Source organism: Plodia interpunctella, chromosome 19 (genome assembly GCF_027563975.2).
Source record: "Plodia interpunctella isolate USDA-ARS_2022_Savannah chromosome 19, ilPloInte3.2, whole genome shotgun sequence".
Lineage (NCBI taxonomy): Eukaryota > Metazoa > Arthropoda > Insecta > Lepidoptera > Pyralidae > Plodia > Plodia interpunctella.
The window spans coordinates 5,243,344-5,361,010 of record NC_071312.1 but is presented as its reverse complement, the minus strand read 5'-3'; the positions used below and the strand labels follow the sequence as shown (position 1 = coordinate 5,361,010).

The 117,667-nt window shown below is 36.0% G+C and overlaps 5 protein-coding genes and 2 non-coding genes across 21 annotated transcripts; 3 read left to right on the top strand and 4 right to left on the bottom strand.

The window, feature by feature from the left end:
• Positions 1 to 29,134: 29,134 nt before the first annotated feature.
• LOC128678382 (uncharacterized) lies at positions 29,135 to 35,233 on the top strand. The gene is made up of 5 exons (XM_053759878.2): positions 29,135 to 29,309; positions 30,282 to 30,507; positions 33,339 to 33,469; positions 34,196 to 34,351; positions 34,997 to 35,233. Exons 1-5 carry the CDS (start codon positions 29,237 to 29,239, stop codon positions 35,176 to 35,178), a joined length of 768 nt encoding a protein of 255 aa, XP_053615853.1. The 5' UTR covers positions 29,135 to 29,236; the 3' UTR covers positions 35,179 to 35,233.
• Positions 35,234 to 48,197: 12,964 nt separating this feature from the next.
• Ino80 (INO80 complex subunit) lies at positions 48,198 to 65,541 on the bottom strand. Of its 3 annotated transcripts, none has more exons than XM_053759617.1 (28): positions 65,374 to 65,541; positions 64,911 to 65,159; positions 63,978 to 64,183; positions 63,621 to 63,818; positions 63,138 to 63,232; positions 62,540 to 62,735; positions 62,158 to 62,295; positions 61,501 to 61,697; positions 60,975 to 61,194; positions 60,467 to 60,646; positions 59,849 to 60,104; positions 59,208 to 59,354; positions 58,802 to 58,942; positions 58,417 to 58,538; positions 57,803 to 58,086; positions 57,244 to 57,464; positions 56,855 to 56,958; positions 56,212 to 56,388; positions 55,720 to 55,879; positions 55,093 to 55,220; positions 54,769 to 54,858; positions 54,251 to 54,328; positions 53,692 to 53,953; positions 52,700 to 52,773; positions 51,742 to 51,874; positions 49,884 to 50,030; positions 49,290 to 49,461; positions 48,198 to 48,803 (listed from the first exon to the last, which is right to left on the bottom strand). In XM_053759617.1, exons 2-27 carry the CDS (start codon positions 65,146 to 65,148, stop codon positions 49,307 to 49,309), a joined length of 4,347 nt encoding a protein of 1,448 aa, XP_053615592.1. In that variant the 5' UTR covers positions 65,149 to 65,159; positions 65,374 to 65,541; the 3' UTR covers positions 48,198 to 48,803; positions 49,290 to 49,306. The 3 variants fall into 3 exon arrangements, with proteins under 3 accessions (XP_053615592.1, XP_053615593.1, XP_053615594.1); XM_053759618.1 differs by having other exon boundaries at positions 51,742 to 51,871; XM_053759619.1 differs by having other exon boundaries at positions 56,212 to 56,373.
• An 872-nt stretch (positions 65,542 to 66,413) lies between these two features.
• On the top strand, positions 66,414 to 81,178 carry woc (without children). 4 transcript variants are annotated; one of them, XM_053759562.1, is made up of 20 exons: positions 66,414 to 66,698; positions 67,246 to 67,596; positions 68,138 to 68,481; positions 68,974 to 69,121; positions 69,717 to 69,881; positions 70,422 to 70,553; positions 71,191 to 72,468; positions 73,390 to 73,666; positions 73,961 to 74,069; positions 74,527 to 74,641; positions 75,044 to 75,712; positions 75,880 to 76,050; positions 76,567 to 76,796; positions 77,370 to 77,580; positions 78,037 to 78,162; positions 78,435 to 78,556; positions 79,001 to 79,139; positions 79,436 to 79,535; positions 79,837 to 80,012; positions 80,342 to 81,178. In XM_053759562.1, the coding sequence occupies exons 2-19, from the start codon at positions 67,302 to 67,304 to the stop codon at positions 80,009 to 80,011; spliced, it is 4,806 nt and encodes a 1,601-aa protein (XP_053615537.1). In that variant the 5' UTR covers positions 66,414 to 66,698; positions 67,246 to 67,301; the 3' UTR covers position 80,012; positions 80,342 to 81,178. The 4 variants fall into 4 exon arrangements, with proteins under 4 accessions (XP_053615537.1, XP_053615536.1, XP_053615535.1 ...); XM_053759561.2 differs by having other exon boundaries at positions 66,429 to 66,698; positions 68,974 to 69,127; positions 70,425 to 70,553; XM_053759560.2 differs by having other exon boundaries at positions 66,429 to 66,698; positions 68,974 to 69,127.
• Positions 81,179 to 82,997: 1,819 nt separating this feature from the next.
• On the top strand, positions 82,998 to 106,794 carry LOC128678084 (tubulin monoglutamylase TTLL4-like). 10 transcript variants are annotated; one of them, XM_053759390.2, is made up of 18 exons: positions 83,060 to 83,902; positions 84,092 to 84,448; positions 85,101 to 85,353; positions 90,261 to 90,454; positions 90,648 to 90,850; positions 91,588 to 91,650; positions 92,757 to 93,005; positions 93,357 to 93,631; positions 95,091 to 95,298; positions 95,598 to 95,724; positions 96,047 to 96,266; positions 96,501 to 96,650; positions 97,113 to 97,211; positions 97,828 to 98,035; positions 98,532 to 98,599; positions 99,393 to 99,452; positions 101,031 to 101,088; positions 103,774 to 103,881. In XM_053759390.2, exons 1-18 carry the CDS (start codon positions 83,523 to 83,525, stop codon positions 103,776 to 103,778), a joined length of 3,177 nt encoding a protein of 1,058 aa, XP_053615365.1. In that variant the 5' UTR covers positions 83,060 to 83,522; the 3' UTR covers positions 103,779 to 103,881. The 10 variants fall into 10 exon arrangements, with proteins under 10 accessions (XP_053615362.1, XP_053615359.1, XP_053615360.1 ...); XM_053759385.2 differs by lacking the exon at positions 101,031 to 101,088 and having other exon boundaries at positions 83,059 to 83,902; positions 103,774 to 106,794; XM_053759389.2 differs by lacking the exon at positions 103,774 to 103,881 and having other exon boundaries at positions 101,031 to 103,299.
• A 234-nt stretch (positions 106,795 to 107,028) lies between these two features.
• TRNAA-UGC (transfer RNA alanine (anticodon UGC)) lies at positions 107,029 to 107,100 on the bottom strand. The gene has a single exon. It is a non-coding gene; the product is annotated as a tRNA-Ala (tRNA).
• Positions 107,101 to 108,799: 1,699 nt separating this feature from the next.
• On the bottom strand, positions 108,800 to 109,832 carry LOC128678203 (meso-2,3-butanediol dehydrogenase-like). Its single transcript, XM_053759591.1, has one exon. It carries the CDS (start codon positions 109,729 to 109,731, stop codon positions 108,970 to 108,972), a length of 762 nt encoding a protein of 253 aa, XP_053615566.1. The 5' UTR covers positions 109,732 to 109,832; the 3' UTR covers positions 108,800 to 108,969.
• Positions 109,833 to 117,341: 7,509 nt separating this feature from the next.
• On the bottom strand, positions 117,342 to 117,413 carry TRNAA-UGC (transfer RNA alanine (anticodon UGC)). Its single transcript has one exon. It is a non-coding gene; the product is annotated as a tRNA-Ala (tRNA).
• Between the last annotated feature and the right edge of the window lie 254 nt (positions 117,414 to 117,667).

The window sequence follows — 117,667 nt, the reverse complement described above, 5'->3', positions numbered from 1 at the left end:
ATCCAAGACCCGGGCCAATCAGAAAAAGATCATTTTTCATCTTGACCCGACCGGGGATCGAACCCGGGACCTCTCGGTTCAGTGGCCAGAACTTTACCACTGCGCCACTGAGTTCGTCAGTAAATGGAACAGTTCCAATAAATGGAACAGCAGGGTGCGAATTTTCCGTCAGATGAATCAATAAATGGGAAAATCTGGGACTAGCTGAACTGTCAATTGGCTACTTGACTGGTTAATACATAGAGGTTTTAAATAACCAAACACAGTAATTAAATGTCATGTGATCAGTTTTATTAATTACATAATTTACTATTTTTTATTCTCACTAATGTCTAAAGCATTTTCACTCCAAAAATCGTGACGTCACAGCACATTTCTATCATACAAGCCCCATCCATATACTTACCTATATTTTTTGTTTTTGACATTAAAATAAATATGTGATTTGACTAGTTGGAAAGTAGCCAATGTAGTGATCTAATGGTAGAAATAATAATAGTAATAATCCCCAGAGTGAATTTCTAAATTCTAATGAATTTAATGATGTAATAATTATCATCTTACTATTAAATGACATTATGACATCTGATATTACCTTTGTTTAATTGGCATTAAAAACAAATATTTGGGGACATTTCCTCTGGTTTATTGCCAATAAATGAGCAATAAAAGTGAAGTTGGTGAAATAAGACGCAATTGTCAACCTCTATTGGTTCCCCTTTTGTCGTTAAGTTTGTTACGAAACACGACATTCTGTTTAACATTTCCAAAATTGGCAGTAAATACCATAGGTTTTTTTAATTTATATTACATAACAAGCAAACTGCATTTGGCCCACCTGATAGAAAGTGGTCACCGCAGCTGATAGACGCCCGGAACACTAAAGGAGTCATTTACAAGATTATTATATCGTTTTTGATTGATATATGTAGTGTAGGTCTTCACACATCACTCACAGAGATACATTACAACTTAAATATTTTTTATTTACACGCAATAAGAACTATGGAAGATATTGACAAAAGAATCTGTAAAAGTGGTTAACGTACTTTGATATAACGTCGTTCAGCTTTCTTCTTTAATCACGCAACAGATCTTTATGCAGTTTTCACTATTATATTTATTACCGAGGGATTACAGACCTCGTGCGAAGCGGGTAGGGTCGCTAGTGGTCAATATTCACCATCATATCGGCACTCAAATCGAAATTCGAAGTTTCATAAAAATCTTAATTACATCCTGTTTTTTAATGGGATGCGCATTAATTAAGACAAGGTCCCAAGTGACGGCATCTGTCAAAGTTAAACCCTTTGACTGAACAGTTAAATCCCTATCGGACGGTCAGTATTAACGGTCAAAGTTTTTTGTGTGGTCGTTAGGTAGTCGTTATGTCGTAAAGGGGTGAGACACCCTGATTATGGCTCTAGTCGTTTACGTCTTGGCTTGTGTTTATGTAGACACCAGTACTAACTACTACTACAGTGTTATGATTGTTTTCAAATGTATATTTATGTAGTGTTAACGAGAAGTATTTGAATTAATATAAATATTATTCTATCTTTAAGATAGAATAATATTTATAGGAAAGATTAAAATCTTTCCCATTGGTCTCCAAAATTTGACCTCATCTACTTTTATTTAGCCCATTCGACCTTCCGTCACAAAACTTAGTGTAGACCATTTTAGGCCAGGACGACTAGTAGTCGTCCCAATTGTCCCAAAAAATTTTCCATTTTTGCTCCCATACTTTGTTTAGTATATTTATTTTGTATAGAAATTCGCTCTTTTGTCTAACTACTGTTAAATCGAATAAATTCAATTAAATAATATTAGTATAATTAATAAATTCGTATTTATGACTACGTGCTGTCACATATAAATACATAAATAAATAATTATTGCCCAGCCGGTGCGTTTAACATACGGCGTGACGGACGTTGTCTAATACAATAGCGCAACGCGTGCGCGGACGCAACGCCAACGCTGGTCTGCGCGGTGACGTACTCAGAGCTAGGGGTTGATATTAGTTGATATACATACGTCATACATACATTTTAACGAACTACATTATTTTGCCATTGCAATACCAAATAAAATGGTCACGATTAATTTATAAACAGTTCAACACCCAGGTTGCCTGCCAACAGGACAGCGCCCTCATTTAATTTCTTCACATTCTTGACAAACTGTAGGTATCACGTGTTTATCCCTTGCGGGGTAGACAGAGCCATTGATTGCGAATGTCGTTAAGCTAAACTCGAAAATCACATTAAGCTGTATAGCGGGTTTTAAGATTGAATAGTGATAGGTTGCTAGCCTATCGTCTATGAAAATAATCTCCAGTTTGTCTATCTGTATGTTTGTTCGTGCATCATACAAAAACTACTGAATGGAATTTGATGCGCTTCGAACCCGAGACATTAACTATAATATGGATAAGAGCGGACGCACGAAAAAAAAAACGCGGGAGAAGCCGCGGGAAAAAGCTATATATAACAATATTCTGAGTGTGGCCCTGTGCATCATCACAACAGGCGTTATAATAGCGGGTGCAATGTTTCTTTTTTCTACGATTCGGACACAATAGGAACGTGAGGTGTCAAACAACCCTTTCGACATATGCACGTTGATACGTTGCGTTTCCGATTGTGCACTAAAAAACACACATGTGACGCAAATTGGGTAAATCGGAAATATTCGAAAACGGACAAGTTTTAAAAAGACAAAAGTTTTGTTAAATGCAGTTTTTTTTTTCATTTTTACTGCTCTGCTATCTAGAACGGAAAAATAAATATTTATACCCAAAATTATTCCGTTATTCAAACTTAGATACCAATACCAAATCTGATTGCGAATATCATGCTGTCATGACTGTAATGCTCTGATCCGATTTTGATTAAATACAGCAGAGTAAAATAAATAAATATAAATATATATTAGGACAAATCACACAGATTGAGCTAGCCCCAAAGTAAGTTCGAGACTTGTGTTATGGGATACTAACTCAACGATACTATATTTTTATAACATATACATATATAGATAAACATCCAAGACCCGGGCCAATCAGAAAAAGATCATTTTCCATCATAACCCGACCGGGGATCGAACCCGGGACCTCTAGGTTCAGTGGTAAGAACTTTACCACTGCGCCACCGAGGTCGTCAGTGATATTTATATCCGCCAGGATAAAGATCCGAGATATAACAAAACAAAAAGTAGCATTCCCAAGGAGGGTTGAAGTCAGGCAGGCGGCCGGTTGTAAAATCACAGCCGAATCTTCAAAACTTTAAGGAACTTTTTTATGCTTCACAACCCCTAACGCAATGCAGGAACATGCAGATATGAGAGTGATAGTAACAAAACAATACTTACATAGAACCCGGATTTAAATAGAGCAAACTGACACAAACTTCTTTTTGAACGCGCAAAACTCAAATTAGGTAAGAAAAAGTAGGACACACTGTCCTTTTGTGCAACGGTGCATGTCCGACTGTCTGTCTAACGCCAAAGGTGTACTTCCTACAGTTGTGCAGCGAGCGCAATCTGCATAGTTGCACATTTTGCGATTGTACATTTTGAGCTTTTGTACGATTTCAGTAAATGTGGTATCTTTATTGTTATTGTGGTAAATGGGACTGTAATACGGATTGAATGGTTTATTATAATACGTCATTGATTTATTATCATTTAACATTCTAGGAATAGAAAAGGAGTTTTAAAAATCCTACTAGTATTATAAACGCGAAAGTTTTTGTAAATGACGCAAGATCTAATCTACCCATGTACCAAATATTATCGAAACCCTGGATGGGATATCAATGACGTATTATAATAAACCATTCAGTCCGTATTACCGTCCCATTTACCATAATCATGCTGTCATGACCGTGGCACCCTGACCTGTCATGACCAGAATCGTAGCTAAAAAATATTTCATTTTGTAATGTTAACCACGCTTAGCCACTTATTACTTTTTAACCAGTTATGATACGGGATGACAAAAGTGGGTACAAAATTTAATAGTATTTTTTTACGGGAACCCTGGGTTTCAGAGCGTCATAGCTCCGAAAGCAACCGGAACACGCGAGGATGGGAGAGAGATGATACAGAGAAACTTTAAAACAAATTTTCGCATCGGGTTTGGATAATGTAATGAATCAGGATTCAAAGGACCCCTGTAGCAAAAATTGACATTATTTTTTGCTACCCATACAAATTGACCAATCAGCTGATCGGACTTAGTAAGAGCAGGCAAAAAAATTAGTTTTTATTTTACTGTTTTTTTTGTCTTGTTGTATTGCGTGTACTGCATGAGCTTGTTGTGAAATAAGGCAAGTGCTTAAAAAGTCACCTTGTTCGAGTACTAATTGGGTCTAATTTCAATCAAACTATTCTGTACCCCAAAACCCTTTTTCAAAAATTTGATTTCAAAAAGCACAATTTAATACATGTTGTATTCTATCGTGTACGACATTTCATCGAAATCCGATCAGCACTTGAGGAGTTATTGAAGACAAACATACATACATAAGTAAAACTTATAAAATATATGTGAAATTATCTAATTTCTCTCATGAGTGACGGTAATTTCCAAACGTGTATAAAGGCAATTCCACACTTCGCTCGGGCGAGCATAAGGGCAGTAACACACTAATGGCCCACCTCGTTACAGACCCGTGATTATAAGGCCAAGGACTCACATAGTCTAATGAGCAGTGTTGGGATTTCATTATTTATTTTATATCGATGTTATTATCATAGAAATTTTAAATATCAATGCATATGAATGAGATTTAACGGAGATTGCTTTGGAAAATAAAAATACTGTTCGGAAATAAGTACTGGGATCGGTGAAAATTAATTATTTTTAAAATATCATTTAATATTTACTTTAGCAACTAAAGTACAATACTTTACTGTATTACACTTATTCATTTAGAAATTTTAATTGTTTTAATTACCAACACAGTAAACTTCAGAATTATCACACGAAATATTTTAAAGTAAAGAAAAATATGCATTTAAAGGTCTAAGTTAGCGTAAAAAATAAAATATTACATTTATGAAGACTACAACAACCGGCCACTTACCTTACGTCAACCCTCCTTGATAATGCTATTATTGCCTGAAACAGAATTATAAGTATTGCCCATCCCTACAGCGGACACCAGAGGGTGTGTAATGAGGTCTAGCACCTAATTCACCTGAAGTACCACCCTGGCACTAATTCTGACGGACACGCCTGCCAGGGCGGGGTTACAGGCAAACAACATTTGTTTAATTATACTGTTGTTACTACCAAATATGTAGGCTAATTTTCTGGCAGTGATGTATACAGAAACTTTGTTCACCACCATACTAATAATGCACATCATAATAATGCATTGTCATTCAAATTCTCGTACTTCAAGTTTGAAACAAATATCTTCAACCGAATGAGCTGAAATTTTGTAGTTTGAATGACAATGCATTATTATGATGGTGCACCCAGGAACGGCTCCAGATGTGGGAACTCCTGAGCGGTTTACATGACCTTTCAGTCACATATTGAATGCAATAAGAGCTCTCTGACAGCAATAAAAACTTGTGTCAAAAATGACATTTTTGGAATAAACTTATTATACTCCTTATGCTGGCCGGGGTTGCCTTGTTGTTCTGTAGCGCGTCAGCAATGTCCGCGGATGCACGGGTAGGTTTATTTTACACGATTGGCTTCTTTCCAACTAGTCAAATCAGATACTTATCAAATTACAATTTGAAATGCAGCTTATATGACAGTGATGTACAGCGACGTCACGTATATTGAAGTCAAAAAGCATTTCTTACAAAATTAGCCCAGCCCATGCCCATTTCAAGTGTACTTAACATACCCACTGAGTTAATCATATGAATTAATTACAAATTAATATTTAATATTCTGTTTGAATCGCACTGATTATAAGGCGGCATTCATATAGGCTCGTGCCCGCTCGACGCGTGGAAGAGACCAATACTAAAGCCGTAGTTCACATGTGTTGTTTATGATGATAGGGCACAATACAAATGTATTTAATTGTTCATGTGTAATAGTACCTTATTTCTTGAAACTGAAATTATGTGTTTATTTTATTACAAGGTTAGTTTGATAAATAATGCGTATAGCATTAAATCCACATATCCATTGTGCGTCTACTAACACTATAATATTTTGAACGAAATAGATTATCTAAATAAATAAAAATAAAACAAAACTACTTACATCACTCATCGTGACAAACTTTTCTTAAAACATTTTAAGACAGAAAAATAAACATAAAATCGCCCAAACCAAGACATGTCAATTGTGAAAATATATAAACGAACTACGTTTAAAAACCTTTTTCAATTCGTGATTAAAATAATTTTAAAATCAATTTTATAACAACTATTATAATTTTACTAAATACTTTCTCAACCTTTAGATATTCAGCCAGCAACATGTGAACCTGCCACAAACATATCATTTAACACAAACGAATCCTATTTATTTTAATTACTTATTTACATAACCTATTACGTCGTCGGCTTTCCCAAACGTCACGAGTATAAGGCACGCGACACACGCGCCCGTCACGACAGTGTGCGCACGCCCTTACGTCGTGTAGTGCGTGATTTTAGGACAATATTGATATTCAATTGTTTAGATATGCAAGAGATGGGTCGATTATGCTTCTTTGAACATGAATATTTGGTTCACGACACGGTAAAAAAAAAGCTAAGACGAATAAATGGTTTCTTCAATGCACACAATTAGCTTTGTGACGAAACGATGTCTTAAAATAAAATGTTGTCTATGTAGTTAATAAATCGAGCCGAAAGGTAAATGAAAACATTATGTAAAAACCAATATCACTTTCCTTTACTCCTCATTCCTGGTCTCCTACTTTTATTGTTAGTTTGTTACCTCTTTACGCTTTATCTACTCAAGGACATACCTTTAATTAAGAAGAAAACAAATGTGCACGAAGCCGCGGCCAAAAGCTTGTATCCTATAAGTAGCATCATTAACTTTTACTGTTGTTTTTGTCTCAACGAAGAAAAATTTCAGTTATTAGGGTGTGATCACATGTTCACGTGTCATCGCCTGGTGACTTACGGAGCTCTGCTTGTTTAGTCTATGGCCAGGGGGAGCACGTGTGGGCCACAAGTTTCTTAATTACTGGTTACAATGCCATCTTATTAGTACTTAGAGCGAGAATTTCACAATCTATGCTAACACAGGGAATATTTACAATAATAAAACTAAAAATGGAAATAATTTACAACATTAAAACGAAAAAATAAATTATTATTATTATATTTTTATTAATCCAATAGTCTGTTACAGTTTTACGCTCAGCGGCTGGGAAGCATCCGGAAAAACGCTCATTTGAGAGAGAGAGTCTGTTACGGTTCGAAACAATTAGAGTATTATAAACAAAGTAGTATAAAGATATGATTACACGAAGTCAGAATCATAATCTTTCTTTTTTCAAACATAACAAAGAGGCTGCAATGAAATGTAAAAACGAAAAACAATACTTACAGAAAATACTACTTTATAATATTCTAATAACCGAGTTCCTAAGGATGTTCCTAAGTTCTAAGCTAAGAAATCTGTGAAGGAAAGGATTTCTGATATGAGACGGGCCATGGGCCAAAAGTCCTCAAAATTTCTATAAGTACACTACTGCATTATATTTTCGAAATATGTTTTATTTTTTCATAATAAAGTATCACTAATATTGAGAGATTGTAGAATTAATTTCTAGGGAATTATGAAACAGTGGAGTTCTATTTTTGAGTGTAAATAAACCTATTAATAAATCCTACAATTGTCTGCCGAGTCTACATGATGATGTCACGACATAAACCTAGATTAGTAACCGCAATTTTAATGCCACGAAAATAGTTCGCAGCCGAATTGAAGCCGAAAATACTATGCGCGCGCGCAAATTAGCCCATTCATGACATTCATTGTTATTTCCTGTTTTGTAATACGAATTCAGATGAGATGAATAATGTTTTGAGTTTGTATGTATATTCTTGGCACTTTCTGTGATGTGGAAACCCGGGAAAATGTATGTGGTTTTGGTAAAATGGATTATTTTATAGTTTCTTAGAATCCGAACCTTTTTATGAAAACGTCTAAAAATCATCATCGTTTTACAATTTGTCGCGCGAAATACTTTGTAACATTGAAACTTAAAATAGGATTTTTTTTTAATTGTGATAATGTGTGTAATATATGTGCTAGACGTTATTTTTGTTTACATGTTTGAATTTCCATGAGCGTAATAATCTTTAAATCAAATCCAAACATTATCAAAATTTCAGTGTACCGATTTATTCTCAAAAAAATTATTCTGAAATAGTGTGCAACACGCACAGACGAAAATTAAAATGATTACAAGATATCGATTTCAATTTCGTCGATTAACGAAGTTCGATTAAATCCATGCAAAGTGCAAACAATAAAGAATTATATACGTATCGGAGCCGAGCCGATTAATAACTTAGTCCGATTGGAATTTTGTCCGTCTGTGCATACACAACTTAAACCCGTGAAACCCCACAGTTTATAATTATTGTCAGTAAATATTTACCATCCCAGGCTTTCCCCATTCCTAATTAGCCGCAACAATACAAAACGAGCCGAAATAAAATATGAGTGAACATTGACTAGCAATGATTGCGACTTTAGCGCCATTTTGGAAATGTTTATGAGACATAAACGTTCACACATTTTATTTATAGAGTGAGGAAGCAATTACAGAGCGCGCAAAATATGGCGGTTAGGACTTTCACGTTTGTGGATTGTACGCAGATGTTGGTTGTATTTCAATCGGTAGTCGACTTTTACTGTTTTTTTATTATTTTCTTAAAAATTTTTGAACATGAGAAAAATATTATACATTTTATATTAAAAATTATATTAAACGCCGACAATCGTAAATTTTTGACGCCACAGTATCTAATTCGTTTGTCTAGTTGGAAAATAGGTAATTTGTTATTAGTTCGCTAGTGGAACAGTTCAGAAATAACTATTTAAGTACTTAGTTTTACAAAAATTTTGTACGACATTTCATCGATCTAGTAACAATATGTTCAATTTACTACTTTCTCATATATTTAAATTAATCTAATTTGCGTAATTAATGACATTAACAAAAATATTTTTTACAAAAATATATACAAAAATAACCCACAAACTAATTCGACGACACGCCTCCAACATTTGTATTTTTAAGCTTTAATTTGTTCTACAAATGGATTATGAAATTGGAGGCGCATGCGCACAGCTGCAGAGCGCGGGAAATTACGGTAATTCCACCATATTCGTATTACTTAAAAACAGACCGCAAACCATCGAAAACGCAATTTTTCACAGTCGGAAACAAAATATGTGGAGCATAGACAATCTTATATTTTTTGTCCCTTCTAGAGTCTAAGCAAACACATCGTTGCCGCAACTATTAATTCATATTAGTGTTCTATTTTTGAATTTGAAATGTCGGCTCGGTTCGGGATGTTCTTTTTAAAGTGATAGGTGATGTAAGTCTTTGAAATTCGAACTGGTTTCTTAATTGCCAGTAACTTTATACCAAATCGGAACATATTTATGTATACTATACCTACTTTAAATTATAAAAATATATTATTAAAAAAGTATGTACATCGAAATATTTTTTCAATATATTATTTTTCCCTGTCTATAGGTTCTCCAAATTATTTATATTCAATTTCCGAAAAGTTTCATTAGGAGAAAATAAATCGTACCTGATGTGGGAGTATTTATTTAGAATTTTAATTTTATTTTAATAACATCCACGACACCTAAATACCTTATTCGAATACGGTGATGACATTATACATCATTTTAATGATGATTAAAGAAAATATTTGACCAGCCACTTAACTTTAAACGAATAAGTTTCTGGTAACGACATTAAAAAGTTAGTATTTAAAATGATAAAATAATATCTTACTTACGAAACAGTTTTTCAATTTAGTGTAATTTAAACCGTAATTAACTATTGAGGAGATAAATCGAATAACCGAATGGTTATAATCGAGTCACGCGAACTATTAATAAAAACAAGTATATTTATTAAGTATCTAACTTCTAACTTATATTCATTTTGTATGAAACTACATAATTGTATACATATAGTATATTAAACAACTTGCGCCCCCGGACATCGCTCCTTTAATATTTCTGGGATAAAAAGTAGATTTTGTGTCTTTGAGTTACACAATGTAAACTTTGGTATTTTTATATTAATAGTAGGATTTGCTTTTACAGAACTTAAAAAAGGATACAATTGTTGTACAATTTTAATCTATTTTTATATTAATTTAAAGTCTTAATAATAAAAATACATGTAATAGAAGTCTAGCAATTGCGGAAATAATATTTGAAAATTTTTACTGAATACTACATTATAATTCGATGGTATTGAAGTAATTTTCAAATATTTATTCATATTGAATTCACAACAAATAATTTATATCAAATACTTAATAACCAAGTAAATTAGGTAATGAATATGCGCAATAATGCGCATAATCCCGACTATAATGCAAGACAATCCATGACGTCTAAAACTTAAACCCTACTGTATGTAAGTGCACAATAAGGACAAGTACTCTAAATTTTTAGACGTGCTGTGTGACCTATCTGCTTGGTTTATTGATTCATTTGTCAACGTAACCGAATTTAGTAGCAGTAACAAATGACTGTGGTTAATAAACAACCATGTATGTCGTAACCTGTCTTCGTTTTCGATGATATCTGTTAATGTCATTTAATTTGCTTTTCGATTGATCGATTTTGTCAATTCTGTATTTTTTTTAAGATACTTAAAGACATATATTTAAATATAGAACAGAAGAACGAACACTATTTGGCTATTTAAAATATTACATTTCCCTCCACAAAAATGTAGACATGTGATTTGAATATAAAATTCTGTACACCTCTATATTTATTTACTCTTATTCCAAATTTAAATATTCTCGCGATGCTCTGCGTTCTTCAATTCCAAATTCAAATAAAATAGTTATCTATCAAATCGCGCAATTATATCCTTGTGTATCATGTGTTCCCATAAGAATGTGCTCATTCATACCACCACCACTTAGCTATCTGATGTCTCCCAAGCAGGCAGATTTACTATAACATCTGGGGTTTTTCAGTTTATACATAAATATAGTCTCATCTTCCTCCACGAGACCTCTTTCGCATTTTCCATTGGAATAAGTAAAATACCTGTCTCTGGTATTATTCCAGCTTAGTGTAGGTCCCGCGCGGCTCGTGTGCGCGGGCGCCGATGCTATCTCCCCGCTCGGATTCCACTATACTGTTACTGTTCGACATTGGATTTTTTTACATAATTTTAGTTGCTTTTTTTTTCAAATATATTATTCTCTTCATATGTTATTTCTTTCTGTGACAATCCGTTGACTTGCTCGATGTCGATTAGAAACTTCTACTCTTCATCTACGTCTTATTATTAAAAAACCCGGCCCGGCTTCGCGCCGATAAAACCATATAAACCTAAAACTTCCACAGAAATCGCAATCTATTATTGAAAACCATATAAAAATCAGTACGGTAGGTTTTGAGTTAATCGCGGTCATTCAGACGGTCGCGACGGAGTACCTCTTTTTATAATATGTAAGGATGTTCATTTCGGTGTTTAACTCGCTAAAGTATAATAAAAAAATGGTGGCTCTGAACTTAGCCGCGTGCGTTCAAAACGTTCTATTTTAAATTAATAAATACCCAGGATGCTGTCAAATGTTGAGTTTGGGCTTTAGAAGCGTTCCATCGTGATATTTCCATTTACCTTTTCAATTGTACATCAAATAACAGTTACTACATCGCTAATGGTACAATGATTACAATTAGCGATGAAGGTACTTAAGTAACATACCTAATTGTGTTGTATGTAAAATAGTTATATCAAATAAACAATTTTTCTTTCTTTCAGATGCATTGACCATTTCTATTCACCCGCACTACAGGTTGCGATACTCGGGATTTATTTCGCAAAATTGTTTATAGGTCTGTGCCGCGTTATAGCGAAACACTTAACATTATCCAGGGCCACCAATGTCTACATTTGACACAGTTTACTGCCTTATTTCTAAGGTAATAAGGTAAAAAATCAAATAAAAAACGTTTGAACTATGCGCGATGCCATAGGTCAGTGGTTCCCAAAGCTCGTGTAAATCGAGTATTCAAAATAATAAGTGATTCTATATATATAAGTGATCTACAAATATTGAGCGACAATTTGGTTATTGTTTTTGTGCGCACAAATTTGGTGTTAATGTTTTAAATGAAAATTTCTATTTTTGCATAAATCTATGTACAATGAGCTGTTAGTAATAATATTGTATTCGTTATTTTTTTTACTTAACACCTCGTCCATTACGCTTTACCCCGGTATAATGTACAAATATTGTAGTGTGAAATACTACACTTACAACCTAAACATTACAAAAAGAAGTCCCTCTGTCGCATCTGTTTCTCTGTATGAACGCGATAAACTTAAAAAGTACCGAACGGGTTTTGGTACAGTTTTCACAATAGATATTGTGATTGGAATCATGAGGAAGGATTACATGTATGATTTGTTATAGTTTTAACCAAATATCGTCGACGAGCTAATAGTAAAAACAACTCAGGTCTCAGAACCTCGTTGCCTTATTAAAGAAATATATTTATATATTTTAGAAATATATAGTATATTTTATATATTTTTCAATTTATTCGCAAGCTGTGTAACTTGTAAAAAAACAAGTGGCAACACAAAAAGACATATACAATTTGAACAACCTACTACGAGCGAACACTAAGTGCAACAAGATGCAGAACAGTTTGAGCAGCACTGCCCGGCCGCGCTCCCAGGCAGCCAGTCACGCCTTCTGACTCTTCCTCGTGAAAATCTACATAATGCAGGAGATGCATAATAGAGTGATTCAAATTGTTTGTATGCAGCCGAGGATTATTGGTAATGGCTGCTTAGCATACGTTTGTCGAGGCCATTCCGATTGCCAACCGTCCGATCTGGAGTTATCACTTTTGGAATTTGGTTAAACTAAATGCCCAGTTGCGTAGATTTAAAGAGCACCGCGCTCCGAAATATGTAGATGTTATGTTGCAAATACATATTTCATTAATATAAAAATAATATTTTTCCCATTTTCCGAGCTGGTTTTCTTAACCAATTATGAAAATGGAAAAAGATCTCATTTCATAACCATTTATGAAAAAATGAAAAAAATCTACTTTCGTATAAAACGTAAGCACATGGAGCGAAGGTAAATGTGTTGTCATCAAGATTTTTGTACGTGAAGTAGATTGCTACCAAATCTGAAAGTAAATAATTCAAATATTGAAGTTATTAAAACAGAAATATTTACAGACATTCGTGAGCTCTTTGGTAGCCTATCATTTGACGGTTAAGCTACAAACTACTAGCAAGGTACAAATGTAAATTGTGATAAACATAATCTGATCAAACAAAAAGTGTATTGAATTCAGTCACATTATATAACATACAGATATGGCTCATGCCAATAAAACTACTCGAAAATAAAAACGGTAATAAAATTAGTTTATTACCAAATAAATCCCAATGACATAGACGTGACATTGCCTGGAGTCGGCGGATCAGAGCCGTATGCTATGTTGCGGTACTGAACATTACACATTTGTCATCTATGTGCTAAAATATTATAGCTACTTCAAATATCGTTTAATTGTCTTACGCAAAACATTGTCATCTGGCGGCGAAACGTTCCAATTCAAAATTATCTTAGAACTATTGAGTTAACGCAGTGTTAAAGATGCTTCAAAACTGAACTTCAATCCCACATGGTAATGTATTTTCCGATATTGTAGTTTTCTAGGCAACGGTTACTACAGTTATTTGCCATACTAAGTATACTATAAAATATAAAATGAACCTAAAAAAATGGTACCAAATTAGAAAATATATTCGTTTACATAATACTAATGACTATTTATAATTAAGATAATTCCGAAGATAGTTCATTAGGCCTTCAATAACAAACACTTTTTTCAAATCAAACAATTTCAATGTTAGGGTAAATACAGACAGACAGACAGACTGTTTAATAGTTTACGTCTACCGTAACAATCAAATGGACTGTTGAAATCCAATGTTTACGTTGTAACACTTTAGCCCCGTGACCTGTAACGAACCGAAATAGAAAAGTGTGCCTTGATCATAGTAACCCATTTTAAAATCAAGTATTTTTACTACAATCGACTGTTCCGTTTCTAGACTGTGCCAATTGTTTATTCAATCTAGAGTTGTATGAAAACGGGTCACATCTATACTATTAATATAAAGACGTAAGCTTTTGTGAGTTTGCATGTTTTAGGCGGATAAACACTGAAACTACCCGATTTCAAAAAATCTTTCACCATTAGAAAGGTACATTATCCAAGATTGCTACAGGCTATATTATATCTCAAAATTCCCACGGAAGCGAATCCCCTGGCAACATCTAGTATCCTTATAAAGTCTTACGACCTGATCAAGCATAATTCCCTTCAAAAAATGGAAATTAATTAGAAAATCATACTTAAAATTTGCTGTAAATTGTAGCTGTACCACAAATGTCTCTATACTCTAGCTACTTGTGTGTTTCGAAGTGCACATTAACTTTGGAATCCAAACCACTATGTGTGATACATTTTGTACTTGTACTTAATTTGTGCAATAAAATATTACTTTATTATAGTAGAAATACTAACAATAGAATTAAATTTTCCCCTCGTACATGTCAATTTGTTAATTCGCTAATATAGTCAAAACGTGCTGCACAATAAAGTCCAGAGCATTAACAGTTTTGCGCAAACCGCCCCTTAAATTTGAGATGACTTATTATTGTACATTTGTTTCTAAATAATGGATTAATGGCAGATGTGCATATTGTGGATTATCAGTTTTGAATGTTAAAGGACAATGGGGTCTCAAAAATATCAAAATCATGACATGCGTGTAAAGATTTCGAAATAAGATAGGGAAAGGTGACATTCTGTAGGTAATGCAGACCTTCTTTAGAGTTCTCGTTGTTGGTGAGTATGGCAATGGAGTATATTCTAGAAAACGGGAACGAAAATGGTTTGACGTGCCTCCGGTACCACGGACCCAGTGCTATCCTTTTTCCACTGGAATAATCCAATTCTATTCAAACTGCATTAAGTATATGTTTTTCCAAGATCCCATACAAAATTCTTGTAATGTGTGTGGTGCTTTTAAGTAAATTTTTGACGTCAATAAGTGATTGAGTGAAATAAAAGAATTTTGAATTTGAATTTGGGCCTGATGATCACAAGCATGGACCACCTAGGATCGATGTCAAATATTGATCTGTTTCATTATCATCGCAGGCAAGTATAAATATTTTTCTGCGATAAAAATGATATTCAAGACTTGTAGGTTGTTGACGGATATAAAAGTCTGTGGATTCAAATGTATAATAATACGAATGGAATAAATTTTTCATTTGGAAACGTTAACGATTTCGCTAATACAATTTTAGGAATAATTTTAGGAATAGGCAAATAATACAGATACAGTTTTTAGAACTCCATGTGATAAACCCGAAACCCTCGAATTACCGCCTGGTGCGGTCATTGACCCTCCTGAAATAAGCAACCTTGACCGGCAACCATGTGTTCGCATGGGGGCCGGAGCTCGTAAACCGCGGACAGTTTTGCGGCAATTTATAATGCCGGCTCCACACTATTCGCCGGTTCGCCAAACTTTGGCGGATTCAAACAAACTACGCATTCGCTTCAACATCTGTCCATGTTCGGCGATAGTGTGTAGCTTACATTATGATTATACGTGGAATTTTACCGTCAGGGTTCGGTCTGTCTGTTGCTTTTGTCTTAAAAACAGGTGCTAATTTCACAATTAATGAGGATTAAAAATACTTTCTTCTAACTTCTTTCTTTTTTCTTGTTTAAAACAAATTACTTACCAGCGGCCAGTGGATTCGGATAATTAATAGCCTCATGACTTTTCTAGGTTCTGATTGTCTAGGTGAAAATAAAACAGAAGAAAAGATAAAAGGAGATTGTTAAAAATGATATGAAAGTCATAAAAGTGAAAGAAGGTATTGGTATAAGGAAATATTTTAAGTCCCCCTGCTGGGAAACAAGTACTGGTACTGTTTCCGTGAGAAATTTACGCGGACATAAGTAGAATCAAGCAATACCTATCTGACATAATCAAGCATTATCTGACATACTATAAATTTGACATGCTTGAAAAGACAAATTGCAGAATTAACTGTAACAACTACATGATTGCAATAATTATCAGTGTAAGTTTCGTTCAGTAACCGTGTCAGCCACATGTGTATCTGTGCCGAGCTGGCTCAGAAACTGGCGGCGTGTCGTCACAGGCAGCGGAGGTCGCCACGTGCCGGAGTTCCCACGCGCCGCTGGGGGCGCCACCGTCGACCATATGCAGGGCTGCCACTCCTGAAAACGCTATATATTACGTTCCACGAGTAAATGTACCTTTATAAAGAGAAAACGATAAGACGACACTTGCACATTTTTATTATAGATGCGTCGTCGTCATTTAGACTGCGCTCCATAAGGCATCTTTTCTCATGGAACATCACATCTCAATGTGGAATAAATATCACTCTAAAATTGTCTCAGGAACCTATGTCAACCACATGTGTAATACCTTCCTTATAATAACCTTCGTGGTATTGTTTGTAACATCTTTATTGTACAAAAAACACATGCTAAAAGTACATGCACAATACAAAAAGCAAATATACTTATTTAGTTGTCTTTTAGCCTACAAATTCGACACGCTCGAGTTTTTGGAAAGGAGTTTCTTGCCCTCATAGCAGAGGTTGACAGATAGAAATCATCACATTCAATTATGCCAGACATGTGTTTGTTCTCTTTTCTACATAAATTAGAATTAAAATATTATAGTCCAGCTCTACTGTCCAAAGTACTTTTTAAAGAAATTTTATATTTTATAAGACAATGACCCAATAATTGGGGAGATCCATTTGCTACTAAGCTGAAAACTGCCCAAAGGTAATTTTCAAAACAGAGACCAGTGATAGTACTCTTTACGTACGGCCCGGCTTCGTGTTGTCTAATAAGGAATTTTATTGTATAAATTCATTAAAAATTTGCCGAAGCAATAGTGAAAACTGTGTCAAAATTGTTGGTTCGTTGTTTGGTTTAAAGAACAAAGTTTATAAACAGACAGGAATATAGTATGTAGTGATATGAGACATGAGCTAGAAATCGCGGCATCATATAACCATTTTAGTAATTAGTATTTCGAGTCTCAATTTTTCCCGTACATGCATTAAATTCAGTGACAGCCCTAGCTTGTGACCATATCACTCGTGGATCGGGAGCGACCTCCTCTAACAAGTTGTTTTCGATACCTAACCTAAGCTTGTTTTCGTGGTCATATGGCATCAAAACAGTCAGGGATCTATGAACTCCCTAATACCTAACGACTAGAAGGACGAAATTTGTACACCTACCTAATAAAAGAGACAAATTTGTGTAACGGTAACAGATAAAATGAAACTTAACAGTTTTGCCCGAGAGTCCTATCCTACCCTACTAATATTATAAATGCGAAAGTTTGTGAGCATGTGTGTATTTATGTTTATTCATGCAAAATGTACTAGACCGATTGTTATGAAATTTGGTAGACGGGTAGAATATAACCTGGAATAACACATAGAGTACAAAAAGTATCCTATGTGTTATATGTAATTTCGGGATTTTTTATCCCGAAATTTCCACGGGAGCAAAGCCCCGGGGTGCAGCTAGTATATAATGAAATTATTATAATAACAATTTTGGAGTTTAGTATAACCAAATAATATTATAATAAAATTTACTATTTCGATGGTTCTGCCTAAAATTTTAACTTGCAATAAGCTTGAAATTTGTATTGTTCTGTAAGATCAAAAAATACCACAAAACAAAATTAAGTAGAAAATATTTTAATAAATATTTTTATTGCAATGAACTCAGTATACTAATAAGAAACAAATATTGTTACTCCCAAAATATGGGTAAGTATGCCGTACAGATCAAAGCAAAGTGTAATAAATTTAATTGATCGTAATTCACTCGAACCAATCATATCCTTCCTTTCATGTTATAATTAAACATCATATGAGCATTAATGTCCGGAAATATTAATGGAAGTCTAATAATAACCAATTAATCTGAATGCACTGGACATTCAAATAAACGTCACTTTTTTAGTCTCCAATAAAATTCATGTCAGACGCCTAAACGACGACGCCGGCGCGCAACGGCAAAAGTGCGACTCACCCTAAATAGAAAAGTAAGAGCCGCTATGATCACTTGCTTATACCAAATAATGCAAGCGTCAATCAATGTCAATTGCTTAGTTTTGATGTGAACGCTCTATCAACGCAAGGTGAACCCAGCAATGTTCACTTCGTTTCTTCACTTCAACAGAAGAATGATAGCCCAATTTTATAATCTCTTTGCGCAAACATTCCTAGACATATCTCTGTTTCATAGTGAATTGGACCACGTACAAAAACAACATGAATATGATATATTGTAGCACGGGTTTAACTCAACAAATTTCTACAAACATACGTCTACAAATTGACATAATCTCGGCTTAGGAAATTGGCACAAGTAGTGTTGCCATACGTTGCTCGTAGTTCGTCACGTATTTTTTTTTTGCAGAAATGTTATATGTCTGTTTTTACTTTTCCGAATAATGTTTTAGTTTTTACTACTACTAAAATTATATTATTATGAATTACCAGCTTTTGCCCGCAGTTCCGCGCCCGCCGTAGCTATGATTTTATTAAAATCGGCCCAGCGGTTTAGCCGTGAAAGCCGAAGATAGACTTTCGCGTGTAATATTAGTATTCCATCTCAGTCGTATCATCTTTTCTTGCTGCGTTTTTGACACTATTCATCCATAATAGGTACCTATATTATCAAAAGTCTTCGCAAACTTGTGTCTAAATTTCTATAAGCTCCACATGCAAGGCTTTTGTTGATATATTATTTATTTTTTCCAGTTCCCAGGATGTGCCAGTCAAACTGACTGGCTTTTTATGTAAATTTTTTTTGCACTAACAAGTTCAATTTGCAATTCGAACGAACATAAAAATATAGTACCTAAGTACCTATATTTCACCGTGAATTCTTTTAATGCAAACGTTCTAACTTATGAGAATAACTATAAAATATGAAACCAATTAGACACCATATAGGCGCTTTCTACCGTTAAGTTATTTTACTACTTTATTGCTTTTACTTTAATTACTTACTTATAGAAATATTCTGTATAATCATAATTGCGTGTCTGCACGCTACGACAAAAAATGACACATATATGTTGGCGAATACTTCAACAGAAAGGAGAGTTATATACCTATACCTATGAATATAATATTTAGGTGCTTTAAATATTTATATATAAAAAAACATAATTTTCTAAAACTATTGAAGACAATTATTTAAATAAACGCATATTTTTATTATGTAATTAGTAAACTAATTGCAGCATTCATCTTACTTTGCGTGTCGACTCGGCGAAACATATGCTTATTGAAAAGGTAAAAACAAGTATGTCAAAATATTATTATGTCAAAAAAATATATGTTAAATTAGGATACAAAATTTATGCGAACAAAGGGATCCCCTAATTTGTAGCGTCAATGGAATTTGCAGGTACCACGTAGTACCTACTAATTCCACGGTGGCGTCATACAGATCCTACAGTGTGCAGGATACGCAAGACAGTTTCTGAGCTCTGTCCCCACTCGGATATATTTTCTTTGCTTGTCTCCAGAGCCTGTGTAAAAAAACCTCCATGTCGGCCAAGGAAGATCGCAACATTTATTTATTTAACGTATGACAGGATATGTGGACTTTTAATCTAAATAACTATGAGTTCTGTTTCAGCGCTTACTGCCTATATGTAACATCAGATAGCGCTAAAAATTGTCTTTCACAAGTGTTGGTAAGGTTGAACTGGCAGTTTAGTTTATCTGTCCGATATTTTAATAGAAAGTGGTGAAACTAACCTTCAATTTTGCATTTTAAAAATGATATGATAAAGATTACATACTACTGCAATAAAGTTTAAACGTAAAATAATTATGTCAAGTCCTATTGTTGGAAACCCTAGTGGGAATCAATAAATAGCGCTTTAGATAAACTGCCAGTTTCCTGTTTGAGCACAAATCGTGGTTGAATTGCATTGCATGTTGATCTGCCAGTTATTATTATTTTAAGCAACGATGCCACTTCGCAACATACCGCCGCAACCAATCACTGGATGGGTGTACGATGGTACTACTAGCGCCATCTATTGTCGAATAGCTGAGCTAAATCGATTAACGTTTCGATATTTGCAGTATACCAAACTTAAAATTATTAAATATATTCATTATATATTACTTAAAATAAATGAAAAATAAGATTTTAAAATAAGAGTGACTTGAAATTGTTTGGCTAATTGGTTTTACGAATATATAATAATAAAACATTTTAAAACAGAACGATGGTTGAATATAAATAGATAACAATTATATAGTATAAGTTACTTTTTATGATAGTATTTATCGTAAAAAGTTTGATTGTTACAAATTTTGATTTCCATTTATTCCCCGTTCGCGTAGCAGTTATAAGCATAAAAATGGACCATAAACGATCATCCGTGTTCACTTAAGCTATAAATAGAGTAAAGATCGACAAGCCGCACCGAAATAACTGATAGTCTGGGAGCTTGATAGTCTGAGAGCTTTATTGTACTTGTTTGGCGCTTATTCTCCGCCGGCGCCGACCATAGATAGACAAGATTATGCTTTTTTAAAGATAAAATAGCCGACAGAATTAAATTACAGACACTTTAAAATATTATTTATTTTGAGGAATATTGGATTTATTTTTTCTCGCCTTGATAGGATAAGTTATTACTATGTAATCTTCTGATAAATAAATTCTCATAAAGTTCTCATAAATAAATCTCGTTGTTCAATTTTAATGTATTTTTTCAGTCGATGATTCAATTGTAAATGCATTTTTATACTACTAATTGAGACCTGAATCTTGTCTCCCTTGAAACACATGTCTTTTTATAAAAATCCATCCTTAGACTATAACTGTACGTACGGATTATTTTTTTAACACTTTTACAATATTTTTACAATATGCTTGTATATAAATAGAATACAATAACGTCCAATACTTACAATGAAAGAAAAGCGTAAAATAAATCATTCTTAAATTATGAATAAAACACTGGAAAACAATTAGAAAGTCCAATCAGGATCTAAATTATTTTATAATTTGAAGCTTTAACCTATTTTTTTTTTGTTTGAGCCGATGGTTGAAGCACTCATATATCGTATCCTTTAAAGAAAAATGTTCAAGAAGAGGGTAGCAGCATCCTACACCCCACGGCAACGAAGTAGATAGTGAAAAAAAAAAATTTTTTACTAAAGCCATACAAAACACTTTTTTTAACTAAAACCATACCAAACACTTTCCACGACCTTAATTAAAGTAATTCTCACTGCGCAACAGCTACCATATCAATTTCTCAGTCAAGCACAATGTACAATGGTAACACTCAGTTAAATCATACAATTCTTTCACAAGTTACGCCCCTGCTTTCCACTATCATATCATTTTATACGTATATTATTATATCCCTGCTACTTTTCATACACGTATGTACGAACTTAGTTTTGGATTGTTTCCACAGTACCTAATAGTTTTGTAGGAATTCAATTCCACAAATATTATATATACGAGTATGTAGTATTGCAATTTTTATGACGACCTCCGTGGTCATCACGGTCACCGGTCAGGTCAACATGGAAAATGAACGGGCTAACTCTTTGGGCTAACTCAATCTGTGTGATTTGTCTGTATATATTTATTTATTTATTATTTAGTTTTAATTTTAACTTATAGTACTTTATCTTGTAAATACTTTTATTCTTTTAGTCATCTGGTAAGTAGTCAAGTCACCACAGCCTAACAACGCATGCAACACCAGGGAGTCACACGAGCGTTGCCTACTATGTGATCTAGGATCTTTTGCCTCAGTACCCTGTAATCACACTGCCTCTCTCACCCTTCAAACTGGAACACAACAATGCTGTTTGTAAGTATAAATAGATGAGAGTGAGGTACCCATGCAAACGACCTTTGTACCAAGGTCTACCAACGACAATATAAACATTACAGTCCTCTAAATCTTATACACAGCCAATGGTAGTTTTTTATATTCAATTCATATTATTTATTCGCCGACCAAGTGTTACAATGATCTTAGAGTAATAACAATAATGCTTATAACTTAGTCATCTTTGTGAAATTACGACGCCTATTATTTTAATGAATTAATGGTGATATAATGTCGTGGTGCATTGGAAACGTCGGTGCATCTGTTTAGTATGCCGGCGCCGGCGCACGACCACAATTTACGGTTATGGCCGCAAATCTGCGAAATGTGGACGATCTTAACCTAGCTGGGTCTTTTTGCCGTTGAAAATAACCAGGAGTCAACTGCATTAGTTATCTAACTTAATATTTTGGTAGGGACAGCTGTCTTTCTGACTGATTTAACTTAGAAATAAACAAATACGTTATATTTCAATGTCTGAATATCACATTTACAGAATTTTCAGTGAATAAAATCCATAGATAAAATTTTATCTATGGTAAAATCACATCAAAACCAATGTGTTTTTCAAAATATTACAAAAAAAACACATATTTTACAGTACATATTTTGCTTACAAGCTTTATTTTACTTGCAATGTCACTAAGTTTGTTCGGGTGGAATTTTGCAAATCAATTTTGAAGCAGCGAGTTGCAGTTGTCGTGTGCACACCATTAAACTCAACAATCTACCAGCGTGCATCGACATTTTTCTTCACAAATAGTCAGATTGATATACAAACTTATTTGGCATGAGTAGGATTCGAACTCGGGGACCTTTCAATCAAAGGCGGCACCAGTGACGTTTTACTAGTTTGACAGTACATTCTATTCATTAAAAAAATCCCGCTCAATTCCTGAATATTTTATTCAAAATTTTTTTCAATCGAGAAATCGATTTTTTTTTTAAATTTCATTTTTTTTTAATAAAGTTCTGGTTCTTATTCAGTTCTGCAGTACAGTAGCTGCATTACCAGCTCCACACACCATGTAATTAGTATTCGCGCTGAATATCGCATTGTGACCAATTTCCACCACAATGCAACAAATTGAGCATGAAATGACCTCTGGATTGAGTCATACAGACAGACATGGGAACTGCATTGTGTCTGTAATGATATTGGGGCAATATCACAGCTTTTGCATGTCCCCGCTTTCAGTGTAGTTTTTTTTATATGTATAATGTATAATGTAATGTAAGGCTGCATAGGCTGGATTAGCCTCTGTAATGGATTGTAATTTCTATTGGTGATTTTTATTATTTAGATCAATACATAGTCCATGATTACGCCTGACATTACTTAAACAGGAAGGTACTTGACGATTTTTTAATTTTACATCATTCAATTTATAAAATTTCTTTACAATATACGTACACCAATCTTTGGTGTACCTATGGTCCTTTCCTAATCCTAAAAAAACTGCCTAACTAATATGATAAAAGCGAAAGTAAATTTGTTTGTTACCTCTTAAGCCTTTAGTTACTTAACCTATCGTCTTAAAATTTCGCGTACATATAGAAATATGGAGAAGGACATATACTAATATCCCGGAAAAAAGTGCCCGTGGGAAATTGACGCGGGCGAAGGCTAGTAAAATATAAAACTGTCACTGTAAGTCATATTAATACAAAATATATCTAATTATAAAAAAATGGTTCAAAGAAAATTATTTGGTGTGTAATTATTTAAAATACAAAATTCCCACAATAAATACCATCAATTTATTTTGTATAGTTAAACAGTTTTCCCTCCATTCCATATAAAACCAACCGAACAATAATGAAAGGATTTTCGCACGGCATCGACCAGTGAAAATACTCAAAGGAATATAAAACCTCATTGACCAATGTCGTCAAATTAGAGGGTTTTGTTGTGTGCAGTTATCCAGTTTTGTGCAAATAACACATTGTAGGCGGGCAGTGATCTGGCAAATGACATGGGAAGTATTGAGATATTTCACTTCAGTGTTTTTTTATATAAAGGTAACAACATTAACGCACAGTTCCTATTTAAAGATTCCCGAATATATTTATGCGGTAACTTCAAATAGTGGTCCGACTGACTGCGGTACTGATAGGATACTAGCTGCCCATTGTTCTCGGCTGCCCCTATGTGCTAAATAAATAGATATATTAGGACAAATCACACAGATTGAGCTAGCCCCAAAGTAAGTTCGAGACTTGTGTTATGGGATACTAACTCAACGATACTATATTTTATAACAAATACATATATAGATAAACATCCAAGACCCGGGCCAATCAGAAAAAGATCATTTTCCATCATGACCCGACCGGGGATCGAACCCGGGACCTCTCGGTTCAGTGGCAAGAACTTATATTCTACCCCTGTACGAAATTTCATCAAAACTCGCCTAGTATAGTTAGTAATTAGAGTGGTTGAACAACAAACAACTTTCGTAGGTATTTGCCTTTATATTTTCTCTCTACGATATCTGCGATGACTCAGCGATACACAGAGAATATGAGTCCTACAAAAGAGCCAAAACGATATCTTCTCTAGGATTACTCAATGTAGTGTATTCACTGTTAGAGTTTGAATCGTTCCTCAGGAGTCACACTATCTAATGGTGAAAATGCATGAGAATCCGTGCAATAGTTTTTGAGTTTGTCACGAATAGACAACAGACTTAAAAACTACTGCACGGACGCGTTAGAGGACTTTGTTTTATAGAACGTGTGAGGATAAGGAAATGTAGTTTTAGCGTAACTTCAATTATAGATGTCAAATTAAATAATCTTCTGAAACGAATCTCATGTAACAATGTATGTTTTACGAAACTGTGCATTTTGAATGCCTACTCAATTCAACGAAACTAGGTCACGATGTCCCGTTCAAATGATGACATTATTGAAACAGCAACCTATATATCAATCAGTCAATCAAATCTCACATAACTCGTTCTGTCACCATAATTAGCTGTTCGTGATCGACTGACTGACTGACTCATTGAACGGTAATTATATTATTGGTCCACTGATTTGCAGTAAGGGTGACCATCTGAAAATCTGAAAAAAAAATGTTTGTCGCTTTTTTCCCCAAAAAAAATTTAGTCTTTTTGGTATCTTACTTAATTTATTTCAAAAATAAAAATATGGCAATTACGTTTAACGAAGTAAGCAATTTATTTATATTGATTGAGATATTCATTCCAATTAGTTAACTTCTCAAATTTCGTATTATAAAAAACCTCAAAGATTGCGAATTAATAATCCCCTAGCGTGTTTCTCATCAATATTTTCAGTGATCGGTAGCCTTCCTTCACATGAATTACTTTTATATATAATTATTAAGAAAATAAAATCCGTGACAATTATATTATTTGGTTCCTTATCCGCACACAGTGGTCAAAACTGATCAACCATGACAGTTACTTTCTCACGGTGATTGCGTTTGTAGCTAATTTCTTAGAAAATATCTTTTCCCTTTTCCAGTTACAATATATAACATAAATAACTAATTTACGTTATATACTGTAACTGGAAGAGGGAAAAGATATTTATATGTATAGATTTTCGGAGGGAAAGGTGAAATAGACTGTGTAATTATAGGCTAGAACCTCAGCGACCTTCAAGTACCAGTGCCGGTGGCTCACTGTTGTCCCTACCTGTTCCCTGTTTCATCCACGGCTGTGGCGCCTATACGGCCTAGGCCTTGTATATTTTTTATTTCGACGGCCGAGTTTTTATAACTGCCAGCCTGAATAACGTCAAGTCGTCAACCCTTTTTAAGAATGCTATTGTTACCTATCAACTTCGAAGACTGTGGTCCCTTAGTCCTCACATACGAAATCCACAGAAGGACATGCAGTGCCCTATTCTATGGAGACACCGTACGTTATAACTGCGATGTATTAAATTAAGGGCAGAACTGCAGACACATTTATCCAATTATTCTGTAATAGCCTCAAACTAATTTCGTGTAAGGTTCAGAATTAGTGATGGGTTTACGCCCAATATTTTTCCAGCGTCTTTCCAAAAAACGGGCGCAAACCCAACTAGAAAATAGTCTCGAAAATGGGAAAATACTGGCAGGAAACAACAGAAAAAACTTCTTCACTTAAGTGAACCATATGACTGTCTAATCTAATATCCAAATTCGAAATAAAGTTTTGGTTTTTTTTAGTAGTTATTTCAATAAGTACTGCACTTAACAGGGTTATTTTCCGGTAGCTATGTGGCACAAGTACGACCGGTTTGGCAGTTCCGAATTTCCATAAAATCCTGTCCTTAAATTGACTAAATATTTTAGACTTCATCTATAGTGTGTATGCGTCTATGTTACAACTACGTACACGCATCTGGGCAAACAGGAATATTTCCATGAAAGAAGACCACGCGCACGCATTGACGCGTTCGAAATGTGGTGTTTGCGGAGAATGCTCATGCGTTTCACACTATCGCTGAACTTGAACATAGATGTCGACGCGAATGTATTAACTTTCAATTTCAATCGATCCATTGTGGAAGTCTTTGGTAGAGGCCTATGGCCAGCAGATTATGATGATGATAAACTCTATTTGCTATTTTTAATCGTTAACAAACACTCAGGAATATTATTTGGAACATCTAAAGTAATTGGACTTATGCATTGGCTAATCAATCACCCACGCACACTAACGTACCATATTATGTAATTTAAGCGCAAACTAGCGTTTATGTAACACTGGTTTTGTAATAATATATCTAGAATGTTATATATAGCAACTTCTTATAAATTTAGACTTGTATGATCTTGTAATACTTACAATTCCATAAGTCTACTAGGTCTATATATAATGTAATATAAAAAAATAGTTGAAGTTATTATACTAATTTTATAAATGTGACAGTGTACTATAGTTTTCTTTAAGTTACGTCAAAAAAATATCGGGTTGATGTTATTTTTACTTTAGTGTGGGCTACAGCCGTGATCCCCAACCGTCGGAACATTGCACGCATCCTTGACGACATCAAGCTAGCATTTCTTGGGTTTGCCTCTTCCACCTGGGTCGCATAAGTATTGCTAGTACAATACGTACTTTATCATGAAATTAGCGCCGAGTTGAAGGTAATAATAACATTACAACTATGTAACTCGTAACAACAAGATAAAAATACAAATCAAATCAGGAAATAGATATTAAGAGGCAAATTGTATATTACATAGTAATTTCTCAAAAATCTACAAATTAATAGCATTTCAGAACGACCACTGCTGAGAAATGCCGAAAGAAACTCAAATAAGCAGTGTTGGTTTCTATCACATACATTTTTAATCAAGGTTCAAATCATTCATTGCACATACACCTATGTGTGTAATGATCTGTATCATCATCATCAGCCTGTAGCTGCCCACTGCTGGACATAGGCCTCTCCCAAGGTGCGCCATTGCTGTCGGTTTTAGGCTTATACATAACTTAATTTAATTAAATTATTATTATTTAAGTACGTCTTTTTATTGGTTACTAATTGCAAATGGCAAAAAATCTAGGATTCAAGTAGGAATTTAAATGGTGATAAAAGCTAACTGTGATCATGAATTTTCATGACGGTTTTTTATTGACAGTATCAATATGTGCAAAATGCATTAAGGTCGAGTTTCGTTCGCTCATTTCATTTTTGTTCTAGAACTAGTTACAAAACTGTACAAACATTTTCTTAATAAATAATATACTTACATAGCATAACTATATGAGCATGAGATTTTAATGTTTAGTTTATTAATTTGTTAAACACAATAAACTAAATCTCTCATGATTTCTCTTTTGGCCACAGATATTAGAACATTACATTTTAAATCTGTGCTTTTGGCGGACTTCATTCCTCAATAAACAGACTTTTTTTTTCATTTAGTATTTAGACTTACAATTACTACATATAATCGGGATGCGAGAAAACACTCGGCCAGTAAAAAATAAATAAACATGCTGCTTATTCAGCATTATTTAATTTCGACACTGGGCTTCGACGCTGAACGGTTGAGGAAGGAACCGGCAAACGCTCAGATGAAAGAGAAAAATAGAAGAACAATAACTGAAGCTGTACCAACTTACTAAATTGCAGACAAAGAACTCTTATAGTTTATGTCACGTGCTAAAAAGAAAAAAGTGAGTATTGTTAGCCGTCAGGTGGTACCCGGCGTGCAACCACTGTTTACGCCTGACGCCATAACATAACTCGGTTAAAAGGTCGCTGCTAAACTTGGGCCGAGTCCACACTGACAGCAATCGAGCGTATATATTAGAAATGTGATTTCACATCGGATAACTTTCACATTGTTTAAATTATTCCCCTTTTATTAATATGTTTGTTTTTTTTTTTATTTTAAATGAATAAAAAGTTTTCCTCTTTTTTATGGTTCACATTAGAAAAACAACCGATACTTTAATACATTTTTCATTTTCATAATTAGCCCAAAAGTCCCTTCTCCTGAAAATCGAATCAAATATTATCAAGGAAAAATAATTAAACTTTATTTGATAGTCTTGGTTCAGTTTTTTTTAAATTCGCAATACACATTTTTGACAACCTTCTGAATATACTTACAAGATGAGCGAAGGCTGTTGTACCTTCAAGAAGGAGTTGTGCTGGCTCGACGCAGTCTCCTCGTTCTCACAAAGAAAGGGCCCAGACAAGAAGCCTACTGCGAAAACAATCCTCGAGAAAAGTAAAAAGAATACAGGATTAATTTTCTGTGACAAGTTTCTAAAAAATCATAGATCATGCCTATTAATAATTATCAAAAACAATTTCGTTTAAAATATTATTCAATAATAGTGTGAGAAATCGCACCAGTGGAATCGCGCCTTAAATCCTTGGGCACTTGCTTAATGATTGCTCAAAATTAAGGCTCAGTTACGAGAGCGCAACTTCATTCGCTAGAACTCTTGTCTATGCACCGCACATAGTGTTGTATTCTTTATATTATTAGAAAATCATATAAAAATATGGCTTACCGCTTACTGGCCGCAGTCGTGTTTTGTGGGATATTTCAATGCAGCGTCCAATTAGTACCATTACGTGAGTACTTTCGTATTAATATTATTTTCATTATAATTTATCTTATGTAGAATACCTAATACAAATATTACACTAATATTTTGATATTATTCTAATATAAAAAATATCCATATACCAGAACAATTTTATAAAGAAAAAATAATATATTTTTGTTTGTAACGAATTACGAATAGTACAGAACTATTTTTGATGAATTTGGCACAAAAATAAAATAGACTTTCCGGAGTAACATAGGCTACATTTATTACCCACCTAACGCGGACAAAGTCGCGGGCGGAGCGCTTATTCTATATTAACATTTTTGGTACCGGATCAAAAAACAACTATGTTTGTAAACAGTTTGCTAATCTCAATTATATTCATGCATATTTTTATATAAGTGTATAATGTTATGATGTAACTGTTAAGTAAACTATTTGTGTTTGTTTGTAAAACGTGTCATTTAAAGAGCATACCATAGAAGGTTCAATAAAAGATATTTCCGCAAACTGTCCTGCACTACATTATCAACGTATATAATTTGCACAAAATAATATCGGGATACCTATATTTACTTAGAAGAAAAAGCAAAATGTATAAAGGAATTTAAATAACCAAACACAACAAATTTCATTAATAACGTGTATTTCAATTTTTTAAATAGGAATTTTGGCTCCACAATAGTGACGTCACTTCTTTTGCTAAAGAAAGAGACAGAAGAAAACGACGTCACTGTCAAAAAAGTTATTTAAAATAAATATCGTTTTTGACATTTTAAAAAAAGTATTTGATTCGACATGGATTTGACTTATATAATAATTGTTTTCGCGCCATTATTTTACTCACAGAAGAGCACCTCTTTGCAATATATTAGGTTAGGTATTATTATTTATTAAGTCAGTTCATTTTACTGTAACATTTTGGATGCGCCTATTTTAAGTCCGAAATAAATACAAAATCACACAAGTGCGATAATCGCCATTTATTTCCCAGCGGACTACATACACCCGTGCGGAGAGCTGACAGACGAATGTTTCACCAAAGCGACCCTGGACGCTATACCCGGAGTTGTCAAGGGCATTCCGGAAGCTGACATTCCGCCCTTGGATCCCCTGTTTATGGACAGGAACATTAGTATAGAACTGCCCGGCAATTTGAAGATGACCTTCCATAATGCAAAGCTGTCTGGCCTTGGGTCGTGTATACCGAATAAAGTATCGTGAGTAACATTCATTTATTTATAAAAATCAGAATCTGCTTTCAAAGTATCATGTACTTCTTATTACTACTTAAAATACTTATTATTATTAATTTGAAGGACTGTTCAATGCTTTCATTTAAATGCATTTTTTCTTTCTCATTAACACCAAGAACAAAACTTGTTGACAAAACTTTTATCGCATAATTTCAAAAATAAGTTTAGGATATATATATATACAAATATATATACAAAAAGGCAAAAATAAGTTTAGGATATATATATCTGTTATAGTATATATATATATATTTTTTTTTTCTCAAAATAAGTTTAGGATATATACAAATGCTTTTACTTATGAAATCTTGGAACAAAATTTTTAAACTTTTGTTACGCATTGAATACAATAGGTTTCCTCTGACAAAAATAAAAGCTTGTGTCAAAAATGTCATTTTTGTAAAAAACTTATTGTTCTTATTTTAATGTTGTAACGTGACGTCCAATAGAAAAACCACACTTGACAAACCGGTAAGCCGACCTTCCTGTCGGTGCCGGGATTGGTTCCTGCGTTTAGTTTCGTAACCGGCGGATTTGCGCAAAGGACACTATTATACTATGCCGCATGCAATTCACGCGATTTATAAGTGTCCATATTTTGTGCCACGATAGTTTATTTTGAAATATTTTCGCACGACATAGTCTGTTATAGAATAGTCTTTCACTTTTAGTTTCCTGAAAATATTACTTGCTCTTGCGTGTAGAAAGTTATATAGATCTGAGGAATATAGAAGGATAAGGAATATACTTATACAATTTAAACTACGAAGTAATAAGAAATAGGTTACCTATTTAGGCTATTTGCAGATTGTACATTAAATTCATAGTAAATTATATATATATTTTGAAGAAAAAAAAAAGGTATCAATAAAATCTACAACAAAATTGGCGCTCATTCGTTAATATTTGGTTAACGTATTGTACATTATTGAAAAGTATTTACTGTTTTTGTGTGTTGAGTAAGTAGATATTTTTTTTATATTTTCACAAAAACCATTTTTTACCTGAATGAATTAGTACAAATCGATGGGTTTTATTTAGGACTACAGAAACTCGTTCAGAATTCCTGTAAAGTACTAAAAGCAGACGCAGACAGAACTATAATTAAACACGATTATGTGTTCGTAGGTACTTATCAAATACAGGCACTATTGTACAGGGACTATACGTCAAGTTACCCTGACAAATCTCTATGCTAGGGTAATAGCGGCGATTTTACCGTGAATCGGGTAATTTGATGTTGTTAGCTGTACCTACTAAATCTATGCCAAAGGACCTGTTTGCAGTCTGCAGAAAACAATTTCGGGTTAACGACCATTTAATAGGTCGTAAATTGCGTTTACCTTGTACGTTCGTGACAATCGTTAACGTTAGTCTTACGTCGGTTAGGCGTCTTCCTCACGCACTCGAACTTAGGATCTTTTTTATTTTTACTTAATTTCGTAGTAAAATTGTAAACAAGAACGACATCAGTATATCTATACTATTATTATAAAGAGGTAAGTGTTAGTGAGTTTGTGTGCTTGAGGCGGGTAATCTCAATTCACCATAGAAAGGTACCATACCAAACGTATTATTACTCATATAAAAATAAAGAAAATATAATTCTGAGCTGGGCCAAGTTATTCAAATTTTACGTCTCATTACAAAATTGTTTTAACATAATACAAAAAAATTTGACACACATACAATTTACTGTCGTAGAATCTAGAGGATGATGATGTATCCTAAAAAAATAAAAATGATTTGCCGAAAGTCAAAAGTTGGCTAAAGTGAGAGAATGGCCTTTTATTTAACGCAATTAAGTTTTGTATATACTTAGATACAACGGGCAAGTTAACACGATGACACGAAAATTACAAAATGTGTTCCAGTTAAAACAACTAATAATACAAATTGTCTGACTCTTACGCAATGCAGTAACTGCGTTTGTTTTGTTTTCGCAATTATCTACATGATTATAAAATATTCATTTCCATGAGATTGAAAAATATAACTACGTATTTTTTTACAAATCTGCCCAAAAAAGGCGTGGTATATTTTAGTATATTCATGCGAGTTTCTGTTTTCTACAATATTTTCCAAAAGGTTGACATATAATAATAGGGTTTAAGAACCCTAAAATAAGGTTAAAAATAAAATATTAATTTCAAGTTTACATAGCTGATCCACTGACTGATTTTGATGAAATTTGGAATAGTTATAGTTAATGCGGTTCCAAACTTGGGGCAACTGGCAACAGCATTAGTTTTTTGCATAAACGTAAACTCAACTGTTTTAATTTTGCAGATCAGATTTTATCACTATAAAATATTAGCAATTCAAGAAACCATACAATTATAATACCTAATTAAATTATAATAAAATAAAGTATAGTCACTCCATTTGAATACCAACATGAAGGTTTAAGAAAAGTATACGTTTTCCTTCGTTTCTAGTAGTTCTGTGTACATTAACAAATCGATCGATTTATATATTCACAATAATAATCGATAAGTTAATCGGCGCACACCTCTTTCTTAGACCTCTTCCTTGCTATCTGTATACTTATGTTGTCAAATTGTGAAAATATTTCAACTGCTAAGAATGCCGAAAACCGCACGAAGTGGAAAACAAAATAAGAAAACTGACTCATGGCTGCGACGTTCTTTAGTTGCGAAAGATCCGGGAAAAATGCTCAGATTAGAGAGACTTATATTGTTTGTCACTCTATACGTCACTCTGGTCCTATCCACCGATTAACCATGACGTGGAATAAAACATGTATTTCATAACAAAAATAATTTTGTCTCCAGGTCCCGTCGTGAGAACCGCACCTTTATTTTCGACATGCACTGCAACTTCACCATCCGTGGGCTGTACAGTCTCAAGGGTCGCCTTCTACTCTTCAATCTGGACACAGAGGGCGCTGCTAAGATCAAGATTTGTACGTTATGAATAGTAGTTTTCATGGACAACCACTTGCTTCCGATGAAGGAAAACATCGTGAGGAAGCCTGTGCATTGGTTGACAATTTAGTTTATTAGTGTGCATACGACTATTTTCCCAACAAAGTCATGTCAGATGCCTTTTGGTGACACTCGCTTAGATACTATATTAATAAATGCATATCATGCACACAGTTATTACATAAATCTTATTAATAATCTTTTTTACAACATCTAGTGTCTTATTGTGTTTTGTAATAGAGACATAAATAATTGTGATTGAACAATCGCCGTATGTATTTTAATTGATACACAATAGGAAAAGAAAAAACATCGTTGCGTATTTAAGTAGCTGAAGTAGAAGATAATGTTGATAAAAAAAGTATAACTAAGTGAACGGGAAACGCTTGAAAATGTTCTTAACAATTTAATTTATCTATTAGATCTACAACTAGTCCCATGACACTGAACACATGCAGGATGATACGTTCGAAATTAAAGCGACAGAGACAGAAGTATTATTTTCATACTATTTTATATACTTTGTAAAATTTCAATTCATAGGACCAGTGTAGTCCAGTGTAGCTGTCCGGCATGGCCACAGAGGCCACAGAGGTCGTCAATTTGGAATTTGAACATATCCTCACAAGCTTGAGCACAAGCTATTAACTAATAGTATATTAATCTCGTCACATTCTTCTTAATAATCTTCCATTGCCTTCCAGGGAACCAGCACATCCGCCTGGAAGTAGTGGAGAAGGTGATCATCAACAAGAAGGGGGAGGGGCACTACAAGATCAACTCGTACAAGTACAAGGCGGACTACGGAACCGACCTCAAGATGAACCTCACGAACCTCATCAAAGGGAACCCTGAAATCAGTAAGCTCCTTTTCAGTAATAATACAATATCGTTGGGTTTCATTCATATTTCATAATACAAGTCTGGAACTTACCTTGGTTACAGTACTCTACTCTCTCTCAGTAGATCAATAATACAAATATACTAATAAAATAAAATTGATCCTTTATTTCTCCAACCGATAACACCCGTGTACCAAATTCCATCAAAATGCGTCCAAGAGATTAGTGAAAGAGCGATGTGGAAGACGGCAGTAGACTTCAATTTTAAGTAAATTTTTGACATCGATTAACAGCCTTTTCTTAGAGATGGAAAGAAATTCTGTATTATACTGTGCCCCAAAGGCTGTCTATATGATTTGTCCATTATTTTTAGAATGATTTGTCAGTCATAAGCAAGAGATTACATCCTTTATTTTTAAGAATTTAGTTATTTATTATTATATTCGTTATCACTTCAGAACAAAAAGGCACGTCTACCGAAGCATTTTTATTTTGGAAACTTGAAAAAGGGCGCCTCCCTTTTTATGCATCGTCACTGCCAAAGATTTTCATGATCTATGCGTGTTCAGGCAGTTGTGGGGGTCGGCAGGACACTTTGAGAGGAAAATATTATATCCTGTTTAGGGACGACGCAAGCGCTAATTTGGTAAATTTTTTTTCCAGGTGCAAATATCCTTCGAGTATTGAACGCAGACTCACAAATATTCGCGAACGAATTTGGCGGCCCTATCCTAGACTACGCCATAGATTACGCAATGAACGTCACACAGAGGTTCTTCAACACGTTTACCTACGACCAGATCAGTCGCGTGCCCCTCACAGACGAGTTCTTCGTCAAAGAGTAGCGATAAAGCAGACGAGATAGGTTAAGTAGGATAGCAATAAATTTATTAATATTTTTATTTGTTTTTTTTTTCTGTGAAAAATATAATTGAGCTTTCGGCGAATGGAAAAATATTTTAATACGTCTACAAAACGCGGATTACTTTTATTCTATAAGTATAAGTAAGGTAACTTAATATATATAATATAAGTAAGGTAACTTTCTATCGAAATAAATAAACGAATTTTCTATCTCGATATCTATAAAGGGTGATTTCAACATAAAAATATTAATCCTGATAGTATATAATGCATAATTTGGTAGCATATATTATTATAGTTGTTACATAAGAAGTAGATATAATTTGCAAAATTATTAATGTATGCACTCCAAGAATTGCGTTTTCCTGATTGCAACAATGTCATTAGACAAAATAATCGCAGATCCAAAGATATAAGCGCAATCATAATCTGCGTCCACACCGTGACCTTTACAAACAATTGCAGCTAAACTTGGTCCCAGAAGGCTGCATTACGACAGAATGAAAGCCTTATACAGCGTCCTAGGTAAGCGGCAAACATAGCGACGCGCGACGCATCAGTATCAAGCTTGTACAATTGTACATACTTATTGATTATGTTGTCGTTATGACTCAAGTGTTGTATTGAGTCGAGTAGCGTTTTGTCGCTAACGTAGGACGCGGGTTAGATTGTGTAAGAATAGTAGTTAGTCCCTAGTTGTTAAGTTTCGTCATCCTGTAATCATTTAGCTAGGATCGTCTGAAGTGTTACAAAGGCACGAAAGTAGAATGACATAATATTTTGTTATTTTCACTGACTCTCACTTCACATGTCTATTTTATCTTCTTTGTATTCCATCATTAGACCCAGAATAACACCATATCCTAATATATTATCCATAAGAATAATATATCCTAATATATTATTCATAAGAATAATATATTAGGATATGGTATTACGAGCGATTATGGTATTATGATAATACGAGCATAAGCTCGTATTATAAAAGGAAGTCAACCTGTCCTGTCTGTCTCATTTTTGTACGGTTTCCATGAACAGATAGGTAGTATGTTCCTGAGAAAGGATTGCGTGTATAATTTATATTATGGTTTTACTCGAGCGAAGCCGGGACGGGCCGCTAGTTGGCAATTAGGTGCAATATATTACTGCAGTTGTCGTGACGTATTCTATTCGTCTAAATTTTCCAATAGGTACCTACATATTACTCGTTGCATCTTGTTAAATTACACAAACGTTACAAACACCTAAGCCATTTTAATTTTAGCCATTGGATAAGTATTTAATTTTAATCAATCCACTCGTACCATTACATAAGTCAATAATTAAACTTAGATCAATGAAATTACGTTTAGGAAACAGGTGCGGCTAATTACGGAAGAGTGCAGTTAACAATATTCAGTTAATAGTATTCGATAATGTACTTAGTTCAGTAAAGACCCAGAGCCACATCTATTGTGAGCTTAATACAAAATAGTACAAATGGCCAGCAAGATTTTATTTTTGTCCTACTTACTGTATTTTTTATACTACCAAACAGGCATACGGCCCACCTATCCGCGAACACAAATATGAACTACGGACGCATTAAGAGAAAAATACCCGGGAGAAGTAAGATACCGCATTCTTCAGCTCATAATATAAGAAAATATTCAGGAAAAATGAGAACCCGGTAAGAGAAGGACCTCTTTGCTGAAAATCTAAGAGATTGGTTTCATTCAAGTACCCGAACGCTCTTCCGTGCATTAGCTGCAAAGTTAAAATAGCCATGATGATCGCCAATCTTCGATGAGAAACGCCACTATAAGTTAAGAAGCAACTAACCAATAAATCTAATCATAACATTCCAATTATATAATTAAATTGATTAACAAAAATAGAGGTATATAATTTAATTGAGAAACAAAAATACAATTCAAACAGATAAGTACAAAAATCGAACTATAAAACATATTTTTTCATTTATAGACTTTGAAAACTAGTTTCATTCGTGATTAAAAATTGGATCGCGTTTTTGAGTTCATCGCTCGTTTTATTCGTCAGTTTAGGAGACATTGTGTTGTGAATAATAAAATTGGTTCACAATCTAACTTTTCAGACTCGGCCTATCGCGTGACTGCGGCTCATTGCGACAATCGGTATTCGATTCGATGTATAGTTACCGAATAAATAAAAATTGCTGACGATTCATTTCCGAATAATTATTGTCTTTGTAATGTTTGATTTCTAAATTTTCTTTTAAATAGTATAGCTTCGTCAACTAAGTTGAGGATAATCGAAACCACACTTCAATAATTCACAGCTATCCTGCACATTGTGCGGTAGAACAATGGTACAGGAGCTAACATGCAGACTGTCTAATCTGTGTGTACAGGTTCTCCAAGTTTTATTGCCGCTGATGACAGCGGCAATAAAACTTGGAGAAATCTTTAAATTGTCAATATTAATATATTATACTATCGTTTTATGACCGGCCGCCTGCCGGACTTCAAACATCTTTAGGAAACTATTGTAGACCAGCCGTTAACCGTCGGAGCCCAGGGTCCACTTTCCTACTTTATCTTCTCTTCTTATAATAATATAATATTGTTTAATAAGTTCAAAGGTATGCTGGAAAGTGTTCCAGTTCCCAGCCCACCCACTGGCCAATAGCTCAGCCATTGTTGACAGATTGAAGTAGACAATTACCTTTACAAGCTGGTAATATAGAGGAACAAGTGAACTACTCCGAATTCGTAGATGCGCGGGCGGCGCCGAACTGTCGTAATAGATGGGATAGGGTTGTCACAAATTATATGAAAAGCTTACTGTTCAATAAAGAATTGATCTTTCTAGTTTAGTGTATGAGACTACTGTCGATATACGCCGTTGATCGTAGTCTGCTTGCCTTTATTTTAGCCAAACGGTATAAAGTGTTATACCAGTGAGACTGTAAGAAATAAATAAACAAAAGATCCTTATAATTCGCCATAGATAGAATGAGTTTTGGAACAATTTTTTTTTATTTCCTCTCCAACTCTAATGATGCAATAGCTGTAAGAAAATGATGAATATGTGAATATCATAAGTTGGAAAAAAGTCGGAATATCTAGCTTGTTACAGAACACACTGAATACTTTACATGAACTGCATAAAAATGTAGAAAAGGATAAAAAAAAGAAGTGCCAGTATTTAAAATATCTTAGCAGAGTGATAACCCTATCTCTCAGTGAAAGCGGTGGTAGGACGGCGGAGCTGATGCTGTGCCAGCCCTGGGCAATTAGCTGCTGGCGCTGGTTTCACTCATTGTTTATGGTTTATGGCCAGTTTACTGCCTGTCTATGGTATTTAGAGGCAAGCAAATTTTGAAAGATGGTATATTAAATTTGACTTCATCTCAAAAGGTAAATACAACTTTTCCCATATAATCCTCTCAGCTTTTCTTATATTATTTATTTATATAAAAACAAGTGCAGTGCAGTCATAGACTACTAAAGTGTGGTACTTGATTGATGTTGTATAAGTATATAAAATGTTATTTAACTTACACGTTATTGTCTTTTGAGTGAAATTGAATAAACACATTTTAAAACCATTAATTTTATGCTTCATACTATTATAGTATTATATTTTGTATTAAGTTACTAACTTAATCGAACGTGTACTGTGTAAAACTAGCTACATAGCAGAATTTTGAACACAAACCTCGGCTATAGAGGTATAATTGAATAAATGATTAATTATTCACAACCAGGAGACAGTACTGGCAATAGAACAGACAATTTACTACTGAAATATTGCTCAGTACACACAGGCAAAAAAGTTTTTGGAAAATTCATAGAAATGTAATTACATTTTAATGCTAACTTAAGTAAAATGTGAAATAGACATCCAAGCGATCAATAAAAAATTAGGAATTCGCAAGATTACTATGTATCTGTTTATTTAAGATTGTAATATGACTTTTTTGTCAACTGATAATTTTCCTCGTGCCTAGTTCACACAACTCGCGAAAAATTCAGTCGAAAATTAAGTAATTTTCATAATTTTTATTTTTCTGCCCTCTCTAGAGAAAGGACGAATTATTTTTAAAGAAATAGACGAAATTTATATCTGATTGGCGAAATAAATAAACGCGCCCTGATGAATTGTCAGAACTCCACTTCTGATGATTATGATTTAAATAATATAAATAAAGAATAACGTAGTTAACTAGTCGATGGAACTCTGATAATGTATGTCAGAGTTCCATCGACTGAGTTGATGATGATTTATAATTTTGAAAATAAATAAAAATATGCCACTAGTATTTTGTCCTCGTCAGTACTGAAGCCATTAGCGACTGCAGTCCAGCCATTGATCCAACTAAATATACCCAGCTGCAATATTGAACAGTTCTGCTCTTAATGGGAAATCCATACACCATGCCTCGTGTGGTACGTGCGCGCTGCGCTTGACTGCTTTATTTCCGTTTATTGTCTACTGGCGTCCCGTCCTGGCTTCGCATATGATAGAAAAAGCCTATGTTACTCCTGAATGTTTCGTAGACTCTGTGCCAAATGTCTTCGAAATCGGCCCAGTTTAATTTTATTTAAAAAATCACTTAATTAGTGAAAGACAAACTTCATTTCATCGGTAGGCATCGTCTGTCAGCAGCGATCATTATTATCGACAAAAACTATCCAAATAAATCATCACTTATTTTTCGCACCCCATTGCAGGCCCTGGAAGTATAAGGGACGGATATGTCTTTCATCTCTCCGAAATTATTCACCGCAGAATTCGTTCCACTTCCGTTATTTTTGTTTTTTAAACGTACCTATTCGATTTTTAAATTGTAAAATATGTAACAAGTTTACTTTTTTACTATTTTATATTCAGGTATGAACAATACTTTCATACCATACCTCAGTTGATATTATTATCAACCAAGTTGGTTGATTTTTGGTAATTAGGAACCAAAAAATTAAGTAACAGTGAGGAGGTCCTCATTTAGCCAATTCAGAGATCCCATAATACGAGTAACGTACATCCATGTCGCGACGAGCTCACAATTCTCGCGCAATTTTATGAAGCCTTATCAATGACGCGATAACAAATTGGTCTGCTGTAGGCAGTCAGTCTCTGCCCCACATAGTTCATTTACATTTCCTTTTAGGTCATACTGCTCTCATGTCCGCGATTTCGTTCATAGTCATTTTAATAAAATAATAATGAACGAACTAAGTAAATGGTAGCGACTAAAATATCAGATTTATATGTACCTAAGGGGGTTTAATAATTAAAAATAGTTACTATTGTATCAAGTAAGTTGCATTTGTAAAACTACATCTTTCAAAATAATTACTTCAGATTAGGATTAATAGCTCTTTCCTGTATAGATCCGTAAATAACTCCAAAAAAAAAACAGTAAAGAAGTTCATAAATAATTTCCGTCATAACAAAATCGTCACGTAATGAAACACACGTTTGCGCTATTTCTGAACGTCCCACGTGGAATTAAAAAAAAAACGTTAGACATTGGATACACGGTTTTTTTGCCACCCCGGTAACGTTTTAATTCGGGGTGTAAAAAATTAGAAAAAATGCAGCTAGGGGGAGGTGACACTTATCTTTCGCACGAACTATATGTTATCGCTTACAGGCCAGTGGCTCTGAAACTGTTTAACTTGAATTACGAGTGTCTTGAATTTGATTTACCTTTGTCTTAGTTTTTAAGTACTTTGATAACAAGATTACTTTAAAAAGTAATAAATAAATATATTATGACAAATCACACAGATTGAGCTAGCCCCAAAGTAAGTTCGAGACTTGTGTTATGGGATACTAACTCAATGATACTATATTTTATAACAAATACATATATAGATAAACATCCAAGACCCGGGTCAATCAGAAAAATATCATTTTCCATCATGACCCGACCGGGGATCGAACCCGGGACCTCTCGGTTCAGAGGCAAGCACTTTACCACTGCGCCACCGAGGTCGCGTAATCATGTATTCTTAAACTTAACAATTTCTTTTAAGATTCTTATAATTTATTTTTATTTCGATATAGCAGAGGAATAGAGAGATTATTGCTTATTATTGCTTAAAACACAAACTCTTCTTCATAGTCGTATTCCTCATGGCTGAGGGTCGTGGTTATTATGTGGAACAACAACTTTCTTGGCATTATTAATGGAGTGGTTTGCATTAATATTCATAAATTCACACACAAGTTAATAACAATCAACCAGTGTGCAGGTTTCCTCACGATGTTTTCATTCACCGGAAGCAAGTGGTGGTCGGTGAAAACTACTATACATGAGTCAGATTGGTATACAAACTCATGTGACATGAGTATGATTCGAATCTTCGAACCTGAAACCTTTCGATCCACAGGTTTAGCTATTTCTACGTTTAACCAAAATAACAGCCATTTCTTCAGGGTCTAGAGTTACAATTAAGACATTTGGTATAAACTACATCGGTCATCTATACAATATTCCTCATATATATATATATATATATATATATCGAATGTTGGGAACCTCCGACCGGTGTAAGCTCAACTGACAACTCCGCTAGCTTGTAAAGACATCCGTCATTCTACACCTCTCGTCGAGCCCTCGCCATTCTCTGGCATGCACCCTCACCTGAACTAGCACTTTTTAAATGCCGCTCGAGATCGCCCAGGGTGAAACGGCCTCTGCATCATTAAGATTTCTTAAAGAAATTGAGCCAGTAGTTGAGGATATAGGGTTCTGAACTCATTGGGCGATGTATTTACGTGTAATGTGCTATTTCCGATAATTTTCGTGATTCCTGCTTATGTTGTAAAATACCAGTTACTTAATAGGTGCCTACCTACTTTAAAATTCATTATAATATCAGACATAGACATATTAAAGGTTTTTATTTTTATTTGTACGTTTCTTTAACTTTTCATGATCCATTTGTTTAATTGATATTTATATTACGAACGAATTCGAGTTAATTTAACCTTTACCTATACGATACCTACTTATATGCAGAATGTAAATTAAGCTAGGAATAATCTGAATAAATAAAAAAGGTCATCATGAATTTAGAATGCAAAAATTTCAGAAGTGTTTCTTGGTTACTGACACCGAATTTTTTAATTTCAGGCTAAGGTCTCTTAGGACAAGTGCCGTGACGAAAAACGATCGTAAATGATTTTTAACCGTACGACACATTTGCATACGGTGAAACTAGCATGTGGTTCTACGGTTAAACTCTTGGCAATATCTCAAATAAACAAATTTATAGAATATACTTTTTTCGCTGCGGAAGTGACGTCAAACAGAATATTTTTCCAAAAAATAGATATGTGTCGTCTCGTATTTTCTACATATAAAAAAATCTGTAATTTAATCGAAAATCGTTTACGAAATATCAGAAATAGATTGCTAATAGACTCAGCAGATATCCACGGAATGTCATCTTCCAACCGGAAGTGACGCGTTTGCAGGCGGTCTATGATGATCAATGGCACAAAAACATTACACCACTTTGTAAATGTCGTCGGGTGACGAATGGCCGAGGGGCACGAGGTGGAAAATATGCTCGTTTGGCTTGTTTAATGAGGTTGAAAATAACAACCCGTAAGATGCTAATTCTATTGAAATTCCGCTTCAACCCCTGTTTATCTCAATGCCCGCTCCGCGTCTTCATAATATTATCTTGTCCTATTATCGTCTCCGCGTCTTCATAATGTTGTCTTGATAATTTACAATATCTGTCTCTCTCATCTCTGCGTATTCCCAGTTGTCCAGTGTCGCCTCTTCCTTCGTAAGAAGCAAGTGATATTCTATGAAAATTAATTAAAATTATTCAGATTGGTAAAGTATCTACTTACCTTTTCCATCACAGCCGCACAGTGTCAAGTAACCGACGACCAACAACACTTCATTATTATTCGCAATAAAATGTAAAAAATAAACCTTTTTCTCATTTATTATAATCCCCTACTTATAGTTAGTGTTCATAAATATACATACATGCATGGGTGAAGATTTTTATCGAGAAAATGTAATACCCATACGATGGCTATCGGTGAAATTACATTTTCTACGTGTTGTATAAGTGTGTCATGGTTTGCTACGTTATAAAAACTGTTTTAACTAGTTAGGTTACTAAAGCATTTCGTTTTGGGTAAAGACTACCGTTTATAATTCTTAAATTCTTATAAGAAATCTAATGTAGAAAGTGTAGAAAGTATTTTTTAAAGTGTGGATCAAAACAGTCGAATTCAGACTAGGTTTATGAGAACTAAAAAAGGAGCTGATGGCCAACATCCAGTATAGGTATTTAATTAAGAAATACTGGACTGTAATGAAGGTAGAAATACAATGAAATGCGTGAAGGTAGAAATACAATTAAATTCGGGAGGTTATCAGGCCTACAATAACTAAGACAACTTCAGAACAAGGCCCCAATTTAATTTCAGCGAACTATTGATCTGGAAACTGTGCTTCACGAATGAGTGCGCTGATGAGGTGACCTGTTTGACTATGGCGCCTCCCTGACGTAGAGCGGCCTTTATGTCACTATCTTTTTGTTTTATTAGTAATTAAATAATAATTAAAACAGTCCAGTGGCTTCAAACTCCATGCTGAATTTTCTCGAAAACGTGAATCTCAGAAAATCAAGCAAACGTTCTCAGACCTACAGTCCTAGACAGTACTAAGTTAAAATGTGGTTATGTGTACCAATAGTACATAACACCAGTCAACTAAACCACCCAGTTACTACTACAGCTCAGTTAGTGTTAACTGTCTTCGCCTATACATTGATGTAATAGTACATTTGATATGATTTCATGCATAGTAATCAACATTTTTACACTATCAGATTAAGAATTCATTTTGAAAGACATTCATCAACTAGATCGTGCCGAGTCCTAACTTAGCAACCGCTCCTGTCACGACTGCATTGACGCCAGCCCAAACAGCTGTCTTAATGTCCCATCAAATCAATCAGAATAAACGACAATTAACAGCGGAAATGTTTGGGCTATCGGTTAGCGGTCTGCGCACGAGTGCTGAATACTGAACAGCATAACCGACACAAGTCTTGAGAGATAAGCGTCACTAAGATATATAAATTTTAGTAAAAATAAAAGATTCGAACTTAAAATGACACTATGAAATAACACGACAAAATTTTTCACGATGTCAAGTTTCGAAAAGATAATGTTCTGTATGTCAAGACAAGACCTTCTTTGGGCTTCCACAGCAGCAGTTCATTCATTTTGTTTCTATATAAATATGAAACAAAAGTGTGTTAGATGCTAGATAAGATGCATCTAAGTATTATCGAGTCCAGTCGCTTCAGTCTATAACTTTCACCGAGCAGCGAATGTCTACACGTCCACTCACTTTGAGGAAAGATCCAGTTCTCATGATGATTCACTTGCCAACTTCAACACGAGGTTTGTTGTGAGTGAAATTTAAATGGCCGCTTTAGTTCTTAGATCCGTCATCGTACACGCGCGGCTCTTACGGAAAGCTACACATGCCATATGGCTTGGCTACCTATCAAATTTTATCTCATAAAAGATCAGCATTATCATTTTGGACAATTTTAGATTCCATCTTGTCATCATCATACTTTATCAATTGTGCGATTTCCCGGTTACTTCCTTACGCCCGCTTTCCTACTATATGTATATTACACTGTTTAGTGTTAGATTTGCCTCACATTTACCCCTTCTGCCAAGACGAAGCAAAAAAAAAAACGGCATGGTCAAACCCTATTTGTGCCCTAACTAATTTATCGGTAATTTAATATTGATATATGTATATAAACTAGCTACGAGCTATTTAAAATGGGGAATAAAAATTAAGTTCCAGTTTTAACTTATCCGGGTCAGTATACCTAACTAAAAATCGTGTATACCTCAATGCAGGTGAACGTAAGATAGCCGTTTTACAAAATGGCACTATTTTTCAATTTGGCGCGTTGGTTTATAAATCAGCGTACCTATTCTACAATTTGGCTGTCGCTGCGACATATACTTACCTACACCGGGGTACCCTAAACAAACATCTGTAAAAATACCTAGGTATTACTTCCATGAGTAAACGTAGATCCAATTCACAATTAAAAAATATAAAACACCAATTCGACACCCGGCATTTTTGCCAAGCACATGTGAATAGTTCGACACGTTCTACAGCGCTCGTGTGAGGTCTCGTGTCGGTCACAGTTCGCCGCTAAACATGTCAATTAGAGTACAGTTACACGCCGAGACGAGGTATGCCGTTCTGCGCACCAATCCCAATACCACCGACTCAAATAGCATATTTTCCATGTGCTATTCGAACTATGTAACTACATACTCCCAAACATTTTATTTTATTAAAAATTCACTAATGATGAACTTAACTGTTGCTGATATACAAGGAGCACATTATAATTATTCCTAAAATCGGACCCGAAATTGACCGGTGATCTAACATCTAAACGGAACTGTTTGGTGCGACTTGAAATGGTGTGCAGAACGGCATGCCTCGCTACACTCTGACTATGACGTGGGGTACCAGCAGCAGCAAGACGGCCACTGATTATGTTTGCATTGCCGATGTCACGTTAAAAAATTTCAATCCATATTGTGAAATATGATATACTAACACATTAAAGTATTTCGCTGCCTTAGAAGTTACCAGCTGCGCCCCGAGGCTTCGCTCTCGTAGGAATTTAGGGTAGGTTATAAAGTACCTTGGTATTCAAGGGTTCTTTCATCGAAGTCTATTCGTTAGGTAATTTGGTTGATCGACTTTCGTATTTATAAGTAGGATAATATTAAAATTTCTTACGCTAAGTAGAGGAATTATAGAAATCCGTAGTTTTATGTGGTTTAATATAGGTACGTATACCTAGTTCACGTATATATAGATGCTTCTACTAGATATGAACATTAGTTTTTTGAGAGAACTGCACTCATGCAACTGGGACGTACAAAACATAATTGCAACTTAAGCCTTAATTAATGTTATGTTCGCAATAATTTGAACAATTACAACAACGCACGTACGTCCGACGCACGCGCAGCCATCGTATCGATGTCCAGCAATCTCTAATTACCGTACCTACTGAATTTTAAATACCATTTGTTTGTTGACTAGCAATAGTAAAACTGATAAGATTACCTAAAGTCCGGTGTCTTTTTTGCATTTTTTATTCTGATTAGTTAAATCTGATAGTGATCTGATACGATTCTATATTCCTATACATATTAATGTACAATCTTCACTATATTCCTGAATACATATTAATGTACTATGTCCATGCGATTTGTTTTCATTTAGAAAACCAAGAGGTAGATACGATAATATTATTAAGAAGACTCACAAAAATATGTCAACTTACGTGGGAAAATATTTATATATCTGTGGTGGGAAAGCACTTTGAAATTTCCAAAGAGTCCTAGTAGCGACACAACACAGCTAGTTAATAGGTAAATGAAAAGTCTATCAATTGCCAAACATTTTAACCTAAAAAAATACAAAATAAGTTGTCATAAAAATAACAAGTGACACGCGACAATGAAAACAATGAGACAATCGGAACTCACCTCTCACGAAAGCAAAATATGGCCCATTCCCACGGAGATTGGCTTTGAGAAAATATTTAACTTATTTTAATCACATGTCTTCATTAAAGTTTACGGTTGTGAGCCTTGAGTTATTTAGAATTCAAAGAGAGTCGCTACACTGCATGGAAAGTTAATTAAGTAGTTGTACGTTGTAGCTAAATACCAATTTGGTTTTGATCGGTATTCAGTAGGTAGAATAATGAATTTTCAGCTATTTATACATACTTATTGATTGCCTTTGGATTATGCAATTATTTACTCTAAATTTTGGGGAAAAATCTCTACGAGGGGCGTTCGAATAGAATACTAACCCGTGACAGTACACAATTTTCCCAAAAGAGAAAACATGCAAGAATGAAATGGGTAATTTTTTTTACTCCCATTCAATTTCCACAAATATTATAAATGCGAAGCATGCAAAAGTTTGTTATGCATAAGTCCGAGGAATTGGTACGGAGAAAGATAAAGGCTACCTTTTGTCTCCGAACAAAGTACAGTTCCCGTGGGAAATACACGAGCGCGAAAACGCAGGCAAAAGCTAATTTCAAACAAAAACCCTTAATAAACCTACTTTACTCCTGCACGTAGAAAATATTAAAATATTCTATTTCTGTAAGTTTCAAGTGTCAAAAACTATTATGAATATTTAAAACCTTTCAGGTTGACTAGAGCATTCGGAAAGCCTTAATTATGCGTCGCAAAATAACTCCTGTCAAAGCTAACACGCATACATGCATAATAAAAACGTTGTTAAGTAGTTGACCGCGTTTGACTCACAAAATACGAAAACTATAGAATACAACATTATTGTTGACACTTTATATTTCAACAATTTTCTACATTGATAAAATTAATTGTTGGTATCTACGGTTGGTATATAGTCGAGGCTACGAACGAAACACATTGCGACTATCCGATTTTCCAAGTAAATTCCTGTTTCATATTTAAAAACAGACCTTTCATCTGCTCCCTCATTATGAATATGATGACGGTGAGTATAACACAAATCAACAAAAAAAGAAAAAAGTAGAACACTAAACACAACTTATTTACGAGACTATACACAAGTTAATTCTATACTATTTTTATTTTTTGCATGTCGTCTCGTCACTACAGGTAGAGGGCGACCCTGTCGTTCAAATCTCTCTAAACGACTATATTCCTACACTTCATTTAGTTGACAAGCATTTTGAAAGTACTTAAATACAGCATTTATGAATAAACGATGTGTTGAAAAAACGCTTTGTACACATATATGCATAACATTTGAAACCAATCGACCTACGAATTACCGCCATATAGTAGAATTAGTGAACTTGATTAGGACTTGAACTAGATTTGTTAACATTAAGAAATAATTACATTAAGAAACATGTTTGTTTGTAGGTGAGTTATGGGATTACAAATTAAACAAAGCAAATTATTTACAATGTCACAAGCTTTATTCACATCGCAACATGAACATTTTGTTAATTCCACAGTTATTTCTACTATTATAAATTTTACTATATTTTGTTCTCACGATCAAGATGGAGGTAACTTATACTAATAAAATTTATTAAAATACTACTATGATAAATTATGTAAAAATAAAATATCACATTTCATTTTTTATTTCATAAAACCAAATAAAGTAAAAGTTTAATTATTATTATTATTTACATTGTTTTAACATAACAACAACCTGAGCCATCTGAACAATGCAAAGTTAGATAAATATCAGTTATAACTTCATTTTATATACAAATATAGAATGTAATAATACAATCAGACTCGTTGATTCACAAATACACAAGATGCAATTTAATTTTTCTGTTCATTACCTACGTTCATTTATTCCAACAACAAAATCGCGATGGCGATAATTTCCACCATTCTACACATTATGATGATACAAATCATTGTTTAGGACATGTTCATTTATAATTTTTTAATTTTAATCACGCACACACTTCACTCGGCAGTAATTAACATATTGCACTATGGGAGGGTCTATAGATTTGTCGTTTGTCACACGTTTTGGTAACTGAAACAAAATAAATTAATGAGCGACTTCGATATTTATTTATACAATTTTAGAAATTTGTAAAATATAACGGACTAGCTTTTGCACGCGGTTTCGCTTGCGTGAATTTCTCTGTGAAAACGTAACAGACATGCTTTTTTTACTTTCATCTTTTAATAAAGTCATTTGGGGTTTGATATTTGGGGAAAAAAAAATAGTGTATGTTTGATCGGGGTTCTTTATCTACATGCATATATCAAATTTTATCAAAATCGGTGCAGCGGTTTAACTGTAAAACCGGAACAGACAGACTTTCGCATAGATACTATAATATTACTAGCGGTTCGGTCCGACTATCCCGGGAAAATCATAATATTCAGAGGCTTAAATCGGACAAATGTATTATTTACATTATTTAAATCCCCTATTAAAATAGGCAACAATTTCGGTAAGCCTTTGGCTATGATCAGATTAGCTAGTCCAGCGATGAGAGTACAGTATAGTTACCGTGCGAGATGCGGATGCTAGGGCGGCGGCGCCAGCGGCACGGCGAGCGGCTCGCGCGCGCGGCGCACGCGGCGCGGCGCAGCGCCCGCGCGCAGCCGCGGCCGGCCCGGCCCGCGCCGCGCGCGCCGCTCCGCCGTCTCCAGCGGCGCGTCCGACTCCAGCAGCGCCGCGCCTGCTCTCACGGTACACATGTTATCGAGCTGCGCCGTACAGCTTCGAGGGAGTGGGAGTGGCTCGTGTATATGTTATTCCAGGTTATAATCTGGCCATGTGCCTCATTTCGTAACAATTCGTTCAATGGATTTTGAGTAATAAACATATACATATACGTTCTCACAACCTTTCAATCTTCTTTCCAAACTCATTTAATTAGTACTGCATCACATCAAAAAAATATGTAAAGTGAAAATGATAGAGAAAATGAAGATGATACTTTTTGTATGGGGGTAACTCTCAAATCGCGAAAAAAATCTGTTATTACTAATTTACTAACACCGGTGTCAGATTTTATTCAAATCGCCTAAAGGCATATGACTTTTACCACTACTTTCCACCATTTAGTGTGAAAGATCAACAAAGCCAGTAGAGACTCACCAGTAGCGACGGCGTGCGCGTTGTCGGGCGGGGGCTCGGGCCGGCGGGTGAGGGCGTGCCGCGAGCCGCGCGGACGCCCGCGCCGCGCGCCGCGCGCCGAGCGCGTCACGCCCCACACGGGGTGCGGCCGCACGGGTGGGGAGTACGCTGCAAACGGGACACCGTACTATACGCTACGCTATCTCCACTACACTGTCACCGAACTCGCGATACATTAATATACCTTAGTTAGTATTAGTGTTCATTGATTAACGCTAAAACAGACTTGTACGCGACAACTCATTCATTAATAAAAAATAAAATAATACGTCAACACTCACACAAGCGGATTGCATAAATTCATAGTAAGTAGCGTAGTAAATCGTAAAGTAATAGACAAAGACAGATATATAACAGACAGAGAAATGCTACATCAATGAACAATCAATGAACTTCTATACTCCTAGTATAACGGATGCAAAGATGGCCGAAAAATCTAGAACTACTACAACAAAAGAAAACAGAAGGCAATATATAGATCGCAGCAAGAAGGAACGAGACAGGAATAATCGAATGCTCCAGAAGCAATTACAAGCTTTTCTTCCGCACACACACACAGAACAATAGCCAACATTCTAGAAACGCCCATTTTGCAATAGGTGCGAAAGAGAAGTAAATATATCCTTTACGCCGTTTCATTCTAACAGTACCAGGCAAACATCATAATCTTCCGCTATAAGTTCGATTTTATTCTAAAAAGTTCTTACTGGAATCTTCTACAGTGTTCCAACAGGAAATTGCTCGTCGCTGTCTGGGTATATAAGAATCTCGGATTCCTTCGACAGCACAGTTTTTTTTATTTTACCAGTTCCAGTCCAGTCTACAGTCTCTTGGAAACAGTGGAGTACAGAAGAAATAGTTATAGTGAATAGTTCCAGTAAACAGTGAATACAGTTTTCAGTTATAGTAAATAGTTTTCAGTTAGTTTCAGTGATAAACAGTCAGTTTTATTTGAGCACAGAAGAAACAGTGAACAGTTTCGTTAAAGTGAACAGTTATAGTAAACAGTGTTACAGTTTCAGTAAACAGTTTTCAGTTAGTGTTCAGTCAGTCTTTAAGAAACAGTGTTAGACACAGTACAGTGCAGTGATACCAGTACCTACAGAGTGCACATGATTATTAAAAGTGATAGCATAGTTCATCGTATTTATTACAGACAGAGACTGTGTATATGTATAGACAGTAATTGATAGACAGTGATAGATTATAAATAGAATAGTGCATAGACTAAGAATATAGTATAGTATATTTATAGACAATAAATCCTGGACTGTGAAAAATCGTGCATTTTTTTACTTCTATTTATTAGTGAACCTATAGTAGTGCTAAAAGACACCTAGGCGAGTCTACGATTAGCCTGTGTCCTGCACGAGACTATTAAAACCAGCTATGTATACTGACTGTTTGGCGACAGTGTGGAACTGACGTTATATTGAAATTGGCTATTCTCCGAAAGAAAATGAAATATTCGATAAAAAATCATTCACTAGCTGCACCCCTGGGCTTCGCTCCCGTGAATTTCGGGATAAAAAGTACCCTATGTGTTATTCCAAATTATTTTCTACCCGTGCACCAAATTTCATAACAATCAGTCCAGTAGATAATGCGTGAAGAAGTAACAAACCAACTTACTTTCGCATTTATAATATTAGGATATTAGATTTAGGATTAATCATACAGATCCGAATTCCCTCCACAAGCTGATCAGATCTGATCAATTATTTTACTTTTTACTCTAGATCATAGCAGGACCGCGATAGAGACGTCCTACCGCGCTTCGGTTGCCGCTTATGACACAACAAAATACTGTCCAACTTACGCATAGCATTGAGGGGTAATGGCGGCGCATCGACGACCAGCTGGTCGTCGTCGTCCACCTGCAGCGGACTGCCGCTGCCCGACCGCGACGGGGAGGTCCTACCGCGCTTCGGTTCTACCACCGCCGGTTGCTGCTACAGATAGAAAAACAATGTGAAAATATATATCCATACTTGAAAATATATATACATACAATCTATATATATAAAACTCTTGCGTTACTGAGTGACTGACTGACTGACAGACAACGTACAGCTGAAACTACTGGGCGTAGGAAGCTGAAATTTGGCATGTAGGTTCCCATGGGAGTGTAAGTGAGCACTAAGAGAGGATGTTTGGAAATTCCACCCCGAAGGGAGTGAAAGGGGTAAAAAAGCTCTTATATGAAAGTTCTACTCCGTTGAAGTTAGTGAATTGAATTTTTGGATTTTAGTTTTTTACAACAAATTAATGAATACGTGTTTCAGATTTTTCTGAAAATTAACCCTCAACCCCTTTAAAAGGGGATAAAAGTATGACCGAGATTTTACTATGAATTACACGTGGGCGAAGCCGCGGGCAAAAGCTAGTGCTTACTACAATAATAAGTGCAAGTCGGTTTTTCTTTCATGCTTTCACAGCTAAACCGCTGGGACCATTTTGATTAAATTTGAAATAGATATGTTTAATGATCCGAGGCCAAATATAAGATCGCTGGCGGAACTGCGGACAACGGCTAATAAAATATAGTGAACTAGTAAATTTGATAAACATAATTTCATTTTTATAATTCACTCGTTACAATTTATAATATATTAAAGTCAGGCAAGCATTTCTTAACCTAACCACTTTTGCAACCCCTATCTTATCCCCTTGAGGCTAGAGTATATCATATCGTAAATCCTTAGATTCGGCGATACAACGGCAGTTTTGTACAGTAAAGCAAGTCAGTTAAATAGATGGAATATAGTATCACTCACCGGTGGAAGAATGCCCATTTTTCTCTTCCGCTCTCGTTCTTCCATTAACTTCTTCTCTTCCGATTTTTGTCGATCTGCAAAACATATAAAACACGAAATTTAAACATTTATATAAAAGAAATTGTTTGAGAATTCCTAGTTTAAATATTCGCATCCGTTTTGATTCCAAAACCTACACAATATTATAAATCCATGCATTCTTTAAAATAAAAAGGCCGCCTCAAAGTACCGTACGTGTCCTAATGGACAAACAAAATTTACTTATAGCTGACATTGCAATCGCAGTGGTACTGCTAGGTACTGCTAGGTCTGATCTAAGTCCCATTGAAAATGTGTTCAACGCGCGAAAGCTTAGAAATAAACGGGAACCGAACCGCTATCCCTTTCACGGGTTTTGAAGGGGTTTTTGGAATGGATTTGCTTTCGAAAGCCGTTCGGTGCTGTAACCCGTTCAATTTGCTTTGGTAAGCGCTATATCAACGACTACAAAACCCTTTCTTTGAGGTATTACATACGAAGGGTTTACCCGTTCAGATAGCAGGCTAATTTATGCTTTAAGCTCAGGCCATACGGTCTTAATTTGAATAAATTGCAATGCACAACAAATACCTAATAAGCGCTTACGGTAAAGCATAGCGTTATTATTTACACGATTCAATGTGTCTTTTAGGCTCTTCACACACGGAGCTACGCAAATTTGCGCAGGAGCGGGGTGTGATGAAAACTACACACCTCTCCCCCCCGCAGGCATTTAAGGGGAAAGCCAAACAGGGTAAGCGCTATATCGAACGGGTTACCCCTTCGAAAGAGTTAGCCATATCATATGGGAAATCCTTTGAAAGGGTTAGCCTCACCATATGGGATAGTCATTGGATTGGGTTAGTCATTGAACAAGTTACACAAGAATATGGAAAAGCTTTTCAAAGGATTAAGCAAACGAACGGCTTGTCCGGTCTCTGGAAATAAAATAAAGGGACAACACACACACTTACATTTAAGTTCAATCTCCTCATCGTCCAACAGTAAAGACACTACTTCCTTCGGCTTCAACGTGTCCGGCTTGAAGTTCCCTCCACTGATCACCATCCGTTGTATCTCACTCTTCTCTCTAGCCCGCTGCATGATCCTCTCCTCTATGGTCCCTTTGCAAATCAGCCTGTAGACCGTCACCTGTTTGGTTTGGCCCAAGCGATGAGCTCGGTCCATCGCTTGTTGGTCTACCGTTGGGTTCCAGTCTGAGTCGTAGAATATCACCTATGACATTGAAAGTAAAAAATGTATAAATAAAAACTAGAGTGTGCATTTTCTAATGTGAACTTTATATACAAAATACAAGAGGAGGTATAGACTATACCTCTATTGCGCGGTAATAGCGGCGAGTTTGCAATGAATTTGGGTAGGTTGATGTGCTGTTGACTGTACTATACCGTATAGTAAACTCGCCGCTATTACCGCGCCATAGAGGTTAATGCAGGGTAACTTGATGTGCTGTTGACTGCGACATGTTACTTCTATACATATAAGTATAGAAAACATAATGAATGCACTTACAGTGTCTGCGGCAGTCAAGTTGATGCCTAACCCACCGGCACGCGTTGAAAGTAGAAACACGAATATATCCGCACGAGCCTAAAAACAACAATATTTTGAATGTAAGAGACATTCATTTTATTTTATTCTTAATAAAAAGCTAAAATCTCTTATAGTTAAAATATACTTTGTCTCGTTTAAAGTCAAATGAATCATATTTTGTACGTATGTGAACAAAAATCCGTTTCCCGTGGGAATTTCAGGAAATCCCTTCTTAGTGCTCCCCTACACTGTCCTAGAACCAACACACCAAATTTCAGCTTTCTACGTCCAGTAGTTTCGGCTATGCGTTGTCTGTCAGTCAGTAACGCAAGAGTTTTATATATATAGAAGATTAAAAAAAGGTTTTAACCTTTTTATGAAAGTGAGTTGTTAGTGGTCCTATTCTAGGGTGGAACCACCCGCAACACACAAACATAAATCCAAGCAAAACACTCGTTTTGTGGTCAGTCATGTAAAAGGAAGATTTTTCCTCTCACCTGGAAATCGGCAACCATGTCTCGTCTCGCTGAAATCTTGCTGGAGCCATCCAATCGCATGTATTTATGTTTTCTGTGCCACATGTACTCCTGAAAAGCAAAAAAAATGTTTTTAATCAGTGCAGGGAAAAGGAGCCTAACAGTTTTTATAATATTTGATAGTATGCTTATAGTGTGAATGAAAATTATTCATAAGTATCAAGACCTACGAACGAATTGTAGAAAAGAACATAACATAATATTATCTCATTTTTTTAGTTATGATATAAATATAAAGATTTTTTAGTACTTTAGTCCTATAACAATAGTCAAAGACTCACATACCTCTAGCAAATCGATCATTTTTGTCATTTGACTGTAAATGAGTACTCTGTGGCCGCGTTCCTTCAGTCTCTTCAGTAGAGAATCTAATACTGTCAATTTGCCCGCGTCGCTCACCAGCTGGTTTTTATCTAGAGAAAAAATATATTAAGTTTAGTTTAGGGCCAGTTTCACTACTTTCTTATAAAATCTCTTACTTCTCCGTTATTCGCATTCCGGGCTGTGACGCCGCGTAGCCCGGGGTTTCTTGAGCGGTTTCACTTTCTGATAAAATAGTATATTGTAATCCGATACATAAACTAAATGTTAGATAAATCTGACCGATATGATTGGCCAGTTAGTCCTATCCAACACTTGTGAAACACAATTTTTGACGCTGTTTGATATGTTACATTTACGCTATCTGGTACTTTATCAGCAAGCAGGCCCTTAATATTGTTGAATCTTATTATACATATATATTGCACATCCACATCAAACATACTTTAGCTTAAAGTACGCTTAATTTTTTTATGTATAAAAGGGCTAGTACGACATGACCCACCGCTGGAAAAAAGCCTCCCCACTCTCTTTTCATGTATGTATGTCTCTGTATATGTATCTCTGTCTCTGTCTAGTGGATCCACTCACCAGGTACTTGCAAGGTGGCCCAGCCCCTGGGCGGTCGAGCGGCGGCCACCAGCCGATCCAACACGGCCGCTCCCTCCGCACACTCCCCGTGAGAATGCCGTCGCATATGGTACGCGAAGCTGCGCGACACTGCGAACGCTGAGCGGGTGTTCGCGCAAACCTGGCAAAATACAAACTTAAATAAATAAATGAATGGATAACACTCAACGGCTCACACTATAACCTTGTATAGCCATTGACACAAACACAGAAACGCACAATACACCCAGAACCGCATACAAATATTTGCCCGCGATGGGAATTGATCCCAGAACTTCTAGATAGCGGGCAGGCTTGGCAACTAAGCCACGAAGGTAGTCAAAAACCTAGCACAAACAGATGTAAAACTAGACTGAATGTTGTAGAGAGATACGGGGTGGCAAGTGGCGCCCTCATCTGTGTATATTAGTGTGAAGAGCACCACATGTGCTGTAGACAGAGACAAACAGTGACCTTGGGCTGCTGCGTGTAGAGGAAGTCCGGCAGCGCGGTGCGGTGAGCGCGGCGCAGCAGGCCGGGCCGCTCGCCGGGCGCCGCAGCCGACGCAGCCGCGGCCGCAGTCGCGGGCGGCGGGGAGGCGCCCTCCTCTGTCTTTATCTCTGTCAGCAACTCCGTCTGGACACGACCAATCTATGTCTAAATGTAATGTTAAAGCGCTAAATAGACTCATGCGAACACAGCGTAACGCGACTTCGTTCGCACTTTCTTCACTGAGAATAATTTTTGCGCCGCATTCATTTATTTGGCATGTAATACAAAAACTGATTCTTCTGGTTTTTTCGGAATATGCAATTAATCTATAAATTGATTAGAAAATGTCAAAAAATGCGGTGAGGACTGTTTTACTCAGCCTTTTACGGATAGTTATTATATAATCAGATGATTAGGGTAAAGAGTTGGTGGATACCAAGCCTTACCACATTATATGTCAGATCGGTAATCGATATATCACTTTCTTCCATAACTTCACCCACATTTTTCAAAACAAATACAATGCTTGATTGACCCAAAAATGTATCGCGAAAACCTAAATCACGATCATATAGCGCAAGTTGATTGTCTATGCTGATTAAAAAAGAAATAATCTAATACGAACCTGTCCCTCTTTCTCCCGCAAGTTCCGTAACCTAATGGCACGATGCTCTATTGTTTCTGGCATGTAATGGACAGAATAATCCGTGTGAGTGTAAAATGGACCACCTACAAACAAAAACAAAACATGTAATAATTTACAAAAATATTACTTGTGATGTGTTTTCAAATCTTTACAATGTGCTCCTGTGTAAAGATTCTCCTGTGTGTCGTATGGTGCAAGTAAAGGATAAGCCTTGCCAAATGTTAACCAAATAATAGTGTTAGCAAAGAATTTATATTTATTCAGCATTGTACAACACCTCATGTGAAATTCTTGCAACCATTACCTCTATTTTCACAGTCGTATCACACATAGAATATAAACAATATAATTCCACAAACCAAACTTACCTTCAACCCATATAGGATCAGTAAACAGCATATCCCTCCACAGCAAACTATCCTCTTTCCTCTGCTTCAACACATCTCCATCGGGACATATCAACAGCATATGTTTGCTTTTCAATCTATCGTAGTATCCTGCTGTCTCGCTCTCTGCGTTGTCGTACCACCAATATTGTCTGTGTCGCAGTTTGTCGTATTTCTCCAAACAGCTGTTTATGTGTTGCATTCTGGAAATAAAAGATGGTATTAAAACAGTAGGCACAACATTGTTATTTTCCCAAGTAATTAATCCTAATATTATAAATGCGAAAGCCTGTCTGTCTGTTCCACTTTCACGGCTAAACCGCTGGACCGATTTTGATGAATTTGGTTGGCATGTAGGTAGATAAAGTCTGCCATTCAAACATAGGCTACTTTTTTTCTCAAATGACTCAAAGGGGAAGAAAGGAGGGGGAAAGTTTGTATGAATATCGTGTCTGTACCGCGTTTGCAGAGAAATTCACGCGGGCGAAGGCGCGGGCAAAAGCAGTACTAAATATAGTGTAGCGACAAAAACATAACTTACGCATACAACCACCCGCACAACATGATTCTGAACACTTCCATGGGCGACACATCGATAAACCTTAGAAAACTGAAGCAGCTATCATCACTCTCCACTGTGCTCCTGTGTATCTGCTCCGGCATGAGCACAGATAATATATTATACAATAAATGTCTCTTGGAAGGTATGCAGCGAATGAGGACAGCGTCCTCGGCGATGATCTTGGGTATGTGGTAGTCGTCCACCTGCAGTGAGAACGGGGAGCGGACGTCGCGCCGCTCGAATAGCTCCGGGTGGTTGCATACCTGTGTTGCATACGGAAATTTGAACAATTGATATGTTGGTTATAATATAACTACTCGTAGATGGAACTAAAGAATAAAAAGCTCTCTTTAGTTACACTAAATCGCAACTAATATTGTAATAAACCTATATCTAGCATATTTTATTTTTTTTAAGTAGTAATGCCATCAAAGGCGTTCACCACAAAATTATAACAATGGTTTACACAAAGGGGCAGCAATGTTGAATTTAGCGTGAATGCAAATACATTTGTTACCCTCAGTGGTATTCTTCTATGAGCAATATCTCAGGGATTCAAAACATCTAAAGACAATGATATATATAATACAAACCTTTCTAAACTGCATAACCAAGTTCATGAGATTAGAGGTGAAATTCTTATCAACATTATGACCAGATTCTGATCCAACTGTGTAATGTAACAATTCTTCTATCTTGATTTTCTTCTTCAATGCTACAAACAAACACATTTCTATGTAGAGATGTCCTAAGATTATACAAAAAAAATAAGCAATCAATTATCTACTTATCTACAGAATAATGTAACATGTCAAAGTCAATCTTAACCTACAATGATCAATTGGAATTGGAATTGCCATGACAAAAAAGTAGTAAGTAAAAAATACGTTTTTTCTACTCTATAAAAACCGATTGTACATAAATTTCTCTTGTATTTTTTACTGTTGTTGGGTTGTTGTAATACAAATAAATATTTACCTATATACAAAAGCTTCTGTCGAATCGTGAGCGGGCAATGCACCATGATTTCTATTTTATCTGACAGCTCGTTTTCAACATCCTTCTTTATTCGCCGCAACATGAACGGCTTCAGAATCATGTGCAGGCGGGATAGATGTTCTGTAAAAAAAGACGGACGAGAATTGATGAAAAATTAAAAATTAACACGAGGCATGTGACCATCAATATAAAATATAAATAAATAAAATCGAAATAAATAAAAATATGCGTCGATAGAGGCTGACGCCAGCTAATTCACCGCTAGGGCAGTAACACCAGCGCTGTGTTGATAGTTATTAGTAGTTAAATTATTAAAATTTGGTTCAATTTCCTAGAGTTGCGTCTTGGTTCCTGTATGTTTTTAAGGAGAAAAACATAAACTCACTCTCATCAATAGTACTCTTATTCTCGGCGTGACTCTCGATGTCCTTGGAGAACCACTCGTTGAACTCCTCGTGGGAGTCAAACAGGGTCGGCATGATGAAGTGCAGCAACGCCCACAGCTCCGCCATGCTGTTCTGTATTGGAGTACCTAGAATATGTACGGGTATTGAGCAATTTTATTATTTATTTAGTTACAAAAACATTTATACAGAAAAAAAACGGTTAATTTAAAGGTTATTCACAAAAAGGATTGAGGTGAGATCTGGCTGACCATACGTGGTTACGTTCATTTAAATATTAACAGACACACATATGCTGAAAAACTTATCTCCACCCCTCTGTATCTTCTACTGCCATCATTTTGACTTCCTTATACTCAGACCTTGACACCAATCTCGTCTCTCTCCTTTATCTGATGCTTTTTCCTCTTCTCGCTTCTTTTTTACCTTCTATTGGGTTTTCAATCATATTAACGTGGCAAAAAATAGCCAAGCATTTTCCATGCCCTCAAATTTTGAATAACTCATGTTTCATTAACAATGTCTAGTACTTCTGTGTTTGTTTTATATTGCAACACTGCATGTTCATATTTAAAAAACATATGTAACTAACAAAAACTAATTATGAAAAAAATATACTCACCGGAAAGCAGCAATCGGTTCCTACAGCTGAACCCAAGCAGCAGTTTCCACCTCATACTAGCCGAGCTCTTGATGGCCTGAGCTTCATCCAGTATCATGTACTGCCACGACACTCGGTTCAGGTACTTGAGGTCAGACACCACAATCTGGTATGACGTCACCACCACGTGAAATGCTGCTTGGGGAGTGTGTAGATCCTTGCGTTCCCAGAATTGACGGAGGATTTTACGTTCGCTCGGACTGCCCCAGTATGGCACCTGAAAATTTGTTCATTGTAAAGAAAATCCATTATGAAAATAAAACTAAGTTTGGAAATGTATAGAAAAATAAAGTTTAGACATGTTCATTGTTTTTTGGAGGTAAAATACGATTTTTAAAGAACAGATTAGATAAGATCTCCAAACTTTAGTGTGTTATAAAAAAACATAAAAGTTATTTTTTGGTAAAAATGAGAATCCTTTTATCTATCCTTCAATGATGTATATTAAAAAGTCGTCGTCTCCTATCAAGTGATTATCACTTTCCCTCCTTTATTTTCAAAACTCATTGAAGCTCTCTGATTATCATTTCCTTTCTCCTACTGAAAAACAAAATAAATCTAAAAAAAAAATATCCTCACCACTTTGAAGTCTGGTACAAACCGCTGCATCTCCTGCTGCCAGTTATGCAGCGTAGAGGCGGGTGACACCACCAAGAAAGGCCCCCACACCCCCAGCCTTTCTGCCACGTGGCACAAGAATGCTATACATTGTACCGTCTTGCCCAAACCCATTTCGTCTGCCAGGATGCCGCTGATACCCTGAAAATTGCGATTTTAAATTATTACTTTGTGGATTATTGTTATTAATGTCATAGCAGTAATAAAAATAATACTTTTTGTTTCACCGAGTGTTTGTTAGTATTAAAACAGTATCTAATACTCAGGTTTTCCCGGTCGCATTCCGTCTAAGTCGCCAAAGCCCAAGCCGGCGTCAAATTGTTATTCCAGAATATTCTGCGTGACATTCTGATAATTATATTTTTATTATTAATAATTTGAGTGCGTTTGCGAATCTAGCTTAATGGGAAACGAGGTTTAGGATTGCTATTGTGAGTGAAAAATATGATTTATAAAAAAAACATCCCACCTGATCATAGAGATTCGCCAGCCAATTCATCCCTTTCAGCTGATAACCCTTCAGAGTGCCTCTGAATATGGAGGGCTGGTCGTAGTCCCCTCCCCTCCTCTCCGAAGGGTCGGGTTCGATTGGTTCCACTCCGGCCGCGGCGTCGAACTGCTGAGTCCTCGTGCGCTCTGCGTGGAACGCTTCGCGGGCGTTGCGCGAGGCGCGAGCTTTCATTGACTCACTGACGATTGGAAAAATGTAGGTATGTTATACATTACTCATGTATGCATTATAATTGAAACAAGATTTTTACAAAAATAACGTTTTGACACAAGTTTGGCCATCACAGTGAAATAAGGCGGCAGGATTAGCAGCATAATCGCCATGCGTTCGGAAACGTTTGCGGCTTGCGCAGATCACAGAAACTGCACGATAAAGTTTTATTGATATGTCGATTGATACATCAATCTAAAATATGAAATTTTCATCACAGATACCTAATGACTTTTCCCTCCATGAAAATTTGAGCAATGAATATAAACCTCACCTATCATACTGGTCAATAGCAGCCAATCTGGGATCTCTGTCTTCATCGAGCTGCCTGAGGATCCTGTCAGTCCCCGAGTCTCCATCGTCACTAGAATTCATCTTCTTCTGCATGAAATGGGCATACAGCTCCGTTTGGGTTATGAGGAAATTGAGTTTGCGTCTTTGACGCTTCGCTTCCATTAGTTCTACGTCCATCTGTAAATAAATATTAACCATTAAGTGTAAAACAAAGGTTTTTAAGCTGTGTTTATATTCAACAAATTTAAAAATTCTATAACATGTACACCATCAATATAGAATAAAAAATCTTCTACACGGTTCATAGTATAAAAGGTATTAACTTTTATACTATGAAACCGATTTGGTTTTCATTGTCATTGAGATTATTTTAGAAGAACTCTCCTGATTCAAAGTCGTTGAAAAAAGTGCAACATTAATGAGTAAAATAAATGGACAACAGCCACACTAAGGACTGAGTTCTGTCTAATAGACACAAACTCAAAAGTGGTCACAACACATCCAAAGCAGCAGACAAATATCAGTGATCAAAGGTACAAATATTTCGCGCGCGCCGAGAATCGAATCCAATACATCCAGAAAGCGGACAGTCGTGGTGACCTACGCCACGTAGACCGTAAAGAGAGAAATCTCTTACCTTCCTCTGTTCTTCAGCTTCCCTCTCCATCCTTCTCCTCGTCTCCCGCTCCGCACGATCGTACCTCCTCCAATACGCTTGCATCTCTCTACTGAGCCGCTTACAACGCCAAACGGTCTCTTTCATGTTTTTCTGGGACTATGAAAAAACAAAATTAAAATTTCATTTTAAACTTTATATATACATGATGACAGTGTCGAATAAATTGCCAATTTTCACAATAAGCGCAGCACAAATTGACACATGTCAACATTTTTGTGTACCCTCATTTTGTGTTTTCTTGTCAGTATATGTTATATTTCTTACTATGCATATTTTTGTGTTGTGTAATTTATCTCAGAAATAAAGTTACTTTCTATAAATACAATAACACAGCCCTCACCTGCATAGCAACATGCCTCCAATGCTTGCAGCACAGTGTTGACAGCCTCTTCCTCTGCAGCATAACCTCCCTGTGTGTTGCCGTCCTAGCTCGCTGCACTTTGCCCAACTCTTTCTTGACCAGAAGCAACCAATGGCGGCGCCGCCGAGCAGTTAGGGCTTCTGGACTCTTCAATGTTGATAGTTTCTTGCGACCCCTAGAATAGAAAAAAATCTAATCATTTAAGAATCTATGTATATGTATTACCACACTGATGCATGAACATCAACATAAGGTATATTACGATTTGTGCCATCGCATATGTGTACCAAATTTCATGGTTATCACAATAGTAAAATGAATTAAAAGTTCAAGCATAAAACATGATATTTCTTAAAAATTTGCCATGTGACTTCAGACTTCTCCTGTGAGAACTTCAAGATTCTGTCTAGCCTTTCTTAAGAATGTGGCTATTATCATAGAAAGAGCTTTCAAGTTTGGCCATTCTTCCCTAAAAGGTATATCCAAAATATTGATTCCATAGTGATGTTCAGTCAAATGGGAACTGGGAAATCTTGGGATATAAAGAGTTCATACTCTTTACTGGTACTATACTAACCTGACACCAGGTTTCTCAATAGCTGGAGTGAAATCTTCACTGTCATTCTCCTGCTTCAAGTTGCGCAGTTGCTCTTCCCAGTCCACACCGTCAGGCTGCCAAAATTATAATGGAAATGTTGAAACAAGTCTAACACACAATGCAAAGGTAAATGTGCCTAAATAAATAATTATGCCGACTATACATTATTGCGGTGCAGTTTGCCGTGGTTTTTCATTGCGGTAAAAATACTCTCATACAAACTATGCAACGTTCATGCATTCGCATCTGAGTCCGGCGAGGCCGGCATAACCATCTGTCGGAACAAATAGGCATATTTATTGCACACACAGTTCACTCACTGCATACGTGCAATAAGACTTCACTTCCTTAGGAACTTCGGGATTCAGTACAGCTTTAGTCTTCATGAAGATGAGAATTTCTCAGCCTTATGAAAAAGAGGAATAATTAATGGTAGTTAAGATTACAAGTTGTTCTACTCACCGCATCAGTATCCTGTGCCTTGCTCTCCCTGCCTCGGCCTCTCCTAGCTTTCTGCATGCCCCTGGTGGAGCCGCGCTCGGCCGGCCGGCCTCTGCGGCCGCGGGTGGACGGCGGCGGCGCCGGCCGGCTGACGCGGCGGGACGGGTAGCGGTCTATTGTGGATAGCAGACCACAGCCGTAGTACATGTAGCGGGAGTTCTGGGAATTTAAGGATGTTATACTTTTCCCTGAATTTAAATAATTTCAGTAATATTGTAGAAAAGTCTATTTTTGGTATATTTAATTTTTATTTTTGTTTTTATTCAGAGCAATTAAATATTCAAAACATAAATAGGTGTAATATAAATTAATGTTTACCCCAGGATCCTTGTAATATTTCTTAACATATTTATTATGATGTCGCCTCTCCCGTAGCATTCTTTGGATGCGCATCTCCTTGGCTTCAGCACTATCCTCATCACTGCTACTCTCAGAGCCAGATGATAAAAGCACATCCCTAAGCCACTCCCTGTCCTCTCCAACTGATGCAAGATTGTAAAGTCGAAGGCGGTCACTCTGACGTTCTGTAAGAGACAATTTGGATGGATTATAATAGAAATGAAAACTAGAGTTTGAGCACATGTCAAATAATATGGAAATCTATCTGTCTCATTTCGGATGTATCTGTTTAATCCGTTAAATATAGCTGTCACAGGTATTAACTAGCTATATTTTACATAACAAAATTCGTAATGTTTCCAAATTGATAACAAATAACTATATCATCTCCACATCAACGTAATCATACCTTTAACTACTGTATTTTCTTCTTTTTTCTGCGACAGCAAAATTATATTGTTGTCAAATTTGGTGCTCGCTGTTAACTGGTGTTTATGTATTGCATTGAACTACAATTTATAAAATTATTACTATGCAAACACTGTGTGCCATTAAATAAATAATAATGATTATTTCGACTCAACCTCAGTTTAGCAGTGGATGACTCAATTTGCCAAGTTTATCTAAAGCCAAAAGTTAGCCTAGCCTAAAGTTTAAAGTTTTTTTTCTAAATTTACAAAACAAAAATGTGCTATTTGTTTACACATGATGTTGACAACACTTTTATTCTCTTGCAAATAAAGCTAACTTTAATATAGAGAATCGTTGAAAGTTGACATGGTTTTGTCAACTAGTCATAAAAATATAAAATAGTCATAAGTTCTATGATTGACACAATTTATTTTACACACAGGTTATTCACTTAACAATAGAATCCACAACAATATTACAAGTTTTAAACTTAATACTGACCTTGTTTGTTTGTCACAACCCCATGAATTATCCTGTCTCCTTTGGACATTTCATTGATAATAGACTTTGTGTCCGAATCCTCATCACTTTCGCTACCATCTTCCATGGACAGGATCCTCTCTACCTGGTTCACAAAGGGCCGAATATCCAGGGCGGCTTCCAGTCTCTGAATATGCACAGGCCTGGCGACTTCATGACGTCTTAGGGACGATTTACCCACACCAGCCTTTTCAGTCATGATATCCAATCCTAAAGTAAAACAAAATGACACTAATGAAGAATGGTAAACCTAGAGAGTAAAGGTAACTCCCTAAGGTCGAATCGTAATGTTTTTATTACAAAATAAAACAAGATAACAACGGTGGCAATAAAACCATGATCATATTGGGACCGACCCTCATGAACCGGAAATATTTCAATAAATGTACAGACTGTGGAAGACATTGTACAAAGTGGAACTCACACAGATTTTGTTATCTTCGACCGCGATTACTTAACGCAAAATTCCATAGCATTCACAAAATGGCGCATGAGAATATTCGACAAATCGCTGTCAATGTCGCCGCCCGAGCGGCGCACATTGCTGATTTCGTATTTGAAATTGAAAAAACATGAACCCGCCATAGTTGAGGAGATTGACAATGACAACTAACCTATTTTGTTCTTCTTTATGCTATTGGTGGAGACAATCTGAATATCTTATCTGACCAATTAAATTTTATAATTAATTTGGACTAACCAATAGTAACCACGATATTTTAATCAAGAAATGGTGTAATCGAAAACCATCGAAAACAATACCTGAAAGAGATGCATTCAAGAAGTTTCAAATTACAATCAAACCAATGGTCGCGGAATAAGAACATTCATTATCATTACATTACTCTGTGCCCGCCTAGGCACCCGCCCAGGCCGCGTGCTCCGGGCACCGTTTACTGAGGGCAATAAGACTAGAGGTTTACATCGATACAGAGGAAAAAAAATTTTGTGTTCGCGAGGTCTAAGTTCGCGGCGAACAACTAGTATATTGTCAAACACATTAACAACACATCGCAACTTCACGATTACACACTTGAGTTCACAATTCATTAAAAAAATCAAGAGGCTAATTTCTTAAAAAATAAATAACTAGTCGTTCGTCGCGAACTTAATTTTTTATACAAAATTATGAATATTTTTCAAAACTACTTAACCGATTTTGATGCCCCACGAACTTAAAAATTCTATTGACAGATCCTACATACCTTTTAAATGTCATCCTAATCAGACAAAGCTTCGAAAGTTATCGCGTCAAACATACATACATACATACAAAAAATGTATTTTTGCCCCAAGTAGAAAGTTGGCACTTAGTTACCCTCACCACTTTCCAAAACTAAAAACGTCAATAAAAAATGTAAATGTGGATCGTACGGGTTCCTCCCGGGGTAAAAGAATATTATCGATAAATTGAACTATTTTAGTATTTCCCAACACTAAAATAGAAGCGTCACATTAGCCAACATTGCCATGTCAAAATTATTTTCCAATTGATTACTTTTATATTTGTCACATTTATTCTTCATGCTATAAGGCTTATTACAATCGATGTAAAATTTGATACAACGTGATAATGTTTGTTTTTATTTAGAGACCAGTTAAAATGCCATGAATAATTGTAATTATGCTATAAAGTAATTCACCGGCGGCAATGCACATCCGCAATAAATTGGCAGGGGCAGGTTATTCCAAAATGGTGGACGTTTGTTGTGCTTTTATGTGAATTTTGGATAATATTACATTTATTTAGTGAGTATTTTGAAGTTAAAAGCTTTCTCCTTGATCTAATTTGAATAATGCATGTTTTTCTAATCTAATAATTTTTACAATATACCATAGATCTAAATATTTATCTGCTGTCTTTACAAAGGAACTTTTCTGACAAGACAACTGCCGTAATAATCATAATTTCTTACCGTATATAATATATCGCGTTTTTAATACATCTCTAAGAACTGTTGTGACTTTCTTCTTTGGATATTTTTTTGAAATGTGTACAGAAGTCACAAGTTATCTTATACCGAAATAAGCGCGGGATTATTATCACAGTTTCCTATAGCGTCAGTTGTAATTGTAATGCTATGAATCCCTGTGTATAAAAATTAGCTTTTTTTCATTATTTGCAACATAAAAATAGGGGACTATACATAAATTTTCTACAAATTGCGGCAGAACAAAAGTACAACGAATCTTAGATATCCCTTCTCAATTATAACCTAAAAGTTATTCTGCCGGTTATAGCGAATCATTGTAAACATAATCGTAAAATACTAATGAGAAAATTTGTTTATTCCAGATGGTGTATTGTATGAGAGTAATATTCAAATGAAGTATTCCAATTAGACTTCAGTAATGGATGAAAAGGATTCAAATCCTGAGAATCCCTCTGGAAGCCCTGAACAGGCTTCCGGGGATTCCGTAGCGTGTGAAAAACTCAGTGACACAGAACCAAACCCTGACAAGGCAACCGAAGCAGCTGACAGTGGTATGAACATTGACAGTGAAGTGAACTCCATCGAAAGTGAATTAGAAAATAAGGATAGTGAATTACAGAATCATGTAGATCATGATAAGAGTGTAGATGATCATGATATGAGTATAGATGAAGCAAATCCTAAAGAAAATGAAGATCAATCAGAGAAAAATGGTATGTTTTAAAATGTAGCTATGTACACTAAGAGTTTCACATTTGCATAGAATATTAAATTGCATGCAGACATAAGTTTAGATTACTTAAAGGTGCTTTAAGAAATAAATCTTAAAATCATACATATTTCAGACTGACAAGATCAAGACTCTCAGATCTTCTGGAAGATCTTACGAGTGAACAAAAAGAGAGCAAATATTTGTTAATTTTGAAAATAACTATTTGTAGTTCTAGGACAGTCTTTCTGGGTGGTCTATGCTATAATCTTGTCTTTTGCAATGTTCTCAATAATTGTTAAATTATATCCATTCTACTTGTCAGGTACTTTTAGATCTTTACATAAATTATTTTTATCATAAACCCTTTCAAATTAATTCCAAAGGTTAAATTTGAGAGTTAGGTTAGTAAAAATGCAAAATCATTCAAAACCCCAACTGTACATATAATTCATATTCATCAAAATAACAGTCTTGGTATAAATAAATCAACAAAATTTGTTGATTTGTTGATTTGACTTTCACAATTATTTAATATTTTATAGACATCCCGGATAATGAAGAAATAGAGACCGACTCCCAAGAAGCAGACAATGCAGATAAGAATGAATCTGAAAAGGAAGATCCTCCACAGGAAACTGAAAATTCTCAGGTTTTGGATGATACTGATGACAAATCAAAGGAAGAATTAACCGGTGATGATAGCCAGGATGCTACCACTAATGAGAACGAAAGTCAAAATGATAAAGACGAAGGAGAGATGGATAAAGATGATGAAGCAGGGAATGATGATGGAGAGAAAGATAAGAATGATGATGAAGTTGGTAAACCTGAATTTGAGCATGCAACAAATGATACAATGGAGGAAAGTCAAGAAGATCATTCCCAGGTAACTTAAATAGTAGTATTTACATTACAATGTAAATATTTTTTTTTATAAATTGGGATTTTTATCAACTCTGCAGCACATCATTAAATCCAAAATACAATTTCTCAAGTAATATAAATACATAAAACTAATAATTTGATATTATTCTAAATAAACAATTTTAATATTATATAGTTGACAGTTTGACAACAAACTATGCATAAATATGCAATGGCTATTGCAGCTAATTCGCTATTAATGGAATCCGTGGTTCCCACCCTAGTAAGGAGCAATCCAACCCTATGAGGCTTTGAAAGCCTTTTCATCTGATATACAACAGATGCATTCCAAACATTGACATCTGATGGGCATCCTGTCAATCAGACAGACAGTTACGCAGGCCCTGGGCTTCACAGCACCACAGGAGAGAATAAAATAGGGAGCATGCAATACTGTAATATATGTAGATAGGAGTTAAGATGAAATTTGCAGAATTATAATCTTATTCACCAGGCACTGGATCCATTTGACGCCCTGCTGAAAGACACCAATGACTCAACTGCAAATGATAGTGAAACCCCTGCGACGTCGCAAGCTGAATCTACTATACCTATGGATGATGATGATGACCACAATGTGGATTTCGATGGAGACAATGCTGGTAATTGTATGATAACGCCAGTTATACACTATCGTCAAAATTTGGCGGATTCAGTATTCATTGTGGTCAATAAAACGACTCATACAAACTATGCAATGCTAATTAATCGTGTTGTCGTCTGTGTATCAGTGGTTAGCATGCAAGTGTGCTAGTTGTGTGTGTATTTCCGCCATTATAGCAGCACCATGTTTACAGGTTGCCAATGTGAGGCATCAGGGATTCCATTTCTGGGAACTTTTCACAACTTCTTTACAGCATAACTAACCAGCCAAAATAGCAGTGTGAGTGAGAGGATATTAGTATAATAAATAATAACACATCCCTCTATTTTTCCTCCTAGCTGTCTTATTCTTTCAAATTTTCTAAGTGACATACTGAAATACAGGAAAAATAATATCTATTCTAGGACTAATAACACAGAGAATAATTTATTTATATGTAGATATAGAATAATTTATTTATAGATAACAGGGATAGAGGATTTTCATCCCTAAATAGCAAGGAAGCAACACCTTGCTAGAGGGACAAATATTATTTAATGCTTTGCGTAGATTGTATTTGCTTTACATAACAAAAGCCCGTATTCAATTTACAGATGACCCCTCAATAGAAGACAGTAGTGTAGCAGAGTTAGCTGATGAGCCAGGTGCAGATGAAGAGGTCTGTCTTCTGCCGGACACGGAACGAGAGATCTCTGAGGCTGACAAAGCTGAAGCTGAGAAGGTCTTGGCTGAGAAGAGGAAACAGGCAGAGGCTGAAGGTAATAATCATCCTTACATATTATGAAATAAAGTCCTCTACCATGTTGTCTGTCTGTTCGCGATAAACTTAAAAACGACTGCACGGATTTTCATGCGGTTTTCGCCAATAGATAGTGTGATTACAAAGAAAGAGTTGTATAATTTATTATGACTATAGTCATTTATTATGACTATAGGCTTTGCATGTGTATACACATGCAAAGCCGGGACAGGTTGCTTGTTATACTATAAAGTAAAATAAAGCTGCATAGAACCACTTCTTGAACTGTCTTCGGCATCCCTTAAATTAAGAATGATATGTCACATACATATCATTCTTAACACAATAATGCTAGCTAGCACTTTTTGGGCTTTGCTAGGACCAGCCGGAAGCAACATAGCCATACATTTGTTCCCTGAGTAATGTTCTTTTAGATTAATATGTGTAATATAAATATTCATATTTGATTAAAGTAATAGACAGTAAACTTAAATTTTGATAAGAATTATAATGTAAACAAAAAACAATTCAAAATTAAACCGATTTAATTTTAATTTAGCAGCATTGGCGGCGGCGGTTCCTAAAGAAGAGAATGAATCAATGGAGGTCGACGACGATCGCAGCCAAGCGGACCAGAACGACACAGACGCGGCTGCTGAGGACGCTTCACAGGAAAATGGAGCTGATAACGGTAAAACATTATTTTCTTTTTGATGAAATTGTTTCCTACAATATGATAGTTACTTTATGCTACGTAAACTTAATTCATCTGGCTATGTGACAAGACACACTTTTTAATTTGTCTGCACTTTTTAATTCGACACGAAAAGTTAAACATCGGAGTGTGTTTTACAATTACTTTATTCATCTTATTTATACACTACCTGACTATTTACCGGGATGTAATGTATCTAAGATGTTAGCCCGGTATATAAGGTACCTACATACCAAATTTCAAGCAAATCGGTCCAGTAGATTTCGAGTGATGCGCGTTCAGACAGACAGACAGACAGACAAAAATTTCCAAAACTATATTTTCTTCATCTATATCAGTAACTAAGTATATTGATGAAGAATTAAAAATAAAAACAAAATCCAATGTACAATTTTGACCTTTCTTCAATTTTATTATATGTATTGATGATTGATGAGAAATATTTGTTAGCAAAAAGCATGAGTAAATACGACGTTTTCGCAACTATTGGTGTGCAAAAATAAATAACTGAGTAATCATGAAAAAATAAGAATAAACATGGTAGAGTAAAATCTATAACAGTACATCGTAACGCTATTTTTGGGTATAATTAACAATTCAACTTAATTTTCAGATAAAGAACTTGAAGAAACAGAACAGGAAACTGCCGAAAATGACAGCACTTCAAACACTATCCAAGAGATCAGTCATTTTGACGCCACGTGCGAAGAATGTGGCGAATCAAAGGCTTGCTCCTACCGGTACACCACGAAAGACGAGCGACATTACATCTGCGACACAAAGTGTCTTCAAACTTTCTGTGACAAACATCCCGACAAATACTCTATTATACGGAAAAAATACATGATCGAAGAGATCATTCCCTCAATGTCTGAATGCTCAGAGTGTGAAGAAAAGAAGATTTGTTATTTCTATTATAACTATGATGGAGAAGACACAAACTACTGCTCAGTGAAATGCTTAGAAAGTATGATGGGGGATGAAAAAGAAAAGTATGCTTACAAAAGAAAAAGAATTTCTGTTGAAGAAATTACTCCCAAAGACGGGCAGTGTTCCATTTGTTTAGAAAATAAGCCATGTTCTTATTCATTTTCAAGATATGGAGAGGACTTTTTAGCATGTGAACAGACTTGTATTAGAACTTTAAATTTGAAAGAAAATGGACGGTATATGGTAAAGAGGAAACGGCAGCCACGAAACACGCAAGCACAACAGCAAACAAACACACAAGTCAATCCACCACTTTTAAGATTAAAAGTTATAAGTAATGCTACGGATAAATATTTAGATGAAGCATACAAAATTCAAGCGAAAACTCCGGCGATGGTGCAAGCGGCGCGGGAGGAGAGAGAGCGGACATTCGTAAGAAGATGCACTGCGTGTAACGCAGTTCCCCCATCTGAGGATAAAATGCTTTCTTGGGAGACCATGGACTTTTGTGATGAAGTTTGCTTAGGAAGGTATCAGAATAAAATCGGTTCGAAATGTGCGAATTGTAAAAACGCTGTGCAACATACGAGTTTAGGGAAGTATTGTGTGCGATTCGGTTATGACGTCCGACAATTTTGTAACTCCTCTTGTTTGGAAGAGTTCAAGAAAGGATTGAAGATCTGTTGTTATTGTCAAAGAGATATTTCTGCGGAGCATGAAGGATTTTTGGCTCCGGTGGGCGATAAGGGGCAGTTTAAAGACTTTTGTTCTCAGAGTTGCATGGAGAAGTTCGACCAGATGAGTAAGAACCCTGTGCCGCAGCCTGTGTGGGCCAAGTGTGCGGTTTGCTCACTGGAGAAGTCCACGTCTATTGAGGTGGAGGTGGGGAACGATGTTTCACAGAGGCTGTGCTCAGATCCATGTTTTGCAGCTTTCAAATTCGTTAATAATATCTTTCCAGGTAAGTTACTACATGAATCAAGGAAGCTATAAGTATTGAATATTAGAATTGTGATAGTTTGTGGATTTGTCCTTTTTTTGTGGCAAAAGAAGCAATAATTTCGGTTGCAGTCGCGGGTAACAGCAAGTAAGTACATAGAATGAGACGAGAATCTACTTAGCAAACATGCTGTAAAAATTCTGATCATATCAATCGATTTTGATTATTTTTCACGTTGACTCCGGGCGTCGCAGTTTCATAGCCGGGAATGAGGATATGACAGAGAGTGAGAGATAACTATTAATCAATTTAGACATATACAGACGGAAAGCGACCTGACGGCATCACTCTAATACCGTGGCAGAGAGGGCGTTGCCTTTTATGGGACGCAACATGTGTAAGCACATATGCGGCGTCCTACCTCACTAATAGTAAGCGTTTGCCTGGGGCCGCTGCAAAGGTGGCAGCTGAACTTAAAATGGCCAAGTATTCTGTTTTATCCAACCAGTACGAGTTTGTTCCAGTTGCCGTGGAAACGGCTGGCCCATGGTGTTCGGAGGCGAAGCGCTTTGTTGGTGAGATAGGACGGCGTTTAAGGTGTCGTGGATATGACTACCGCTCCGGATGGTACTTGGTTCAAAGGCTATCAATTGCTATCCAACGAGGAAACGCAGCTAGCGTTATGGGTACTTTTGAACCGGGTACAATTCGGGGTGGCATTTTTGATTGACTTTGTAATTGTTTATGTTTTATTTTGTTTTATTATTTGTATTTTTTTAATAAATGAATATGGAATCTAAAAAAATCAATTTAGTCAATCCTAAGTAATATTATAAATGCGAAAGATTATTGTTTGTTTCCTCTTCACATCAAATCTTACATAATATGTAACTCACTCACCCAGAAAAGAGTACTGTACTCTGGTAAATTCTTCACTTTCAGACCAATGTCGCTGGTGCAAGAAATACTTCGAGCGGAAGCAGAGTAAATGTTTCACTATATATGAGTCCAACACGCCCCACTGTTTCTGCTCCAAGTCTTGCATGAACGTTTACATCAGCAACTCGAGGCATATAGTGCCGTGCAACTGGTGCAAAGTGAAAAAGTACAACTTTGATTTGATCAAACGGACGCCTAACAATGGACAGCCCATTATGATGTGCTCGTTGAATTGTCTGAATCTCTATCAAGTGTCTGTCAACGCTGTATCATCAAGAAGGTGAGAATATTTATACTAACTTTTATCTTTAAGTCTCCGCACACTAGCGCCACCATCGCTTTTATGTAAATACTAGTTGCGCCCCGGGGCTTCGCTTCCCTTATGTACCCATAGCGGTCAGATTTCGTTGAAAAATTATCGCGCGATTAAAAATTTGATTTCTGCGCAGGTAATTTAGAAGAGTGGTATTGTACTTGACGTGAAACAGTCACGTGCTAAAAATATTCTCGCTCGTAACTGTGACAAAAATGCAAATTTATCTTGAAAAATACTATAACGTATGTTGTGTTGCAGAACAAAATGCGACATGTGTAAGCGGACGTCGCTCGCGCAGTATCACCTGACGATGTCGGACGCGACTGTACGCAACTTTTGCACCTACCAGTGCGTTATGTCTTTTCAGGTACGTTTATATGTCTTGCTATATTTTTGCCCCAATTTATAGCAACTTGAATAAATGTATAACGCCAATGTCAGCAATACTCTATAAGAAGAAGTATGGCTTTTTTAAAGAAAATTAGACTGACTACTAAAACTATCATGGCTTGCATTTGTAATTCGTACGCGCGTAAATGAATTCCCGATGTGGGCGCATTTTTTTATTAGTGTTTTATTTTTACTTTTTCTTGTGTGACATTCGACATTCAATCTACCGTCCAACACACTCTGCTCTAAAATTAGACTTTCATAGGAATTTTTTCTTATAAAATTTTAAACTATATACTATTTCTCGTTTTATTCTTTATAAAAAGCGTTGCAGTATGCATTTTACGCCATGCGAACGAGGGACAAATCACTCAATAATTCCAAAAAATATATACACTGTTTGTGAATATATTTATGGTCATGTTTACCTGCAGGGTCAGTATTCCAAACACACGCCGGCGTTCATACCGGGCGAGGCGGTAGACCAGCAGAAGGCGGTGCCCACTGGAGCCCCGCGTCGCACCTACTCCGCTTCTACTAAAACCAATGGTATGTACTTTACTGTCGTTACATGTAAAATTTTTTACGGTTTTCATCAATAGATATAGTGTCTCTTAAATCTATGTGTACATAAACTGTAAAATAAATCTTTTATTGTTGACAAAGAGATCTTGTATCATTAAAACGTGAAAAATCATGTCTGTCTGTGCACATGATTTTTTTTATGCCTTGATGAAACAAGACGACAACAATAAAAACTGATTCTGGCCAAACATCAGATGGTTTTTGTCATCAAAATAATGGATTTACTAAACTTCGAAATGCTTCAAAATTAAATTGCAGAAACCCGAACCAATATTCATGGAAAGAGTAGGATTTTTTGCCCAGTAGAGTAGCTATAAAAAAAGTTTATTTTACATAATATTGATTTCAAATATTTATTTGTTACAGCACTAAAAGCTCAACAGCGCAATGCAACCGGCTCGATGCCAGTGATATCAAACGTACAATCATTAGCGGCACCACCACCTCTCATGCCGACGATACAAAGCACGCGCGGCAAGTCAAAACGACGAGCCAACGCTGAAGCAGCCCCCGCAGCCGCGCCCGAGCCCGAGCCCCCCGCGGCTTCTCAAACACCCCCGCCGCCGCCCAAACCCCCCACACCCCCGCCTCCGCCACCGCCCAAAATATACAATCACGTCATCGTCAAAACCTTGCCCCCGCAAGAAGTAGCCAATAAGGGTACCATGTCAAAACCAATGATGGTCTCGAAAGGCGTGTCGTGCCGCCCCCATCCGTGCACTAAAGAATGCCAAACGGACCCGAGTCTCGAACGCAGGGTTTTAGTTCCTATCCCTGTACCCATATACGTGCCAGTACCGTGCGCTATGTGGTCCTTACCGTTCCCAGTCCCGGTACCGATTCCCATTCCTATTCCCACTCCGGTGTTCATTCCTACAACTAGGAATTCCGCTAAAGGCATCATGAAGGAGATTAACAAGATTCACGATAAGATGCCGACGGATCCGTTTGAAGCTGAGCTTCTGATGATGGCTGAGATGGTCGCCGGTGATAAGAAGAAGGATCAGAGTGATTCCGACACGGATGATGATAATGGTTTGTGTTTGATATTTTTAGATATGATGGTGTGAAACATGATGGATATATTGTAGATACATTGCTTATACAGTGAATGTAATCACATAACAAGAGAGGAAACATATATTTTATTTATTTATTTTTTTACAAAATATCAGTTCTAAGTTGTTTTGCCCCTATTATAGAAGGGGACGGCTTTAGCCCCGTGGCCGGCATGGATGGTAACAACGCGTTTGGCGAGGATATGCTGCAGATGGCGCTCAAGATGGCCACCGAATATGAAGACCAACCCGTGGACTTGGAGTCCGCTATGACTGCTAACACCATCACTCCTAGCTCACACCCGGGTATGCCTGGTGAGTTGACTAAGTAATTACTACTTTTAGTTGGCCTTCAAATATGTTACATAGCAGATAAACTCCAGGAGTGCTATCGGCTGTGGTATGGCCCAAGTTTTGCGTAATTCGATTAATTATGTAGAAAAAAATGTTGGGAGAAATGGTCCCAGAATGGGAGGACCAATCAGGTGGACTGCAGGAGGAAACATTACTAAACAATCACAATATTAAGTATATTGTTTACAAGTTATTTACATTGACTGTTCTTTTTCGTGTTACTCGTAGGATTTGAATGCAATATAAGTATCAAAAATATCGCGCTCGTGCTGTGAGGTTCGCCGTGTAAGCATATAAATACAGTAAACAGATCTTGCATTGTAAAACTGGACGTTTACACATAAGATGGACGAACGAAACTATTTTAATGTCCATCGGACCCGCTATACACTTTACTTAATTGTGCTTATTACGAGCCGTTAAGTGCTTATTACGAACCGTTAAGCGTTGTCCATTTATTTAATTTTATTATATCAGGTCTGGAAGGCGAGAGCATGCACCACCACCACATGATGGTGCTGGAGCAGCAGCGGGCGGTGGCGGCGCTGCGGGCGTCGTCGGCGGCGGCGGTGCCGCGCAAGCGGGCGGCCGTGGCGCCGCAGCGGCCGCAGCGCTCCAAGCGGCGGCGCCAGGAGCCCGCGCCGCCGCCGCAGCCCGAGCCCGTGCGCGAGCCGCAGGAGAAGCCCGACGCCAACATGTGTCTCAAGGTATCTGTCCTCATTGTCAGCAACAGCGGCGCAAGCGGGCATCCCGTGATTTTATTTCCTCGTTGATTGTTGGTTGAAGTTTATCATCATCAACAATTTAAATGTTCGTGACTGCTGGATTGTGATGGATAAGTAGTATGAGCCATCATGACCCACCACGCCAATTCATTGCGGATTGGTGGGTTTTTACGACTGCAAATACAACCTGGACCAAGGATTTGATGTACCTTCCGAAGCCTGGAAGAACTCAAAATTTCTGTTCATCATTTCTGATCATCAATCCAATAACCACCCATTATATGAATGACTTAACTGCCACTATAACAGGCCGAGAGCGCTAACCACTGCGCCATTGAGCTCCTATGAACGAAATGGTGTCACTATTTTCGAAAATGTTTCTTACATCCTCATCACCGTCACCGGTAGCGCTCCATCTGTCTACGCCAGCCTTGTCTGTCCTATGCCATCCTTATCTAATTTTTGCCAGCATTTTTCTTTCCATGGTAAACCCATACAGCATCTTTCATCTTCATCATGTGCCTATTATTCTAACATTAAGCCTTTTTCTCACAGTACACGTTCGGCGTGAACGCGTGGAAGCAATGGGTGATGACGAAGAACGCGGAAATCGAGAAGAGCTCCATACGACGGAAACCTTTCAAGTCAGAAATCCTCCAGCTCACAGCAGACGAACTCAACTACTCGCTGTGTCTGTTCGTGAAAGAGGTGCGGAAACCCAACGGTAGCGAGTACGCGCCCGACACTATATACTATTTGGTTTTAGGTGAGTTACCAACAATAAAATGATATCACACATTATGTAATTGTATTTTTTTATGCATTATTATATTATTGCATGCAATACATTAATATAAAATAAAAATGTAGCTAGTTATGGGCTCCGACGCCCAATGGCGGCAAAAGCGACCGGGAAAACGATAAAAAATAACAATAATTTTATTTAATCTTCTTCCTAGGGCCTTGACATTTGTCCTTCGAGCCGGATCTATTTGGGGTTGACTACGGGACAAACTTATTATGTCCACCAATTATTATTATTTTTATTTGGTTTGTTAACCATTGTTACAATAATGATGCATACACAACCGACATAATTATAAAAAAGCATTTTAAGAAGCAATGCTGTTTTCCTTACATATACTTGTGTAGGAATAGAACCCATAACACTATTTAGGTCTATAAACACACCAATGACATTGACATTAAACATTTGTTTCAGGAATTCAACAATATTTGTTCGAAAATGGTAGGATAGACAATATATTTACGGACCCGTATTACGAGAAGTTCACGGATTGTTTGGACGAAGTTGCAAGAAAGTTCTCAGTTCTATATAATGACTCACGTAAGTAAACTTTTATTTTCTTAGATCCTTATAAAAACACTACAAATATAACGCTCCATTCTAAATGGTACACTAACGTGACGTCACATTTGAGTAATATCTTAGCGAAAATATGCCGGCTACACACTATAGCCGAACTCGGACAGATGCCGACACGAATGCCTGAACATTGCGTAATTTGTATGAGAATGTTTAGCATTAATAAGTCCACCAGTGGGATGTGTAAAAACATATTGTATTTTGTGCAATAAAGTTTAAATTTTTGTCCACAGAATACATAGTAACTCGAGTAGAAGAAGAGCATCTCTGGGAGAGCAAGCAACTGGGCGCTCACTCGCCACACGTCCTCTTGTCCACTCTGATGTTCTTCAACACGAAACATTTTAATTTAGTGGTGAGTACCTGTTGTTTTAAAAGGCACCCTATATCGTCCGTCCGTGCTGTGTCCGTACATAATAAACAGATTTATTGAACGCATACTTTTTATATATAAAAAAAAAACTGTTTATTTTGTAACTATGATTCCTTGAAATTATATTATTAACACTGTTGTTAGATTATGACGAAAGCCCTTCACGTCATGTAAAGGGCGTAAAAGCCTCGAAAGCTAATGGCGGCAATAGCCTTTTGACGCAGTCGGTCATAAAATCACACATGAATCTTTAAAATTTAATTATTTTTAGGCGGACCCTGTGTTTCGGAGCATCACAGATGGGGGTGCGACCGGCACATGTAAGGATGAGAAAGAGAGATGTAACTTATTTTGAGTGTTTTATTGTAGTTTTTTTCCTATGTTAGCACTGGTGTCAGATGTAACGATGATGTGTTATGTTAACAGACTGTAGAGGAGCATATGCAGTTGTCGTTCTCGCACATAATGAAGCATTGGAAACGCAACCCCAACCAGCCGGGGCAGGCCAAGATACCCGGCTCCAGGAATGTACTTTTGCGGTTTTATCCCCCACAGTCTGCGCTTGGTAAGTAGATCATCAAAAATATATTCTTCCAGTATTATTGGACGTATTTTGGATGTTAATTCCTTGCTACACTCTGTATGGGAGATTAAGAAAGACGCTATACATTTTCAAAAACCACGCGAACGGGACAATACTTATTTAAAAATCCGTACACGCTTACGAAGAGGCGAGAAAAAGTTATTTGACTTATAACTAGGCTAGTTAATTTAGAAGTAGTAATTGAAAAATATGTGAGTCTCATATTCGAGATAATGTAATGTATGTGTTTTTCACATTTATATTACTTGTAATTCCAGAAGCGAACTCCAGGAAGAAGAAAGTATATGAACAACAAGAAAATGAAGAAAATCCTTTGCGATGCCCTGTTAAATTATATGAATTTTACATTTCAAAATGGTGAGACAATATCATTTTGTTTTTGTTTTTTTATTTCATTTTATTTTTTGTTATGTTGACCTTTATTTTTCACTTAACTTTCATAAATTTGCTTTTTACACATTTGTGTAGATAGCAGCTGAAGTCCAACATTCGGTGATGGAATACTCACATAAAGAAAATTAAACACAACTCAACTGGGAGCTTATCAACCAATCTTGTAAATGTAATATTACAATGGCAAAAACTGTACCTAGTTCGTCTTCTACTCTAATATATAAATAATATAGATATTTGATTTGTTATTTATTTCCTTTTCCAGTCCGGAATCGGTGCGCACGCGCAACGACGTGTTCTACTTGCAGCCGGAGCGCTCGTGTGTCCCGGACTCGCCCGTGTGGTACTCCACGCAGCCGCTGTCCCGCGCTCAGCTCGCCAAGATGCTGCACCGCGTCAAGATGGTCAAAGAGATCAATATAGCGCTACTCACTAGCTAAGGTTAGCTGAATCTATGCTAATATTTTTAATGCAAACGTCCGACCGTCACGCTTTCACGCCAGTCTAATAGCTTGATTTATATTAAATTTTAAATATAAGTATATGGTTAATGACCCGAAGTCCAGCGGTCGGGCGGTCGAGTCCACAGCTAAAAATTTAGAAATATTTTTAATAAGAAAAAACACATGTCACAGGAGAAGAAATAACTCCCTTTTTCGCTCTAGTGTTTTCTGTACCACAAACTGTTGGAATCCAAGGTTCCCATAGGCACATGGACAACTGGTTATGTACTGCTAGTATCATGCAAAGTATAATATTGTTTGTTACAGATTTTCCACGTCAGCCCGCTGACTTAAGAAACTTCTCAACATCACTGTATCATGTGCCGTTCTGGAATGGACCTTTATTTGCCGGTTATACTGGTTACAAAGTGTATCGACCGCCATGTCACGCCCAGTAAAACTAACGCAAAGCATCCACAATATTGTTGTATTAAAGACTATGACAATGTATATTTTTTCTACTTTGTATATCAGCCTGTATGAGAACGGTCGATTAATTTAGTACATAGTATGTAATAGATGTCTTTTTTTATAACGTTGCAATGTTTTAGATGTAAGAATTCTGTGCGGGACTGTTTATGTATGTACAGATAATAATGGTTCTAGTTTTATCATATACAATCGCTTTTTTATCAATGATTTATGAAAATTGTGGCCGAATGATTTTTTAAAGCAATGGACTAATTTAAATTTGTGAGGTCGAGGTATATGTTTGGATATTTCAAATTGTATATACGCCAAGCCGCTTGCTGCATCATGTCGACATAGAAAATCGGTGACTTAATCTTTCGTGAATTAGGAAAGAATTTTATTGTTACACTTGTGTAATACTTGAATATTAATATAATTATATATTATAGGCTTTAAGTGACAAATTCCAAGATTTTTTTTTTTGTGGAAGACGCACTATTTGTGTTATAGTAGCATTATTATTCATTTTATAAATCGGGATAGATTACATTCTCACAAATAGGACCTTTATTGAAGAAATAGTATAGCATGGTAAGTAAAAGAGTCAGATTCGTATTATATTTTAAGTATAATGGCGTCAGCTGTAAGAATTAGTTTACAATAATGTGTAAAAAGAATACTGATTCTCTAAAATGTGTTTTATTTCTGTTAAGTTGACCCTATTTTGGTATGTACAGTCAATCACTGTGATTTTAAAAACATGAGTAATGTTTTTAAAATCTGTGAGAATAAAATCTTTATATCTGTGAGATAAAGACAAAAATCTAAAACTTTGCTCGTTGGTTAAGTCTGACGGGGGCGAAACACAGATTTTAAAACATATTTTAATCTGTGGGGCAGGACGTCAAAAGCCGTCAAGTTTTCTTTACTCGCCCGTGGATGAGAGCCTTTACTTATTTTTCGTCACGATATTGACCTCTAGCCATGGAATAAGAGATATTACGCAAAGCTTGGCGCAGATGGCGCTACTGGTACAACCAGGGTTAACAAACATTGCCAATGGATATATTTTTGAAGATTTACGACTAAAATACCTTCGCAATCGTGGTGTGAGTTTAAAATAAAACACAACACCTTTATATAATTATTGCACACTATTGAGATCACCGGTCCGATATGTATATTATTTTCGACCACCACTTCTTCAACATAATCAATTAACCAGTTCCACCCAAAAACTATTCAAATCAAAAATATAAACACTGGTTCTAAAGCCTAATATCATAAGGGTTAATATCATATACGACGACACATATTTTGATGTTTAGCTTTACGTTTAGCAGCTCTTTGTCGCTTTTGAGTACACTTTTAAGACTTCAGTTTTAGACCATAGAAAAACTGAAGAGCGGTTAATTGGTCCTGAAAATAATAACACCATTTTAGGTTATGTTCTGCATTATTTAGTCAACTGTGGTGATAAACTTGATTTTGACTGAAAGCCTTACCTGTATGAAGCCCATATTTGCATAAGTCGTCAGGTGTGAAGTGTTCTGATCGTATTTTTGACCATTTACTGGTTCGAAAATTTTGCAGTGTGTGGCGGTTTCCCCTTAGTTTTCGAACATTTTTAACTTTTGGAAAACGATGTTTCCCCATATTCCGGCAGCCGAATATGCAACATTGTTTTATATTTTCACAAACGAATGCTTACATAAGGAAAATATGAATAAAGTACTCTAAAATAAGGGTTTTCACTTAGCTAAAGGCGGCAATGCTTTTGTTGTCAATAGTGTTGTACTTTTGATATATAGTCATATTGATCTTTCAATACTGAGCCCACATTTCTAATGATGCATACAGACGGCATATATCACGGTTACGGTACACCAAGCGGCGGCGGCGGAATGGTCTAACAATGCCTGGCCACGGGCTACCTATGGCCAGCCATTATAGTGGGGATAGAATAAATATTCGCTCGTACGATGTTTTGATTATATATTATATATATATTTGTTGGTTGCAAGAACTTTTTCATGCATGGTACATAAGAATTGCTATCTCTTTCATTGGCGGCCTTACCTCTCTTTCACATTTATCGCGGGGTATGAATGGGTATCCCTTTTACCACGCAAGGATAAATCACAGAGTACATTTTTACATACTGGATAAATCGGGCCACCGATGAAAGTTTTTTACACTTTACATCAAATTTTTTATTTTATCTATTTACTATGGTCGCGTCCGGCTTCGCTCGAGTAAAACCACAGAAAACCTTCCTCAGGATTCACACTATCTTTTTTAAAATTCTACATCTAGTATGTTTTATAGTACAATAGGTCGATTTAATGCTATAAGCATTCAAAATTTGGGACATACAGAGAATAATGTTCTTAGCAGTACGAGTATCAGTATTATTAATAGTTTTATTCATATTCCTCGAACACGCGTACGCTACCATTACCGCGCAAGTGAAACCACAGCACAGCGCGAAAATACCAGTAACTATCGATATAGGAATTTGTCGATAGCTAGGCGTCACTAAGTTATATTCGACATTTTAATTAATTTTTGTTTTCTGGATAATCATCAAACCTGCCTATAAACTTTATCAACCAATGTTTGAGTTTTTGAAAATTCATCTTTTTAGTGCGATACAATGGTAGGCCCATCCAATACCAAAAATAATCTTGTTTGTTGTTGCCAATTAATAGGGTTTCTTCGATCGCCATTACGCTTACTATAAATACAATCGTTATAATTAAATTTAGCGGTGTAAGCAAGTGAGTATATGAATCGTGTAGGTACAAATTGCTTGCTTTGTTTTCCAAAGGTTCGTGTTGTATTTTATTTTTTCATAAAAAGAACACGGATTTCTTTCAATTTTGGCGGGAGTGCTGGCACGTTGTGCGAACGTCGAAGAACCCCGATCTGTCATCTGTCGCCCCCTGGCCTCGACGTCGCCGTAATAGCTTTACTTTTCAGTAGTTTTCTCCATTCAAATTAACAGTGCAATAGTGAAATTCGTGGTGCACGATTGATGTGGACATACGACGATGCGCCGAGAATAGGCGTGTCGGACATGGATAGCAGAGGAGCTTGCCCAAGTTTCGAAGCCGGGTTTGATGTTTGTGACCCCCTGGGGTCAGTTTTGGAGTGGGCAGGTCGTGGACCAGCACGAGTACTGCGTAGGCGGTGCCGCAGCGAAGGCATTGATCGTTCGCCGTATGAGGATGCAACTCTCGAGCCGCATCGTTCGGCGGATGGCATTCCACGACAACGGGTTCTCCCGAATAAAAGCCAATTCACATTGAATAATATTGCCGAAAGCCGCTCCAACCGCTTCAGACACGAGTGCTCGCTCCCTGCTGCTCAAAACGGTGACTACATAATGGCACACGAACTCAACAGGCACCATGGGTGAGTAGATCATGACAACATAACCTACAAGTACTTATTGCTCAATCTGAATTCATGCCAAAAATGATAAAATCTGACATTTTATGACAACTGTTTTTCAAATCTCCTATTTTATCATTATCATAATTTACAATATTTTTCAATGTAACATACATATTCTCAAAATAAGTTGTTTAAAATTGCCCACAGATATCAACCAGGAAGATCAAAATTCGTCAGAACTAGTCCCACCAGGCCGCTTTTAGTAACCACACTGTCCAACACAAAAGTAGATGACTCTAGATTGCCAAAAGTCGAAGAGTTGCTTGAGAAAGTTGACCATGAAATGATGGAGGTGCAAGTAGCTAAGCAACCTTTGAAATCAATACTCAATAATCCATTACCAAAGTCTCCTCCACAAGGTATACTTAAGAAACCTAAGAGTAAGCCTCATCATGATTCAAAAGTGAGCATTGAGGGCCGTCGGAGGCAGAGGGCTTCAAGTGAATCTGACAACCTTTACTGCAGCTTCCATGTTGGATCTCCTATACCTGGATATGATAATAGGTTAGTATCAAAATACCATGTAAATATGTATCTTCGATCACACTAAGGAATATCAGACTAACGGAAGTCAACATTTGACATTATGTTCAATGATTGCACTTTATATCTAAATCCCTGTTTTACAATCATCTTGTCACAACAACATTCATATAGTAATTACCAAACCTTCAACCTGATATCAAATTGCAATTTATCTTATCTTTATATTAGATCTCATTTAATTATTCTTCATTGTAAATATTTCAAGCAATTTAATCATACTTGCCTATTCAAGTTGGTTATGTTTATGTGAAAAAATTAAATGTGACTTGTCAGGGAAAACATTAAACTATTAATATAAGTATATAGTAAGACTATGTGATTCTCAGTGTATATATAATGAATAATGATGATTAATATTATCAATTTCAACAGGTTTGTTTCAGGATTTGTTTATTTTGAAATCAATTGTATTTTGCCCTTGACATTTAAACAACATTTTAATATTCCATGCTATCAAGTCCACACTGTTTTTAAGTATAGCAAAAGATCTAGAATATATTGATAATGTTCAGATCATTATACTACCTAAACAAATAGTAGTTTATTAAACTCTTAAAGTTTGAACAAATATATACTTATCTTGTAAATAAAAACCTCATTTAATTTTTAGGCTTACATATCTTTCTGGCAACATGAAGCGAGCAAAAGACAACTCTGGTACAGGATACTCATATGGCACTGCCATAGCCTCACTTAGTAGTCCCCCAAGGTCACGGACCAATGCCCAGAATGAAGCTAAGAATGCTAGATGTACATTCAAAGAGTCTGTAGTTATAGCCAGAGATGACTTCCACAATGGACATGTTTTGAGAACTACTGTTATAAATGGCGAGGCAGTAGGAGATTTTCCTCATAGTGAAATTGTGAGTATATTTAATTTTTTTTTTGATAATACGGACATCTGTACTGGCCGTCCACCTGACCTATTTTCGCGTTTGGACCAGCGATATCAATTTAATTGAAGAAAGCGCAATTCCCTTATCTGTCGAAGATAATTGACAGATAAAAGCCCCCAAATCTGAAGACAGTGGTTAGTTTTATAAGATTACCTGCTGTGCATACAATTTCATAATTCCATAATATTAGCTTTAGATAAAGTGCGGGGAACGCACACAATCGGTCACAATTTCTCAGGGACAATATCTTTAATGTTATAAACGCTAAGTGAGTTAGTGTAATGGTATTTTGTCGGCTGTAGACTTGTGTGAAAACTTAATATTCATATACTATTGCGTGTTCGAACTCAATTTGTTCCATGTTGTTTGTGAGCAAGTTTGAGTTCAGTAATTATCTGTTTGCTATTGTTTCTTCCGGTATCACTTTCCGTTATATTTCGACCTGATAACGTTTCACGATTTTCGTGTAACCCGCTTTTTAGTTATGAAGTTTACATAATTGCCGCGTAAGTAGCTGTGGAATTTTTCATAGGATATTTTTGACTAAGCAAAATGTGACGACAGATGTTTTTATGGCGTGAAGACATGTTTGATACACTGTGACGTGTACAATAGTTTTAGCGGTGTTGTGCAAGAACAGGCCATGAGCAACGTGCTCGTAAAAAGTTTTGATATCGATGCGAAGATGAGGAAAATTAAAAAAATACTTTTGAAGATTTGTTCATGCGTAAGTGTTTTTTTTTTTGCAAACTACTATACTATCTTATTTGGAGGAGCATTTTAATATCTCTTTGTATAGACGCGTTTAGACATATGTTTATAAATATAAAGTCCTTTTTTTCGCTAATTCTTAATTAATTCAATTAAATTTTTTAAACTAATTTCCATTCAGTTGTATATTTTGTGTTAAAACATTATCTGACTGGAACCATATGTATATACTACTTAATTCAATAATTCAAAATAGAAAAACGTTTATTGTGTTAATCGACTTTTATAAATAATTGGTGGTGGATTTTTTATAAAGTAGTTAAGATTACTTATATATTTTATCTACCATACATTATATACCTTACTATGTAACCTTATTATGTAAAGAAATTAGCCTTCCAACAGTTTGGAACATGGTTGTCACAAAATACAGCCGATGATGTGGAAAATTTCCACCTGTGCAAAATAAAAGCCAGTGGGCGTAACCGAATATGTTTTTAAATAAGTCCAGAAATATTTTTATCCCCGTTGCTTGGAGTGTGTTGTTGTGAAATGATATACACAATGCAGATGCTCTAAAATATGCTCTTATGCATATTTAAAAGAATGGTTTTCCCGCCATTGTACCATTTGTCCATACTCTTAATTTCCTAAATGCAATAAGACAGAAAAAATTGTGTCCGAATTTGCATGCCTATTTTAGGGGATGCTCCGTCTTAGTAGGTATCGTATCATGCTACCATAACCACTTTTTTATTTACCAAAAGCATATGGGACGGAACACGGACGGACACAGTGTGGGTGGGAGACGGAGAAAGGAAGGACGGAGAAGGGCAAGGAAGAAAAATCTCGCGAAAGAGAGGGTATACCGGGTATAAATTGTGTTGTACTATAGAATGCATATGCTAGAGTACAAAATTATTATTTTTTATCTAAGCAAAATGTGGCCAAAAGTTACTTATGATGATGTAATATGCAAAAAGTTATTATGTCGTTACTGTTACATTAACTGGTTACATCTCGCTCACATCACTTATTGTCTGTTTAATTCGGTACTCTTTAGATTTTATTGTGGCTTCAATTCACGAGACCGGGCGCAATGCCAAACCGTACAAAATGTCAATACGAATGCAATATCACTGTTTCTAAGACGCGAGATCGATCGGGCATATCGATTTAAAATCATTAAAATATCACAAGTCTCAATTTAAAGTTAATTAATTTGTTTCTAATTTTTTTTTTCGAATTTTTAATTTTTTAAATGTGTTTATTGACCTATGAGATAGTAACCTTGACATATTTTGTGTTATATTTAAGTGGACACGTGTGTTCAAGGTGTGAGAAACGATGAGCATGTGATGAAAATACCTCAATTTAACATCTGTTGCCAAAATACTTGTGAAATAGTTCCACTTGGCGGTAATAGGTTATATGGAGATATGGCATGTTTTAACCGCTTCTACCAAAGTTTGGAGTGTCTACATCTAATGGTATAATAGTAATCTATCTAATACCTCTTGATATAAGAAGCGTAGGATACACTCCCACGCCAAAGCTAAATTTAATGAAACTAAAATGTGTTAAGGGTAACGTTTTGTACGTGTTTGATTATTACTAAAGAAACCGTACAGTGACGTTTAGAACTGTCATTTTTCATACGTACAATCAATTCTTCGCCAATACTGCTTTTGTTTAATTGGCTGATAATAACAGTAAAAGTTTTAAGTAGCACTGCGATGCGGAGGTTTTCTTCCATAGTATTACGGGATAAATAAATGATAAATCTATGTGCTATATAAGAAATATGAACTTTGGCTCTTTAGGGGTCGGTTTCACCACTTTCTGATGAAATATATCGCAATATATTGTAACCTGTCAGATAGACTAATTGCTACATAAACTTGACGTAATTGTCGAGTTAGCCCTAGCCCTGTAAATCAAACCAAATTTATATTTCTTGCAGAAAACACAAGGTCCATTCAACACTTGTGAAAATCGGCTCGATATCGGTTACATATACTATAAGTTACTTTACCAGCAGCTTTTACAGGCCCTTAACGTCATTAGATCTTATTAAGAAGTTGTCTGAAGAAATCTACGACACTGATGATTTTGTAGAGCCTTAATATATTTATTGGATTGTTGTCACTTCAATACTATTATTCCGAGTACAGGAATATATTTATCGATAGTGCTAGTCATAGTATTTTTTCCTAACATTGTGTAGTGTTGTATCATTGCGCGATGTTATTTAGAAGACGCTGTTAATGTATGACTAATCTGATAATAATGTCATATATTAGGCCAACATCATAGTTATTTGACGTGCGAAAATTCTAACGCCAGTCTGTAGTAATAAATTAGAATTAATTATGTAAATCATAATTGCTAATGAATTGACACGTTAAACGAGTTAAATCATAGAGTTTACAATGTGAATTTAATTGATAAATTATGTCAACAGATTCATGGCATCCTACTTCCTACTAATATTATAAATGCGAAAGTTTGTGAGGATATATGTATGTAATGTATGATGTATGTATGAGATCATCATCAAATTTTGTCTGAAAGAGTAACAAACATACACATGTATGTTTGTTACTCTTTCAGACTACTAAACCGATTGTTATGAAATTAGTTACACGGGTTGAATAATAGGTAGGTTCTACAATGTTCAATTAATAAGATATACATAATAATATTGCAATATATTACAATATTATTATGTATATCTTATTAAACCATTATCAAAGACAACAACAATCTTTATTGCACAAAGATTACAGTATATACTTGTGATATGATAGATGATCCAGGCGGTATACATTTTAAATGAAACTAAATGTGCCTTATATTAATTCCCCCATAATTATAAGCCCCATCAAAATGTATCCGGTGATTGTTAAAAAAAAAACCAAATGTTAGTTATCGCTATAATTCTACGGTAAATATTATCGTAATGATCCAGGCGGTATACATGTTATATAAAAATAAATGCGCTTTATATTAATTAAAGTCCCATTAAAATGTATCCGGTGACTGGCCAAAATTTAACAGTAAATATTATCTGCATATTTGCTCAGATAAGTAAAGATCAGTGAATGATAATTTTACTTGATATGAATATCTTATACCTATTTGGCAAATATTCAGAGTCTTTGTTTGTAGACATATTCCAGTATGTACTTAATTTAAAGTTCACTATCGAACTTAAAAAGTATGCACTACAGCCAATTTATTACCATAGTTTGATCGGAAAGAATTTTCGACTATTCCTTTTCGTATTTCTTTTAAATCTATGTAAAAAAATAGGAGGAAATTCCATAGAATTCTATTTTTCTTACATAAGTAAAGTCAAAAGAATTACGTATGTTGCAATATTATAGTAATCTTCACCTACTTAACCGTCTATTTCGGTTGGTTATTCGTTGACATTTACTAATCTGCCGCTGCCAATAACGGGCAGGTGACTCAGGGCATCCCTTCGACAGTTAACCATGGAACTGGCTAAAAATAGGCTAATTAGAGTTGTTATTTTTAGCTTGATTGTTCATACGCACCAATAACCTCTGCCAATGAAGTGGCGTTAGCAATAACTGAGTTTATGTTAGACCTGACTTTAGGCGGGGTTTGGTAGCGAATAGGGAACTTACTTAATTTACCTTAAACTACTACTAGTACTTTCGAGGCGAGGGTGTAGGCTAAATCTCATGCAAACTCATAATTTTTTTTATTCGTAAAATAATACTCTGCTACTTTTCATAATATTTTTTAATACTTCTACAAGAGTTCTTTTGTCTCATATGAGGAATATTTCTAAATAATTAATTTGGATTTGGTCCTTTGCCTCACTAATCATCTGGTTCTGAGTGTCACATGCAACAGCCATTAGAAAAACGTCACTACGACCACGCAACCTAATAGTTCACTCGAAACGAAGTAGGGCAAAACTTCTTACACCCGTTTAGCCAAATTACTCTATCTTCATCTTCGCGTGGTGACATTCACGGCTGTGACGTCGAAGCCCGTGGACCGCGTAAAAATAAATCTTTAGATTTTTAAGATTCGGGTGTGATTTTACGACAGGCCGTCTGCCTCCTGGCGTGTATAGGAATAGAAGAATGTCCCTGAAAGTAGTGACGATATATTTTCTTCCCCAACAGCCTCGTCAAGAGACGCCCACGCCCACATGCCCAGCGGTGAGTCCCGCGCTGCCGGTCAGCTCGGTCACCGCGATCCCAGTCAAGAAGATCGTCAAAACCGCCAAGAAGAAGGTCAAGGTTAAAGCTAAGGTCTCCAAAATAAAAACCAACTGCAAGCTGGATAATTGCGTCGTTGAAACTGAGGCAGAGGAGTGAGTATTTTGTCATCATAAAATTGTGACTATTGTGGCTGCGAATTATCTCCACCAACTGTGCTAAAATTTACTTATTATTCATTCATGATGATGAATAAGTGATGAACAATTTTCTAAACCCTTAAAATAATGGTACCCTTTTAATAGAAACAATGTCATGAAAAACATAAATATTTGTTTTAATTTCCAGTGCACATAGCAGATCGCCATCCCCCGACCACACAGAGTCATGGACCATGGAGACGGACCCGGTGTCACCGGACATAGACAAAACAGAGAAACCCCCGCCCGCGCCGAAGAAGGACGAAGTGGTGGAGAAGTCTTCAGCCAACGGGCTTACCAACAAAACCAATGGAGTTGTAGCGCCTCCTCCTAAGAAAGTTATATCCAAAGGTGTGTAATTTGAGTATTGAGCATATTTTCTAAACTTTACACTGTGAAGTATTATTAAATTATACATTATAGAATATTTAAGTACTCCATCATATCCGCCATCAGTGGCGGGTTTTCATATTCACCGCTAATAGGCAATTCAAGTAGGATCATAATCCTACTCACCTATGATATTAGTGTGACATTTTGGATTTATATAAGTGTTAGAGCTAATCTTCTAGCTTTCTACAGTTTATGACACATCAACCTATGCAAATTCACCGCTATTACCACGCCATAGAAGTCAATGCAGGGTTACTTGACATGCCCCTGTACTTGTACTGGTTTTATTTTATTTTTCGGTTAAATTTTCTGGTGCTGCCTTAGCCTTCACTGTTCGAAGTAGAAAGAAAGCCGCATGCAAATAAATAATGAGTAAAAATATTCACAGCTTTCTATTACAATTTTGTCTAGAAGCCAAAAATTGTGTTGTAACACATAACAACTGAAACAGTTATTATTTTAATTTTGCTATTTTGCTAATTTTGGTCTAATAGAGACCAATTGCACACAGACCCTATTTTGTGATATTTATATATTAGAACTCACCTCTATGCCGCGGTAATAACAGCTAATTTTCAATGGATTTGGATACGTAGGATGTAAGATGTCTTTTTGACTGTGCACATCTACATATAATGTCATGCCCAATATTCGTATCAAAACTGTTGATAAATTAGCATACGAATTGTTTGCAGACCAAATGTTCATGACTGCGTTGCATACGACAAACCCTTTCAAATTGATCCCGTCACGCAAAGGTTACTGTTTTTACTATTATTGTAGTTTAGGTAATTTACTATGTAAACTTTTAGTTTATGTAAAGCTCCGTATTCGTGTTGAACATTTATTAAGCAGCAGTTGACGAAGGTGATATGCGTGTCAATTGTCTGACAATTAAGTATTTAAACCGTGCGAAGTGGAGAAAAAAAGTATTATAAATACTGTGATTTAAATACGGGCCGCCTGCTTGGCGTTGATCCTCTTTGTGTATGCCGTTGTTGCCTATGTGCTGTCAAGGCTTTATTTGCTTAGTCGCCCCGTAAGAAAGGAGGGTAGGGAGTGGTCGCATTCTAGGGCGGAAACTACACATACACCGCACGTTGTTTTACCAAATGTTAACTTTGAATACAGGCTTTAATAGTTGCTAGGTTAGGTATTGTAAATACAGTTATCGTGATTGGAGATCCATCGTATCAGTTAAGATTACTGATGTTGCAGTGGTTGTTTTCGTTCACACAGCAGTTTTTTAATATCGATATGTTTCATAACTTGTAAATATCACTTTTGTTCCACCTATGTAGATTTTCTATAGTCTATCACAAGTCGTATATTTTTCGTCTAGTATAAATGCTGAATAATAATGAGTAATTAGTAATAAAAAAAAAAGAAATTTCCTACCAAGTGTCCAGAAACACGGACTTGGCCTAGTTTAGGCACCAGTCTCCAACAATATTGATGTAGTTTATTTGCTTTACCTAGTAATCGCAAGTCGCTATGCAATTCCATTCGCTAGTCGCTATTCCCAAGTATGCTGTCATTAGAAAATATATATCAAATTGTAGTGTCCCAAATATTTGGCTTGGGTTTCTGCCTTAAAATCTAGTTTCGTTCAGTTTCAGTTTTGGCCAATAATTCAGCCGAAACTTGCAACCGGTTGTAACTAGTTTTTTTTTTACATCAATAGGCGTCTCGAGTGTGAAAACAAAAATTACTTTGTTAAAAAAAAGTTTACTAATCGAAAGTTTCGGTTTCGGCCAAAAATCATGAAAAAAAAAGATTCGTACACACAGACTATTAAATTGAAAAAGAAAAAAAAAAATATTAAAAAAGAAAATACTAAGAAATATTATGGAAAAAATTGCAGAATCGCCTCTCTGCATCCCGGACTCGATCACGAGTTGCCTCCGCCAGTCGCTGTTCCCGCGCGTGCCGCCGTACCTGCGCTTCGTGGCGCACGACGAGGGCAGCGCCCTGAAGATCCCCGCGCCCATACAGAAGCACCTCAAGTGGAAGCTCACCACTATAACGCCGATCATCGTGAAGAAGACGCTCAATAACTCTGGGTTCAGACTCGTCAAGAGCGAGTGCGATACTGCTGAGTGTCCTCAGGAAGGTTAGTATTTTTGTTTATTATATTGTATTTTGGTTAGTAGTTTTGATTTTTTCTGATTACTTTTTTCTATGTGTAAGAATCTGTGGTCTTAAGTTTGGATGGATAATAGATGGATTCAGTTGAATGAATTGATAGATGAAATCTGGTGCATGGGTAGAATGAAATTTGTAATATGTACTTGGATTTAGCCTGTAGTTGTCGTGTACCGCTGCAGAGAAAATACCTCTTTAAAAAACTTCTTCCAGTCTACTTTCGGTGGTTGCCAATTTATTTTTGATTAGATTTTCACCATTCACCCATAACTTTACCAAAATAAATGGGTAAATTTCTGACATTACACGTATTTTTCAGAAACGGTCGAATGGATAGGCATCTGGGGCAAGCATATGAAGTCGCTAATGTTCCGAGCGATAAAGGACGGCCAGAAGATGAACCATTTTCCGGGCACTTTCCAAATCGGCCGCAAGGACAGACTGTGGCGGAACTTACAGAAGTTAGCCTCCAAGTATGGCGTCAATGAGTTTGGTATTATGCCCAAGACATATGTCCTGCCGCATGATATGAAGCTGTTGAAACACGACTGGGAGAAACACGCAGCTAATAATGAGAAGTGGATTATTAAACCGGTATGTTATTTTCATTTTGATCATTACGTAGCGTTTATACGAGGGCTGCTATTTATGTATCCGGAACTGGCCAATAATTCTAGAATATTTAAAAAGTAATTACAACATTTGAAAATAGAACTCTTCGGCTAGAGAATAAATATTTTTCATGTCCCTGTCATTTATTTTTTTCAATTGGCGCCAATTTTGAAAATAGCTTGTCTTCATTGCCATGGATTTAACTCGTGAACATTTTCGCGCGATGATTTATTATGATTTTCGGCGTGGATTAACTCAAAAACAGTGCATCGAACAACTGATTTTAACTTTTGGAGATGAAGCACCATCGAAAACCACTGTGTATTATTGGTTTAAGGAATTTCAACGTGGACGGTCTATGCTCACGGATGAAATTAAGGAGGGTCGTCCTAAATCGGTAGTGGTACAACAAAATATTGATGCTGTGCGACAATTAGTAATGCAAGATCGTCATGTTACATACCGCGAGATAGAGGCGTCTCTGGGCATTAGTATGACGAGTATACACGCGATATTACACGAACATTTAATTGTTAAAAAAATTTGTTCGCGTTGGATTCCGCACAACTTGAGCGTAGATCAAAAACAGGCTCGTGTCGACTGGTGTAAGAAAATGATAAAAAAATACAACCGTGGCACGTCAAAAGCTGTTTATAATATCTACACAGGTGACGAAACCTGGATCTATGCTTATGACCCTGAAACTAAACAGCAGTCAACGGTGTGGGTCTTTCAAGATGAACCGAATCCAACAAAAGTTGTTCGTGCGAGAAGCACTTTAAAGCAAATGGTCGCTTGTTTTTTTGGTATCAACGGACATGTAGCTACAGTGCCACTAGAGAATAGTAGGACGGTTAATTCTGAATGGTACACCACCATTTGTTTGCCAGAAGTCTTTGAAAAAATACGAAAGAACAACCCACAACGCAGAATCATACTTCATCACGACAATGCTAGCTGCCACAAGTCGGCTGAAACAAATAATTTTTTGGAGGGTCAAAAGATTGAATTGACGGGTCATCCGCCGTACAGCCCCGACCTGGCACCCAATGATTTTTATTTATTTCCAAACATTAAAAATAAATTACGTGGTCAACGTTTTTCGAGCCGCGAAGAGGCCGTTGATGCGTTCAAAACACACGTTTTGGACATACCTCAATCAGAATGGAAAAAGTGCTTTGAAAATTGGTTTCATCGTATGCAGAAGTGCATAGATCATCGCGGAGAATACTTCGAGAAACAATAAAACCATATGTAATAATATATGTTTGTTTAATTTTGTTATTCCGGATACATAAATAGCAGCCTATGTAGATTGCCTATTGACACACTTTTATGAAAAGATGTAAATTTGAATTTAGAAAAGAGATTTCTTTTTTTGCCATAAGATTTTTTAAAATAGAAATGAGAATGTGTTTGTGTCCCGCCGCCGGCGCCGCAGCCAGCGTCGGCGCGCGGCACCGGCATCAAGGTGGTGTCGCGCTGGACGCAGATCCCCAAGAAGCGCGCGGTGGTGGTGCAGCGCTACGTGGCCAAGCCCTTCCTCATCAACGGCAACAAGTTCGACATGCGCCTCTACGTGCTCGTCACCTCCGTGCACCCGCTGCGGATATACCTCTACAAGGACGGACTGGCCAGGTTTGCTTCGGGTAAATAATCCATACTAATATTGTAAACTTGGGTGATGATATACTCTGTGGTGAAATAACTTGGTTATCAAAATTCCGCTTTTTCATTAGTTGCAAATTTTATGTCAGCGCGCAGCGTATTGTGTGTTGACGTCATTGTCACGTTTCGTAGTGTTTTTATGCGCGAAAATTTTAATTATTAGGAAAATATTAATTTTTTATAAAACAATGAACTTTTCCAAGGAAAATCAAGTAATGGTAAATGATAACATATTTCAGGTGTCTACCACATAATGTTCTATATTCATGTTTTGTTACAGTGAAATACAATGATGAAGTGACGTCGTTGAACGACCGATATATGCATTTGACAAATTACTCTATCAATAGATTATCGAAAAACTACACTCCTAATGAAGACTTTGCCGCGTGCGAAGGTCATAAATGGTGAGATTTTGTGGTGAATTTAATCTAAAATTTGTTTTACTAATTTCAAGATATTGATTTGAATAGACAAGACCTTTATTTTATTCTAGCGCGTAACATTTATTATTTTATATAAGAAAGAAACAGCTACATATAACAGTATGTTTTGTTATTACCACATAGTATTATTTAAAAAAATTGTAACTTCCAAGGTAAACTAAACTTTCGAAATGCAAGTTTACTAGTTACAATTAATAGTAACAATTTAATACTTTTATTTTTTGTTTGATAAACTTTATTTACCCGCTTAAATCTACATGGCCATTGTTGATATCACTTACAGGACTCTACAAACCCTTTTCCAATACCTAAAGACTGAAAAAAACATAGACACAGACGCGTTATGGGAATCTCTGAAGGACCTCGTGATTAAGACTATAATATCTGGAGAGGCGAGCATCAGTTCGCTGACTAAAGCCAACATCACTTCGCGGTACAACTGCTACGAATTGTTCGGTATTGATGTCTTATTGGACGAGGACTTAAAGCCTTGGTTACTGGAGGTTTGTATTGCCAATCTATATAATGTTCATTGACATATCACAAAACACACTAACAATACAAAAAAATTAAACATTCACAAATGATTGACTTAACGCCATATTTCATTCTGACTTTTAATGACCTGCCAAACAGCATTTAATAAATTGAAAACTTACCTAATATAAACTGATATTACAAATAAATGAACTTATAATACAAATACATAAATAAATAATAAAAATATTTGTTCTCAGGTGAACATATCTCCAAGTCTTCACAGCGCATCGCCTCTAGATATCCACGTGAAGGGCCCGCTGGTGTCGACGGTGCTCAACATCGCGCAGTTCCAGGTGCCGCTGCGCACCAACCTCGAGATGCTGTCTAAGGATAAGCCCAACAAACTGGTCAGTGTCTGTGTTTGTTAATTTATACCTTGAAGCCCTAAAAAGTAGTCGGTTTGATTCAATTCAATTCGTTTATTTCGTGAACACAGGTTACAATTATGTAACATTTATGTTCGTGTGCGAGTATGTTTAGTGTGTTTCTCACAATCTAGTTTTTTACCTTTACCCAACAAATTATATAATTTTGTTCATCAAACTGTTCAGTGTCTGTGATTCTCACTATTTTTTACCTTTATCTAACAAATTATATATTTTTATATTTATCTAAAAAATAAATAGTGCGTTTATAAGAGAGAATTTAATATACTTGGTATTATTAGTGTTTAAAGTTAGATTTATTGGTCGTAAACAAGTCCAGTATATTTACGCATCACGGATAAGCACTAATGTATTTTAAAATTACTACTTGGAGATTTTTAATCCGAGCAGTTGTGAAAATATGTATTATTTTTCTTATTTCAGGGTGGATTACCATATGACTGTAGGTTATACACAATATATTTATCAAAAGAAGAAAGGGATAAACATATAATTTACACAAATATGGAAGATAGAGATTTGGTAAGTATTTTTAGAAATATAATTGTTTAGCTTAAATATAGTGTGGTAAATATGGCTAGTCATTTATTACATTTCAATTGAATCTACATACGAAATTTCAGCTTTTTATATCCAATAATTGGCTCTGTGTTGTCTAGCAGCTACGGAATATTTTTATATCTTAGATAGCTTCTTACATTACAAATGCGTTTGTATTGTAAGAATCAATTTCAATCATGCGTTTGTAACGTGCAAAGAAATTGATAATGTTTATTTTAATGATTGTTGAAATTGCTTCCACTTTTTTGGAATTATTAAACAAAATTGAAAATTGTCGCGATGGTTCGAAAATTTCTCAATCGAAGTTTTAACTTAAATAGTCGCTGAGCACGTTAAGTAAGCTAGTATAACTATATAACTTCGATTGTTGGTGATTCAAATATAATTTTGGCCTCCGGAGGACGATGCAAGAATTGTTCACTCGTTTCTATTTTGCGTCACTTCGACCCAACGAAGTTTTGCTGTTTTGTATTCTTCTAAAGCGCAGAATCGTTCCGCAACTTTGACGTCTGCACTTAAGATATCTTCTTCCTTCTTGAAATAATGATAAGATTGTTGTTCCCGGACGGGGCGGCAGTACCTGCGCGACATCCTGTCGACGCTGACGCCGGACGACGTGCGGCACCTGATCCAGGCGGAGGACGAGCTGACGCAGACGGGACAGATGGAGCGCGTGTTCCCGACGCAGCACACGCACCGCTACCTGCGCTTCCTGGCCGGCCCGCGCTACTACAACCGTCTGTTCGACGCCTGGGAGTGCCGCTACCACAACCACCGCGACCCGGGTATGTGTCTCTGTCACCGAGGGTAACACTAATTAAAATTACAAATTTTCACAAGTCAAAAGTCATTATGTTCAACAGCAGCGACGCTTCCGTCGGGTCAGATAATTAGAATATATCATCAATAATATTAGAATTGATAGTGCAATTGACATGCGTTATGTACGCATCATCATGATGTAATAAAATTGATTGATTACGAATTTAACATTGAACAAAGACTTAACGTTGAACGCGGCATCACAAGCGACGCTTGTATTCTATAGTCAGGGACGCGTCTGACATAAGGAGAGTCTACATGACAAAAATTCCATACAAAATTTAAACTATAGAATTATGTCGTTGTGTAAGTGGTCGACGTGTTAAGACTAAATAAGAAAGAGTAAGAAATATAAATAAATTAATGTCATAAATTAAAAGAGACCTATACCCAGCAAAACATAAAGGGCTGCCGATGATTATAAGGAAAAATATAAAATTGGCAATGGTGGCATTGCAGGGCTGACTCTGCTGAGGAACCTGTGCGACATCGGGTACCACCTGGAGGTGCCGCCGGTCCCGCTGAAGGTAACGCGGGGCTCAGCCCTGGCCCGCTGGCTGCAGCTGTTGCTAGCTTTCTTATCCATGCACTGGGTTTGGTGATGGTTTTTGTTCACAATCTTTATTGTGATGGAGATCGGGAACGGTGGCGTTTTTAGTATGTTGCAATGGTATGGCCAAAAATAATATGATGAGTTGTAGACTGTAACATAAAAACTATGTTAGCAACTAATAAGATATTCTCAAATCAGTTTTTAATAAGAAAAATATTTTTGATAACCTCTAAAAATATAAAATCCAAAATGGTTACTCTTATTGGTAGATATGGTGATATACATAATTGTAATAAAGTAAACAATGCATATTCTGACATGTGGTCGGTAAATTCGAATTTTGTCAATAATTCCACAATCATATTATTTTGGTGTCGTATGTATGATTGGAGCAGGAATATAGACTCGTCTATGGGGAAATTTTAACTATAGTCTTGAAACTTACTTTAATACATTTTTATATCGAACATTACTCTCAAAACGTTTATACATATTATTATGATAAAATGTTATCCATACTAATATAACGTTGGACTAGAATCGCTTTACGTATTCCGATTTACGAATAAAATATTGAGAAGATTTTTTGATTTAGTTACCAAAAACTAAATTGAACTAAAGTCAAAAAGTAGATTTCCGTTTCATTGGCCTCGAAACAATTTTTATCTCGAATCGCTCAAAAATATGAAAGAGCGCCATAATATTTTCATAAGTAGTAGTCTCATAGATAATATGGAAAAAAATTGTATTTTTTTCATCACTTTTAGATGGAACGGAAATGGAACAAGGGTGCTTATATGTTTTCATCCTCTCCCGGCTTTGATCCGGTATGTATTATAACTTTATGAATAACTTCGACTAAATTATTGTAAAAATACATCAAAATCTGATTAGTACTAAATTTAGATACTTTGGAGAGAAACGCGAATTTCCACCAATTTATAAGGATTGTGAACAAAAATTTTTAATATTATATTTATTTAGTTTTGGTTAACTATGTATATATTTTTTATTATTTTGTATTTATTTCATTACGTTATATTTCATAAATATAGGATAACTCATAACTGCCATAGGTTGTTAGGATTGTCATAACAAGATACTAAATATAGCTTAAAATATCGTTGCAAACAAATACCTAAAAATGTCATTAAACCATATGGTGTAATCGGTTGATGAACGATGGAGTTAAAGAAAATTAAAAATCAATGTGGCCTAAAACTGAGAATTTTAATAAGAAAAAGGAAATATTCGGTAACTAGGTTTTTGCAATTTAACCTACATTGTTGTGGGGAAAATCTTAGTAGAAAAAAGTCTAGATCTACCAATTAAAAAAAAGTTTATGGTAAATCCATATAGGGTGGAAAGTAAGGGTGTTGTCAATTGCAGGGCAAGGCTGGCGTTAGCGTGGTGAGAATATTTTGCTACCGGCATGATTTAGATTTTATTGGTGTCCGACCGAATATTCAATTTCGGTCAGTTTCGGTCCTTAAATCTAGTTTCGCTTTCGGCAAATAATTCTTAATAAGCTAAAACTTTCGACCCATCACGAAACTTGTATTTTTATGTGCATCAATAGGTCTTAAAGGTGATAATAAAATGTATTTTTATTTGTAAAAAAAATATTTTAGAGGTTCTAATCCGATTAGGTTCTAAGTTTCGGTCGAACACTAATTTTTATACATTTCACTTTACTTGATAGTTACTTAGGCATTGGAACCATATATATTTATTGAATTACTTGAAAAACCGAATTATATTACTGTTATCTTACTGCGTTCATTGTACAAGTGTGTATATCTTCTATTTGGCTTTATTTTTAAAGGTAATTTGGATAATTATATGGAGTATTTAGAATAGTTTTTTTTTTAAACCCCAACTGCGTTGAGAAAAAGAACAGCTGACTTGTTAAGCTTGATACACAAGCCTATATAATGGCTGGTTATGATTATGAAATATTATTTCACGTCTTAAAGCAAAGTTTAGAGGATAATCACAGCTATACAATGTAAGAAAGAGACAGCACCTTTTCACAAAGATTTTTTTTAATTCAATGTTTGTTATTTAATAGATTTATCTGATTTAGAAAACGTAAAAGCTAAAATACTTTATATACTCTTTGAAATGGCATTTTAATATACTTTTTTGTATTGAAAGCAGTTGCTATACTAGTATCCATACAGCCTGTCAATAGCGATTATTGACATTTAATTATTTTGTTTTATGCTTGTTACAGTTTTACAATGTTTTAACAAACATAGATTTTATAAAAAATATACTTAATGTAATAAATAAAATAGAAAGTTCTTTATCCAAGAAACTATGAAGTAAACGTCAGTCATCGCTAACGACTGGATAATTATCAATTAGTTTATTAAAGTGTTCGATTGTGGCTGGTTTATCAGGGCAAAGTGACAAGCGCGCTCAGGCGTGTGTACTTGGGTTGTAAGCACGTGGCTCACAGTAAGTGGTAGCGCGGATCCAGGACCAGGGATTAGACCACCCCGCAACTGACGATGTTAGGCCGCTAGACCATAGACAAGCCATAGACAATACCTTGACGGCTAGATGTGACAAACGTGCGATGTTATAGCTAGAATTGTTTAGAAAATTATAAAAAGTTAAATTATAATTCGAATTTAGAATGTTCAATAGACTTTTTGATTACTTTTTAAATGTGTCTGAAAATTGTGCTGTCCAGTTACAAATTGTTGTAGGTTGAAAGTTAAATGCCTTAGAAAAAAAAACATTATTTTTAGAGAAATTAAATGACCCTAATGTGTAAATACAGCATGGATCCTAATAATGTACCGTCATATTTGAAATGAGCCTTAAATGTTATTACTAAAATGTTTCCGTTTTTGTACAAGTTTAATAGGTATTTGTATGTAATATTGGCGTACTTATGTCTAGTTTATTAATTATTTTAATACTATTCTAGATCTACTGCTAAAAGTAGAAATATTGATACGATAATTTTATGATTATATAGGTGCAACGTTGTTAAAGGTAACATATGTGTTCCATAGACTTGGAATTTTATACTATTTTATAGCTAGATTTTATTAATAAAGTGCCTTAGTAGAATTTTGTATTGTGAATTCTTTATTTTTATGTTTTATAAAATAAAATTTCATTGTTATTAGGTAGACTAAAATATAGTGTATATTTTCGATATAATTATGATGTAATTTATTATTTTTAGTTTTTTTCTAGTTTTTGTACTTAGTATTTATATATTTTTATATCTGTTTTATGTAATCTCACACCGCTAGCTTTGCATGCTATGCCAGGCTAAGAGAAAACCGCCATATACTGCCAAACCCTGCTCAAAAACCCAGCTCTGCTTATTATTAAGTTTGCTATTATAATAATCATTTAAAAAATATATAATGTAATAAGTCATTGATTTTAAAGCAAAATAAGTGTGTATATCCAAAGCTATAAAATTAGTGATGCTATTACATTTTCATATTATTTTTGAAATAGGCAAATAGCTCAATTTTTCTAGCGTTACCAGTAATAATAATTTTTGTTTTGTCTTGTAGTTGTATCTACCAGTTACAATTTTATAGTTTAAAAAATACTTTTATCAGGTAGATCACCAACTCATATTCAGTGAGGCTTCTAATTAACTTTAATTTGCGCATGACATATTTATAAAAGTTTCGAACAATAATATTTATCCACATCTTCTTATTAAAAAACATAAACAAATGTAAGCATATTTTAGTTAAAATATGTTTTGTCTCGATCTTTCAATGTCAACATTGATAAGTGAAATGAGGAGAAACATATGTTACTAAAACTGACTTAATTTGCGATTGATGTTTTTATGAATAAAAGCGAATTCATCCGCAAATTTGAAATGACTTGGACTATCTAACATATATCAGTTTAACATTTGATGTTATTATTGTTTGAAATTTTTTTATGTTCCCATATTTTGTTCGAACCCCGGACACCATCTTGCACGGTCCTTAACGCACCTCGACTGCTCGACAAATGTGCTGATATCACATTAGAGGATCATTCAACTTTTAGTCAATCACATTCATTTAGGTTTACAGTAGTGTATATAGTAGGTAACTTTAGTATTTCAATACATTTCCTTTAACGTTTCTCATGATGGCCAAATTAGATTTAAGTATTTGATATTTCTACATATGAATTGGTACTTAATCAACCATACCAAACTATGTAACAAAGGGTTAAAAGATAATTCATTTTAAGAGTATTCATTTCAAGAAGGATGATTCTGCCGTCTCAGAATCCATCATTAGAATAAATCAGAGCTGTTAGCTCCCTTCTATACGGGTGGCAAGCTACCCCTAAGATATAGGCTTAACGTTTATTTTGGGGGTGGATTGCCGATTGGAAAAAGTGATCAATTTTATTTGTTTTCCTTTGTTTTTTCTGCTTTGGCTAAGTAAAGATATGTTTATCTTTTTTCATACGAAAGCGATGTTAGGATCGTCCTTAAGGTTTGAAACCATAATTTTAATTATTCCATATTACACTGTTCATCTTTGAAATTCACGATCATCATATGCCATAGCACCGTTTTAGCATCACCCACTGGGCTTAAGCTTAGCTACTAAATCACTACAATAGTTTTAAGATTATCTAGTCAATGTCATGTTTAATAGCCCAAATATAGTTTTTGTTTACAAATGTTTGTTTAGTGATTTAGAACATCCATATCAGCACAGAACGCTGTGTCGCTTTACAAGTTCAGTTGTTGGTCTCAATAAATATGTGATTAAGTTAGTCGCGAATGGCATTTTATATGCCGTCCGCTGTGTGACGCGCAGTCTTAGCGCGAATTCAGTTCGTGTCAGTCATTTTGGAAAAATGGGAGAGTGTACGTAATATAATCCCGTAAATAATATGTTTTTATAGTAAAATTGTGTCGTCTTAGATTTTGGAATAACTAAAACTTGTCGAATTTAATGAGCGCGACTGAGACAACAAGAATACGCGAAAAGATACGCGTAACGTAGCGGACGATCCTATGCGAACACGAATAAGAGATACTAAACTGTAAGGCGACGCAATCGAGCTGTTGAGTAACGTTGCCCCCGCTCCCCGGTGCCGCCTCCCCCCCCCCCAGCCGGCCCGCTCGCTGAGCGCGTTGGATACTTGCAGAATGACGTGGACGCGCCCTCCCCGCCCGCCAGCGAGCGGCCCTCCGTGCCGTCCGTGTGCTCGCTGGAGCCGCAGGCCGAGAGCCCCGCGCCCCCGCCCGCGCCCCCGTCCGCGCCCCCGCTCGCGCCCCCGCCCGCGCCCCCGCGCCCGTGCGGCGACGCGCACAGGCTGGCGGGCGCGGCCGCGGCGCCCGAGCCCCGCGCGTAGCCGCCGTCCCGCGTCTGCGCCCGCCGCGGACCCGCCCTACACTCTCTGCTGATCTTCTTCTCGGACGACAACAATGAGAGTGCTCACTTCGATCTTCGCCGGGTCACTTGCACCTGTCGATTTTGACGTTAACGTCAGCTAAAGTTGACTGGTGCGACAACTCGTTTGCATTAAGTTACGTTTAGGTATTCGCTCTTTCTCGTTCGATTATACCATACTTGTCTATATAGGTAAATTAGAAATTAACATTCCTAATTTCGTGACGATATGTTATCATAAGTCAATCAAAGTCTGTGTGATAGCATAGGTAACGTTAACGCGCAATATATGCTGTCTCACGTGAGACAACTCTTGTGTTGAGCGGGAAAGAGAAGAAAATCTAAAATTTTTGCTCATGGATACGAAGCTTTAAACGTTCATCTTGATATTCGTTCCGCTGAAGTTATCTAAAAGACCGCATGTGAAATTAATAAAAAATTGGTTTTCGTCAAACCTACACAAAATCGTTTCACATTACAACTTTGACAGAACTAATAGTGAGATAGGACGTAATCGTATGCGTACGGACAAATGTCACGCGAAAAATTCCTAGTGATATTGCGTACAACTCCGAGCCGTTGAGTAAAACGCGTCAACTTTATTTGTGAAAATAGCGTAAAATGACGTCTTCTCGTCCGTCTGTATACGTCCCACCTTCTTGTAAGTATTCTATTTCATGAAGTTCTTTAAGTGCATACAAATAATACTACCATCGCATCTATTGCATTAAAATAAAGTTTAGACATAAATTATCGCAAATTTGTAAACAGCCATCAACAATTTCGACTCTGTTTATATATAAAGAAGAAAGATATTTGGTAATCGTGCTTACAATTTTTTTATCTTTGATTATTATGCACTTATTTTAATGCTTGAATGTGATCTTCATGATATGGAATATCTTTCCCAAGTCTGGAGTACGCTCTGCGTACTCATCATTGACCCAGGCTTGGATCAAGTACAATTGTTACAACATTTATTGTTATGCATTAGCGGTTTGTTTCGTCGTTCATTAATAAATTATCTGTGACTGAGTCTCATTAAAAAAAAAAGAAAATATGTGTCGACTGCCGCTATTGTGTAAGCCTCAAGAGCTTATTTAAGATATAAAATTGTAATTTTATTGTAATAAAAATTGTAAATTGACTAGTTAGAGTGGTCGGTTAGCAGTGATGGTCAGAGGCGCTCGCCATCTTGACATTCCTTAGGGCGTCGGCGTCTACGTACCACGTACCACGTAGTTGAACCGTTTTGGTCCACGTAGGAAAATTAGGAAGTACTTCCTATGACGTAATTTTTAGTATCATATCACAAAATGAACAATAAAAAAAGAGAACAAATTTGAAGTTAAAATATCATTCCGGAAGTACAAAATTATTCAACTATATTTTCACTCGGAAAGTATTAATTTTCGTTGACGGAAAATTTAGGGAAACGAGTGGGAATTCTACACCAGTAGTTGTAAAGAACTTAATGCTCAGTTTACTTCCTAAAATAAAGAATAAAATTATAATGTAATAAAAAAATGGAAAAATTATGAAATTATATTAGGTACAGTTTGTAATATTATTAAATTGCCGTGGGTTTCTATGTGATTTTAATATTATAAGGGACATTAGAATTTCCATTAAGTTGTTGAAACCTTAGCTTGTTCAAAGTTATTTATTTTTTCAAAATATTGGAATTAAATAGTGAATTCTCTCTTATAGTGCTAAGCCGAATCTTTACAATGTCTAAATGACACTATTTTGTTATTGTATTAAATGTAATAACTTGCAGTTTCATAGTAATAGCTTTGCCCCAAAATTTTGTACCCCCAATGATTTTATTTTTCAAGAATTTTCAGATTTTAAAATGTACGCATAATTGAGACAGAATCTCGACTACTGACAAAACAACCTGATTTATAGAACCGTCAGAGTAGAACAGAAACATATTGACTTATTAAAATTATTTATTTCATATAATATTCTCTCTGTTTTGGACCTAGAAATCGGGTTGTTTATATAGGTTGTCAACATTGAGAGTATTTATCATAAATCACTCTTCAAAGTCGCTTGTAAATAAATTTTGAATTTGTTTTATAGCTTCGTAAGATTCCAGATACGTTTGACGGTAAACGGTATTAAAATTTACAATGTGTTCATTGTATTCCTAGTGTTGCTAGCGTAGCGATCGGCGGTAACCGATCTGAGTAATGTTATCGAATAATGTTCAAAAGTGATAGAATCGATGAAATCAGTGTGTGTATCGACGTCGGTGGTATTAAGATAAGAAAATTTTGAATTTTATTAATTTCGATGACAAGAATTATGCCCTACTTTTCCCTGTTGATTATATGATGTGAAAATGTACCTAATATTAAAATAAATTATTTTTGGTCGTAAATAAATTTATGATTGATGTTTCTCAGTGTAATGATTGGATGTAAAGATTTCCCTCGTAGGCTGTAGTTATTTTTTATATTATGTATCTAACGTGAACTTGTTTATAGAATATTTGAATTTTGACATTTTCTTTTAATTTTCTATTATTCAGAATACTGATATGACGTTGTTTTGTATTCTGTTTATTTTGTAATAATGCCAGTTGAAAATTTCCGTCTGCCCGAATGTAACCAAAGAGTCAAAATGTCGCGCATACAAGCTATAGTCAATGATTTTTCCAGAAATCTCCACTTGTAAGCATTTATTTTAGTGCTATTGTACCTTCCAATGCAATGGCGGGATAGTTCTGATCTGATCCTAAGAAATTATTAAAAAATGAAAAATCTAACTTTGTTTTTTTATTTGGTAGGATGTGAATTCAAATGCTATCGTCAAAGGTGATGTTTGTTCGATTAAGACGTGGCGGATTGACGAGCCCGTTTAAGAATTCATAATATGTTTTATGGTTGTTGTATTGGTAATATTTGCACGAGTTTTCTCTTAATTATTAGTAACTTACGATTTTTCTTATATGTTATTATAAAATATAGAAAGAAAAATGTCTTCTTTACTTCATAAAAAATGGAGATGCCGGGGATCGAACCCGGGGCCTTTCACATGCAAAGCGAACGCTCTACCACTGAGCTACATCCCCGATTGGTTTCAATACCAAAACTGGTAAACACATCTCACGTTGACAATGTTTAATGCTTTATGTATTACGAGTATGCCGATATAGCTAGGTACAAATATGTTTTTATTTCCGACTTATTCTTTCGCCTATATTAAAAAAGTGTTCATTTTCGATCTCTGTCACTGTATGAAAAAGGTTTTTTTTTTTGCGAGGTAGTTTAATTTAAGGAAATAACTGCTGAAAACAGCAGACGTACATTCGCATATTTAATAGGAACTAGCTTTTTCCCGTGGCTTCGCCCGCCTGAATGATAGGTACCCTATGTACTTCTCCGTACCTACTTTGAATTATTGTACTCGTATATTCTAAATTTCAGGAAAGATTGGTTGAGTAAATAGAGCGTGAACAGGTAAAAACAAATTTACTTTCGCATTTATAATATGTTTTATAAATGCGAAAGTAAATTTGTTGTAGTTCAAAGTTATAGCATAATTCACTGTAAGCTTTTGTTCCATCTCTATCGCGATTGTTGCCTTTCTATGTCTCGACATAATAGGGCATAAATGCGTGGACTGTGCTATGCAGTAACCAGCCTGATGCAAAAAGCCAGGAATCCAATCTCTGAAGAATGTTCCATGTCAATAGTTTTATTTAGAATGGATTCAAATTAACTGGCCGAGTCGTAAAGATAAGCATATTTTGTGTAACAATTAATGAACATTATGAGTTTTTCGCGCTCGCGGTAATATGGCATTGCGGATTGGAATCGATACCTCGCTTAGTCCATTTTTTACTTGTAATTTGTTTTTAATTCTCACACTCAATATGGTGTTAGGTGGACAATTAGCTAGGTATGTCTGTGGAAGTGTATTTTGCTGTCGTGCTCATAACTACTTTTTTATTACCATTATTGAACTATAGATACATTTAGCAAGAGACACTGGAGTATACATATAGCAGTTACCTATAGCTTAAATTGGTAAGGCGTCGCGACACAGCAAGTAGGAAATATTCGAGAATTAGTAGTTTAAAAAAAATACAGTTGACAGCACTTCAAACTTGACGCCCCGGGACTTTGCTGCCGTGGGAATTGCGGGATAAAAAGTACCGTACCTATGTGTTATTCTAGCATATTTTCTACCCGTGTACCAATTTTCATAACAATCAGTCCAGTATATAATGCGTGAAGAAGTAACAAACTTATTCGCATTTATAGTATTGGAATTATCTCGCCCCCTTTGCCCTCTAAGTTTTGTTTCCTATTTAATGGCAGCTATCTTAAATCTTTGTCTGTCGCTAGCCCGAAACAGCACGTGCCATTTAGGTCTGCGCACTTAATCTTAGTGCGATCAGATTGACGGCAAAATCATACTGGTCTTACGACCTGCTGAATATTTCATCAGTCCAGCAAAAAACCACTGAGATTCTCCTCGTAGATATTGCCTTATAGAGGCTGCAAGGAAGGTCCTTTATTGTACTTTATTAATTTATGCTAGCTCTAACGATCCTTGTTTTATAAATAATAACTTAGACGATGTATGGAAACCAGTCGCCAGGGAAACTAGTTTCCACATAGGTGTAGAAACAGATTTCACTGTGACGTCTATCGTCATACCAATTTTATTCAATTATTTTGAACTGTATTCAAATGTAAAGACATTTGAATACAGTTCAAAATAATTTACCTTTGATTAGGACCTTTACATTTTGTTATAAGCAGTCAGTAATAAAACTTATTATTTTTGTATACATATAATGTATATAATGTAAGTATAAATATTTGACTAGATTTGATACATTTCTATATTAGGTTAAAAGAGTACAGTTTTTGCTTAAAGTTACAATTTAAATTATGATATAAAAAAAGATTGGAATGATGACAACCCTGATTTACTTTAGATTACTGCCTCCATCGATAAAGTAACAGGATCCAGTGATACTCTTTGCATTGCCACTCGCCAAGAACCCAATTAGGGCGGCGATTTCATCTGTCTCCACTGGCTTCTTTAAAGGCATATTTCCGACGACATTCTTGATAAATAATTCCAATTGATCTTCAGTTAAACCTATATCTTTTAGTAGATTCGTCTTTACAAAGCCTGGGTTGATGGAGTTTACTCTCACGCCATCTGGTGCTAACTCCAATGCGACGCACTTCGTGAATTGGTCTAACGCAGCCTTCGACATATTGTAGGATAACGTCATAGTACTCGGTTTGTTACTTGCAATACATGACGTGTTAACAATACAGCCCTTGCTTTTTATCAAATGAGGAGTGGCTAACGAAGTCAAAAAAAAGACAGACCTCAAATTTGTAGCCATGACATTGTCGTATATTTCCATACTTGTATTTTTTATGCCGCCCATTCCGATTACACCGGCATTGTTTACGAGAACATCCAGTTTTCCAAAGTGTTCGATAGTCTCGTCTATAACTCGTTTGGCGTCTCCGTCGTCTGTAAGATCAGCTGTTATTGCCAAAGGCTTGTTACCCTTTGCTTTTTCACAGTATAAAGCTATTTTCTTTAGGTTGTTTTCTTTACGTCCGATCAGTGATAATTTTGCAGACTGTTTTGAGAAGTGAATCGCTGTGGCTGCACCTATTCCGGAGCTTGCACCAGTTATAAGCACCACTTTATCCGCGAAATCCATGGTATTAAAACTGTAGTATAATTCTGTTATGAAGGTTGCAAAACAGCTGTTTATTTTGGAATACCTGCACAGGCCCTAAACAATTCTCGGTAAGACTAGCTTCTGTCAATTTGTCATTTAGTTCAAAAGTTGCCATAAAAACATCAGAATATCAACTAAGAGATTCAACTATACAGTCCTAAATCAATCAAGCTATTTCCAGTAAAGCGGTAATTTAATAACCTACAATAAATCAAATTTATTAGTGAATATTTTCTTGTATAAGTGCCAGTAAGGATGAAATATAGATTATGCATATCATTGATATTGACATCCTAATATTCTCCACAGCGCTACTAAACTGGTAGATTATTTTATGTCGAAGATCGGGCAACTCGGATGACGTCTATGCGGCACGTGATGTGGAAAGTTATGTAAGTTACCTCTATGCGCCGCACACTGGTTCGAAAATCGTATATGGTGGACTTAGGGATCAAAGTGCAGCTATCACGCTGATTTTTTTTTTACATACTCCTTTTAACAATAGCTTTGACTTTTGTTAATAAGGTTTTTGCTAAAAAGTGCATTTTCATATTTAAAAAAAATACTGTTTATTTTTTTGTATGGAGAAAAAGTAATAATCATAAAAATCTTTGAAATGGTAATACTGTTAGGCAGGGCGGCTAGTAGGCGTTATAGTCCGCACAATTCTCAACATTTTATACCTTGAAGTCATATTCATATGTCTGCCGCTTTGGCGTCCACAGCGCTTGGAAATTTTCCTTATTAAATATATAGGCATCATAAACTAAATTACCGTACCCATACTACGTGACCCGTTCAGAGGCGGATGGGGAGTCTTTTAAAATACCCGTACTTGATCATACGAAGGCTGGGGGGGAGGTCAGGATTACGATGAAATTTTTGATTGAGATGAAATTTCATACTATTAATGATGAAACGATTATCTTTTTAAAGCAAGACCTTTGCGACAAGCACACAAAATTTATACCGTGCGAGAATTTTATACATTAGATATTGACTATGTTGCCCAAGAAATATGAAGATATAGATGGTAGCCCTGAAAAGAGCTTTTGTAGAGCTCTGAAAAGAGCTGTTGTAAAGCTAAGAAATATGAAGATATATATGGTAGCCCTGAAAAGAGCTTTTGTAGAGCTCTGAAAAGAGCTTTTGTAGAGCTCTGAAAAGAGCTTTTGTAGAGCTCTGGAGAGAGCTGTTGTAAAGCTCTGAAAAGAGCTGTGATATTGTGCACACTAAAGAGATGATTATTCCAAAGGATTTGTCTTATCCACTGAAACTTCGTCGATCTCCATTTCTGCTTCTTCCTCTACCGCTGATTCTAATAAGTCAATAGCTTCTGAAAATAATTTTAATTTATTGAATTTTGCATACTTTGGCCTGATGTGTGATATATATGGATCCGAAGTTATTAAAAAGTTATGAAGAATGTCTTCATTATTCTGAATCCTTCCCATTTTCCGAGTGTGTTGCTCCCTTGTATTTCTAAATTCCTTATTTCTTGCTTCGGATGCTTCTTCCGACATTATTCCAATAGGCAGACAAGAGAAATGTCGGCAAATATCAGCCCCATGTATGAGCAGCTTGTGCACACTTGCTGGCATATTGTACCATGGATAGAGGTGTACAAAAAGTTCAGCTGTCTCTCTGCAATATTCCCGGAATTTCTCGATGTTGATGGCATTCCCAGAGGATATGACCTGCAAGATCACAGCGAAATGCCTAATGAGATTCTCATCAATCTTCGTAATCTGTGCACTCTTCTGGTATTCTCTGAAAAATTTTCTTGCAGTGTTGCCATCGTTCGTAGTTCCGAAGCCCTGTTTAACAATATCTATCAAGAGTCCCATCTGCTCTTTGAATTGTTGTTGCGTGAAATCCTTCCTTGCTTTCTTGAGGTTTTTATTTTCACCTCGTGCACACCACATCTCGAAGTCCATATTGTACGATATGTGCAATAGACACTCCATGCTTCTGATCCACATGTGAAGTGTAGAGAGTCCGTACTGGTACACCTCATCCCGAACTGGTCTTGAGAATACTTCTGGTAAGTTATTCATTTCACTGGGTTTTGCCAGACATATATTGCAAGTCGCTGCAGATGGAGTATCGGTGATGATTGTAGCTATCTTGCCATCAATCATCGTCATGTGCAGATCATGACTGATCTCGACTTCCCCGCATCTTGACACAGTCAGGTTTCGGATTTCTTCTTTCATCGCAGCTTCTTCTTGTTTGATGAATTCGCTGGTTTCCTTTGCGAACTGAAACTTCACTGGTCTACAGTAAAACGTGGAAGAAGGTTTTGGATTTTCCCAGATCAGCACATTGTCAGACTCAAGCTTTAATGGCACAAGACTCGTCATGAATACTGATGAATCATCGAAGTCAGGTTGCCCGCTTTTCTGTCTGTAATTACTTTGTGCTGAAGATCCGTCGAATCCCCATTTGCTGGTCATTTTTAGATGTCCATCTGGGAGATTTAGAGGTTCGCCAACAACTTGCAGGATCCTCTGTACAGTCAAATTCAGTAATGACTGCAATTTCACCTTTGCTCCATCTTCAGTTACTTCAATATCAGACGTATCCGGATAGCATTTCTTCTTAGCTTTCAACAGTTTGTAGTACGAAGGAAGCTGTGCAGAACCTTCGTAGTTTGTCAAGAAAGCCCTTAGCGTCAAATATCTCCATTTTGACAAATCCAGTGAAGTAGCAAGGGCCAAAGCTTGATCTTCCTCGAGAGTTTCCTTCTTCTCCTTGTGAAACAAATATGTTTGAACTTCGTGTGCTCGTTCTGGGTTTTTCATAAGGTGCCCAATCACTTGGGCAAGGTCGATTTTTCCTTCCGATTTCAGGTTAGAGACGAGAGCAAAAGACAACTCATCTGCTGTATAGTCAGTTAATGTACCTGACCGTCTTTTTTTTTGCTTGTTTCCCAGGTCAGAAAATGGTTTTCTGACCGGACTTTCTGTAGAAGTGCTCATATCCTTTATAACAGAAGATGTGGATGGAGTGACGTAATCTGTAGGCTCTGGTAGCTGATTTTCTTCCTCTATGGTATCTTCAAAAATCTTCGCGAGATTCAGGTTATTGCACACAGGCCACTTGATTCTTTCCTCTAACCAGCCCATATGTTTATTCATAAATGTTTTCTGAGTTCTGTTTGCCGCGGTCCATCTGCGATTCAAGTTGACAGTGATGGATCTTGAAAACTTTAATATTTCTTCAGAATCTTGGTCACAAACACTGAGTGGAATACCAGCCAAAATCGCTTGATGGAGCCTTTTATAATCCTTGAGGTCGCCTTCTCGTAGAAATATGTAGAAGTCCAAGTTGGTTCCAAATCGAGTCATGGTATGTAGATGATAATAGAGCGTCACTGATTTTATGGAGATGTATCTTCTTCAACAGTTCAATTGGTAGTGATTTTTTTATCGTACGCGCCTCTTTTATATAATTTCTACCTGTTCATGCATCACACTTTGGACGAGATTACGGGCTCGACCAATGAGAGTCGAGTATTTTTTTAGTGGAGGGGATGGAAGAGCGCTATGGAATCTAAGTAGTATAATTTTTGTCTTTGTTTTGTCCATTTTTGTTTGAAATCTAGACAGTTTAACTAATATACTTGATCTACAAAATATAAAACAATGTTTCCTGTCTAGACTATTTTTATTATACTCGATCTAGAATATTTATATTTAATATATATATTATATTAATAAGATAAGGGAACGTACCCATACTACGTATAAAAGGATCCATTTTGTTATCCCCGCCCCTCCTCCTTTTCTGTGATCCTCTGATTCTCTCTGCGATATTGTGTACGTGATGATGAAATCCCCCCCCCCCCCCCTCCTATGATCAAGTGCGGTATTTTAAAAGACTGACCCATCCGCCTCTGAACGGGTCACGTAGTATGGGTACGGTAATTTAGTTTATGATGCCTATATATTTAATAAGGAAAATTTCCAAGCGCTGTGGACGCCAAAGCGGCAGACATATGAATATGACTTCAAGGTATAAAATGTTGAGAATTGTGCGGACTATAACGCCTACTAGCCGCCCTGCCTAACAGTATTACCATTTCAAAGATTTTTATGATTATTACTTTTTCTCCATACAAAAAAATAAACAGTATTTTTTTTAAATATGAAAATGCACTTTTTAGCAAAAACCTTATTAACAAAAGTCAAAGCTATTGTTAAAAGGAGTATGTAAAAAAAAAATCAGCGTGATAGCTGCACTTTGATCCCTAAGTCCACCATATACGATTTTCGAACCAGTGTGCGCCGGTCCGCTGATGGTGTGATGACGCTATGGAAATGTAAATATACGATTCATATTAGGCCCGACTCGTGCCTTTTTTCTACATTTTAAGTAAATTTAAGTATACCTACTTACTATGGTTTACAAAGGTACTTATAGCATTCTCGTGTATTGACAAAGGCATTCGGGGCTGTGACGCCGCGAAGTCCGGGCAGTGTAATAAATAAACCTAGTAATTTCAGAACTGAAACGAAATTCCATAAAATCAAATATATGACATCATAGTTACGAAATAACAATGGTAAACAGAATAAACATTGGAAAGCTCTCTAAATCAATACACATTTGTTTTATACTGTCATTTAGAATAGCAGACATGGATTAAGTCGTGTTCTTGCGTAGAATAATGCAGATACCACTGGCATTCACGAAATGACCTCAGTCTAGGCAAAGGGAAATGATTTACAATGCCTAGAATCGATACTGAGCATATTGGAGTTCGTAAACGTGATCAGATATTTCTATTTCAGTTACCTATATTAATAAAATGTTGATATTACAACCTGCTTAGGTATCATTAGAGGTGAAAATTACCAAAAGTTTCCGTAACTTTGGAAGTTTTCAAAATCGATTACTTACTTATTTGATTTTTAATAACAATATTAAGGGATGCATTAGGTATTGGGCAAGAGAAAAAGATACAGAAAAAACAGATACTAAAGCATGTATCTATCTATGTTATGTATGTATAGGTACCCGAAGACGAAGATATTTGTATAGTTCTTTTCAAATACAATGCGTGTTTCTGTATTCAGGTGGCGTGAAAAATTAATATCACGAAAATCAGAACGGATGTTATCTAATAGAAATCTCGTAGCCGACATTACATCTAACTAAATCATACGGTATCAGTTTCTGGGGCAGCCATTCGTCTTAGGTCCGCATTTACATATAAAACATTCCAATATATCAATTCGACCATGAATGCAATTTGTGAATGGTGGCTATAAATAACTATTTCCCATTTGACACATGGCGACCCTTCGCTTAAGCGGGTGACACAGCTCTATGTTTTCCCGCCATTATTTGACAGATGCGTTCGGAATTTGAGAGCCGTAAGGATTTTTCAAGCGGCCCGCTCAAATCAACCGCGAAATTCAATTGTACGTTCATAAATTTCCTCCCAGTGAAAAATGTTTCAGTTTATCCTTTTTCAGTTTTGTAGCGTAACAAATAGCACCCGATGTAAAGCCTAGATTTGTCAATGAAATAAACACCTTCCTAAGAGGACTTCTGATCACTTATTACTCGTATAAGTGGTCATTTTGTGTGACTTTGATCTAAAGAATCCAATACTCATGCTTGAGTTTGTATGCTATCCCATTTGATTAAGTACCTAGATATTTTTTATTGTTCAACGCCTGTATCTGGTGTAGGAAAACATGAAGGAAACCTGCACATTAATTGACTACCTAAGTACCTATTTATTATACGCGATTATACTTGCCCCTAGGTGGTGGTATGTAAGTAGTCGTAAAAGTCATGTCAAATACCTCTCGGAAACTTGAACAAAATCTGAAATCAATGCTAACAATTACACTTGAAACGAAAGACCTCGAACGAAGTATGGTAGAATCATAAATATTTGTGAGTAGACTAGAAAAGTTACATTTTTGCTGAAACAGCACCTGAATCCAGAATCAAATTAACTAAGTAGGCCATAAAGGCAATATATTTGCTTAATTCTACATAAAAACTTGGTCCCACATATCTAAAATGCCACCAATGCGTCTCCAGGATTGGCAGGTAGCCACTAAACATCAAACATTCAAGTTAATGTGCGAGGTGTGTTGCTGGATATGTATTGCGACTCAAGCCTGATGTATCGCCAATCTTCTGATTGAAACAGAATGGAGACCTCGTAATTTTAAAATAGATTACAATTTAAATAACTAACAAATAACTTTTCTTATTATTATAGGTATACCTAATCATTATTCTATTGCTAAGGGTCGTGGCCATCATGTGGAATATAACACACACTATCTGGACAATATTAATTAAGTGATTTGCCATCGCCTTCTCCATTTCACATACAATAGCTGATTGATTTGTGCAGGTCTCCGCATGTTTTCCTTACATAGTTATTACACATGAGCGAAAAGTTAGATAATAAAAATGTGCTCTCAACAAAGTAAGCACCTATTAACGGTGAAACGAATGCAGAAGTTAATTTACACGAGAATTGACATTGGCGGCAATAAAAGTACGAAATAAGTGTGAACGCGTAACGGCCGGAGGGAATTAGCCATAAAAACTTTTTTACATTCGGCCCGAGGTTACGTTGAAATATAATTAGATTTATATACGATGATTATATTGACTAACAAATACTTTCTTCATTTAGTTTTTACTGCATTCAAAATCATTCACAAATAATAATAATAATAAACAGGTAGGTACTTATATATATACCTATATTAGTATATAGGGCGGTACTTATTTACATCTGTAAAAGATAACTAAGTTAGAAGTATCATTGTAACCTACAGGGCTGGAGATTTTCAGAAGTATGGAGAAGTATGGAGCTCGCTTTTTGTAAAAGTAAGATAAGAATCTGAGTGATTTATCCCTTTTGAGTGCCGTACCTATCATCTAGCGACAAATTTATTGTATTTAGGTAAGGTTTCACAGTTGTGTATCTGTATCTCAGAAATATCTATTGAGGGATGTATACCTCAATAGACTGGTAGTTACCTAGATCGATCTCGCATGGCCCCAAGGATGCCGTGTTTATAGCCTTTGTCTCACTACATCCCCGACTGCGTATAATTATTCCGTGCTCTCTGCTCACATTTGCATTTCTTTATTGGATTGGGCGAAATCGAGAAAAAAATCGCGCGTTTTAATTAAGATTACTGGTATTAGAATAAGCTTGTTGGTACTTATACCTACCTATGTTGGTAGTCGTGTTTACCTATTTGTAAATTTCTCAATAAAAAATCGAATTTTGACTAAGATTATTGAGAAAACACTCAAATTGTCATTTTAATGCGCACCAAAATTTATATAACGATTGAGTTTGTTTTGTTAGTTACATTTTAAGTAACATACATTTTAATTAACGGCTATAGCTTTGTTAAATTACTAAAAGAGATTTGGAGATGTCGGGGATCCAACCCGGGGCCTTTCACATGCAAAGCGAACGCTCTACCACTGAGCCATATCCACATGTACTGAAACGTCTCAATCATAAAAATCATACAAATTAATAAGCTAATAATTTTTTGAAATATAAAAAAATTCAGACATTAACTATTATTTGGAGATGCCGGGGATCGAACCCGGGGCCTTTCACATGCAAAGCGAACGCTCTACCACTGAGCTACATCCCCTGATAGATTACTGTCGAAATTTCCAAATGCCACCTTTTTACGCCATACTTATGTAGAAACTTTAATAAAGGCTTTACACAAAACAATGGAAATCATTAGTGATATTGATATAAGACGCATTGACCGAGCAAATATACTGTTTTCATGGAAACTAGCCTCAGGCGTATGTGTAAAGACGTTATAAGTAAGTCTTACACATAGTTTTGAAGTTGCCAGTATTTTTGTTTCTATATTATTTCACGTATAGGTACCTA

Coding starts and splice junctions, on each gene's coding strand:
- LOC128678203 (XM_053759591.1), bottom strand. CDS start 109,731: ATGGATTTCGCGGATAAAGTGGTGCTTATAACTGGTGCAAGCTCCGGA.
- LOC128678084 (XM_053759383.2), top strand. CDS start 83,523: ATGTGGACATACGACGATGCGCCGAGAATAGGCGTGTCGGACATGGAT. Junction 83,903..84,091: donor GAACTCAACAGGCACCATGG/GTGAGTAGATCA, acceptor AATTGCCCACAG/ATATCAACCAGGAAGATCAA. Junction 85,354..90,260: donor ATTTTCCTCATAGTGAAATT/GTGAGTATATTT, acceptor TTTCTTCCCCAA/CAGCCTCGTCAAGAGACGCC.
- LOC128678382 (XM_053759878.2), top strand. CDS start 29,237: ATGGCTTACCGCTTACTGGCCGCAGTCGTGTTTTGTGGGATATTTCAA. Junction 29,310..30,281: donor CGTCCAATTAGTACCATTAC/GTGAGTACTTTC, acceptor TTTATTTCCCAG/CGGACTACATACACCCGTGC. Junction 34,352..34,996: donor CAAAGGGAACCCTGAAATCA/GTAAGCTCCTTT, acceptor TTTTTTTTCCAG/GTGCAAATATCCTTCGAGTA.
- woc (XM_053759560.2), top strand. CDS start 67,302: ATGGATGAAAAGGATTCAAATCCTGAGAATCCCTCTGGAAGCCCTGAA. Junction 68,482..68,973: donor GTCAAGAAGATCATTCCCAG/GTAACTTAAATA, acceptor CTTATTCACCAG/GCACTGGATCCATTTGACGC. Junction 73,667..73,960: donor AACGCTGTATCATCAAGAAG/GTGAGAATATTT, acceptor GTTGTGTTGCAG/AACAAAATGCGACATGTGTA.
- Ino80 (XM_053759617.1), bottom strand. CDS start 65,148: ATGACTGAAAAGGCTGGTGTGGGTAAATCGTCCCTAAGACGTCATGAA. Junction 62,736..63,137: donor ATTGAGAAACCTGGTGTCAG/GTTAGTATAGTA, acceptor TTTCTATTCTAG/GGGTCGCAAGAAACTATCAA. Junction 58,539..58,801: donor ACAGAAGCTTTTGTATATAG/GTAAATATTTAT, acceptor GTTTGTTTGTAG/CATTGAAGAAGAAAATCAAG.